The sequence below is a fragment of the Misgurnus anguillicaudatus genome, chromosome 22 (assembly GCF_027580225.2).
Source record: "Misgurnus anguillicaudatus chromosome 22, ASM2758022v2, whole genome shotgun sequence".
Taxonomy (NCBI): domain Eukaryota; kingdom Metazoa; phylum Chordata; class Actinopteri; order Cypriniformes; family Cobitidae; genus Misgurnus; species Misgurnus anguillicaudatus.
The window spans coordinates 43,564,333-43,686,228 of NC_073358.2; the positions used below are offsets into that span (position 1 = coordinate 43,564,333).

The 121,896-nt window shown below is 37.6% G+C and overlaps 1 long non-coding RNA gene across 3 annotated transcripts; it reads right to left on the reverse strand.

Moving 5' to 3' along the window:
- Nucleotides 1-49,961: 49,961 nt before the first annotated feature.
- On the reverse strand, nt 49,962-111,859 carry LOC129439791 (uncharacterized). Of its 3 annotated transcripts, none has more exons than XR_008642926.2 (4): nt 111,764-111,859; nt 109,198-109,275; nt 75,808-75,908; nt 49,962-50,117 (listed from the first exon to the last, which is right to left on the reverse strand). It is a non-coding gene; the product is annotated as an uncharacterized lncRNA (long non-coding RNA). The 3 variants fall into 3 exon arrangements; XR_008642927.2 differs by lacking the exon at nt 49,962-50,117 and adding an exon at nt 60,955-61,113; XR_008642925.2 differs by lacking the exon at nt 49,962-50,117 and adding an exon at nt 61,148-61,598.
- Between the last annotated feature and the right edge of the window lie 10,037 nt (nt 111,860-121,896).

Consider the following 121,896-nt stretch of genomic DNA (forward strand, 5'->3'; position numbering starts at 1 on the left):
ACAACATAAAAAAAATCAAAAATTTTATGCCGCCAAACTGGAAGTCATTCATATCTCAGGAACGCTTTCACGTATTGAAACCAAACTTTGTTCATGAACTTGGGACTCAAAGTTGAGGATGCACAACATAAAAAAACATTCTAAAATGTTACACTGCCAAACAGGAAGTCGTTCATATCCCAGGAACACTTTCACGTATTGAAACCAAACTTTATACATGAACTTGGGACTCCATGTTGAGGTTGCACAACTTCAAAAAAAATCTAAAATTTTACGCCACCAACAGGAAGTCGTTCATATTTCAGGAATGCTTTCACGTATTGAAACCAAACTTTGTACATGAACTTGGGACTCAAAGTTGAGGATGCACAACATCAAAAAAAAAAAAACATTGTAAAATGTTACACTGCCAAACAGGAAGTCGTTTATATCTCAGGAACACTTTCACGTATTGAAACCAACCTTTGTAGGTGAACTTGAGACTCAAAGTTGAGGATGCACAACATAAAAAAAAACATTCAAAAATGTTACACTGCCAAACAGGAAGTCGTTCATATTTCAGGAACGCTTTCACGTATTGAAACCAAACTTTGTACATGAACTTGGGACTCCATGTTGAGGTTGCACATCAAAAGAAAATCTAAAATTTTACACCGCCAAACAGGAAGTCGTTCATATCTCAGGAACGCTTTCACGTATTGAAACCAAACTTTGTTCATGAACTTGGGACTCAAAGTTGAGGATGCACAACATAAAAAAACATTCTAAAATGTTACACTGCCAAACAGGAAGTCGTTCATATCCCAGGAACACTTTCACGTATTGAAACCAAACTTTATACATGAACTTGGGACTCCATGTTGAGGTTGCACAACATCAAAAAAAATCTAAAATTTTACGCCACCAACAGGAAGTCGTTAATATTTCAGGAATGCTTTCACGTATTGAAACCAAACTTTGTACATGAACTTGGGACTCCAAGTTGAGGATGCACAACATAAAAAAAAATCAAAAATTTTACGCCGCCAAACTGGAAGTCGTTCATATCTCAGGAACGCTTCCACATATTGAAACCAAACTTTGTACATGAACTTGGGACTCAAAGTTGAGGATGCACAACATAAAAAAAAACATTCTAAAATGTTACACTGCCAAACAGGAAGTCGTTCATATCCCAGGAACACTTTCACGTATTGAAACCAAACTTTGTACATGAACTTGGGACTCAAAGTTGAGGATGCACAACATCAAAAAAAAAAAAACATTCTAAAATGTTACACTGCCAAACAGGAAGTCGTTCATATCTCAGGAACGCTTTGACGTATTGAAACCAAACTTTGTACATGAACTTGGGACTCCATGTTGAGGTTGCACAACATCAAAAAAAAATCTAAAATTTTATGCCACCAACAGGAAGTCGTTCATATTTCAGGAACGCTTTCACGTATTGAAACCAAACTTTGTACATGAACTTGGGACTCAAAGTTGAGGATGCACAACATCAAAAAAAAAAAAAACATTCTAAAATGTTACACTGCCAAACAGGAAGTCGTTCATATTTCAGGAACGCTTTCACATATTTAAACCAAACTTTGTACATGAACTTGGGACTCAAAGTTGAGGATGCACAACATCAAAAAAAAAAAAAAACATTCTAAAATGTTACACTGCCAAACAGGAAGTCGTTCATATCTCAGGAACGCTTTGACGTATTGAAACCAAACTTTGTATGTGAACTTGGCACTCATGCATTTTCTATTTGAGTTTTGATAAATTTGAGTTCTTATGGGCAAAGTGGCTTTGGAAGTCATCTGGAAACTGCTTTACTTTTACTGCACTATTTTACAATCATGAGATTCAGAAAACGCTATACAACTAAGCAAAGTATGTGCATCATATCTTCCCTAATAGCTGTGTGACCCCGCGGTACAATACGGTACTGAATGCATTTAACGACGATTGACTCTTGGCAGGGCTGTAAGTTCTGTTCATCGACAGTCAAGCGTTTCCCGTCCAGTTATTTCCTCCGAGCTTAGAGGCTGGCGTATCTCTGAGTTTGTTCAAGCGGTGCATGTTGAAGCGCTGTGCTGCAATACGTTCCCATAATAGCCTGGGACAAATAGATACACAGATTGTTTGTGTTTGTTTTTCCGGAGTCAGGGAAGCGCTTTATCATGAACCCCCACCTACCGACATCATTAGAATAACACAAAGTGACAAACTGAATACTTCCTCTCCGTTCTCTCTCTGGTCGCCTCGCTCTCAATAGCAGGTCTCTCGAATTTAAATCCCTTGTTTTCCAAACAGTTTTATTGCTTATCCCCAAGTTCTTGTCACTGATTGCCCTCAAGATTCACAAAAATCCAATTTAAGGCTCGTCTTTACCTATATTCCCAGCATCCCTGTTGTGTGACAGGAGACAGTAGTGTCGCGGCTGTAATTAAACGCTGAATCGCTGAACCGCCTATGTTATAGCACCAGACAGCGGGTGGAGTGGTCGTGGCAGTAATGGCCCCATTAGAATTTTAGAAATCCTCTTATCGCTACGGAGATGCTGGGGAGCTCTGTCACTTTTTCTCTTCCTCCACGCTCCAACCGTAAGCGTTTTAATGGCACATTCGTCAAGAAATGCAATGAATTCGGGTAGTTATGCATACTGTCAGAGGAATCAGTAGAGCTGAAAAGGGGAAAAAGTATGTTTGTGCGTGTGTGTGTACTTAAGATCGATGCCAGCAATGCATATATTTTGACATTTTAATGTCCTCACCAACCTAGTCTGCCCTCAAACAGCACCCCCACCGACTGCAAACAGTCCATTCAGTGGATGACTGATGCATAAATGCACATAAAACTGGAAAGTGTGATAAGATCTAATCTGACTTTTGAAGATGAAATGATCAATGGATTTATTAGTATTCGCCAGGAGCATGGCATCAAATTTTTGAAAGATACTTAAAGTTTTGTTTATGATAGTTGGTAACTAGTAAGCAGCACAAACAGTTGTGTGTTTAAACCAGGGGGAAAACAAACACACTTATAAAATGTGTACTTTTAATGCCCACTGGATAAAAGCATCTGCCAAATGCATACATGTTAAAGTTAATTTACTTTTGCACAGCGCATACACATTTCTCATGAAATGTATAGCAGTATAGCAGCAGCATTCATTGAATTACATTTTTAATGCTACTTTATTATTGTGCTATAATTTCAGATTAACCAATACTCCATGTATAATAAAACAAACTTTGGTTGTTCGCTTTGCAATCAGTCACTCTCAGCTTTTATTATGTCTAGCATTTGTTTGATCGTATCAGAATTTTCTTTAAAGGAACACACCCACATTTTGGGAATTTAGCTTATTCACCGTATCCCCCAGAGTAAGATAAGTCCATACATACTTTTCTCATCTCCGTGCGTGCTGTAACTCTGTCTGACGCAGCCCCTGCTAGCTTAGCTTAGCACAAAGACTGCAAGTGAATGGCTCCAGTTAGCAAACCGCTCCCAATAATTGACAAAATAACGCGAACATTTTCCTATTTATGTGGTGTGATTTGTATAGTCAAATGAAGCACTGCTACTTGGGCAGAGTGATTTGCTCGCAGCACCCGAGAAGCCCCTGGTGAGGAGCAGACAGTTTGCTCAGAGTTGTGCAAATCACTCCACCCAAGTAGCAGTGTTTCGCCTTCTGAGAATATAGTTCCCAGTATGTATACTCTTAAAAGATGGCTGTGTCTCATATGACCTTGTTATTTGTACACACTGTGACTATACAAACCACAACACATAAATAGGAAAATGTTTGCGTTATTTTGTCACTTATTGGGAGCAGTTTGCTAGCTGGAGCTATTCACTTCCAGTCTTTGTGCTAAGCTAAGCTAGCGAGGGCTGCGTCAGACAGAATTACAGCGCGCACAGAGATGAGTAAGGTATGTATGGACTTATCTAACTATGGGGGATACGATGAATAAGCTAAATTCCCAAAATCTGGGCGTGTTCCTTTAAGGTTGTCTTCTTCAGGTTGCATGACCCTTTAAGAAATATTGCTGCTTAACTAAATGCAAAACATTAAACCAACTTGGCAAACCCTGCTGTTTTTTCCTAAGGGTCCTTAAATACTTCTATTTTTTTGTATTTTCTTTTAAATGAATTTTTAGTGTGCTTAACTTTGCTGTATAAATGAGCATATCAAGAGCTTTCATTTTTAAGACTAAGAGTTAGTTCCCTGCTGAGTGTGACAGCCACTGTAATGAAACTCATATCAGAGAGAGAGAGAGAGAGAGAGAGAGAGAGAGAGAGAGAGAGAGAATGCAAAGAGAGCTGTGCTGACTATCAAATACAGTCACTGGAGTGCTGCTGTATCCACATACAGGCTAATTGTTTTGGCTGAACAGGTTAACATAAGGCGTGATAGGGTGACACTAAAAAAACTGTTTTGAATCAAGTAATAATAAAAAAAACTAATCCTTGAGCTTGTTTGTGGCATGATCTTAAAAATATAAAAATATAAATCAAATCAAATCATGTTTATTGTCACATCACCAGCTGAAGGGGATGCTCCAATCAGGATTTTTGCAGCCGATACCAAATACCAATCCGTCGAAACCAATGCCCGATACTGATTCTTCAAGCTGATATGTTAGCTCTTTGATGACTGTAACTGTTAACCTTTTAGTATGTAAAGTTATACAACAGATGTTGCCTTTGTTATATTGGTTGCAGTAATTAGGTTGCCTATATTATTGTTTACATAGAGAATAAAATGAATTGCCGATTTCATGATTGAATATGATCTCGTAATTGAATATGCTTTTGAAAACGCATATGCCAGGTAAAAGTAATGAAAATAAAACACTTCACAGTCTTCACTGTTTGAATTAAATATACATTGATTTTTATAAAGTACAAGTACAACAGTTCTTCAGTCAAAAGTTGAGAGTGATTTTCTCTTTATTATTGACAAATGAATTTGGTTACTGTAGCTTTAAGACACGAGACAGATATGTGCTAAATGACAGCCCTTCTGTGTGCCTGCGCCAGCTGTAGCAGACAAGAGCAGCTGCGAGTAAAATGAAAGTTTAAACCGTCAGAACTTTAAAATGCCTGCAAATAATAAACTTTTAGCATTAAGAGACAAAGTCCGCGATAGATATATATTATGTTATATACGCTGTTTGATGGGGATGTGAAGATGCGTCGCGCTGGGGTGCGTTTCCCAAACAACGACGTAAGTTGATAACTCACTGCTGAACAACCATAGTACGATGCTGCATAGTTGGAGAAACTAACTACCTTGTCAAGACTGTTTCCCGAAAACATGCCGTGTCGTGTGTCTCAATCAGCTCCCTTGTTCAGTAGTCAGGGCACTGATCAGGGAGTCGGCCATTTTAAGGGCTGTCTCAATCGCAAAATCCATTCAGTGCACTGGAACGTTCGTTCCCTAAAAATTCCCACAATGCAACGCAAAAACCAGTGAGCATCGATGGTCCCTATGTTCCCTAACCGGAAATCACGTGACCTTTTCTGAAGCTCGCCAACCGAACATCACGTGATCCAACTCAATAAACTTTATGAAATGTTACAGAACTTTTATAAAGACAAACGTTTGTTTGAGTTGTAAATATAAACACACATTGCTACACAGTAAGGGACCACAATCTACTCAATATTTAGAAGAATAATATTTATTTAAAATTGTAAATATATTTATTACATTTAAAATGTAATTATATGCCTCCAATTTTATGCAGATATGTAAGAGAATAATGACAGCATTTTTCACAATGTGCTGTTTTTAAAATTAAGCCAGAGAGATTATAGGTGTGTTCGACATCGGCTGTGGCTGGATGTAACCGATCGGCGAGATTAGCCGCGTGCAGGCGGGGAGGAGCTGAAAACGGAGACGTGAAGTCGGACGCGCTGTGGTTCCCGTAGTTTGCTGCATTTACGTCAGGCATGGCTGATCACGTGCCGTTTGCTTGCTTAATCGCATTAAACATGATTTGTAAGATGTAAACTACATAAAAAGTGAATTATACTGTTTTGAATGTCCGTATGAGCACGAGTGGAACTGAAGAGGCTTACAGCATCTGTTTTTACAAGAATAAAGTTCAACATAAGCATATATTATTTAAATACCAATGTAGTGGGGTCTACGTTTTTTATCCATTTTATTTTGTTCAAAAGCATGATCAACGTAAGTCTACATATTATAATAACAAGGAACTACGCTTCTAATGACAAGTGAAGAGCTGTCGTTCAAACCACATACTGTAAGTTTGTAATGCAGCCTGCAAATGTTCGTTTCAACTATGGTTTCGGGACACACCTAATCGTTGAATTTTGTCGGTAACGTCGAAACTTCTTTTGCAGCAATTTTTGTGTGAGCATATGAGGTGAGTTTCACATCTTTGTAAACAAAAGTTTAATGCATTTTAGGAAGGATTGTTCCAGTGCACCTATGCAGGCATTGTGAGGGTGGGGGGAAACCGACAATTCTCTGCCCAGCAGCATATGTCGAAATTTCAGTCAAAACCGTTCTATTTCATCATAAACAATCTGAAAATAGGGCTTTAAGTGTAAAATACTGAACTTGTCCTTTAAGAAGTGCGCTTTACTCTCCCGCTCAACAGTATATGTGGCACTGAGAGGCTGCTTGCCAACCACCACCAAACAACACAAGAAAAAGATCGCACTCATGCATTTTCTTCTTATACACAGGAAGAGATGCGACCTCACCTCTGTGTGTAAGAAAAGAAAACTGCTCTACTTCTGGTTAATTTGTTAGTCAAAGATCCAAAGAAGAAAATTAAAAGCCCATGAGTTAAAGATCAAGTTGTTTTAATAAAAAAGGATGAGCTGCAGTCTATTATCAGAATATTTCATTGCCCTTTACAAGAAGTACAATTATGTGCAATCATTTTCTACTAAGTATAATTGGCTACAGAATATATGTGCAGTATCACACGTTTCCCTCTGCTGTCTGCTGACCATTTAGAGCAAAAGTTTCAGGTCACATTTATGCCAATAATAAAATGCACAGCTGTAGTAGCTGCAAATGACAAAAAATCATTGCCTTGGTGAAATCGGTCAATTAAAACAGCTTTGATTATTACATGTCAATTTAGCACCGGAAAACATTGTTCTAATTTCATCACTGAAACCAACTGTTCGGCAACATAAATGTAAAACTGATTTAAACATTTTCATAAAATGAAAACTAATTCAGCATTAATTCCCATATAAAGAAAAAAATGCAAATGACAAATAGCTGCGAATCACACAAAAATTAGTCAATAAATAAGTTTAAAAATATTAAACATTTTCACTTAACATATGCTTTAAAAGACACTTTAGATAGACAGAGTTAGGGGAGAGCAGTATGGAGGACCACAAGAGTCATGCAAAATGTAATAAAGAACTTCAATATTTTACTACCTGGACAATAAAAATAGCAATTAATACATTTGTTTAAAAATTAATTAATTAATTAATCTATAAATAAATAGACAAAGTTACAAAAAAAATCTTTATGTAACATTTTATTAGGCAATAAACAGTGAGATTATAAAAAATAACGTAGAAATGAAATATCAATCCACCAACAAACAGCTCAAATCAATATAACAATCCACAAAAACAACACAAAACACTCAACAAGTTAATCATGTCAAATTGCACTTACAAATTCCCAATCAAACAATGGAATTTTAAAATGTATTTCAAAAAGCGATTTAAAATGTGAAATAAATATCTGGATTTATAAATTGAACTACAAATACAAATTTCCCGATGGTTCTCCTTATTCTTTTCGCTGTTCGATTTGCTTTTCGTTTTAGCCTTTCTATTTAGCTTTTCCGTGACTCTTTGGGTCCTCATCCGGAGATCTATAAATCTGTGCATGACGTACAATCAATAAGAGCCAATCAGTGAGCTTGTTACATCCACCTGGTCATAGCTAATTTGCATTTCTCATTTGACCATTTGCAAGGACCCAAAGAGTCACGGACAAAGGCGTAAGCCGAAACGCGTAGATCTACCTTTTAATTTTGTATAGCCCAGTAAATAAAGGCTTTTTAATAATTTTCTCACTTGAGTGCCTTAGATTTTTGCGTATTCAACTTTAGTATAATTTCACTTATTTAAGTGGTGAACATAAGTGGTGAATTGTTACTTTTGACCCTGTCCGCTGGGACGAAAGTAACAGGTCAAATGTAAAACAACAAAACAAGATAGATTTTTGTGTTACACTTGTTTTTAGTAAATATACATGACTATGTTCCTTGTTAATATGTAACTGCAAACATATTTTGTCATTTATCTTTGCAAAAAATAATGAAATTACATTACTGACAGTACAAACCTGAATTGCTGAAAAATTAACAGTTAGGACACTATAATTAACTTAAATCAAATTAGAATATACATTTTCAACAGTATTAGCAGCGGGACAAAAGTAACAAGTGTTACTATCATCCCATCAGGAACTCTTGACATTTAAACCTGATTTACTTTAATTTTGAAAACTCTGAGAAGTGAAACTTCAACATGTGTTAGATCACTAAATAACCTGTAGATTAATCAGCATTTGTAACACATGAAATCAGAAACACAACACGTTATAAGAAAAAAATGACCACTTTAGGAATTTCCTTATCATGGTTGAAAACAGCTTTCCGGACCTACACGCGCAAAACAGTGAGGAAATAATGCGATATTTAAAAAATCCTACATGCAGCTTACAATGATAATGTAGGTCTTGTCCTAATATTCTTAGGGTTTGATCGCACAAATGTCCATACAGGGGCAGTGACTTTTTTAAGATTACACTCACTCGCATCAAAAGTACCGTCTCCACATCTCTTTTTCCGCTCTTTATATTTCCTTCCCTCCAGTTTCATCCTTTCATCATAATCATATTGATCTGACTTTGCAGATGGCTTCTGCTCCCCCTGAAAGTTAATGAAAAAAGTAAATTGGTTAGAGGAGGAATACAGTAGGAAACCTCAATGTATATACAGCACATGTATGTGTGTGTGTTGTAGACTATGTTGTGTAGACCTGACCAGCAGGGTAAAAAAATTTACCCACCACACACTGGTAGTCCGATGAGTATCCTGACTGAGCTGTATATCTAAAGTGCATCATCTAAATTGGATCTGAAAATCTGCACACAGTCCACACGATCGCTTCCAAACCCTCCGTGTTGGACAGGCTGTACAGTATAAGTGAAGAAGGGGGCATGTGAATTTTCCTAGTCATCTTTATACACGAGTCACTCACTCTTTTTTATGGATTCAGCGAGTCGTGTGGAGAAAGAAACAGTTTATTGATTTTTAGATTTGGCAAAGGGGAAAGGGAGGTGGAGGGAGCTCAGCCTTGCTTTTCCACCCTTTTCCTGCCATCTAAAAAGGGATTTTAGTACAATCTGGCAGACCGCGCGAGGAGGTCATTCATCAGAGCGTCTATGTTTCAGCATAAACGGTAGGGAATGAGATAGGCTTTCTGCCAGCGAGTGAGTAAGTGATGTAATATGTATCAGGCTCTCTGTGCATTAATTGAGACCCATTTACAGAAAGTCTTGCAGTATTGGCGACCGAACACATGCCTTCGTCAGCGTCTGACCCTTTTTACCTTTCCCCAAGCCTTGTTAAGTCACAGCACCTTACACAAAGTAAATCTTTGCGAGGTATTGATTCTGTGTGAGGTGAATTTGATGGAGACTGCTTATTCATTGTGGGATTATGACGTAAGATGTGTCACTGTGATTTTAGCAGGATGGTCACGATACAGTGACCTGTGTCAGCAGTGGCCAGGTTGATGTATCAGAAGTGACTGAAAATTCCCATCAATATTATTATTATTAATAATGCGTTATAAAAATAAATGTTTCATAATCTATTATTGAGAGCATCATTATTTTGAATTACAGTTTTTGACATGGCCTTGCTCAGTCATTAAAGTTATACAGTATTTTCACATAATGTTCTTTATAGTCTGTAAGATGATTGTATGTAGAAAACATACACAGATACACATACTATATTGTGATGTGGTCAGTATTTTTTCAAAGAAATATTTCAACCAGAAATGAACATTTCTATTAAATTAATTGTTGACTCATATACATGTATACATTTTAAATGAGCATGGACTAGGATGTTTCCATGTGTTTCTAAAAATTTCAAAAGAAAGAAAAGTGTGGACATATCACAAAGTCTTTTAAGTAGAAGAACCTTTCTGTACCTCCTGAAGTTTCTAGCATTGGGTTTGTTCTGAACACCATATCTTTTAAACACTCTTATTCTAGGCGAAACAGACTTTGCTGAACAAAGAGAATCTGGAGTGTCAATAAAAGGCAAAGTTTTATGGAGCTCAGCACAGAACCAATTCCAGCTGTCTTTTATATGAATGCTTTGTTTTTCTAATTACTTGTCTTTCTGGGTGGAGATTGTCAAGAAACTGTGAATGTACATTTGTCAGTATGAGCTGACCAATGTGTATTTGTGTAGAAGCTGAAAAGTGTTTGAATTTTACTCCACCACCCAGAGAAAAATGTAATTGCTTATTAGATACTCTTTTATAGCTCAGGAGATGTATTAGAGTTCTCAGTTGCGTTATATTTATTATGATTTCACTTTTTTTAACTTCAGTTAGTGTTAGGGTTAGCAACTTTGTCATTTTGAAATACGGGACAAAAGATGGCCTGCCAGGAATATCCTAGACTGTAAAAAATATAGATGTAGTGTCCGTGACGTCACCCATAGGTTTGTGAAGAGCTTTTTGAAGCCAATAGTTGGCCGAGCCTGCCGTCGACATCTTGGCCGCAGATCATGTTGCTGTTTGAGCATAAACAACATCTGCAAAGTTACAACGCTCAAAGTTCAATGCAACGGGAGATATTGCTTTAACAGAAATCGCTTCTAAAAAACTAAACAGCAAATGGCTGGATTGCCTACAACTGAGCTTCTTCTTGGGTTTGTGACATTACGAACCCAAAAATGTACACAATCTCTGCCCCTTATGGGAACACACAACAAAGGGGGCAAGGCCATGTTGGGCTGCATTTTATGTTGTGGCAAGGATGTAAACAACGAACAGCGCTGTTTGGCTCTGCTAGGCTTTTAACTCATTCACCGCCATTGACGAGTTATCTCGTCATTTATGAGTTCATATTTAACTAATAAATGTGCCTTTCTGGACGAATTTCAAAGTGAAAGTGTAATACCGGTTTTATCCACCAGATGGCGAAAACAAATTTATCAAAAACGGAAGTTAAAAAGAGTTAATGGTTTATTTTAACTGCGTTTATGTTTGATAGTCATTCTGAGTCTGATCTCTAACATAAATTTCTTTACAAAAACTAAATTTTTTAAGCTTTTTGCTCAAAATGTATTTTTGAAGAGAAATATCCATATTTCAGTGGTAAATTAAGTAGAAAAAGTAAATATATAATGAAAGTTTTTTCCCCATTTTGTTTGTTTGTTTGTTTGTTTATTGTTTGTTTGAAAGCAGAGGGTGTGTTCTTTAATTTGATATAATTTGTATGTTTATATATTTATAGAAAATAATTTTTCCTGCAAGGAATTTTCTGAAAATTTTGTTAAAATCACAAAAATGCAGGTGGGCAACTTTTCTCAAAAAGGCTGGCGGTGAATGAGTTAAATAAAGCATGAACACAGTGCACCCCATAAACACAATCAAACCTTTAAAAACAGCCAGTTTACCACCCCTTAAACTCATTCCCCGCCAGCCTTTTTTTTTAAGTTGCCCGCTAGAATTTTTTGTGCTTTTTCAAAAAAATTCACAAAATGCTTTCCAGAAAACGTCTCGGTTACGGATGTAACCCTCGTTCCCTGAAGGAGGGAACGGAGACGTCACGTCGTGACCGACGAATTGGGAGCTCGCTTAGAGAGACCAATCTGCTTCGAATACTACTAAAACGCCAATGAACTTGGCATTGAGATATTTGCATAATGCTGGCGCCGCCCCGCCAGGTGCGTATATAAGGCGCACGTGCAAATAGGGAAATCAGCTTCTGTTCGCTGAGAAAGCCGGAAGGTGACCGGCCTAAACAGCAGGTGGCAGCACCTGTGGCGACGGGACGTGACGTCTCCGTTCCCTCCTTCAGGGAACGAGGGTTACATCCGTAACCGAGACGTTCCCTTTCAGTCGGTCACTACGACGTCACGTCGTGACCGACGAATTGGGAAACCCTACTAAAACGCCACTAGGGGCTGACCTCTTCCAGTGTCTGCATAAAGCCCTCCGGTTCCACTTAAGGATAGGAGAATTAGGTTTTAAGGCAGAAGGCCGGGCACTAGATGTTCCTTTAACCCCACAGTAGTGCCAGCGACTGGGAAGCGCCCTATCTGAGCGGTATAGGGACGCTGCGGAAGCCACCGCCCCGTTAAGGGCTATTGGTGGGCGAAAGTCAACCGTAGTTGAGGTATAAATGACAGCCGTGGCTGTGTAAGCAAAGCAGTGCTCTGCTAAGGGAAACGTGGGCTGGTAGGATTAACCCCACGGAATAATACTCACAAAGGAACCCGTTGGGACACAATGTGGGGCCCTGGCCAAACACATAGGTTCGTAAGAATACAACTAGTGAAAGGCTGACAGCCAATGCTCCGCAACAAAGGCTGTCAAGGCAGTGGAGAGAGCAAATCAAACCATTACGCATTTTTGCTCTGTTAGCCTTCCATACTGAAACTCAATTTGGAGCCTCAGTCGGAGGCTGCAAGCCGACTTGCGAGTCTGCTCTCCGTGTCCTCCCTGGTGAGGACAGAACACGAGAGGATACAGGCTCGATACGAACATTGTAGAATCTAATGAACGTATTAGGTGTCGCCCAACCAGCAGCTCTACAGATGTCTGTTAGCGAGGAACCACGAGCTAATGCCCAAGATGAGGCAACACTCCGAGTGGAGTGCGCTCTCAAATTAAAGGGGCAAGGAATGCCCTGCAAATTGTAAGCAAGGGCGATAGTATCAACTATCCAATGAGACATCCTCTGCTTAGTGACAGCTTTCCCTTTCTGCTGGCCACCATAACAAACAAAGAGCTGGTCTGAGGTCCTGAAGCTTTGTGTGCGGTCCACGTAGAATCGCAGTGCGCGTACGGGGCACAACAAAGCTTCGGTTGGGTTTGCCTGCTCTAAAGGCAATGCTTGCAAGCTCACCACTTGATCTCTAAAGGGAGTAGTGGGAACTTTGGGCACGTAGCCTGGTCTGGGTCTCAAGGTCACGCTCGAGACAGAAGGACCAAACTGAAGGCACGAATCGTCAACAGAGAATGCATGTAAATCCCCTATTCTCTTCACCGAGGCCAATGCTAGTAGGGTCAGAGCCTTCATTGATAGAAGCTTCAGACTCGCAGACTGCAAAGGCTCGAACGGAGGACTCTGTAGCGCTTTCAGCACCATGGACAGGTCCCAGGGAGGAATAGAAGGAGGGCGCGAGGGGTTTAGCCTGCGAGCGCCTCTCAGGAATCTAATAACCAAATCATGCTGGCCCACTGATCTGCCGTTAATAAGTGAGTGATGAGCAGATATAGCGGCGATATCAACTTTAATAGTGGACGGTGACAGCCTACCATCTAATCTATGTTGAAGATATAAAAGCACAATGTTAATAGGGCATTCTCTGGGGTCCTCGCGTTGCGAAGAGCACCAGGTGACGAAAAGGTTCCATTTTAACGCGTAAGCCCGTCTCGTAGACGGAGCTCGTGCCGCGTCAATAGTGTTAGATACCGCCTGGGGCAAATCACTTAAACCTTGCGCGCGCTCAACGACCAAACGTGGAGATTCCACAGGTCGGGGCGCGGGTGCCATAATGTGCCCCCTCCTTGAGAAAGAAGGTCCTTCCTCAGGGGAATCTGCCAGGGAGGGGCTGTCGCATTAATTCCGGAAACCAATTCCTGGTCGTCCAATATGGGGCGATCATTAAAAGGCTCTCCTCGTCCTGCCTGACTTTGCACAGTATCTGTGCTATTAAACTCACTGGGGGGAACGCATATTTGCGCATACCCCGCGGCCAGCTGTGTGCCAACGCATCCACGCCGAGGCTGCCCTCGGTTAGTGAATACAACAGGCGACAATGGGTATTGTCCGGTGACGCAAATAGGTCTATCTGCGCTCGACCGAATTTCCTCCAAATCAGCTGGACCGTCTGGGGGTGGAGTCGCCATTCGCCGGGGCGCGCCGCTCGGGAAAGCGCGTCTGCCGCTGTGTTGAGCGAGCCCGGAATGTAAATGGCACGAAGGGACCTCAGATGCTTCTGACTCCAAAGGAGGAGATGACGAGCGAGATGCGACAGGTGACGAGAACGCAAACCGCCTTGACGGTTGATATACGCTACAGTCGCAGTGTTGTCTGAGCGCACTAGTACATCCTCTCCTCGCAGCTCCGTAGCGAAGCGTACGAGTCCCAGATATACTGCCCATAACTCGCGGCAATTGATATGCCAATGCAACTGGGGTGCTGTCCACACCCCCGAAGCCGTGAGCTCGTCGTACGTGGCTCCCCAGCCCGTGTCGGAGGCATCTGTGTGGACAACAGCATGCCGGGAGACCTGTCTCATGGACACGCCGGCCCTGAGAAACGCGGGGTCTGACCACGGGGGGAATGTTAGGCGACACGCAGGTGTAATGGTTACACGATGGATGCCAGCGCGCCACGCTCTCCTCGGGACTCGATCGTGAAGCCAACGCTGAAGCGGTCTCATATGGAGCAGTCCGAGCGGTGTCACGGCCGCTGCTGCTGCCATACGCCCCAGGAGTCTCTGAAATTGTTTCAGAGGGACTGCATTCTTCCCTCGGAATGAACCGAGGCAAGTCAGAATTGATTGGACGCGCTCCTCTGTTAAACGCGCCGATAAATCGATCGAGTCCAGTTCCATACCGAGAAAAGAGATCCTCTGCGTGGGGCAGAGTTTGCTCTTTTCCCAGTTGACCCGAAGACCCAGACGGGCGAGATGTTGAAGTGTTAGATCTCTGTGTTCGCACAGCGTCCGCCGAGAATGCGCAATTATAAGCCAATCGTCGAGGTAAGCCAGAATGCGAACACCGCTCTCTCTGAGGGGCTTTAACGCCGCCTCTACTACTTTCGTGAACACACGGGGAGAGAGAGACAGCCCGAACGGTAGTACTTTGTATTGGTATGCCCGTCCCTCGAACGCAAACCGGAGAAACGGTCGGTGACGAGGGAGAATGGACACATGAAAGTACGCGTCTTTCAGGTCTATCGCTGCAAACCAATCTTGGGGGCGTATTGCACTGAAAATTTGTTTCGGTGTAATCATCCTGAAAGACCTCTTCTGAAGAGATTTGTTCAGGACACGCAAATCCAAAATCGGTCGTAACCCGCCGCCTTTCTTGGGTACTATGAAATACGGGCTGTAAAAACCCGATCTCATCTCGGTAAGAGGGATCGGCTCGACGACTTCGACTTCGACCTCTGCACGCAGTACATGTGCAACGGACGCTTTCACCGTGGTGAAACGTATGCCCGCAAATTTGGGAGTGTGCCGATTGAATTGAATTTCGTAACCGAGGCGGATCGTGCGTAAAACCCAACGAGACGGACTGGGAAGCTGAAGCCAAGCCCCCAGGGACCGTACGAGAGGAATTAACGGCACTACCGGTGTACCCGCGGCGGGGCAGCGAGGCGGGACAGGCGGGACTGCCGGTGCGTCTGCCGTGACAGCATAAGCATCTACAGTATGTGTGTGTGTGACACTGACCTGAGCCCGCTGAGGGAAACGGTCGTCCGGTCTCCTCAGCTGAGGACGCAGACTCCGAAGGGGTTGCTGGTGGTCCGGTCTCCGAAGGGGAGAGCTCGAACTCCTCAGAACACCCATTGGCGACAGAGGAGAGGGAGGAAGAGCATCTGACTGCCCGCTCACATCTCTCTCGATCCTCTGGAGACCTGGAGAAGGAATAGGAATGCACTCTTTTTGTGGTTTTGTGGGTGCCGGCTGAGAAGCCGGCGGAACAGAAACAAAACGAAACAAAAGATTTTCCACCCGGCCCTCTACCGGTGGAAGGAGCGGTGCCATCACCGTCTCCCGTAGAGTGATCCCATCCAACTCCAGGTCGCCCGTCTCAGGGCCGCTTCGATTTCCGTTTGCCACGGGAAGCGGGTGGTGCGGGCGGGGCGGGCTGCCGACGGCTGTTCCCTCTCCGTGGTCTAGAAGACGTTCTAGCGGGGGGGGCGGAGGCAGCCGCCGGAGGGCGCCCTCGGCGAGGAGCAGACGGGGCCGCCGGCGCTGGGGGGCGAGATGCAGGTCGCTTGCGCCGGGGCATGATCTGAGCGATCGCTTCCGTCTGCTTCTGGGCGACGGAGAACTGCTGGGCAAACGACTCCACCGACTCGCCGAACAGGCCTGCCTGGGATACGGGCGCATCCAAGAACTTGTTCTTTTCAGCATCCAACATGTCGGCCAGACAGAGCCACAGATGGCGTTCCTGGACCACCATCGTGGACATCGCACGACCAATCGCCTGTGCCGTGACCTTCGTAGCACGGAGGGCCAGATCCGTAGCGGCCCGGAGCTCCGAAAGCACAGGCGAGTCGTGTCCTCCCTCGTGCAGATCTCTCAAGGCCTTGGCCTGGTGGACCTGCAGCAACGCCATAGCGTGCAGGGCTGAAGCCGCCTCTCCACATGCATGATAGGCAGCCCCCGTTAAACCGGAAGACTGTCTGCAAGCACGGGAGGGGAGGGTTGGACGATCCTTCCAAGTGGAAGCGGTGGCCGGACACAGTTGCATCACAACCGCACGCTCCACGGGGGGGATGCCCGTATAACCCTTAGCGGCTCCATCGGTGAGGGAGGTGAGGGGGGAGGGCTGAAACGGCCGTAAACGGGTAGAATACGGCGACCTCCAGGTCCTGGTCAGCTCCTCGTGCACCTCGGGGAAGAAAGGTACCGGCGGAGAGGTTTGTGAAACCCGGGCAGCTCCAAAGAACCAATCATCCAGGCGGGACGGTTCGGGCTGTGGGGGGTGAACCCACTCCAACCCGACGGTCTCCGCCGCTCGAGAGAGCACGGCCACCATCTCTGGATCGAAATCCGGCGTCACGACCCGTCCGGAAGGGGGGAGGACATCCAGATCCTCAGAGGTAGAGGCCCACCCTCGGATGCTGCGGTCTCCGTGGACCCGGAGGGAGGCACGACAGATCCAACAGACATCGTAGAACACGACTCTGAAGTTTCCATCGGCGCATCAACCGGCTGTGGATGAGGAGGCTGAGAGGCGGAGGACGAATCCCCCGCCCGGTTCAGCACAGTGATGCGGAGATCATCCTTCGAGAGCTTCACAGCCGCACCGTGGCGGCGATCAGAGCTCGTCGGACGTGGGTTGCGTTTTTCCCGGAGGAAAGACAACCGTCTCCGCAAATCCACAAGGGACATGTTCTCGCAGTGAGAACACTTACCCCCAGCGAACGCTGCCTCAGCGTGCTCGATGCCCAAGCACGAGAGACAACGCTCGTGACCGTCCTTCGGACCCATATACTTCCCGCATCCAAGATCGCACGGACGAAAAGCCATCCTGAAAAGGACGCTAATCTCCGGATATACGAGAGAGTGGCTGCCTTTAACAAGGCACAAAGCTCTCTCGTATCACTCTTTTAGGGAAATTCACTCAGATGCTCAGTTGATGATGCGCACAGGGAAAGGCAACGCACACACTAAACTCAAAACAAAAAGATGCAGAGCCTGTGGAATACTGCGAAGCGTCCGCTGTGGTACTGCCAGTCCAACCAACTTCCGCAATCGATCCCAACAGAGTAAAGTAGCTTCTCAGTAGCAGATACTGCCGGCTTTCGAAGCGATAAAAAGCTGATTTCCCTATTTGCACGTGCGCCTTATATACGCACCTGGCGGGGCGGCGCCAGCATTATGCAAATATCTCAATGCCAAGTTCATTGGCGTTTTAGTAGTATTCGAAGCAGATTGGTCTCTCTAAGCGAGCTCCCAATTCGTCGGTCACGACGTGACGTCGTAGTGACCGACTGAAAGGGAACTATTCTTCTAAAAATATATAAAAATACAAATATATCAAATGAAAGAACAGACCCTCTGCTTTCAAACAAACAATAAACAAAGAAACAAAAGTTTCATCCTTTCTTTATTTTTTCTCTGTTTATAAACTCTTAAATATGGGTATTTTTCTTCAAAAATACAAAATTTTAAGCAAAAAGCTAAAAATAATAGCATAATAGAAATTTTGTTAGAAATCAGATTTAGAAAGATTATCAAAACCTACACGGAGTGTAAAATTAATAAATAATTTTTTGCTTCCGTTTTTTTATAAATTGGTAAATTGCGGTATTACAGATTACCATAAAAACTCATCAGAAACACATTTTTCAGAAAGTTTTCTCTTAATTGACAAGATAAGTATCAGCTTAGTCTTGGATGTTTCTCCAAAAATCACTTACAGAAATGAAAATAGAAAAAAATAAGACCATTGTTAAAATATATAGATATATAAGAGTATAGCTGTAAAATTTAAAATTATATATGTGACATAATCAGAATTATTTGGGTAAATTTAATGAGACATGTTTAAGTTCATAATGAAATCTTCAATAAAATCAACTTTGTTTTCAGACTTGGCAAATCTGAGCTCAGTTTGTCTTTTTCTCAGGTGAAAAACATTTTGAAAACTTACATTTATATTTCCATTTACTATTCATTTGATCTCAATGAAATCTAGAAGAAATATCTGTAATTTTAAAGAGGTCTCATCTGTGATTTTTCTTATAGACATGTACAGTTTTTTACCCAAATGGGTGATTCTCACAAAATTCAGGTTTAGAATGTGTCCAGTATCAGAATTTTTAAAAAGCCCTTGAAGCCATTTTTGCACATATAAGATTTCTTATGAACTTACTACAATCATTATGTTTAGAGGATTTAAAATATATTTCCTATAGAATTATTTACATTTTTTAGATTATCAATATCAAAAATTATCATTACCGCAACATGATATTACATTAAATATATACATTTACAAACTCATGTTTCGGTAATGAGAACTAAAATGTTGTCTAGGTACTATGACAAACAAACTTTTACTTTTATCTGGAGAGAAAAAATAAGAACTGCTTACCTGGTAGCCATCTTGAGTGTCACAGTCAATTATGTCCCTTCCAACTTCCATTTTTTTAAATTTTAGTTCCTTGAGGGCTTAAACAATGATTGAAAATTGTTGCGGTGGATGGGAAAATTGGTCTTGGACACATTTATATTCCTTATTATTGTCTCTCCATTTACCAATGATCACCAAATACCACGTTTATTTACTGTAAATAATGTTTATAGTATAACATGCACTGAAGCTTTTTATCTTTTAGATTTTTTAATAAAAAAAATGATTCCATGTCAAAGAGCCCCAATCCAGTCATGGACACGTTGCGTTAAGGAAAAGTTTCCCCTTAAATATGGAAAAAACAACAAAATTGTTTTTTATGATGTAATTTGAAATCATGTGCAAAATAGTACATGAAGAGATGTTTGTAACTGTATGCTTCTTATTTTGATAGCATTGACTTTTATTATCAAAATGTTTCATGACACCTCGCAAGTCTAATTTGACGAGAATCATCCAAATACCTGATGTCATTATGACTTTGAATAAGATTACTACAGATATCCTCTGTGTGCGAGTGTGCATAATGTGTGTGTTTGTGTGCGCGAGTGTGCATAATGTTTGTGTTTGTGTGTGCATAATCGTTTGCACAAGTGTGCATTCATTATCACCTCCAAACAATAAATACGGTTTGTGCATGAAAACTCTGTAATGATATCGCTAATTAACGCAATTACGTTAATTGTGTGAAATGTTATTGCTTCACAAAGGCCCCCATACAGCGCGCGTTTAACATATCTGTCACCTCACCACACACCCGTCACATATTCATAAATACTCGGTTTTCCCTCTTTATACAGTACAAACTGCAACTTTCGCTTTTCAAGCGCAGAGAAGGTTGCAAGATGCTTCTGAAATGCTATTATGATGATTTCAGCATTTACATTTAGATGGAAGAAGTTTTGAAGGGGAAGCAAATTTCCTATACTGAGAATTTGCAGAAAATGATTTGTCAGTTGAACACTTTCAGGTCTATGCCAGACAAGATGAAGGTCTCAAAAAGAAAGCCCCGAAGCCAACTTGTGAGGTCTTGATCTGTCTTATGTCTGACACTAAATTGAAGCGAACGGCAAAGCGAGGTCTTGGTAATAGTGTTTGACCGATAAGGATTTTACAGTGACCGGTTACGATACTGGTACTGGAGAGCGTGGGGGCTCGGCACTGAGATCAAATGCAGACTTTATTTGTGACAGAATAAAACAATGTATTGAAAAGAAATAGAAATATAATTCAAAATCAATTGTTTTGGATTTCAAATAAATTGCATTAGCATGAGAGTGTAGTTACTTTGTTTTTTGTGTAATGCACTATTATTGTGTTTGTTCTTTTTTCATAACCAGTTTGGTCTGTCTGTCTCTAAAAAAATGCTACAGTGCTCCATTAGTTTGTTGGAGAGTGTTCAATAGTTTACAGTACTCCATTGTTTTGCATTCTGTGTTGGATGTATAGCCTTGCAATTTGTTGTTTCGCTGTATTTTTGGTCCAATGTCTTAACTGTGGTTTTCTTTCAGCTTTCAATAATTTGATTTGGTGTAATTGAGTTTATATCCTGGGGCTTAGCCAAACATGTTTTGCTGAATGAACGTAGCCCCGAGTCATCTCTTTCTCTTGTGCTGTATATTTTAGGTGTCCTAAAGGCGTGCAAGAGGCTTTGGTGAAAAACAAACTCAAATATAATCCATTATTTGATTAAAGTCTTGACCTGCACTGCAAAAAAATGACTGACTTAGTATTTTTGTCTTGTTTTCAGTAGAAATATCTAAAAATTCTTAAATTAAGATGCTTTTAAGCAAAATGACCCAAGAAAAAATAGTCTAGTTGTTAGACAAAAAATATATAATTTGGGTGAATTTGTGCTTAGAACAAGCAAAATATCTGCAAAACAAGCAAAAATAATCTTGAAATAAGATTTCTTTTTCCTTAAACACTTAATTCAAGCAAAATTTTCTCACCCCATTGGCAGATATTTTTGCTTGTTTTATGCACAAATTCACTTAATTGTATATTTTTTTGTCTAAAAACTAGACTTATTTTCTTAGGTCATTTTGCTCATCAAAAAAATACATCTTGATTTAAGAATTGTAGATTTTTTTACTGAAAACAAGACAAAAATACTAAGTTAAAAAGGTAATTTTTGTAGTGCACTGCGAAATATGATTTTCAAGAAAAAAAAATCTTAGTATTTTTGTTGTTTCCAGTAAAAATATCTAAAAATTCTTAAATTAAGATGAGCAAAACGACCCAAGAAAATAAGTCTAGTTTTTAGACTAAAAATATACAATTTAAGTGATTTTGTGCATAAAACAAACAAAAAAATTGCCAATGGGGTAAGCAAATTTAGTGTTTAAGAAAAATTTTCAAGATTTTTTTGCTTACCCCATTGACAGATTTTTTTGCTTGTTTTATGCACAAATTCACTTAATTGAAACGACCCAAGAAAAAAAGTCTAGTTTTTAGACTAAAAATATCAAATTTAAGTGATTTTGTGCATAAAACAAAAAAAAAATGCCAATGGGGTAAGCACATTTTTCTTGAATTTTTCTTGAATTTAGCGTTTAAGAAAAATGTTCAAGATTTTTTGCTTACCCCATTGGCAGATTTTTTGGCTTGTTTTATGCACAAAAAAACTATAGACTTATTTTCTTGGGTCATTTTGCTTATCAAGAAAACGCATCTTAATTTAAGAATTTTAAATATTTTTACTGAAACCAAGACAAAAACACTAAGTTCAAAATCATTTTTACAGTGCACTGCAAAAAAAGATTTTCAAGAAAAAAATCTTATTATTTTGTCTTGTTTTCAGTAAAAATATCATAAATTCTTAAATTAAGATGCTTTTTCTTGATGAGCAAAACGACCCAAGAAAATAAGTCTAGTTTTTAGACCAAAAATATCAAATTTAAGTGATTTTGTGCATAAAACAAGCCAAAAAAAATTGCTAATGGGGTGGCCAATTTTTTCTTGCATTTTTCTTGAATTAAGTGTTTACCCCATTGGCAGATTTTTTTTGCTTGTTTTATGCACAAAATCACTTAAATTTGATATTTTTGGTCCAAGAACTAGACTTATTTTCTTGGGTCGTTTTGCTTATCAAGAAAAAGCATCTTAATTTAAGAATTCTTAGACATTTTTACTGAAAACAAGACAAAATACAAATTTTTTTTTTCTTGAAAATCATGTTTTGCAGTGCGTGTGCGGCGTGCCTCTCTTTCAGTGCACATCCTTTGTGTCTGAACTGTTGTTTAGTCAGTTTTAGGTTTACTTTGAAATAATGTGTAATAACAAGAAAAGAAAATATATGACACAAGTAAGGAGTTATTTACTTTCGGTTCCTTTTGAACCTTGAAGGGTTTTCTGGCTACTATGGAAGTGGATGGTGATTAACTCGGTCACCTTCCACTTCCATTGTGACCAGAAAACCCATGTTTTGCTCCACATGTAAGCGCAAAGATTTATGCAGAAAGCGATAACAATCTACCACTATACAAGGATTTTTTGTTCTGTCAAATCACCTTGGGGTAGGTACAACATGTACAGTATATACAGATTATCCTGACATATTTCCATATCTTACTCGCATGCAAGTCCTTCATTGTTTTTTATCAGATTTGCTGTAAAGAAGTAAGCTTGTGTGCATGTTTTGTAGAGGTACAGGTAGGTATCCGTTACTCCTTTTGGTAGAAAGCACCTGTTTCCATGACGATAACAGCCCTGCCCTCTTTTGTCTACTTTAAGGTGAGAGCCGCGTCCTCGGAAGCGCATGCACGGAAGAAAGGAAAGAGATAAGGTTGTTTTTTTCTCTAGCCGTGCCCCCGCTCAGCGTTCTTCTCCCCCATTGTGCCTTTCACGTTTATCAGCTTCAGAAGAAAAACGTGGCCGCAGTGAGCGAAAAACGAAGTTTTACGCCCTCGTATCTGCATTTTTTATGGCAGGAGCAGAACTCAAATATGAGGCGCAAATTTCTTGCAAATTGGTAGAAGCATTTATCTTTAAGGAGCGAGAGAGTTGGAACTACACACTTTTATAAAAGTTGCCTCGGTGAATTCGCATTCCCCAGCTGATAGAAGAGTCTTTTTCACCTCCATTGAAACACAGTTTGATAAATGGGCAGGTCATTGATTCTGGCATTGGTAGCACGTCCTCCACCCTTATGCATATTCTCCATAGGATACAGCAGATCACAGAGCTGCATCCCATTCATCACACCCAGGTGATCATTGTCAAAATCTCTGTGACTTGTACGATAATATGATCGGCAGGGGAACACGCTTATGCCATGCTCATGCAGATTTTTTTGTTAATTCAATTTAATCTATTTAATTCAGTTTAACTCTTTCATCGCCATTGACAAGTTATCTCATCAATTTAGAGAAAACATTTGCATAAAAATTGTGTATGAAGAATTTTCATGTTAATCTGCAATACCGTGATTATCCACTGGGGACAATCCAGATGGCGCACTTACCCAATTTATAAAAAAACTGAAGCCAAAACGTTATTTACTAATTTTAAACTCTATGATAATCATTCTGAATCTGATCTCTAACAAAATTCCTTCACAAAAATGCAATTATCTAAGCTTTTTGCTATTTTTTTATTTTTAAAGACAAGTACCCATATTGAAGATCTTATAAGCAGACAAAAAATATAAATAGGATGAAACGTTTTTTTTTCTTTGTTTGTTTATTTCAAAGCAGAGGGTCTGTTCTTTCATTTGACATGTTTGTATGTTTATATATTTTTAGAAGAAAAATTTCCCGGGGTGCGTTTTCCGAACAATGACGTAACTCACTGCTAAACCACCATAGTACGATGCATAGTTGGATAAACTTACTACCTTGTCAAGACTGTTTCCCGAAAACATAGTAACTTTGTCGCACATTCGTCGTTTGAACCATGTTGGTTTAACAACATAGTTGATGATGTCACATGGGAGGTGGAGTACTAATTAATCTGTTCAGATCAATTTAATGTCAGATTACTGCTGTAAATAACGTATATTGCACCGGACAACTGATTTTGTTATTGTGATTTAGTTATCTGTTGTTTTTTTAAAGATATTTAATTAATGCGCAAGTTCCCTCTTACGTCACTCCTTCCAGGGATTCCCCAGTGTCTTAAAGCTCGTAGGCTGCGCAAATGCGCAGTTTTTAAAAGCAGCACTTTAATTCCGTTTACAAACTTAAAGACGTAAAATAACAATTTTATATATTTAGAATGAGGGATATAGACTGTACTACATGTTTATTTGCTTATTTTGTTCAAAAGCATGTTCAACGTAAGTCTACCAGTCCTTCCAGAAAAACGTGGCCTTTTTTGTGATTGTTGCGGGCAAAAATCCTTGATCTTGCTGTACGTTTTCTTAAAAAAATGCGATCGGATATGCTGGATATTTTTGCAATTTTATACGATGAAATTGTGGGAACTTGCAATAATTGCGCGAACTTGCAAAAACTACGAGAACTTGCAAAAACTGTTTGCTGATATTGCAGCTTTTCAGTGATGTTCACGTCACATAATCATAACGTTCCCATGACAACAGGGGACATGGCTGCGCTTGTGTGAGGTAAATGCTAAATTTTTCAACTTTCTGCTAAGATATATGTGAGTTTTGCTACGAAAATGAGGGGATTATGAAATCATGCACCTCATATTTTGCGCACGAAAATCTGCAATTTATGCTGCGAAAGTGCGGCGTTTTTGAAAAATGGGTCCCCCTCATAAATATGCAGACTTTGACTGATTATGTGTTGAATCATGCGATTGCATAATCGCGTTTTTCTGGAGGGACTGGTCTACATATAATAATATCAAGGAACTATGCTTCTAACTACAGGTGAAGAGCTGTCGTTCAAACCACACAAGTTTGCGATGCAGCTTGCAAATTTTAAGGCCGGGATACACTGCACGATAATTGGCCGTCCCAGACGAAAGATTGCCATCGTGAAACTATCGTCTTGATTTCTGTGGTCGTGGCTCTCCATCGGTGGTCCTATGTCGTACAGTGAGAGAGGTTCAAAGACGCCCGTTTTCCCGGTCTTGCGTCCAAAGATAGCCTACGATAGTTTTCTGGGAGTGTCAGAAATGCGGCATGATCACCGCACAGTGTGTTTGCTGCTACGACCTACGCGCCGGTATTTGTTTACCAGGAGCGCATGCTGGTGACGTTGCGCAACGTGTGACGCAGCCGCCGAAGCTTCCGTGTCATCATAGTACAGTCTACATGCCTGTCGTACCCGAGTGTAAACGATACATGTCGCACAGTGTGATAAGGTAATGATCTTATAAGAGGCCAAAAATCGTGCAGTGTATTCCGGGCTTTAGTTTGATCAGGAAACACCAAATCAATTAACTTTGTCAGTAATGACAAAACGCTTGACAGTAGTTGGCCAACGATGCTTTTGGGAAACGCACCCCTGGAAGGAATTTTGTGAAACTTTGTGAAAATCACAAAAATGCTTGTGGGCAGCTTTTCAAAAAATGGCTGGCGGCGAATGAGTTAAACCAGTGCTTCTCAAATAGTGGGGCGGGACCCCCAGGGGGGGCTCGAAGCGACACCAGGGGGGGCGCACGAGCCCCCGGGGAAAATACTTTTTCAGGAAGTGATTTTTTTTGGAACCGTCACTTAAAGACATTACACCCCAATCACGCCGATAAGCCACTTGATTTTTTTATTATTATTATGTATTGATTATATTTAATTTAATTTTTCAGTATCAAATGGTCCAAAAATATTATACTTTATATAAGGATTGATTTTTTTATTTCAGGCAAATTGATGCATTTTAAGTCTTTTCTGTTATTCAATGTTATTCTTTGTTGTAAGTTGATCGATATTTCTTTTTTTGTTTTCGTTTTGTGTTTTCTCAATGTTAATAAGGATACAATGTTTTGCAGATGTGTAATTTTATAGACAAATGATACTATTTACAGTAGCGGCGGAGAGTTGGGGGGGTGCGAAATGTTTAATTCTTCTTGCGGGGGGCGTGACAGAAAATAATTGAGAAGCACTGAGTTAAACGGAAAACCACATGAAATCTGATTTGTAAGCACAATCCAAGTAACCCCTCACATTCGATTTTGGCTATTGTACCTCAGTCTGAATGGTCTTGGATTGGATTATGTCAGGTGTTGTGACAGCAAAATTCAGCTGTCCTCTTGAAAAGTCCTAAATATGACATGTTCCCACCAGCCATCTGTCTGTGACACTTGCAGTGACAGCACCAGCAAACATTGCATGTGCTTTCCGTATTTTTTTCTTTCTACTTTACCGTTACTGTGCTATAGCACATTAGTGACAAAATATCCCATGCAACAGTTTCATGGTAAACCAACGCAAGTTTACAACGAACATGGGAATGCTATAATGAATGCATTATAAGCAGAAAACATCAGATATAGTCACATATAAGCTGCAGTTTGGTCCCAAAAAATCCAATGAAGAAAAATATCGAAAAATTATATCTATCATAACCACCAGTGTAATGTCTTTATGGAAACACAGTTACTATTGGATACAACTTCACACAAATGTGGTTAATAAGGGAATTCATCACATCAAAATCATGTTCATGCAAAATTAGCTTATTTGTCCTGACATAGGCTTTATTTACAGTACAGTACATTTTTTCTTTAATTTAATCTTAAAATTAGATTGTGGTGACTGCCATACATTTAATGTTGTCATCTTTAAAGCAATTTCTTGGATGCCCCAACATCAATGCAAAATAAAGTTTGGATTCATATTTCTGTTTAGATGTTTAGCAAAGTTTTAAACATCACCAAAAGTCATGACAAAAATAAAAACTCTGTCATCATTTATTCACCCTCATATTGTTCCAACGCCTGTTGTATAACTTTCTTTGATTCTTGAAATACAAAAGCAGATGTAAGGCTGAATGTTAGAGACTGACAGATTCAGTCACAATTCACTTTCACTGTGTGAAAAATAAATGTCAGTATTCTCAAAAATGTTTAAATCTACAAAAGAAAATAAGATGACACAATTTTCCATTTTGGTGAACTATCTTGATAATGATGAACCATAGACTGCATAAAACTTGGACGTAGTGTCCGTGACTTCACCCGGTTTCTGAGGAACATTTTTAAGCTTAAAAGGGAAAATAAGTAGGATTTACTCCATCTAGTGGTGAAATTGTATTTTGCATTCAAACGAATAGTGCTCTCTAGCGCCTCGCTTTTCAAATGCGTGTTGCAACTACGGTAGCCGTTATGTAATCACTGATCTCCTTGTCCGTTTCAGCTGGTTCACGTGTTCTGAATTAAAACGCATAGTGGAAACGCGTTGGTAGGCTAGTGCTTTCTGTCCCTCTCTGCTATTATAGTTTATTATTATGGCGGAATGACAACTTTGTTTTGTTTCTCTGAAATGTTTGTAGTGACTAGAGTAAACTGCATCTCCCTGTACTATAACATTTAATTTGTGTCTTAGTTTTCTTGAGCATACAGGGTAGGTTGATGTGAAAGACGTGGGTGTGTACCTCTGTAGACACACATAATAGTGTACAGCTCTTTTTTGGTTGTTTTCATTGTGTGTGTGTGTGTGTGTGTGTGTGTGTGTGTGTGTGTGTGTGTGTGTGTGTGTGTGTGTGTGTGTGTGTGTGTGTGTGTGTGTGTTTGCACTACTATCTGTGACAGCACTAATTGGACCTTCTACCTGTTTCCGTCTTTCTAACAGATCTTCTTCTTCCACCTTTCCCTTTAAATCATCATCACCTTTGTAAAAGGAAAGCATAAATATTTTAGAATCTAACCCACTGCCTCCTTTGATCAAAATAACACACACAAAGCCAAACAAACACATGCTTATGCTTATATATACTGTATTGTATATAGGGAAAGAGAGATTTTACTTAAATGCCTTAAGCAATTAAATAGGTCATAGGCACTCTCAGAAATAAAGGTATACAAAAATTGTCATTAGGACGGTACTTTTCAAAAGGTTCTAATATGTACCATTTTGGTACAGATATGTACCTTTTGATGTATCAATATGCACCTTTTAGGTACAGAAGTGTACTTTTTGAAAAGGTACAGCACCAGTGACAACTTCTGTACCTTTTTTGACTGTGTGGTTTGTTGGAATAAAGAAGTTTAGTGTAAAAGATTATTCCCCGGCTTCACAGACATCTTTTTCTAATAAAGGCTCAAACATAATGGGCTCTATGATACACCCGGCACAAAGCAGCGCAATGCGCGACTCAAGTGTCTTTTGCTAGTTTCAACCCGGCGCAATTATAATTTTCAATTTTTGCTTAAAACATACATGAGCAGCAGCACAAAAATGCTTTTAAATATGAAAGATTAAAGGATTGAATGTAAGATTATTATTGAGTCTCTTGGACATAAATGAGGACTAATTATGAGACGTTAGAAGGCACAAAGAGCTGCTTCACCTGTAGCCTGGTAAGTAAAAAAATGCGTTGCTTTAAACAAATGCATCTGTTTTTAAATGTTTTTTTTTTTTATGCTACCTCACAGATTTATTGTATATGATGACTCTGTACCTGTGGATATGGTGAGATGAGAAACATTTTTAAGTAATGCTTAAAAAAAACTGACGCTGTCCAAGTGCTGAACCTTGCGGAGAGCCGTTTGTAAATTCTTTATCTCCTGTTTGTTACAAATCAGTGTTGTTTTTTTTATGACGCTAACGCGACGATGACTAGCTAAAAATGTCTCTAAGGTGACGAAAACATGACGAGACGCTTTCGAGTTTTCATTGACGAAAACGAGACGGAACGAAAATGATTATAAGTCTGACGTTCATAATGCATGTCATTTCTGCCTATTTTGCGTGAAATCTGTCTGTTTTTAGCTCAAAAGTATCAGCAATGCTGCCGCTTTCTATTCTTGTTTTGGGTCAACACAGTCTCACTCACGCTCACGCCCACCACCCGGCTGCCGCCATGCCGCGCACGCGCACCAGATTTCAAACAACAACAACACACCTGCGGCTGTGGCGAGTTCGCAGGACCGTAGGGGTGACGCCAATAAACGGAAAAGACGAGATGATTTATGGACATACTTTTAGTATAATCCATCAGACAGAAAACGGAAATATATTCGGAGACGACGGTAAATGTGGCCACAAACTAGGTGGGAAGAATACCACCAACCTCAAGCGGCACCTGAAGGCTCATCACGCTAATATTTTTTAAAGGTAACTAACAAGTCACGCTGTTAACATATGTTTACATCCAATTTTACTCGACATTTGGCTTGTGACATATTTCATGGTAAGCTTAAGGTTTTACATGTATCTGCTTGTCAGCCCTAAGCCCATTTCCAATACTTTTTGTGTTGTATTTAAATAAGGCAAGGCACGCGTTTCTCAACTTTATAAGCGAGGTCTCAGAGTAACACACAAACTCAACATGAGGGTATATTAGGCTAAACTTTTTTCTTCATAACTTTTTGTTATGACATGCGCAGAAGGCACACCGACTAAAACAACGGCAAGCCCTCAGGGACAACCTTAATGCACATTTTAATTGTATTAAATACACCACACTTTTTAACCTAAATTCATTGGTTAAAAAATAATTTTTTTACTAAAATTGACTTAAACTTAACTAAAACCTTTTTGCGTTTTCGTCGACTAAAACTTGACTAAAACCTTTTTGCGTTTTCGTCGACTAAAACTTGACTAAAACTATAAATTTTACAAGTGACTAAAATGTGACTAAAACTAAAAGCATTTTTGTCCAAAAGAATAAGACTAAAACGAAAACTAAAAGGGCTGCCAAAAACAACACTGTTACAAATAAAGTATTTTTACAGTACAAACCTTTTCTTACATACTTTAAATGCCATCAAAAAATAATTTACAAGCAATTAAAAGCCTGCTTTTTTACTTCCATGACTAAAAGAAAACGGGTTTTAAAGGGTTTAATGAAAAAATAACAATTTCAGTGGAAAGTGGAAAAACAACACAATTATTTAACATTAATCTTAAACTGGGGATCTTCTTCCTCCGCTTAGTTTTTCAGTTTACAAAGTCCGTCATCTAAATAGGGATTAGCAACTGGCTTTTAAAGAGGATGAGACTCTCATTGGTTTATTGCACGTTACGCTCAAAATACTCCCATTAATCATTAAAAAAATAGGACCAACCCTTTTCGACCATGCGCTCGGCGCACAAACCATTTTTCCCGTCGTTAATTTAGCAAAAGTGGATTCGAACACGCCCATTTAGACGTTGAGCTGTGCGCTTTAGACAATGCGCTTAGATCGTTAAAATAGGGCCCAAGGTCTGTTTACACACACACAGAGCTACCAAAATGAGCTTCTATGAGAAACAGCCAATCAGAGCAGAGCTCAACATTATTATTCATAACCCTTTCAAATAAGTAAGCAATAATGTACGAGAGGCTGTGCTGTATCGTGAATAAGTAACGGCTGAAGGGCGTTGAAGGGCAACCCCTTCAGCCATTACTTATTCACGATACAGCACTTGACTCAAGTACCTTATTGCTTTTATAAAACGGTTACCACACAATATTAAAGTCAAACAAATATTAGTGCAACTTTTCATTCCTTCCACTAGAAAAAATAGTCCCTGACCATGAACAAAAATGTGTTCCAATGTGTAATATGCATGAAAGCTCAAATAAAAACAACACACCGACATGTGTGGTTGCTAAGGGTGAAGTGGTCATAGCCGTGTTTTATCATGAATAAAGCACACTTATTGACCAATCAGAATCAAGGATTGGAACTAACCGTTTTATAAGGTACAGTAAATAATAGACCATTTTATTTTAAAGGCAAATCCTAGGGTTGTAAATGGACATGTAAAACTGTCTCTGGATCATTTGTGCACTTAAAAAATCCACCTACTTTCTATGTAGATTTAGAGAACAATTTAACATATTATTTCAATCCATTCTTTGGCACCTTTAAAATAAGCAAGTGCCATTGGTTTGTCTCAAGATGCACATCAGTAACATCCTTTTTAAAGGCATGTTTATAAAAGATTCTTAAATATCTTAATTTAACTGAGACCTAGTCCTGGCTTTAGCAAAGCCTTGTCTGTGAAACCAGGCCTATACTGTATGTGCATAATCACTATGCATATTACACTGTTACATTTATATTTTATGCAGATGCTTTAAGGGACTGACAGTGCATTCAGGGGTAAACTTTTTTTTAGCAATATGTGCTACATGGGAATCAAACCCACAACATTTCCTATCCTATCACAATGCTGTACCAACTGCGCTACCGGAACACTTTTAATTACAACAATAAAATAAAAACAACTACAAATCAGGCATGTGACAGCACTCGTGATAAATCGATGGATCTGACTTGTTTTTCATCAAGGCCCTATCCTGCTGCGTTCTGTGGTATGGATATTTTACCTTATGGCAATGGACAATTTGACCTTATATTGTTTTCTTATTTCCATGAGGTTCTGAAAAACTGCTCCTCTCTTCTTCCTCAATTTTATTCATCCACCAAACAGGACTCCCACCATAGAGGGTCATCTTCTCCACCAATCTCTTGGCTTCTTCTCATATTAATCAAGACTCCAGACAGTTCCACAGGCTCCAATTCCACTTCAAAGGAAAACCGTTTCCCGCAATCTGAAAGGCCTGTCATTACTGTGCACGAGCAAGTGAGATGCCAAGAGGAAGGCTGACCAATAAAGCGTATCCGAGTGATGCACATGTGGATGGTCCGCACCACCCGGAAAGCAAAAGTACATAGGGCTGTGTCTATTCTTCAGAGGTCTGCCGAAAAAATAATCATTCTCTCTCTTTTTTCTGAATTCCCCAGAAGTGTAAGTGGTGGTATCCTCATGTTCGCTGGCTCTGCATGAATTACGTCGCATCCGTGTGCCATTGTTGTGATAATGGGTAAAGTTATCTTCAAAGCTGAGTGGGGAACGCCACAGGGTCGGAGAGAGGCAGCCTTTACACTGCAGCTAATCCGTGAAATTACACCTGCCGCCGCTTCCTCGCCGGCCGCGTTCCTAAAACTATTAAAATTAACAAAAGTTTCCGATAGAGACTTAATTAACATCCTGGCCTTTCCAGAAGCACCTTGCAAGCTCAGGTACTCTTTCATGTTTGTAAGCGAGAGAAAGGGAGGAAAAAGAAGTAAATTAGATTTGGTTGAGAAATTGCCGAGGGCTTGTGGGTTCATGCGCACCTGCTTGACGCTTTTAGGAGATGAAACGAAACAGACGTCTTTTTGAACATGCTCACGTCATTAATTTTGCCTCTGTGAGTGCCATTCTGCAAGTTTATGCACAGGAAAAATGAAGTAAATCTAATTTACGAACACGGTTTTGTTAAACGTTATGTATTACACGGTTTTAAAGAGTTTATATGAGAAAAACATACTGTACATACTGAATTATGGCTATGCAAATTAGCTGACTCCATTATACTGTTTTTAAAACTTGAATGAAATTATATATAATATATATATATATATATATATTATAAGTTTCATTATATATTATTTATGTTTTATATTAACAGAATTGTAATTGATAATACATTTGCTCAACAAGTTATGTTGATGTCCTTTGTAAACAGAATGAATAAATAATAAGAGTGATTTGTGTGTATCATTAGTCAGTCAATAAGTGTAATGCCACTGTGGTTTAATGGGAAAATCAATATTTCTTCATTGACTTGACCTCTGAGATCTAATACTCAAATCTAACCGCATCCAAACAAATTGCTGTTGCCCCGGTCATTCAGGCTCCTCCCACTGGGACACCTGGCTCCGCCCATGTTCATAAGTCATCATCGAAATGCAATTAAAACCAGATCTCACTGTTTTAGTGCACCCGTTGCTCACAACAGGAACGTTGGAGTCATACCTCTCAGCTACTAAAAAAGCTACACTGCTTTAAACTCAAATCAAAGGCCAAAGCCTCAGCTTTAATGCTCTGACTCCTTAAGCCAAGACTCTGCACCCTGAAATTTATCAAAGATATCACCGCTATAAATTCAAATGACTTTATTTGCCTTGCCCTTTTTGTGCAGGGTATTCCAGGCCTCTGTGCTCCACAGGCAAACCCTAACAAATTACCATTCTGCTTTGGTTCACCCTGTGTCGATTTAAAGCCCAACTCTTTGCGGTAACAACCTGTTGCCAGTGCGTTCCTGCATCCGAGCAGCAGGTGGGGAAGCTAACGATGCTATCAGACGAACACTGAAGGCACTAAGCTGACAGCCCATTGCCTGGACCATCACTGCACACTCCTGCTGCCAGATCCAAGACTGACCTTGAAGATAACCTCATTAATCCGTAAGAGCTCGGAGAATTTCCTGCAAATTCACTATGAGGGCGATGAAGCCGGAAGCCGTGGAACTGCATTGCATTGCTTTACCGTTCCCCAGAGAAAGGTTTTATTGCTTTGAGGTTACTCGTTCGTAGCTCTCAGGAGAAAATAGAGTTCTTCGTTATTTCATCAACTTTGACTAGATGTAACTTGCTTTAAACAATGTTTACATTCAGCAATGATATAGACGGTTTCAGCAGTAACAACATAAACAAACGGTTTTCATGGAACACACATAACTTCTGGTAAACTCCGCTAAGAATCTATAACAACAAAGTCCTTTTAGAGTAGTTTATTTTTGATAACAAGCAAAATAAACAACAAGTAGATTACCTTAGTTCATATTTCATAGCTAAAGTGTATTAAAAATGACACTGAGCTAACGTTGCTGTGTAAAAGGTGTACTATAATGTATACAATGTTAACTACAAACTGGCTGCAAAACCTCCCTTTATATAGTCACATTTCCCCTCGTCTTTAGGAACTTTCCCCTCATCTTTAGGAATTTTTGACACGGTATTCCTCTCGTCTTTATTTATTTTTAACAAGTTATTTATTCCAGAGTTCAGTTTAGCCACTAGTCAAACCATTAAACAAACCATAACCCGATCTCACAGCAAGTCGTGTTATAGTCACGAAATATTTGATTAATTTATTTGTGTTCATGGACACGATTTTCAGCTTTTTTCATGCCATTGAGCACGAATGTCTTTTTCGTGTCAGTCAACACAAAATTCTATATATAGTTTTTGTGTTCGTGGCACGACTTTCTTTTTCGTGCCTTTTTTATGTATTGTTTTTTCAGTGTTTTTTCCTATCTTTTACCATTGTCGCTTGAGGTTGGGGATAGAATCACTTTTTGTTACATTTCAGACATCCTATCCCTAACCCCAAGAGGAAATAGTTTTAAAATCGGAAGAAAACATGTAGAAACCAATACATAAAATTACATCCTAACCAAAACCCGAAATCTAACCCCAACCCCAAGCGACAATGATTTAAAAATATGTATTAAAAAATTATTTATTTATTTAAAAATAGGAAAAACAATGAGGAAAACAATACATAAAATGACACAAAAAAGAAAGTCATGCCACGAACATGAAAAACTATTTATAGAAATTCGTGTTGACTGACACGAAAAAGAAATTCATGGTCAATAGCACAAAAAAGTGGAAAATCGTCTCCATAAACACCGATAAATTATTCAAATATTTTGTAACTATAGATTGTGTTGAACAAACAGAAACCAGAAGTAAAGTTCTGACCAGATGCGTAACTACGAAAATGCATGTGCATCCGATGAAACCATCTATAAAGCTATAAATTAAACCATAACATGCAAAGCATAGACCATGTGATTATGGAATGGAGTTGGGGTTAGAAGGACTTTTTGTTACATTTCAGACATCCTAAACCCAAGCGGAAATAGTTTTAAAATGGGAAGAAAAACATGTAGAAACCAATACATAAATTACATCCTAACCAAAACCCGAAATCTAACCCCAACCCCAAGCGACAATGATTTAAAAATATGTATTAAAAAATTATTTATTTATTTAAAAATAGGAAAAACAATGAGGAAAACAATACATAAAATGACACAAAAAAGAAAGTCATGCCACGAACATGAAAAACTATTTATAGAAATTCGTGTTGACTGACACGAAAAAGAAATTTATGGTCAATAGCACAAAAAAGTGGAAAATCGTCTCCATAAACACCGATAAATTATTCAAATATTTTGTAACTATAGATTGTGTTGAACAAACAGAAACCAGAAGTAAAGTTCTGACCAGATGCGTAACTACGAAAATGCATGTGCATCCGATGAAACCATCTATAAAGCTATAAATTAAACCATAACATGCAAAGCATAGACCATGTGATTAGGGAATGGAGTTGGGGTTAGAAGGACTTTTTGTTACATTTCAGACATCCTAAACCCAAGCGGAAATAGTTTTAAAATCGGAAGAAAAACATGTAGAAACCAATACATAAATTACATCCTAAACAAAACCCGAAATCTAACCCCAACCCCAAGCGACAATGATTTAAAAATATTTATAATTTTATTTATTTATTTAAAAATAGGAAAAAACAATGAGGAAAACAATACATAAAATGACACAAAAAAGAAAGTCATGCCACGAACATGAAAAACTATTTATAGAAATTCGTGTTGACTGACACGAAAAAGAAATTTATGGTCAATAGCACAAAAAAGTGGAAAATCGTCTCCATAAACACCGATAAATTATTCAAATATTTTGTAACTATAGATTGTGTTGAACAAACAGAAACCAGAAGTAAAGTTCTGACCAGATGCGTAACTACGAAAATGCATGTGCATCCGATGAAACCATCTATAAAGCTATAAATTAAACCATAACATGCAAAGCATAGACCATGTGATTAGGGAATGGAGTTGGGGTTAGAAGGACTTTTTGTTACATTTCAGACATCCTAAACCCAAGCGGAAATAGTTTTAAAATCGGAAGAAAAACATGTAGAAACCAATACATAAATTACATCCTAAACAAAACCCGAAATCTAACCCCAACCCCAAGCGACAATGATTTAAAAATATTTATAATTTTATTTATTTATTTAAAAATAGGAAAAAACAATGAGGAAAACAATACATAAAATGACACAAAAAAGAAAGTCGTGCCACGAACATGAAAAACTATTTGTAGAAATTCGTGTTGACTGACACGAAAAAGACATTCGTGCTCAATGGCACAGGGGAGTGGAAAATCGTGTCCATGAACACCAATATATTAATCAAATATTGACTATAATTACTCAAATATTGACTATAATCAAAAGTGACTATAACACCGTGAGATTGTGTTGAACAAACAGAAACCAGAAGTAAAGTTCCGACCAGACGCGTGACACCGCACGTGCATCCGATGAAACCATCTATAAAGCTATAAATTGAACTATAACATGCAAAGCATAGCCCAGGTGATTAAATAGAGAAATTAAATCGAGAAAAGTTTTGACAATGCTAACTTAGCAATACAATGGTTATATGTTCATTCCCAGACATACTAATAAAAGAAAAGTATATTTCTTTCATAAACCTTCGATTAAATGTTTTTGTTTTTTTGAGGAACATTTGCAAAAACATTTGATTATCATAAAGATAAAACAATAACGAAACCCCACTCCTAACCCCAACGTCACATGGGTGAAAACAACATGATCTCACAGAAAGTCGTGTTATAGTCATGCAAAATGTGATTAATTTATGTGTGTCCATGGCACTAAATTAAGCTTTTTTTGCATTGAGCACGAATGTTCCGCACAAATTTTTATAAATAGTTTTACGTGTCTGTGGCATGACTTTCTTTTTCGTGTCATTTTATTTATTGTTTTCTCATTTTTTCCTATTTTTAAATCATTGTGGCTTGTGGTTGGGGTTAGATGCGGGGTTTGGATTAGGATTTACTTTTATGTATTGGTTTCTACATTTTTTTCTTCCACTTTTAAAACTATTCTCGTTAGGAGTTGGGGTTTGGGTAAGGATCTTTAAAAATGTAAAAGAAAGTGATTCTAACCCCAACCCCAAGCGACAATGGTAAGAAAATAGGAAAAAACAAAGAGAAAACAATACATGAAATGACAAAAAGTCGTGCAACAGACACAAAAAATTATTAATAGAAATTTGTGCAACGGACACAAAAAAGACATTTGTGCTCAAAGCATGAAAATAGCTGAATTTCGTGCCATGGACACGAATAAATTAATTAAATTTTGCGTGACTATAACACGACTTTCTGTGAGATCAGTATGGGTGAAAAGCAAATCGTACAGAAATTTACGAATATTGTCATACAAATTAATATGAATTAGCCACCTAAAATATGTACGAGTTGCTAAAATGTTATTTAAAACACAATATGTACTATACTTTAACAATAAGACAAGCATTGAAGCTGATTCAGATACTGTAATAAAGAAATCTTTCTCCCATTCACCGTTTTTAAAGTAAGGCCCACCCATTTATATTATCAAAATTAAAAATTATTTCTGAACTTTCCAGTGGTAAGCAGGACATCAGCGTGCATTCATGTGCACTTTTTACGCATGAAACCTGTATTTACGATAATTACAAAGGCAACGTTATTCTCACAGCTATCAATGAGAAACTACAGGGATCTCAAGAAAATTTTATTTGTGATTTTTCTTATTTTCCCAAGTTAAACCCCCTGCTCTGGCATTTTAAATGCATCTAGGGTGCCACAAAAGTTTAGTATTCATTTAAAATCTCCATGTGGAATCGTATAGTTATGAGCCCAAATATCAACCAGGACCGTACAGCATATTTTAATCCAATGTTAGATAGAATGGCCCAGATGTGTGCACGCTTATGTTTTTCCCCTTTGACAGAAAGGTTTGGACCAACAGTAGGATCTTTTTATCAATTATGAATCACGGCTTGAGCTCGGAGCAATAAATAATTAGAGCCATCTGTCGGGATTTACTGTCACTCTGCACCGCTAAATACCGTTCGCTGGATCCAGAAGTCCTTTGATAGCGTGTTTCCTTTCAACTGTCATGACGCATAGTTCAAAAGAGCTCAGATGCCACTGGTACAAATTCAAAGTGATGCTTGAATTCATCAGGTAAATACAACATAAATGTATTAATGAAGAGTCTATGGCTCAGTTTTACATATTAGAGAGACTGAACCGAAATATACAGTAATGTGCAAGTCTTAGGCCACCATGCTACTATTAGATACGTTGTTTTTGCAATTGTATAGTGATCATATAATAGTCTCTTTAATAGAATACAACCAGAAAATACAAAAAAAATGTGTATGTAGTATTAAAAACAGTATAAAAGTATAGGCTGAAGTGTCAAGTATTTCGGGGAAACTCCCATTACACTTGAGCAATAGCAGACAACTGCAGGATCTCTTAAACCTAAATGATATTAAATCCTAATTTTTACTTTTAATCGAATGACTTCAGGACTTAAGTCTCCTCAAAAAAGCTCAAGATGTGTTTCGTGCCAAGAGAGGTCACACTAAATTCTGACTGATGCCTGAAGAAGACATTTAGTTCTGAAAATTGTTTTGTTTTTAATGTTGTTTACATATTTCCTGTATTTTCTGTTTGTATCTTAAAAAGAGTGAAAAATAAATATGGATGGACATGAAAACTTTGCTAAAACAACAAAGCTGGTGATGGTGGCCTAAGACTTTTGCACAGTACTGTATATTCCTTTATAAAACAAGAAATAGTGGGTGAGTGAGAATATATACAGAGAGTTTAACATCACAACATTATACGATTGAGACAGAGAATGTACTGTAAAACACTGTTTAGGGTCTATCAATATGGTGCTTCATCTTTAGGTAAAATATGTAAAGTTATTAAGCTGACATGAATAAATATTTTATACTTCAGCAAATTCATGAGATTCATGACTGACTGTGAATTTGATGGATGGATTTGTTATGACCTCTTTTTTATAGCTGATGCCTTGGAAATAGGTTATTTTATGGCCGTGGTATACAGGCTTTATTGGGCCACGTTGAAGGATGAAGCTTCCCTCAGCTTCTTTCCAACTCGTATCCAAGGCTGTACAGAAAGGTGATATAGTTTTGTACATGCAGTAAACGGTTTATTTCGTAGTGAAATTGGTGGAATTGAGAAAACTACATCTCATAGCTCTGTGAGAAATTTAAGCTATTTGTGCTGTTGTCTTTCAACTCGAGAGGCACACTTTCAACCTAAACTGGGTCTGGGGAAACATCATTGTACTGTAAAGTTTAGCAATTTGATTGAAACTAGGTCTCTCATCCGAAATGAAAAGTGTACATCTATGTACACTCTCAATATACACTCACCTAAAGGATTATTAGGAACACCATACTAATACTGTGTTTGATCCCCTTTCGTCTTCAGAACTGCCTTAATTCTACGTTGCATTGATTCAACAAGGTGCTAAAAGCATTCTTTAGAAATGTTGGCCCATATTGATAGAATAGCATCTTGCAGTTGATGGAGATTTGTGGGATGCACATCCAGGACACGAAGCAACCGTTCCACCACATCCCAAAGATGCTCTATTGGGTTGAGATTTTGTGACTGGGGGGGTCATTTTAGTACAGTGAACTCATTGTCATGTTCAAGAAACCAATTTGAAATTATTCGAGCGTTGTGATATGGTGCATTATTCTGCTGGAAGTAGCCATCAGAGGATGGGAACATGGTGGTCATAAAGTGATGGACATGGTCAGAAACAATGCTCAGGTAGGCTGTGGCATTTAAATGATGCCCAATTGGCACTAAGGGGCCTTAAGTGTGCCAAGAAAACATCCTCCACACCATTACACCACCACCACCATCAGCCTGCACAGTGGTAACAAGGCATGATGGATCCATGTTCTCATTCTGTTTACGCCAAATTCTGACTCTACCATCTGAATGTCTCAACAGAAATCGAGACTCATCAGACCAGGCAACATTTTCCAGTCTTCAACTGTTCAATTTTGGTGAGCTCGTGCAAATTGCAGCATCTTTTTCCTATTTGTAGTGGAGATGAGTGGTAACCGGTGGGGTCTTCTGCTGTTGTAGCCCATCCACCTCAATGTTGTGTGTGTTGTGGCTTCACAAATGCTTTGCTGCATACCTCGATTGTAACGAGTGGTTATTTCAGTAAAGGTTGCTCTTCTATCAGCTTATATCAGTCGGCCCATTCTCCTCTGACCTCTAGCATCAACAAGGCAAGGCAAGTTTATTTGTATAGCACATTTCATACACAGAGGTCATTCAAAGTGCTTTACATAGAAATGAGAAAACAATATTTAAAAAGAAAAAAAAGAAAATGTAAAAATAATAGATACACAATAAAATCACAATAAAAACAAAGATACATGAGAATTTAAATTAACAATTAAAGAAAATAAATGTGATTTTAATAAAAAACGTTTAAAATGTTAAAAAGAATATAACAGAAGTAAAAGTGACTTGAGTTAAAAGTGCAGTCAGTGTGAAGCAGCACAGTGCTCATTTAGTAAATGCAGATTTAAACAGATGTGTTTTTAATCTAGATTTAATCAGTTTTAATCAGACTTGTACGGAGAACAACTGCCATGGGAACGTTAAGGCATTTTTGCCCACAGAACACCCGCATACTAGATGTTTTTTCATTTTCACACCATTCTTTGTAAACCCTAGAAATGGTTGTGATTGAAAATCCCAGTAACTGAGCAGATTGTGAAATAATCAGACTGGCCCGCCTGGCACCAACAACCATGCCACGCTCAAAATTGCTTAAATCACCTTTCATTTCCATTCTGACATTCAGTTTGGAGTTCAGGAGATTGTATTGACCAGGACCACACCCCTAAATGCATTGAAGCAACTGCCATGTGATTGGTTCATTAGATAATTGCATTAATGAGAAATTGAACAGGTGTTCCTAATAATCCTTTAGGTGAGTGTAAAACAAACTAAATGCTGGGTTATTTTCAACCCAGCTGCTGGGTTAAATTAAGCCACAAAATGCTTAAAATAAACTAGTATTTTGGGTTGAAACAACCCAGCATTTTTTAAAGTGTAGAAAAAAGCAACACATGCCATTTGCTTTGACAATTTAGATCACGTGTTATTATTAATTCATTTCTTTTTAATTGGTTTAATTCTGGTAATTTCCACCTTAAATCACGAACTGTTTACACAAGATTTTGTCCTTATGGTTTTATTAACTGCTTAGCTAAACATGTGGCTCATCCATCTTGTGCCTAAAGTATAAATAAACTTGGCATTAGCTGGTCAACACACTGTGATTCTAGACACGCAGTATATAGCTAAGCTAAAATATAAACATAATTGGGATCCTGTGAAAGGACACCACACAAACTTGTACGGAGAACAACTGCCATGGGAACGTTACTGCTAAAATTGAATTCCACAGTGGTGTGCAAAAAATAATGCAGACGCCAAATCTATTTAAAACGGTAACATTGTTGCTGGGATGGTTTACTGGGAAAGTTTATTTTTCTTTGAAGGCGAATGTAGTTTTAGTAGGGGAGAGCAAGGGCGAAAGTATCATTTTTCAGGAAAACTTAATTTTAAAAGATAAAGTTTTAGACAGAGATATATTTTTGCTGTTGTCAATAACTCACAAGTGTGGTCTATCAATACCAGGTGGAATTTTGTAAAAATGTAAAACGACTTCAGTATAATTTCACTTTATAGACGGTTTCATCGAACACACGTGCGCTGACGCGATACATGTCTGGATCCGAACTTTACTTCCGGTTTGTTTTTTTTAATGGTCTGACTAGTTGCTAAACTGATCCCTTGAACAAATGCCTCGTCGAAAACAACAAATGTTTTGGTTTTCTAGGTAATTTATGTGTTGTTTTTTGCTTGTTATATAAATAAACTACGTTTAAAGAACTTTGTTGTTATTTATTCTTAGCGGAGTTTACCGTAAGTTACATGCGGACCACGACAGCCGCTTTTTTATGTTGTTACTGCTGAAACCGTCTATACATAAGTAGTGAATTGTTACTTTCGACCCCACCTGCATGGACGAAAGTAACACAGAGGTGGGTCAAAAGTAACACAACAAAACAAGATAGATTTTTGTGTTACATGTGTTTTTATTAAATGACAATGACCTCGTTAATACTGTATGTAACTGCAAACATATCTTGTCATTTATCTTGTAAAAATTAAATGACATTTTCATTTTACATTTTTTGTTTGATCGAATGTTTCAAAAGCAACCAACAGTACAAACTTAAATTGTTGAGAATAAAACATTTTTTAACAGTTTGAACACTACATTAAATCAAATTAGAATAATATAATTTTTTAAGAACAGTATTAGCAGCGGGACAAAAGTAACAAGTGTTACTTTCATCCCAACAGGATCTCCTCACATCTAAACCCGGTTTACTTTTATTTTGAAAAACTCTGAGAAGTGAAACTTCAAGATGTGTTATGTCACTAAATAACCTGTAAATTGATCAGTATTTTAACGCATGAAACCAAAAACACAACGCGTTATAAGAAAAAAATGTCCGCTTTAGGAATTTACTTATCTTGGTTGAAAACAGCTTTCTGGATCTACAAGCGGAAAACGGGGAGTACACTCTAAAAATGGCTGGGTTATTTTTGACCCATAATGGGTAAATATTGGACAGAACACATGCTGGGTTAAAAATTGACCCAATGCTGGGTTCATTTTAACTCAACTGCTAGGTTATTATACCCCATGGATGCATAACAACAACCCAACATTGGGTTATTTTTAACCCAGCACAGGGTTATTTTTAACCCAGCACAGGGTTATTTTTAACCCAGCACAGGGTTATTTTTAACCCAGCATGTGTTCTGTCCAATATTTACCCATTATGAGTCAAAAATAACCCAGCCATTTTTAGAGTCTAAATAACCCAATATTTGTCATGTCTGTCAGGGGTTGTGTGCCTAAAGAGCGATTTATAGTCGTGCGTAGGTCCTACGCCGTAGCTCTGCGTAGCCTGACGTGCACCTCACAAAATTTCTAACAGCGCGTCGGCTCTATGCGGACTGCAAGCGCTGTGATTGGTCCACCAGAACCCCTCCCGTCAGGTAAAAAAAACTGCGTCATAGGTATTTCCGTTTCAGACGGTGAAAACAAAGATGAGCCAAGTTGAGGAGTGATTTAACTCAAACTGCAACATAAGTAGCTGTTTATTTACTTCCATCATTGCTGGTCTTCTCAAATCATACACAACAAGTTGCTATTTCTTCTTCGTTTGTGGGTTAACTTGCCAAGCTTCTTCTTCTCTGACGGTCGCACTGCTACTGTGGTTACACGCGTGGATACTGCCTACCAGCGGTTTCCGTGTGTGTTTGCACGTCGACGCGGAGGACGACGCAAAAGTATAAATGAAAACCGATGCGGAACCTACGCCGTCGCGGCTACGCCGTAGGACCTACGCACGACTATAAATCGCCCTTAAGATGCTGTCATAGTTTGGGATGCAAATGTTAGGGGTCGGAATCACTTTGTTACTTTTATCCCACGTTACTTTTGCCCCGGTTCTCCCCTACACAATATTTTCATTATTTTTTCATATATTTTCCCTCACCATTTTAAAGTTACTTTATGTGTTTATACTTGGAAAACAAATCTGGCTTGACAATTAAAAATATAAACTATAAGGTAGGAGAGTTTTGAACAATTCATGTTTATTTACAAACAAAAACTGGGTTATTTTTAACTCAATATTGGACAGAACACAACCCAGCATTTTTTCAGTCCTTAATGACGTGTTCATTTTTAATAATGAAAAATACAGATTACAGCTTTAACTGAATGTAAATCAGTAATGAGTCAGTGCTATGTTAAGCACATTTTTGTGCTTCCAAAATTGTGATATAGGCCTATTATATTTCTAAAATATACCCAGGCATTTTCAACATTTACATTTAAAGCAGAACCCTATGACCTTTTTTCATAAGCGATGCAAGAATTTACTTCTATATTAAAGCACCATATATAGTAATATAGCAGCAAGCAACATTACTGTAATGCTATTAGAAATTGCAATGAGAATCCACCTTTGAACTACACTATATGTTGTCTTGATCACCATAAGCAAAACTACATAGGATGCAATTGCAAAGATATTACATTTCTTACAATCCTGTTTCTATTCGTGCGTCTGTAGTATTTCACTAATGAAGTTAATAACGCGAGTCATCAAATGTAATTAAATTCTAAATTAGAGCTTAGCATTAACATATCATACAACCCATATGTAAATATCATCATTTATCTTTGCCTCTAGTGCACAAATCTCTCACTCAGTGATTTCCTCTGATTATCACACGGTTAAGAGATTTCTCTTCAAATATTTTTCCATACAATTCCCAGAAAGTCCTTGTTTCAATTGAATCTAGGAACGGTTCATTAAGTTCACGATTTATGTAATGAGTCTTTCTTTGTTAAAATCATTTTTCTCCCTCCAAAACCTCCTAATTTAGTAGAAAATGTATGAGTCTATTACTTCTGGCTACAGTGTTGTAACAACATCATTAATAATGATGACTTCTCCACATCGAATTTTTAAGTTACAAAGCGTTTGTATTAACCAACAAAAACTAAGCAATTCAAAACCACAAGAAAGATTGCAAACACATTTACATTTATGTGTTCATTTCCTTTTAATTATTTGTCATGGTCATATGTCATCATTTAGGACATTTAATATTATATAGTTTGACTTTTAAGCAACTATCTACATAGCAGCCGCCAACCGATGATCTGGCAACCACCCAGAACACTCAGGCATCATGGCAGTGAGTTTTGCACGAGTAAGCACTACTTATATTTTATATATTGTATAGCATTGACTTTATATGTAGAATAATGTCATCGGAGACTTACAGATCCCTGACACTGAAGCACACAATAGTGTTCAGAAAAATGTCATCCTTGGAAAACCTGACATACCTGAGCCATCAGCTGCACCGTTACAAAGACCTGTAAAATTAGTTTTGACCTACAGGTGCTGCTTTACAATAAATGGCCTTTTCTTGCATTACAGAAAAATGTCTGTTTTATCTGACCCAGTGCCTTACTGCAATCGTTTATAACTGTCCGTCTTTGTGTCAGTGAGAGAGAGAGAGACAGAGAAAGAGAGAGAGAGAGAGAGAGAGAGAGAGAGAGAGAGAGATCACAACTGAGACGTCAATGTATCAAGGGTTTCCCATAGATAGCAATGAGATTATGGAGACATTTGCTTGAGTCTTCTGTTTCTCAGATTTCTCAAAAAAAAAAAAAAAACTTTAATCAAAAATGTATCTAGATTGTTTAATATTTGCAAAGCAAAATGTTTATACAATACATTGTTTATACAGTGTTCATACAATATTGTAATACACAGGATTTTTGTCTATTTTAAGAAAGAACCACCAAAGATGAAGTTAATTTCAAATGAAGTAAAATAGTAGAAAAACAGGTTTTCTCATAGTAGAAATATGGCATCTCCACTTTCTCTTTATAATTCTTCTGAGAGAAAGAGAGAAAGCGAGAAAGAAATAAAGGTTAAGTGACAGGCCTGCCTGCACGTACATTGAAAAAATAAAAGAATCCCAGAACAAAGATGGAAGAAAGCCGAAGTCATTTGAAATTTTCTGACCAGGACACAAGGCCACAACAGCGTCTCTACGCGTGTGTGTCGAGGCCGGATAAGCACGAGATAGATGACATGGTGAAGTGTGTGTGACAGTTTGGGAGGTGCGCGTCCGGGTGCGCGGGTGTGCGGGTGTGCGCGAGAGAGTGAGATTTTTGTTTGAGCGCGTGCCGATCCCATCCATCTCACTTAGCGAGCACGCATCCACATGTCAGCATCGGCAGCGTGGCAGCCTGCCCCAGAGGCCTTTGTGAGAATCTGATAAACGCATCCGGTGGGGACCCGAGCGCCCACATGAGCGCATCTGTCTGGCCTGCCAAAGTCATCAGAGCTGCCAGGAAATGGCATTCAAATGGCATCAGATGAAACGTCTGCTCGAGAAACGCTGGAATATTCATTTATTAGTCCGCTTTAAAATGATAAAAGGCTTCCTGCGATTCAGACGTCTCGTTGGTCTCAATCAATCTGTTTATTTTGCAGGCCGCGTATATGAAATCTTTGTTATTAATATGGTTGTGAATATACAGTTTGGCTTTACAGTCATCTTCATTTCAGCTTCAGCAGTTTGCTTGTAAGTTTGTGGCATGTTAAAGGGGACATATCATAAAAATCAGATTTTTTTCAAGTTTAAGTGCTATAATTGGGTCCCCAGTGCTTCTATCAACCTATAAAATATGAAAATTATCAACCCAATAAATGAAAAAATAGGTTATTGAAAATTAGCTCCCCCTGTGATGTCAGTAGGGGATAATACCGCCCCTTAATCTGCACTATGCAACCACGCCACTGCCATTTAGTGCAGAGATCAGCTCATCTGCATTTTAAAGGACACACCCAAAACGACACATTTTTGTTCACACCTACAAAGTGGCAATTTTAACATGTTATGATAAATTATCTGTGGGTTTTTTAGCTCAATCTTCACATGCGTACTCTGTGGACACCAAAGATTTATTTGACATCCTACAAAAAATGTCCCCTTTAAAGGTGACTTGATCTTTACTGGACAGACTGCATGACGATAGCAGAACTGTCTTTGATAAAAAAAAACTACAGACCCTCAAATGCATATATGAACATTCAGTCTTGGACATACTGTACACTTTAAAGGCTAATTCACAATGATCGACATCCTTTCACGTCCTCATGTGTATAATGCAATATTTGGCATTTACTACAGGTTTGATGTAGATTAAATACGCAGAGATGATAAGTGCATTAGATAGCTGTGCTATTTGCTTATCTATTGGCATTGAAACCTGAAGTTGTTTTATCTCTGACTGACATTTACAAAGTGTGCTCATGTCAACAACGTGAGATTGTAAACAAACAGGTGTAGTTTTAAAATTATAATCTGATTCTGAATTTTTTAGGATTACAGTGTGAATTACTAGAGCTAGTCTGATTTGTATTTAGCATAAAGTTTGGTCCATTTTGTCGCTATTTCACTTACCATAAGAAGAATGTCTGACCAGCCACAGTTTGTTCATTTTAACACTCGCTTTAGGGGCTAGAAAAAGTGAAATCGATGGGCAGACTGGCAATAAAACAATTCATTCATATAATAGTTAAACATTGCAGCCGCGGTAACACTGCAGAATAAACTTCCAAAGCCGATAACAAACAATCTAAGAGGAATTTACAGTTTTGCTTAAAGGGACTCTGTTTGTGTGCTACTGAGTGCATTAAGCAAAACTCTGTATATCCTTGAAAGATTTTATGCCAGTAAGCTGGCAAACTTAGCCAAATCAGCAATCTACCTCAGATATATGAAGAGTTTGGTTCCAAAACGCAATAAATCCATTTTGACAAATTTTGGTAAAAACGTGTTTTCTATACCAAGAAAGTGACAAGATGAAAACAACTATTTTCTGTTACAAACTTTCACATAGCATCTTTAGGTTATAAAAACATAAAAAATTCAAATCCATAAGTTGATTTTCAAAGATTTATTATAAAAACGGATTATTTTTTCCACAAAATGCAATAAATCCATGACAAGTTTTTATTCAAAATGCTATAAATCTATTAAATCAATAGCCTATATAAATGTGCATTCATCTTCGCCATGTTATATTCATTTAGTTGACTAGTTGTACACACTAATTAAAAATATAAAAATGAATGTCATTAATCAAAACACTTACTTTGTCATATTAAGATCACTGTCGTTGCGGTTACTTGACGTCGTCGCTTAACGTCTTTCACAGAGATTAGCTGTAAAATGTTTTTGGTCCTGCTCGATGTTCGTTGAGTTTGAGTAAAATTATGGAAAGTTTTTCATAAGATCCTCTGGGGTCAATGTGTTAGCATGAGAAGCTTGATGCTGTCGGGAGAACAAGCACCCGTCTCCCGAGTGCCTCTCAGGGAAAATATTAGATGCTGATGGCTTACGTTTCTTTCCCATCACAGAAAACCATCACAGGTTTAGGGATGCAATTAAAGTATTATTTTGTTTTGTTTGTTGATTACGAAGTACAAAGTAGATGAGGAAAACTAGGACTCCGTGGACTCAGCGCGTCCGCCATTGTTTGTTTACATTGCGTGGCATGGTGGGCTGTAATATCAGAAATGGATTTATTGCGTTCTGTAAAAAAGGAGCAGTGGCGTTTATCGCATTTTGGGAAAAAAGGGAGAAAAGATGACATAATAACACGGCGGATATTGGATTTTGCGTAAAATTAAGAATTTACTTTTAACTACTGACCTGATATAATACTGATTTTGGCAGTAACTCATTTTTTTCAAAAATGGCGTTTATCGCGTTTTGGAACCAACTCTTCATATTCATAGTATAGTAGCCTGGTACCTTGTATACATGATGATACTTAGTGGACAAATTATAAACCCCTGCACACTTTTTTGCAGAAATTGTATGGACCTTGTCAATTTGTGCATTATGCAATAGTGGTCCATAAATGTTCGGTGTGATGCCCCATTCAGACCACCAGCGACTAGCAATCGCAGAGCGACACAATCTCATTCATTTTTTTTATGGAAGCTATGCTGACTTCCAAGCAAAAGTTACTGTTGCCGACCGGATAGGCGTGTCCAGCAACGGGAGAAATTTAAAGGGGCCATGGCATGAAAATTTGACTTTTTCCATGTTTAAGTGCTATAATTGGGTCCCCAGTGCTTCTATCAACATAGAAAATGTGAAAACGATCAACCCAGTAACTTAGTTTTGGTAAACCATTCACTACAAGCACGTGAAAAAATAGGTTGTTGAAATTTGGCTCTCCTTATGATGTCATAAGGAGCTCTTATTAGAATAATACCGCCCCTTAATCTGCACTATTCAATCACAGCACTGCCATTTAGTGCAGAAAAAAAGAAAAAGAGAGAAAATAATTCGCAGCACAATTGAGTTTCATTTGCAACAAACCACCATCATTGTGATCAGTGTCTGCTCTTTATCCGCTCATTTGCATTTTAAAGGACACACCCAAAACGGCACTTTTTTGCACAAACCTAAAAACGTGTACATTTTAACATGTTATAATAAATTATCTATATGATACTTTGAGCTAAAACTTCACATATGTAATCTGGGGACACAAAAGATTTATTTGACATCTTAAAAAAGTCTTGTGCCATGGCTCCTTTAAGAAACATTATGCAAATGATGAGCGATTTTCAGGAGGGACTCCCAATGGGAGCAAAGCCGTGGAGTTCACGTAATCCTTCTCACGTCAGTTACTGAAGTGGACGTTACCAGAGTTGTATAGTACTTAAGTATTTTTACTTTCTACATAAAAGTAAATTTTCAATTATTCGTATTTTATTAGTGTTTTTCTTTGGAAAACAAACATTCCAAAACATATTATCATAATTTTTACTCCACTACAGTTCATAATTTTAAGTTTTTGGTTTATATTTAATATTTAAGTACATTAAACATCTAGTCATTTTTTGTACTTTTACTTAAGTAAAAAATTTTTTTGTACTTATACTCAAGAAAGTAAAAGTACACAATTTTTATGTAATTAGGCATTAAATAAATTTTAATATGCAATATATAATGAATACACAGTATGATTCTATGCTTTAGAATGTAGTGAACATTTTTTAGTAAAGAAAAGTAATTTTTTTCCGAAGACAAACACTCTGATACAGCACAGATGCTTGGAAAATGTAACTAAAATACTTAAGTATTATACACCTCTAGACGTTACTCATTTATGACAACCATATTTAGAAATGCTTCATTGAAAGAGATGGGCAACACACAGCGAGAAAGTTGGTGGTGATTTGAGCGAGGCATGACACTGAAACTATAGGGTTACTATATACAATATTTTTGATATAAGCCAGTTTTCCTGTTTGGGTTTTCTCTATATTTCAGTGGAGAAAAATGTATATCTCTCTCCCCCGTGTTCTCTCTCTCTCACTCACAGTCTTCGTGGTCTCAGGCGATCTCGAGGTGTTTCATTTTCTCTGGATAATGGTCCTGAAGCAGTATGGGTCCAGCTGTAACACGTATGCGCAAACACGCATACACACATTGAAATGAAGAGAAAAACAATTTGCTTAAATAGAAACAGTGTTAAAATTATGCAACAATATCAAAACACCAAGACGAGGAAGGCTTTTCATCATATCAAAAACATATAGACTGTTTTAGCGGCGGCAACAACATAAAAAATGTATTTTGTGCTTAATTTCCGGTAGACTCCCCGCAAAGAATGTAAGTCCTTCTAGATTATTTCTAGTAACATTCAAAATAAATAACAAGAAAATCACCTTGGTTCAAATCATAGCTAAAGCGTATCAACTACTACACTGAGCTTAGCCTGGCTAACACCAGAACAGTCTCATGGTCTGGGAACCATATGCAATTTTTTTGTATTTGAGGCGTGGTTTACGAATGCCCAAAGTCGTTTACGAATGTCTATCAAATGCGTCTGTACGTAGCTCATAGCCAATCGTTTCAATTATACCAGATGACGCATGTAGAGCGACATAAATTCAAGCATCTACAACTTTTATCGGGTACGTGTGCACACAGCTGAAGGCTTTGCAACTAAACCGTAGCTGTATATTGACATTGAAAAGCAACACAACTTAGTGGCACTGACAACCACAGTACAGGCATAACGACAATATTATATTAATAAATACCACTTACCATTTATAAGTTAAATGGACTTCATCGACGATGATGCCTAGCAGGTTGGTCCAATAAAACTCCGTGGCACATCCAAACATCCTTCTTGGATAATAAATTGTTTAACACCAAAAGTTGCTCTTTTTTTATAAACTTGCGTTCAAAACTACTTAGAACACTATCTAAGGCTGCATCGAAAAGTAACTTTGGTCTGCTGCCGTGTTGGATAAACAAAACTGCTTCGGTGTGTCGCATAGACGTCGTCATCGTCTTGCTGCCCCCTTCCCGTTCTGTGATTGGTTCCCTATTTTAGGAGGAGAATTGGTCCATGGTTTCCATGCTAGACTTGCAGCGTTAATAAATTTCCGCGCAAGGCAGCATGGGGAAACCCAGGCTAACACTGAGCTAATGTTACTGTGTAAAATTAATATATACAATGTTAGTAACAGATCCTTTAATTCTTTCCTGGCTGCCAAACCTCTTTTCACACAGCAGTGATCCATGCCTGTGTCACGCCCAGGGGCTGGCTGTGTTTTGACTAAAGCCACGCCCCTTCTCAACTTCCACCTCGAGGAGGTCCCCAAAGCCAACCCAATGACCAGACAACAACGAGAGCAGGTAAAATTTAAAACAATCTTTATTTATTAAATATTTAAAAAGAATGGGGAATTGGGGAAAGGGCAATTTAAAACTAAATGTTCCTCTGACTCTTCCCTCCAGGGGGTCTGTAATGCTTGGCCAGGCAGGGGCAAGGGGCAAGGGGCAGCGGGGATGTAAACCCCCGTAAGCCGGGGGAAGGGAACGTCAGGCTCCGACCTGGTCCCTGCTAGCCGTGGCGCCCTCCTTCTTCTTCCTGGAGGCAGAATATTTGTATGACTGGTGAATGGACTCTTCACTGCTTGCGTACCTTTTTCCGTTCGTTTCCTCTGGTGTTCACTTCCTCTCTTTCTCTCTCCACAGACAGCAGCTGGGACACAAGGCACAGTTAATTCAACTTGGCTTTCTCACCTCTTCGCTGCATACAGCCTACGGTAAGTATGAGGTTTGTTCGGTTCGTTTTCCTGGCGTTCACTTTCTCTCTTTCTCTCTCCACAGACAGCAGCTGGGGCACAAGACACAGTTAATTCAACTTGGCTTTCTCACCTCTTTGCTGCATACAGCCTACGGTAAGTATGAGGTTTGTTCGGTTTGTTTTCTCTGGCGTTCACTTTCTCTCTTCCTCTCTCCACAGACAGCAGCTGGATGCGGTGCCCTCCTCTTCAAATTTAGATCACAGACCTGGGGGTTATTTAGTTGCATAAGGTAAGCACGGCGGACTTACGATACTTGCAATTGGGTCAGGTGGGATATGCAGTTTTCCATGTAACGTCGGGGGCGGACCCTCTCGACGAGCGTGTTGGTCACAGAGGGGTGTACTCGTCGCACCGTCACACCAAGGCCGAGCGCTGCCCTCTCACGTCACCGTTAGGCGATTTTCCACCGGACAGGGGCGCCCTTTTGTAGGGACCTCGGGACGGGCGAGATTTCCTACATCACGTTCTCTGCAACAGTAAGTATTTCGTAGAATCAAAATATCCACAATAGCCTTCCTTAGTTGTACTCACGTATCCACTAGTTTCCCAGCTCTTCGCCGCTGCTTTTCGCAACCCCCAAATGTCTCGACAGGCCTCGTTTCAGGGCACCACTCCGTCGCTCGTAGCTAGAAGCACACTCACACGTACAGTATAATAGGGTTTCACCAGGGCCGACAGTCTCTTCGTTCTCCCAGACAAAGTGTATGAAGGTGAGGTTTGTCTGACAAGACACACACAGCAATACACAGCAGAATACACAGCACCACGCTATAGTGAAAGTTTCCACAGCACAAAGACTCACCCACCACAATCGTGTACACACAAAGGACGCCCGTCTTCGCCCACTTTGGTGGGCTTCTCCACAGTTAGTACTCACACAACTCCGTTTCTTCTCCTCTTAATGTGTCTTCAATTACGTTGTTTACGTTCGTTTTTCAACCTTTAAGGTTTGCACTTACTTCTAAAGTCTGTTTCAACTTGAGAGAGAGAGACTCCGACCGCCGCCAGTAGCGCGTCGAGTGAACCTACACAATGCCAACAGTCACAACGCCCAACAGTCACAAAAAGCACCCCAACTGTGATTAAAGTTGATCTTAAATACCGTTTGGTTCGGCGCATCCTCCAATCGCCGACCGCTATTCTTAACTAGACACAGCTGTACTCAATTTGCCGATTTTCCTCCTCGCGGCGCCACCGGGAGTTCCGGTGTTCTCTCTTTCCGGTCCGGGTGGAACACTTCCGGGCGGAACCCAAAATTCCCAACTTTTGGTTCCGCCCCTAAAAATCGTCACCTTGTGACACCTGCAGTCTCTCCTCATTTTTAAGAAACCAAAACCTTTTTATTTTCAACAAGGTATTTATTCCAGAGTTCAGTTTAGCCACTAACCAGACCGATAAATAAATACAGTCCGGAAGTTAACTTCGGGCCGGGCGGTTCCAGTCAAGAGCCAAGTTTTGGTTGGTCTTTTTCAGATTTTTAGCAGCTATTTTGGGTTTAGGAAGAACCAATAAATATAATAACCAAATATTTTTATATTCTTTGAACATGAAGCAGTGTTTTTGTCCATGTTTGTGTACAACAGGTTCCAGTTTCACAGAATTAAGTATTATGGTTCAAACAACAAAACAATGTGATGTCCACGTATGTGGACATCCAGGTCTTAGGAGGTTAAAAATGCACTGAAGCGTGTCTGTATGCTCGGTCTCACAGTAAAATGATCACATTTGGTGTATTTCTTGCAGTGCTCCAAATAGATGCACTGTGCTGCGGCACGACTCTTACGGTGCAATTGTGCATGACAGGCTGAATTCTTGCCTGGCTGCCAAACCTCTCCACACAGTTGTGACCCATGCTTGTTGTCTCCACTCATCTTTAGCAAACCAAAACATTTTATTTTCAACAAGGTATTTGTTTCAGAGATCACTTTAGCCACTAGCCAGACCAATGAATAAATAAATACAGAACGGAAGTTCACTGCAGAAGAATAGACAAAAATATCTGCTCGAATTAAGAACCCTGGTAAGTCGCATTATTTAAGCCTTTCATTATGTCGGGATGACTTTGTGTATAAAATAAAAAAATACTGCTGGGTTTTTACAGGCAGAGTCACATGTATTAGGCTCACACACAATTCTCTGTTGCACTTCGTATAAATGCGCATTGCATGTACAGTCATCTTAATAGTTGTATGCATTGTTATGCTGGCAAGAACGGGTTGATGTCACTTTTTAATAGCAATGTTAAATATTTAGCAATGCCCTCATTATCTTCTGGAAACAACCGCAATGACAAAACATATAAAAAATTCGATTTTTATGCACCACCTGATGGTTATTCTGTAAAGCGAATCTTTAAGTAAGCCCCCCCCCCAAAAAAAGCACTTGCAGGACTCTGCGAGATGAATTGCCAAATGCCGCTGGAGAAAATACGCGTTTTTAAAGGCCACATCTGTAACAGCATCTGATGAAACCGTCTATAAAGACGTGGCATCCAAAGTTACTTATTTAAAGGTAATGCTCCAAAACTGAAAAGAGTACTGCAGTTTTTGTAATTGCATGGGAAAAGTGTATTTGTTTTTTTATATTTTCTTTCGTGTTATACAGAAAAAACTTTATGTGGGTTTGGAGCAACACGAGGATGAGTGACTGTTGACAGAAATGTATTTTTTGGGTAAACTATTCCTTTAAGTGCCTTAGACTCTTTGCAAGGATCAACCTTCCATTTACAAGCATTGAGCTTTTGACACAACAGTAAAACAAAATATTAAAATTACAGCTGTCAAAAGATTAATCGTGATTAATTGCATACAAAATTAAAGTTAGTTTTTGCTTAAATATATGTGTGTGCACTGTGTGTAATTATTTTGTATATATAAATTATTTTGTATATATAAATTGAGTATATATGTGTGTGTGTGTGTGTAAATGTTTCTTAAATGCATACATGCATGTATGTGCATTTATACAGTACAGGCCAAAAGTTTGGACACACTTGACCAAAATGTTAACTATGATCTTAAAAATAATTTAAGCTGAAGGTGTATGGTTAAATGCTTAAAATGATTTTTGTAGACAAAAATATACCTGTGCCAAACATTTTTTTTGAAAATATTATTTTTGAAATAGATGACTTACACTGAATATTGAAGAAAAAGCAGCCAATAAGAGCCCATTAAATATGAACTCCTTCTACTCTTTAAAATTCATCCTAAATTGAAATTTAAGAAGCTTCTTAAAAAAATGACATGCATACAGTTCAACAATTTCTAGGTAAAGGGTGACTGCACTTCAAATACTAAAATATAACAGAGTTTTGGTTTATTTTGGATGCTTTTATGTTATATGGAATAATGTATAAATAAAGAACCAGTGAGTGTGTCCAAACTTTTGGCCTGTACTGTATATACAAAATATTACACACAGTGCACACACATATATACCAAGCCCCTAAGGTAACATTGGAGTGAAACTTTCATGTGCTCATGCGAAACAATCAAATTTTTTGAAAGTTTAGTTTAGCGTGCTCACGTGAAACTATCGCGCACTCACGTGACACTTTCGCTTTAAAAAAAAATTCTGCACATGAAGGTTTCGCGTGAGCACATATGAAACTAAACTTTATTTAATTTTAGCTTCATGTCCCGTACATATATTATGCAAAAATAAACTTTAATTTTGTATGCGATTAATCATATATATATATATATATATATATATATATATATATATATATATATATATATATATATATATATATATATATATATATATATATATATATATTTATATATATATTTATATATGTATATGTATATGTATTTGTATATATATTTATATATATATATATATATATATATATATATATATATATATATATATATATATATATATTATTTGACGTATAAATTTAAAAATATATACATAAATAACATGTTTTTTTTCTTAAATGTGTGTGTTTCTATATACATAATAATTACATACAATACACATGCAATTAATCATGATTAATCTTTTGACAGCCCTAATTAAAATTATATTTCTTTTTTCTCTAGTGATTTTCATATCACATTCCCCTTATATCAAGGCCTAAACCCAACATAAAGCAGTCAATAAAGAGATGTAGCTTTGGGGGGGGATCTGTAACACTCTTGTCAACTTATCAAAACATCCCATACCTGATTTTCACTTCTCACCATGTTAAGACACCTACCACAAATAAATGCATTAAACCAGGATCTCCAATCTTCACCCTATCCTGCACACCCACAGTTCCCAAAAAACAACACACACAACTCCCTCCTGACCACCTCTCTTGTCATTTTCTTCTTTTCCATTAAAGCCTTATACCAAATTTACCATATTCCTTTATTTCTTCTGCAGACTACAGCTGTGCCGAATCTCTTTCTAGAGATTTGGCAGTAATGTGATTTCCTCTTCTGTTAATAAGAGTGTGTCAAACTGATTCGCCTTTAATTGGTCAGATGGTAAATTTCTGATCGGTTATGGCCAACTATTCCATATTAATTTCCATATCCAGTAACTCCGTATCGCTAGGCCTTCCCAGCAGCTGGTGTCAGAATGAAACTGGATGGATTTGGAGATTTTTAGTCTTTCATCTCCTTATCAATATGTCATTTGGTGATTGGATGAATCCAAATGACTTGAGGGGGAGAAATCATCTACTGCCATGTTTGCTTCATGTCAAACTGGTTGTCTCAGATGCACAAACAGAGGCTTGTGCAGACTGGTCAGAGTTAAAGAAATTAGCAGAGGGGTCTGCTAATTTTTGTGTAATGTGATGAATTGTGGTCAGGGTAGAAAAGGGGTCCTGAAGACCCCAATCCTTTATTAAGGTCCTGATGTGTTGAAAGATTAACAATGATTGTGTTAATATGTGCGTAATTGGGAGCACTAAATTAGATGGAATTGGACTTATTTTTATTCAGTAAAATCAACCTTTTGTTGCAAAATAGTGAGCATGTGGTTAGTGGGAAAGTGCTGATTGCAAGATCTCTTGAGAATATGTTGTCACATAAAAAGTGTGCGTGTGCTCAAAAACTGTATTTAGTGTAACTGCTTCAAGGTGTCTTGGATATCTTCTAATGCCAAGATTTAATACTATAAACATCACACATTTTTGCAAACATAGTGCTTAGTGCTTTTTTGTCGCAGACTTATAATCACAGCTTTAAACTTATAACTGCAAAAATTGTGTCAAGCCAACCATTAATGAAAACATTTGTGTAACTCATTTATGAAACATGCACTGAAATGCACAGAAATAAATAAACTTTTGTCCTTTGGTCTTCCACTGAACACAAGGGTGATGGATGATAGAATTGTAATTTTAGGTTAACGTATACCTTTAACTCTTTCCCTGCTGTTGACGAGGTATCTCAATAGTTATCTTGTCAATTAACAAAAAAACATTTGCATAAAAAAGTGTTCCTGCTGAATTTTTATCAAATTACTTACCAAATTTATGAAAAAAAAAACTGAAGCCAAAACGTTATTTACTAATTTTAACCTCTGTGTATGTTTTGATAATCGTTCTGAATCTGATCTCTAACAAAATCCCTTCACAAAAATGCAATTATTTTAGCTTTTTGCTAAAAAAACTATTTTTAACCCTGGAGAACACAAGAATATTTTGGGTAGCAGCAATTAACAGCGGCCAAATTTGACCATGTGGGTTCTCCAAGGTTACAGAAAAATACCCATATTTGAGAGTTTATAAGCAAAGAAAAAAATATAGACAGGATGAAACTTTTTTTCACGGTTTGTTTGTTTGATATATTGTATGTTTATATATTTGTAAAAGAAAGGTTTCCCGGAACACTGTAAGCCCATACAGGTTGGTTGAACAAAAAGATTTATGGAAACTTGTTGCCCTAAAAAAGTGAATTTTGCCTGGTTGAAATAACAATTAATTTTAAGTTTAATGTACTTAATGTTTTAACTTCTTCCAATATTCCTGCACTCTTAACCCAGATTAGTTGACATTAGAAATTTGTGAGGAAACCCGTTGCATATAACTTTAGTTTTTATAACTTTATATTACTTTTGATGTTATAAATGGTATTATAACACAAAGTTAATGACTGACTTTACGTCAATCATTGAATAAACGTGATTCTCAACAGAAACACACAAAACTGTGTTTTTGACCTACATTGTCAGTACTGTGGAGAGAAATAAAACAGAATGTTCTGAACAGGGTTCATGTACGGAAACACTGATCACCTGAATGGTGACTTCACAAAATTATAATTTACAACAAAACAACATTAATTATATAAGAGCTTAACAAATATTTGAGTAGAGAAAGTTCTTATCCGTTTTATTCTGTGAAAAAGCAGAAAATAATCAAAATATTCAGGCGCAAAGGATTATGGGTATTCCTCACAACATTAACTAATAATTTTAAGTTTATTTTTCTTGAATGTTTTAGTTTAATGGATTTTGTAAGCTTAAAAGTTAAATCAACTAAATTTTTTAAGCTTTGGCTTCAAAATAGAAAATATTAAGTGATGTTTACTTGATTGTTTAAGTAAAGACAATTTCTGGGTTAACAGTGAAGGCATTTTGTGAAACTTTTGTAAGGATTCACAAAAAATGCTGGTGGGCAACTTTTCAAAAAAATAAAAAAATAAATAAATGTCTGGCAAGAATCTGTTAAGTGCCACACTATCCTTGCAAGGAGTGTTGCAGACCAAAAAATATGACTTTACTTCCCAGAAAATGTATTATGACCTTTTGCAACCTGACTACCAGAAGGTGCAATCAGATTGTCAGCCAATCATATTGAAGCTTGCAATTATGAGAAAGCTCTTTCCTTTCTTGTCATTATTTTTGCAAGGATAGTAGAGAGAGCAGTAGGATTGGAAAAGAACAACGAGCAACACTAAGAAAGAAATTGTCCAAAACAGTCTTAGCTGTCACTGGCGTGGTACCCTTTAAAAAGTACATATTTGCACAGAAAAAGTTCATATAAGTACCATAGTAGGGGAGAGCGGGGCACAAAGTAACGCTTTTTGGCTTTATCATTTAAAAAATATTTAGGTTAAATTATCTTAAAATTTTTTACACAATCAACACACACATCTCTGCTACAATTAAACTCTTAGGGTCCTATCATACACCCGGTGCAATGCAGCGCAATGCGCGACACAAGTGTCTTTTGCTAGTTTTAACCCAGCACAATTATAATTTTCACGTTTAGCGCCACGTTGTTTAAATAGCAAATGCATTTGCGCCCAATGTTGCGCCCCATGGGGGTTCTGGTCTGAAAACGAGGTGTGTTCAGGCGCATTGTTGGTGCGTTGCTATTTTGAGGCAACTAAAATAGACTTCTACGCCATTGACCAACTAAAACCTGGTCTTAAGTCAATGGCGCAATATTGTTTTTGTTATTTAATGAGCGCATTAGTAATATGCACCTATAAACGGGACGACATCAAAGGTTTGCTTACACACATGGATGCGCAGTAGCACAAAAACGCTTTTAAATATGAAAAATTAAAGGATTAAAATGTTAAAGATTATTATTGAGTCTCTTGGACATAATTGAGGAGCGATTATGAGACATGAGAAGGCGTAAAGAGCTGCTTCACCAAATAAATGCTTTGCTTTTAACAAATGCATCTGTTTTTAAATGTTTTTTAAATGCTTTTTTAAGTAATGCTTTTAAAAAAATTCGCGACGCTGTTCGAGTGCTGAAACGGCTTTCTGCACGTTTGTAAATTCTTTATCTCTTGTTTGTATTTTTAGAGTACAAACCTTTTCTTGCATATTTGCAAATTATTTTAAGAGATTACAATGATTAATTAGGATATCAATACATTTACAGCAATTAAAAGCCTGCTATTTTTACTTCCGTGACTGAGAGAAAACAGCTTTTAAAGGTTTTAATAAAAAAAATAATAATTTCAATACAAATAAAAACAAAACATTTTTTTCATTAATCTTAAACTGGTGGTCTTCTTCCTCCGCTTAGTTTTTCAGTTTACAATTTCCGCTTTCTAAATAGAGATTAGGCATGGTGCCAGCGCAACTTGCTTTTAAAGGGGATGAGAGCTGAGACTCTCATTGATTTATTGCACGTTACGCCCAAAACACACCCATTACTCATTAGGAGAATAGGAACAACCCTTTTAGGCCGTGCACTTGGCGCATAAACCATTTTTCCCATTGTTAAATTAGCAAAAGTGGTTTCGGAAACGCTCGTTTAGACCATGCGCATTAAACAACGCGCTTGGATCGTTAAAATAGGCCCCTTAGTTTGTTAATGGACCTACCGTTATCGTTCAATTACACCAAAGGTGACAGGAGCGCAAACTTTATAACGTACCCCATATGTGGGGTAAATTGTGACAAACAGAGAGTTTGTTGTAACACCTGCTAAAACATATTGTTTAAACACAAATAATAAAAAAATTCTGTCTAAAGGTGGATATTGTTTATCTATCTGCCTATAATATATAGATATCCACACATTCATCTATCCATGATCCTTCATCTAACCATCCCTATATTCTGCATCAATGCATAGATGCAATACATTTTTTGAAAGGGCTGCACAATTAAGAAAAAAAATCATAATTGTCAGTTTTTCCCCCGATATTGTATTAACAGTTATCATTTTGATTAATAGCTTTTACATTGTTTTCATTTCATTATTATTGTATATATGTGGCTTAAGTGTGACAACTAACCCCACTTGCTGACATGTTTTAAAAGTGTAAAGTTTTAGGTAACAAGACAGTGGTTAAAATAATATAAGGTTGGATTTGGTGACTTACACACCCAACTACTTTCATGCCTCTAAAACACTCAATGTGTTTGTTCAATATCTTAATGAAAACACATCAAAACATTTCACACATTTGCAGGAGATCATCTTCTGACAGTGAAAGGAAAATACCAAAAGCACAGATTGCTCGGCCCTGTATAAATATGTAAAGTAGCCTAGCCGCGTTACAATTAACCCTGTGTTAGTTTGTACCCTGCTCACTCCTACATATTGGCACCAAAGAGTGCATATTTATATCACAAGGTACATATTGGTACCAATGTACACATATAGTATTTGTACCTAATACATATAGGTACATATTAGGACCTTTATTCACAATTTTTATGACAAACTCACATCGCCCAAAACATTGTTGAACTTTATGTCTGGAGCACCATCCAAACAGCTCAGCTCCATCATGTTCTTTTCTTTTTGTGCAGTATTCATCAGACGGTCAGTAAAGTTTCTGTGGGTGGGCCGTAGGCGAGCAATCTGAGACAGACAAAATATAAACCCAGAGCTGAACCCGGTAATTGAAATTTAAATGCATTACGTGAATATGCTATGCGAGTTCACGAGAAGTTAATGTATGCAAATCGATGACTTGATACCTTTTTTATGCTCGCGTTTGTAGGTCCGCATTTTCAGACTCGCAAAGCCCTAAGCTTCACACACCCCACACTCCGATTACAATTGTTTACAGTCAGCATGCGTGTTCACATGGCACAACTCATTAAAAGAGTATTAGCATTGTATTTGTCCAGCGCTGCCGAACTGCTTCGGCGGGCCTGCATCAGAGGAAGCAGATGGCAAGAGGGTTAGTGCGATCCGAACACTCGAAATCTCATTAAGTCTCGTTTCATCCCTCTGTAGTTTACTCTTGTGAACACTCAGCTGAAAGCCTTGGAAATGCCAGAGTGCGTTTATATCAAACGTTAGACTGAGATTTGTGTCCGTTGGCAGGGGAGAGTGACATACTGTAGAGGGAAACACAAGGACGCATCTGGTCTTAAAATGTCATTCTCCTACCCAGAGGTGTCCAATGAACAATATTTGCAATGCATCTGCAAAACTACCGTTTTCTGTTTAAGGCTGGTTTTTAAAGTAATCTTACTCCCGTAGCACAGCTTTAACACAAACAACTCGGAGCGGGCTTCTTAAACTTAAATTCTGCATGACTTATGAGAAGAAATATTAAGGACATTTTTTTTAAAATATATATTTGGTGTTGCACCCTACCATACAATAAAAGTGAATTCTGAAGTTGAATTTAATTTTATTTGTATAGCACTTTTCACAATTGCTCAATTGTTCCAAAGCAGCTTTACATTAATAAAACACCCGTATAACACAGTTTGTATTTGAAACGTTTCAAATTTTGAATGGATTTGACATAATTTTTTATCAACTTTATCTTTAAAATGCCTTTTGTGTTTCCTCTCTGAAATATTATTTGTGAAATTGTGTTAGGGGACTTGAGAAAAGATTTTGGATATAACAAGATTGAGCATTGCTATAACTATGAATAGGGGACAATGCACTGCTCAAAATGGCCGCTATATTGACAAAAGTCCCGCCTTCCAGTTATAAGAACCAATCATTAATTGATAAAAACTGGTCATTCTTTGGGGGAAGGACTCTAAACAAAGTCACATGAGGCGATTGCCAACCTTTGCGCATACACATAGCTGAAGCGACCTAAAAAAAATGTGTTTTTAGCGCAATTTGAGCTTAACTCTTTCCCCGCCAATGACGATTTATCTCGTCAATTAAGAGAAAACATTTCCCTGCCAATGATGCTTCCCTGACAAGTATTTACGGTAATATGTAATTCCGCTTTTATTTACTAGATGGCACTATTACCCAATTTAAAAAACCAACAACATTTTAAACTCTGTGTATGTTCTGAATCTGATCTGTAACAAAATTCCTTTACAAAAATGCAATTATTTCAGCTTTTTGCTCAAACTTTTGTATTTTTTTATGAAATCTACCCATATTTAAGAAGTAATAAAAGAGAACAAATGAACAAACTTTTTCCCCCATTTTGTTTGTTTAAAAGCAGAGGGTCTGTTCTTTCATTTGATATATTTGTATATTACTGGTGCGCAACTTTTTTTAAAAATGGCTGCTGGGGAATGAGAATCAAAAGTTTGTTTAAAAAACAAACAAACAGAAGGTACAGTTGACATTGTTGGTCAGAAATATGTTGTTTAATTGTGATTTTACCATGTGATTTAAAGGCAGGATAGGCAGGAATTATCTAAAAAACTTTTTTACAAATTTGTTTAAACTGTCTTTATATACAAATACATAATTAAAATGTAAGTACTCTGAAAAAGAGAGTATAAAACTCGAGTGTCTGTAGACCTCTCACGACTGTTTTAAACACATTATTTCCATTTGGGACAAAACAAATGATTGGCTTGCGCGACTATCACTCTCTCTCGTGACCATGGCACCACCCCTGTTGCTATGGGATCTGCCCACACATGTGCACACCCATTGATTTGCACGAGACACTCTGAAGAGCAAAAGTACGGCAGAGAAAGAGCATTCAGAACTCACAGTACCTGCATATGCAGTCAGCGAAGGCAAACAAGGCAAACAAAGGAATAAACGAAGCAATCAAACGAGAGTATATCGCATGGCTTTTCCTCGAGTAGACGATGCGGTAGCGGTATTGGGGGTGGAGTGAATAGGTCTACACACACTTGATTTTTACACTCTCTTTTCAGAGAACTTACATTTTACTTATGTATTGGTATATAAAGACAGCTTAAAAAGTTTTTTAGATAATTCCTGCCTATCCTGCCTTTAAGGGATGTCTCTCTTTACACATTCAAATAGATTAGACTTTAGTTTCTGCGTGGCTGAAAAAACATGGCCGCCTAGTGGCCCAACTTGCCTTAAGTTACTTTAATACTCGCCTTCCAGGACCATTCTCACTCTTCGCTCTCGTTGGGAAATCACCAACACCTCATCGCTAACAAGTGAGAAGAACTGAGTGATACCAGAGGTGTTTACTGTAGTTACTGACTGTATCACAGTGGCCAAATAAATTAAGGAGTCCTAAGCTGATATATGTGATGTGTTTACTTTCACATTCATTTTAAGTTAGATTCAATAAAAATGTTTTTTAGGAGTGCATGTGTTGCATTTGAATTTGATCCCTTCTCAAATAACACTCAATCATTTGCAAGTAGAAAAGCAAAAAAAAAGGATTTAAACTACAATGCATTTAATAAAGGGACATCCCCCTGGAGCAATCTAGGTTAAGTGCCCTGCTCGAGATTAGAATGACTGAATTTGTATACCGCTTTCTGTATTTGTAAAGTGCTTTTTACAATACACATTGTTTCAAAGGAGCTTTGAAATCATTCTGTAGTGTCTTAATTGTCTTAGAATCCCTGTTGAGCAGTTCAGTAAAACTTCCCTAATGCCTTATTATTGCAGTATAATGATGGGGAAGTGCATTCCCACACATTCAAGTCAACAGTGGAAAAAAATCCAATTGGTTCATCAATCCATCCAGTCTGTATAGGCTCCAGTCAATTTTTTGTTCACATCAGCCCACTTTAGCAACCTTTAGCAAAGGCTTAAGGCTAGTCCAAGACTAAAACACGTGTTTGAGGTGTCTCAGCTGATAATAACTTGCACTGACAGATCTTAAAATATGCCAGTGTCATTGATTTGTCTCAAAATACACATAAGTAACAAGGCATGTTTACAAAACTCTTATTTAACTTAGGCTAAGTCCTCTGAAACCAGGCCTTTAAGTGAACATTAAAATGAATTCAGATAAAGTTCCTCAAAAAATGTACTACATATGTTACTTCAAATCGGTGTCATTTTCTTTTCTCAATGGAACACAAAAGATGATATGTTAGGGCTGCATCTTTTCCCATACAATGAAAGTGCTGTGAGACCTTATAACATTCTGCCTAATATTTTCTTTTGGAAATAGAATATCATATGGATTTGGAACAGCAAGAGAGTAAATGGTGACAAAAATTTCATTTGTGGGACAAAGTTGGACCCTGGCAGATGTGATATTATTCATCCGAAGTTGCATTGTCCTCTAGCACACTATTATTGGTTATTTTCAATCCAGTGTTGGGTCAAAAAAGAGAAAAAAAATATTTTTGACCCAACAAAATAACCCAGCACTGAAACCAGTAGTGGCAGGTAACTTCTTTTTTTAAAGGCACACCATGCAAAGTTCGTTACAACATGTATTTAGCCCATCATGTGTGTGTGGTTCGTAATTTCAAAATATGTGTTTGGCGCGTCGAGTGAACCTATGTGCATCACGTCTTGTCAAAATAAGTTTCTTCTGCAGACGCGTCTAAAGGGTTTATGATAAGAGACGCTCGGGTTTGCCAGATACTCGCATAATCTCATGCGTTATCAGAGTTTACTGTTAAAGGATAATTCCGGTATTTAACACTTTGAGTCTCATTTCTGGTTTGTTTTGGATGAACTACAGTGATGGACACAGAAATTTTGACAATGGGTCGTGTCTTGAGTTTTTGACTCGTTTAGAAGCGTCTCTTGAATGCTTCAGAATGGAAGTCAATGGCCATGCACAAACATGTCATTAAAACAACACTTAACGTTCATTTTCAAAACTGTGCTGCTCACCGAGTGGTTCGTGGTGTCCGTTGATGATTAAAAACAAGTTGTGTAGCGAAATACAGTTTCTGTCGTGTTTTATTTGGCATTTTGTAAAATTCCATTGACTTCTCTTGGAAGACTGTTTGCTCGCTGATATATCACTCCGCCGCCGGGAAACAGAAAAGGGACTGTTTACATGTGGTAGTAGTTTTTTCGCTCGGTTTCTCTCAGAAGATATTTTTCCCATATTTGTAGGGCTAGACTCGAATATTCGTTCCGTGGGTTGACATTTGATTTTCAGTTTTGAGATTCGAATATATATATATAAATATTTTACAGCGTTAATGCAGAGCTTTTGCCAAGCAGGAAGTGCGCTTCACGCTCCCGCTCTATAGGTGGCGCAGACAGACCAACATCCATAGCCAACAGCCACCAAACGCACACTAGTGATGGGCAGTCCGGCTCTTTCCATTGATTTGGCTCTTTCGGCTCAAGCTCTGGCTCTACAGTTTAGTGATGGCAGTCCGGCTCTTTTCACAGATTCGGCTCTTCTGGCTCGGCTCCCTGAGAAGAGCCGGCTCCCCTGTATGCGCCTGAAGATTCGGCTCTGCTCGTTCGCTACAAAGAATCAGCTCTTAGAGCCGCTCGTTCACGAACGACCCATCACTAACGCACACCAGTGTGAAAGAGATCGCCTTGAACGGAAAGCGCGCTTCCTGCTTTGGCATTCACGCTAATGTGTTGTAAATAACGTTCAGTTTCTTGCAAAAACTGATTGATTTGCTTCACAAGACGTCAATATGTCACACGGAGTCATGGGGGATTACTGTTGTATTGGATATATATGCTTTAGCTCTTAAAGCGTGCGGATCTGTTGACTTGCATGACGGAGCACTGGGGTTTCTGCAAAATATCTTCCTTATTGTTGTGGTGATGAAAAAAACATATTGGATGTTGTAAGTGTTCTAAATAAACTTGATTTTGAAAGTATGCTACCGTTTTATTACAGTTTGTTGGACTACGTTCATTCATGCTTCAGACTCAAATATAGAGCGGAAGTATATACGCGGTTGTGAGGTATCTGAAAAAATAGTTCCACTATAGCAAATAACACGGATTGAAATCATAAATTGCGCCAATATATTTGTTTTTAATCATCAACGAACACCACGAACCACTCGGTGAGTAGTACAGTTTTGAAAATGAATGTTAAGTGTTCTTTTAATGTCATGTTTGTGCATGGCCATTGACTTCCATTCTGAAGCAGTCAAGAGACGCTTCTAAATGAGTCGAAAAGTCAAGACTCGACCCATTGTGAAAATTTCTGTGTCCATCACTGTAGTTCATCCAAAACAAACCAGAAATGAGACTCAAAGTGTTAAATACCGGAATTATCCTTTAAGTGAGTGTCTTGCATGTATTTTGTGAACGTGAGCGTCTCTTTAATCATAAACACTTTGACACGTGTGCAGCACGCACTTGTTTTGACAAAACACGTGATGCACATGGTTCACATGATGCAAAAAACACATATTTTGAAAACACGAGCAACAAATGACACTTAATTGTTATTAATGTAAAGATTGTACCTTGCTTTTGTCAAACTTACCAGCCCAAATATTTAACTACTAGACCAAACTAGTTAGTTTCCACTTTGTCTGTTGGTTTTTAGTGGAGAGATTTGATTTGGTGGGCAAGCAGAATCCATCTCATAAACCCTTAACATCTGTTAGTACACCCAATCGATGCTTTCACGCTTTGATGCAGACTCCACTTTTTGACCTGACTTCAGTCCAACGCTGATCATTTCTTTACTTGGATATGCCAAACACATATGAATGAAAGAGATGTGATTTAATTGATGATGCTGATGATGTTGTAACTTTCTCCCATTGAGGTCGGTACAGTGCTGTACTTTCTTGGTTCTTTATGAAGTGAAGCCTCGCTGCGTTACAGCAACAGTGGAGATAAAGAGTCTGAGAGATGGTTTTATTTGAATATTCTCTGGTTCTTTTAGTAACAATTATTGCAGCCTCATTGTTTTTTTGTGGCCTGTGGATAACAACATGTGACGGTGAGGAGAGAGAAAAAAGAAAAACAAGGTAAGAACAAGGGTGGTGAGTTCTTTGATGTTCTCATATCTGCAAGTCCTCATATTTTCATTCCTTCTCCCTTATCTAATTCCCTTTTGTTCATGCTTAGTTGAAATGGTGAACTTCCAGAACAGAAAGTGAAGTTACTCATTTCAGTTAAATAAAACAAAACCAGCAACTAAATTAAGCACGCTTTGGCAAACTATGACGTAGTTTTTCTTTTTCTGATATTTGATGGTCTTCAGATTTGATTGAAGGGAAAATTGGCAGTAGATTGCAAATATTTCATTACATTAAAGTAGATCTTTAAGCACTGTCTGATTTATTTTGGAGAGCTATAAAAGCATTACATTTTGTTATTATTATTATTTGCACGTGTCTTGTGATGGCCTTCGGATTATGCACATTTCTGTGGTGTGATTTGTCATGACATCATTATCCCGCGTTTACACGATTACATGGCATTCATGGCCCATGTGATGGCTTCATTTTATATTTCGGTGGCCCTGTCCCAAATGGCACCAAAAACACACTTTCATGGCGTAACATTTCGATATTTGGGAAAAAGTTTGCTGCGAAGCTCGCATAAGTGCTGGCTAAGGAAAAGTGCACACAAAGGGCACAAATCAATCGAAAAGGTGGGGGGCCCAAGAGCACCCTTGTAAAACCCAAAATGACAAGTGGTGCAACCCACTGTCTTGTAAACTTAGGGTGGCACCCATTTTAAGGTCTACAAGTCCACATGAAGTGCATCATTAGGGACGCAGCTTGTGCTAAGCAGTGTTTGCCTTGTGCTTTCCTCTTATATTTAACCTTTATGAATGCAATATACTTACTATTTACCCATTAAGGTGTGTTTCATTACACACAAATTTCTTAAAGGGGACCTATTGTCCGATTCACAATTTTACATTTCCTTTGGTGTGTAAGTGTGTATTAGTATAGGGTGACCATACGTGCTATTCTTCCCGGACTCGTCCTGGCCAGGATTTCGGGTGCGTCTTCCGGAAGTCATATTTGTCGACCGCATACGTCATAGAGGATTATTATTATTATTACAGAAAAGCAACTGTTACATTTTAAGTAGGGCTGGAACAACGCGTCGATTAGTAGATGCAAAAAATATGTTGAGGCAAAATATGCACGTCGATTCGTCAGACCCAAAATGGCGGTGCCGCGGTTTCACACGGCACGTTTTTTTCAGCACCCATGTTAACAAGCATGCACCCCTGTAGCAGCAGTGCTGGGATAGTTTCTGCATCAGTTCTATTTTTGCTGCGCTGCTCACGCTCAATTAAAGAGACAGTACTTTGTTTATGGTTTATATGCTTGTGGATTGACGCGAAAAAGTGTCATTTTACCATAAAATCATGAATGTGATGCCAAGTGTGTTTTAAGCAGTCATGACTTTGAGCAATTTAACAGAAAGCAATGAAATATGTAAAAACACACTGTTGCCAGAAGACTGCGCTTTCATTCACTCTCTGTACAGCAGTAAATGAGTCCTCATCTATCTTAACAAACTTAAGAGAATAATGTATGTGCTTCTTAAGTCTATAATTGTGTTTATATCTGTCATTACATGGACTAGAACATCACGAAAACAATGTGGATTAAACAAATCAAGTTATAAAATTACACTGACCATCAAAGGGCACATTGAAGAGGTTTTGCTCATAAATGCATGTAAAATAAAGTCATGTGAAATTGAGATTTCTATCATGTTACTAAACTGCATAGTATGCGCTGCAAACGCTTTATTGAATGCTACCTCTGACTAAGAATGCATTATTTTGCACTTGTATAGTCTTTTTTATTTTGAAATTTTTAGAACAATAAACATATATTGAAACGTTTAAATTCAGATATGTAAATCAACATGTATAAATTGCTATTAGTTAATTAATTGGGAGATAACAGAGAATCGAATTGAATCGAAGTCGAATTGGACTGATAAAATGAACCGTTAGATTAATCAATGCATCAAAAAAATAATCACTAGATCAATCGTTTAAAAAATAATCGTTTATCCCAGCCCTAATTTTAGGGTAAGAATGAAACTACGATTGTATGTCTTATGTTTTTAACTGATTGACGTTATACAGTCAACAAATACGACTTCTGGAAGACGCACCGAAATCCTGGCTAGGACGCTTGCGGGAAGAATGGCACATATGGTCACCCTATATGTTACCGATATGCTAAAGGTACGTACCCCAAAGTAAACAGTGATGCAAGTTATCATCTCCAACGTAAATCTCTTTTCTTGGACTACGACAAACACACGGATTGTAGGCAACAGTTTACTTCCTGGGATTGGTGATGTAGACAAGACCGACATTTAGGGATGCACGATATATCGGCCGACATATCATTATCGGCCGATAACTGCTTATTTTTAATATTACCGGTTATCGGTCTGAAAGCAAAATTAGGCCAATAAATGAAAGCCGATAAATGATGGATTATTTTGGTTTGTTGAACGACTTCACTTGCTCATTGCTGGCCATGTGAAGTTTTGATTGGTGCTTTCTGTGACATAGCACGAAGACGACACGTGTTGCGGGCTTAAGAAGAGTATGCTGGTCTAGCGCAAAGACCAGATGTTCGCAGTCTGGGAGTTTTTCATGTTGAAATTAATATGAATATTTATCGGCCTATATATATATATCAGTTATTGGTCCCCAAATATAAAGAGTTATCGGTTATCGGTATCGGCCAAAATTTCCGTATCGGTGCATCCCTACTAAGGGTGTCACGATTTCGATTTTAAATCGAAATCGATCGAAATTAAGTCACAACCCCGAACATCGAATTAAAAAATGGGATCATTGATGCTGCCACGCCCCCATCTCACGTCTGGTCGGCTTGCCAAGCGGGGGAAAATAAACTCTCAGAAGTGCCTTTAAAAACATCCATCCAGCAGAACGCGATTTATATTTTAAAACACGAGGGATGTTTTGCTACAACTCCTTGAATGCATATCATAAACAGGATTACTACCTAGTGATCTGCCTTCGGACAGAGCGCAGCTCTCTGCACATGCACGAGAGAGCCGCCAAGATGCAGCGGGTTATATTTTAAACAAAAGGTATAGTTTGCCTTAGCCCGCATGAAACGCATAAAACTGAACAAATACGTAAGGATTATTACTTTCGTTTATGTTTAGACTTTGGACAGATGCGAGACCGCGTGCATGTGAGACAGAAGCGCAGCTGCTTATGACGCACCGGTTTTATTTCAGATAATAGGAGTCAAGACGCGCGCATTAAGTCTATCTGCGTGCAAGAAGGAATTCTCTCTCTACAAGCTCTCCGTGTAAAGTAAAGCCCACAAATGTGAAACTATAATAATAAAGGCATATAATTTTTTGTCTTAAAAAAATTCATTTAAAAATCGAGAATCGAATTGAATCGTGACATCAGAATTGCAAATGTAATCGAATCGAGGATTTGGAGAACCGTGACACCCCTAATCCCTACCGACATTACCATAATTCCTCCCCCTTTGGACTTCCTGTTAGCATTGCATAATCTTTCAAACATGGTAAGGAGCGTCACATTTCCGGCTGACGTCAGAGGTATTAGCTGGCCAATCAGGGACACAGCGCTTTTCAAATCGATGAGTTTTGTAGAGGAATCCGTGCGTTTCAGGAAGAGATGGAAATCTGGAGCTACAAAAATTTACGGAACAGTGTTTTTTGAACCATAAACCACACGAACACATTGTATTATACCAAATACACAAAATTTTTTCATTGTTTTTTAACAATGAAATGGGTGCTCTTTAACAAGACTTTAAAGGTGCCACATTATTCTCATCATTATGTATTTTCATAGTATTTTATGCACTTTAGCAGCATGATAAGCTTTCATGTAATATGCTTTTTTGTAAAGTTTTTCTTGACAACCTTGACTGCCCTACTAAGCCACAGGTTACCATAGAAAAAAACTGCATGTTCCTTAGAGAGAAAAGAACAAATGTTTAGAAACACATTTAATGAAACACTTCACTTGCTCATTCACTCGTGAGTAATCCGTGTTTAGCGGTTGATTTTTTTGGAGGTTCAGTGTATTTAATATCATTCCTTATTGACATAAAAAATGAGTTTCTGGGAAAATGAAACCTTTGAAATGTGTTAGCAGTGAGTAATTATATTCAGTTTGTATGTGAAATAAATGCAAATTAACCAGCAATTCACAAAGACTGAAAGCTGCAACTAAATGATCTTTTGATGCCTGACTGCCTGCAAAGAAGTTTAATTTCTTAAATGTTAACTATTGCAGCCTTTTAAACAATTTCCACAGAAGCCTCCTGATGGTCTAATGATGCCTTGAAGGTCTCTAAAAGAAACTACGAGAGATGTCACATTGGTTTTGTATATATTCCAGTATGAATATATGCATGTTGTGCCTTACTGTAGATTTACTGACACCATTTAGTGAGAATATAAAATGTATATGATACACATACAGATAAGACTTTCAATGTAGTTAAACCATTTAACATGCAAACCCCAAAACCACTAATATGTATATTTATTTATTATTCCTCTTTATTACATAATAAATCCCAGACTTTCTGGGAAACATTCCCATAATCTTTTATATTTATATATAAATGCTCACACATTTCATTGTTGTCATTTTGCATTGTTTTAACAAGGTCCACAGACATATCTCTAAAAATATTATTATAAATGCTTGGCTGCCTTAACTGCACATCTATAAATACAGTTTCACTAGCTCTGCAATCCAAGACTAAGAGTCATTCTCACCACCTGCTCTCTGTTTTACACCAGGTTTTGGTTTAAACCTACTTGTCTTTGAAACGGCCCCTTGAGAGTAATTAAAATATTGTCTCATCCTTTGAAAAAAAATGTTTTTGTGGCTGACAGATGGTTCGTAGGTACCACAACAAAAGTTTCCTTTTGTCTTGGACGACTGTTTGGTTTGAAACAAATGGCGATCAACAATTGCCAAGAATTAAACACAGTTTATCAGTAAATTAACCAGTTTCAAATTGCTTGAAAGCCAATTTATGGATGTAGGGACATTGTATGGTTTTACACAATTTGCATGGATAGAGGTATTTGCTGTTAGTTTATAAAGATTTGAATTAAATGTACTTTTTTTGTGTGTTTCCTGATTTATTCAGGTTGATTTCAAAGCCAAATTTGGTTCACACAAAACTATAATTTAGTTTTATTTATTTATTTATTTTTGTTTAATTTATCCCCTGCTGTAAAAAATGAAACAGTTTAAACCAGCTGGTTTTTACTTAAAACCAGTAAACAAAGCAGTCTTGACAAGGCTGAAAGACCAACTAAGACCAGCTTACAACTGTGAGAGCCAGTAAGATGCAAATTTTAAGTGTCCTATCACTGTTTAGAAGTCCCGGACAACAGGTTTAAATGCATGCAAGGTCAAAAAAACACTAATTTTCTCAAAATATTAATTTTAAAATTACCCCATTTCTCAGAGATCCCCAAACGATTTGTGTGAAGTCGTTCAACGACTCAATCTGCCTAAACCCCACCTTTCAGTAGCTTACTCTGCTCTAATTGGTCAACTGACACAGTCTCCGCACAGACCACAGATCAGTGGCACAGACCAACAATAGTGCAACATGTATTCACCTAGTGCTAACATGATTTACTGAGAAGACATTATCGACATCAATACACATCATTCATCATTAGTTCAAGCAATAAAAACGACGAAAGAAACTAAAGTTTTACATTTATTTAAGCAAGTACGTAAGCTAACCCAGTGGTTCCCAAACTTTTTCAGCCTGCGGCCCCCCCTTGTGTACGGTGCATTCCTTCGCGGCCCCACAAAGAAAATTTGTGAGGAAAAAACGGTTCTAAAACTCAACATTTAAAAAAAAAACATTAAATTATACAAAAAAGTAGTGCTTTTGGTTAGTAGCCTATTTTTTTTTAGGTTTAATTACACATAATTCATGATAAATTAATGTATTTCATAAAATGTCATAAAACTGGGGTCCCCTTGACACCATCTCGTGGCCCCGGCCCCCAGTTTGAAAACCACTGATCTAACCGAACCATAGCAAAAATTAAAACAGTTAAGTTAGTGCACATGCGTTAGCCGCTTGCTAACGTGACTCTCTGACAGTATATTAAGAATTTAAACAACGTCATCATTCATCATTAAACCAAGCAATAAAAACGACGACAGACACTAACATTTTAACCTCATTTAAAGGAATATTCCATTTTCTTAAAAGAAAAATCCAGATAATTTACTCACCACCATGTCATCCAAAATGTTGATGTCTTTCTTTGTTCAGTCGAGAAGAAATTATGTTTTTTGAGGAAAACATTGCAGGATTTTTCTTTTTTAAATGAACTTTAATAGACACCAACAATTAATACTTAACTCAACACGTAACAGTTTTTTTTCAACGGAGTCTCAAAGGACCACAAACAATCCCAAACGAGGCACAAGGGTCCCATCCAGCAAAACGACTGTCACGTTTGACAACAAAAACAACAAATACACACCTTCAAAGCACAACTTCTCGTCCAGATCCGGTCGTGATGCGCCAGCGTGACCCGACGCAATACGTCATGACGTCAAGAGGTCACAGAGGACGAACGCGAAACTCCACCCCAGTGTTTACAAGTGTTGAGAAAGAGGACCGTTCCGACGTTGTTGTATGTCAACTGATACTACATAATGTCTTTGTGTCAGTTTATTGTTTACAATGGTCCGCAAATGTGCGTTTTGTAATGTAACACGTGACCTTCCTACGTCACTACGCATTTACGCTAGGTCGCGCTGGACCGGATCTAGACGAGAAGCTGTGCTTTAAAAGTGTATATTTGTTATTTTTATTGTCAAAAATGACAATCGTTTTGCTAGATAAGACCCTTATGCCTCGTTTGGGATTGTTTATAGTCCTTTGAAACTCCGTTGAAAAAAACTGTTAAGTGTTGGTGTCCATTAAAGTCCATTAAAATGAGAAAAATCCTGGAATGTTTTCCTCAAAAAACATAATTTCTTCTTGACTGAACAAAGAAAGACATCAACATTTTGGATGACATGGTGGTGAGTAAATTATCTGGATATTTCTTTTAAGAAAATGGAATATTCCTTTAAGCAAGTATGAAACTTACAGGTTGTGGTTAGGAGACGCATGTTGTTCCAAATAAAGTGGGTACTGAACCATATGGGTATCTTTTCTCCTTGAAAAAGTAATTTTAACCACAAGTTCTTCATATAGCTTCATCCTTTGGTAGTGAAAACAACACAAACTGAACACACAGCGTGATATGATGTTTACACCCTAACTAGCTGTGGGCAAATCATAGTTTTCGTTTCTCCCGCGGGCAAGGCTGTAGGCGGAGATTATTATGCAAAGTGTTTCGTGTGAGGTGGATAAAGACAGGCAGGAGATTCAATCCATATGACGACTCGTTTCAGCGATTCAGAGTCAACTCCCTACTTTAGAAGCCAATAACTTTATTAATCACTTTTGGTTCAACTACTTTGCACATTGTTTATATTGATGGACAGCTACATGACACACTGCAATGCAGGTCAATTTCGATTTTGGATCTGTGTGGCTCTTTAAATGAAAATGTCATGTATTTGAATATGGATTTTATCATGTCACTTGTTTACCCAAGCACTTTTGGTAAAATTTTATTATAAACTCTAAAAATGCTGGGTTATTTTCAACCAGTGCTGGGTCAAAAAGTCCAGCCGTTGATTTAAATTACCCAGAAAATGTTTATAGTTTGCCTAAAAATGTGTTAAAACAACCCAGCAAAGATTAAATTACAACCCAATGGTCTGAGATCATTCCCTTTTGACCCAACAATGGGTTGAAAATAACCCAGCTTTTTTTAGAATGTAAAACTACAAATACCAACAGTTCTAATACTGTTTAATAGTTGTTTAACCATTATCTACTTGTGTGCACTAGAATTACAGCAAAGTACAGGAATCACTGAGCTCTGAAAGTGAGCCGGAAAGTATCAGCATCACGGGGGTCGAGTGCAATATAGAATTACATCAAATACAGAACAAGATTACCCGAATATGAAGCAAAATAGTAACCCAGTTACTGATCAAAGCTTTGCTCTCAATCTGGCACTCTGGAGAACTCACTTGAGATGTTTTTACTGCCCCGCACTATGTTTATTATGACTGCTACACAGCTGGAGTTTGATTAAGAAGGAAAGGTGCTATGCATCATATTGTAACATAGCACCACCGTGACTCACACCAGCAGTCTGGTTGAGGGAATCAGCAGATATCGAGAAAGAGAGCGATCGTAAATGATATTCCCACAGACTGCCGTAAACATTCCCTATCCTGTATGTTAAAGCTACCAGCTTCTGTTTAGCTCAAGCATCTAAGATAATGAGTCTAGATTGAGCCTTAGAGCAAGTAAAGTGCTGAATCTGTATAGGGAATGTGTACTGTAAGTGATATGGTAGATATACCTGCAGGAGTTCTGCAGCGAGTCTGTTTGCGTAGGACTGCAGACGTAGCTTGACGTTAACTGCGGCTGAAACATGCCCACTTCACAACCACTTCAGCCATGCTGAGGAAAAAACAAATGAGAAAAACACAAAAGGATGAGAAATGTGATTACTTGAGCTGGTGAAAGACAACTCAGACTGACAAATGGCCTCTCAAAGCGAAGGTGGATCGGTTGCTTATTGATTGGCGTTTACAGTGAAATGCAGGATACTGTAGTGGGAATAATAAATGAGGAAAGATAACAGATAACAGATTGACTGTTTAAAAGTAAGAGAAAGAATATAGTGCAACTGCCCCTCTTGTTCAGAGCTGAGCTCGTTTCTTATTTATTATATTTGTTTATAAAAAGCATTTATTTATATACTCACCTAAAGGATTATTAGGAACACCTGTACAATTTCTCATTAATGTAATTATCTAATCAACCAATCACAAGGCAGTTGCTTCAATGCATTTAGGGGTGTGGTCCTGGTCTAGACAATCTCATGAACTCCAAACTGAATGTCAGAATGGGAATGAAATGTGATGAGGGCTGGTCTGAGTATTTCACAATCTGCTCAGTTACTGGGATTTTCATGCACAACCATTTCTAGGGTTTACAAAGAATGGTGTGAAAAGGGAAAAAAACATCCAGTATGTGGCAGTCCTGTGGGCGAAAGTGCCTTGTTGATGCTAGAGGTCAGAGGAGAATGGGCCGACTGATTCAAGCTGACAGAAGAGCAACTTTGACTGAAATAACCACTCGTTACAACCGAGGTATGCAGCAAAGCATTTGTGAAGCCACAACACGCACAACCTTGAGGCGGATGGGCTACAACCGCAGAAGACTAGACCGGGTACAACTCATCTCCACTATAAATAGAAAAAAGAGGCTACAATTTGCATCAGCTTACCAAAATTGGACAGTTGAAGACTGGAAAAATGTTGCCTGGATTTCTGTTGAGACATTTAGATGGTAGAGTCAGAATTTGACGCAAACAGAATGGGAACATGGATCCATCATGCCACTGCAGGCTGCTGGTGGTGTTTCAGACCATGTCCATCCCTTTATGACCACCATGTACCCATCCTCTGATGGCTACTTCCAGCAGGATAATGCACCATGTCACAAAGCTCGAATAATTTCAAATTGGTTTCTTGAACATGACAATGAGTTCACTGTACTAAAATGGCCCCCACAGTCACCAGATCTCAACCCAATAGAGCGGTGTTCCCCAGGTCTTGCCCTGGAGGGCCGGAGCACTGCAGAGTTTGGCTCCAACCCTGATCAAACACACCTGAGCACGCTAATCAAGCTCTTCATGATCACTAGACAATCACAGGTGGTTAGGTTTGATTAGGGTTGGAGCTAAACTCTGTAGTGCTCGGCCCTCCAGGGTAAGATTTGAATAGATCGGCAATAGAGCATCTTTGGGATGTGCTGGAACGGGAGCTTCATGCCCTGGATGTGTATCCCACAAATCTCCATCAACTGCAACATGCTATTCTATCAATATAGGCCAACATTTCTAAAGAATGCTTTCAGCACCTTGTTGAATCAATGCCACGTAGAATTAAGGCAGTTCTGAAGGCGAAAGAGGGTCAAACACAGTATTAGTATGATGTTCCTAATAATCCTTTAGGTGAGTGTATACACATACATACATATACACATATACACATACATAAATAATCAGTGCTATAAGCACTTCTTGTATTATTGCATTCCTGTGACAAATCGCTTTGTTTCCTAATCTTTTTAAGTTGCTTTGGATAAAAGCGTCTGCTAAATACCTAAATGTAAATGTCATCTTTCTCCTTACCTTACCCCGATTCATAGCAGTAAGCTTACAATAATAGTTGAAATTGAGCTTGGGTTGGATATATTTAGATTTAAAAAAATATATTATATATAAATTTAAAATATACATAAATAAAACTTTTCTTAAATGTATACATGTGTAATAATCGTGTTCTGTGTTTACCTAGTCATGTCTCTTATTTTGAAGTTCTGTTGCTATGTTTTGTAGGCTGGAAATCATCTGAAATCGCCTACTTCCATACTATATAGTTGGCGGAAAGCAGTATGCGAGGCGAGTAGTATGTTCGAATTCATAGCATTCCAAAAACAGTAGGTGAAAAGTACCCAGATGACCTACTACTTCCGGCAAGATCCGAAAGTGTGTATTCAATGGACACTTTGCTATCACGTAAGCCCCTGGGAGAGGAGTTATCCAACGAAAAAGAAGACAGAGGAGTGTTGACAAATTGCTTTATTGTTTCATAATCTTTGTAAGTCGCTTTGAATAAAAGCGTCTGCTAAATGCATAAATGTAGATGTCATCTGTCTCCTTACCTTACCCCGATTCATAGCAGTAAGCTTATTGTAATAGTTCATAGTTATGCTGTTGGGTTGGATTTAACATACATTAACATAGTGACTTTAAATTAAATTAACTTGTTAAAAATAAGGGCAAAAGTTATGAAATACAGTGTTAAGTTTTAATAGAAATATTCTGGACAATACACAAAAATGTATTGTCCTTCACTGTCTTCATCAAAATGTCATCATCATCAAACATCATCAGCAAAATGTATGCATACTGAGTCTTCATTCATTATTTTAAAAGCTTTGAAGACCCAAAATGTTCAAAGTATCCGGTATGCACACGTCTACCATGGTGTACTTGTTCCAGACATGAAAAAGGGTGATCAATTATAATTGTGAGTACTGTACAGTATCTGTCCTCCAGCGGTCAGAGAGGGAAGCCTGCTCTTACATGTTGTTTTCTGAGCCATTATCTAAAGACTCTGCCTACCATTTGCTGAACAGCGTAAAAAAAACATGAACACGTCCAGCTATTCATTAGCAAAATTGATTTATTTATATCCCAAAAGGAACCCTGTTGCCTGCTCCTCTCCATATAGATCTGATTTCGGGGTCGGAGATAGCGGCTACATAAATATTGAACAGAATATTAATGCATTCATTACTGCGCAGCTGAGTATTAGGGTTTCGATGGAAGGCTGGACCTCTCGGAGACATAAGGTGAACCTAAAAGGCATTCAGGGCCTCAAAACAATGAAAGACATGTTCCTTTTGCTGATGGTGACGTGTTACTGGCTAAAAGTTTAACTTTAAGGCGTCTGTATCGACACAATAGACTATACAATGGTGCTTTTCCATTGCATAGTACCCCACGGTTTGGTTTGGGTCAGGTCAGGTCAGGTCCCTTCACTTTGGCTTGGTTAGCTTTTCCAACGATTTTAGTATCACTTCGCGTGTCGTTATATTTGTGCTGCCTACTGCTGTGACATCATACAAGTGATTGCGTCGTTGTACATTCTCATACATGTATTTATTTCTCAGTCCAACACAAAATTTAAATTGACCACCACAAATAGATGTTTGCACATCGCGTTTATCACTATCTCTGTCTCACATGACACTTTCTGTACAAACATGGCGTCGGTAGACGTGCTCTGCTGAGCCTCATTAAAGTTGCATTTAAGCATATAATGCTGACGTGCTCGTCGCGAATGTTCTGCCACAAACTGCAAGGCTGGAAAAAACTGTAATGGTGTCCCTGATTCTCAACATGTAGATGTTTTCATTGCTAAAAGGGAGTTTGGGAACTTATAGCAGAGCACAGATGACAACATGTTTGCTTGAGACAGTGCAAGCTAGCATGAAGTTAAAGCTAATCTTACATTAAAGCGATGGCGCTGGTAGTGTTGATTCTCTCTGACCAATGAGTGATCTGCAGTGTTTTTGCGTCTCGTTTGGTATCAGGTTGGATCGCTTGGAACCACAACCGAGGAGGTACTAAAAAAAAGTATCGGGTACTACATACTGTACCCAATGGAAAAGCTCCCAAAAGTAAGCTGACCCGACCCAAACTAAACCAAACCGTGGGGTACTATGCAATGGAAAAACGCCACAAGACTACTGTATATCGGGTCTGCTGCTATCAAGGAAAGAAGCTGATGGGTGTTTAAGGGAGCAAGAGATAAAGGTCTTGGCAATTACCCTGGATTTAAATCTGTAATTAATGTTAGTTTATCTCTTTTTTTGTTGTTGTTTAGCGGGAAGATGGAGAAAGAAAGAGATCTCCTACATTAATTGTACGCTCAGCTAAATTTTGCCTTGTAAAAACACAAAGGCTAAAAAAATCAATGCTGTCTGATTGCGCTTTGATTTAAGAGCCCACTTGATCAAAACACAATGAAAGAGACTGTGTTTTTGTTTTTGTTTTGCATCATGGAACAGGTCGGATTTGGACAAAATGTGGCAATTCATCAAATTCTTTGGGAAATGGGAAAGTTGTTGTTGATTGGCTGCTTAATTCAGAGTGACAGTAAAAATAATGTTATTCTGCTTGAACTATTTGTTAGATGAATAGGCAGTGCTTTTGAATTGGCTACTGTTGCTGAAGACCTGAGGGAACCACAATAACTCTTGACAGTTCGGACACAAAACCAAATGGCCCTTATAAAATGCATGCAGAAGTTCATATTCAGATTTTTTTAATGAAACGGGAAAACTAGAGCTATTTGTCACTGTATTTTAATGTGCTTTAATGTCTGAAACTGAAATTCAGGGGAAAGTTTTGTTTAGACAGACATTGCATGACTATATGTGACCCGTCACGGAAACCAGTGACACAAGTCGGCAGCACAAGTTTCGAGATAATGAGAAACAAAGTTTTTTTAAATTTGTGATTTTCGTTTTATTGCAGAATCTGTTAGTTGAGATCACGAAGAAGCCCCTCCATGTTTGAGATAGCAGTTTTTGTATATTTAAAAGCGTACATTTTACGGTTGAATTCGGCTTGTTTTTCCGGAGATTCTAGCGTGCAGCGGGGAGCGTCATTGTCTGCGCGTATCTACATACTGTATATAAGCGGCTTGTGTTTTCGCCCCCGCCCCAAAGGGAACAGCGTGACTACTAAATAAGGATAGTTCGCCCAAAAGTGAAAATAATGTAATTAATGACTTACCCTGACTTGTCGTTCTCAACTTGGAAGACCTCCGTTCATCTTCAGAACACAGATTAAGATGTTTTAACTTTAGATTTAGTCCGAGAGCTTTATGTCTCCTCCATTGAAAATCTATGTACAGTTTCCATGTCCAGAAAGGTAATAAAAACATCATCAAAGTAGTCCATGTGACATCAGTGGGTCAGTTAGAATGTGTTGAAGCATCGAAAATACATTTTGGTCCAAAAATAGCAAGAATTACGACTTTATTCAGCATTGTCTTCTCTTCCGGCTCTGTTGTGAACCGTGTGAAGTCACGTGACTCTTGTGACGCGGCTGACCTGTTCCTTAGACATGTTAGCTAAGTATTTTTTTTCAAACTTATATCGTGCGTCTCCCCAGACTGTAAACGAAGCTCGGGCGTGCAAAACAAAAGAAAAATAAAAGAAGCTGGGGGGCGGAACAGATAACAGTCAGCCACGTCGTACTTCAGCAGCGTCACTGACTTTATGCGGCGCCGCAGTCGTATGACGTCAAAGTACGGTACTTTGATGTCATCTGTCTGTCAGTTCTTGCAGCGCAGCATGAGTCAAACACACACACAAAAAGTAACAAAGAGATCGTTGAATTTGTTATATAATTGGCTACATGTTTTGTCTATCAATATTTTCCATGAAGTCATTGGCTGATCGAGGAACGAGCGAGCGATTGGTTACATCCCTAAAGGACGTCACGTTTTCGATGGCGCTGTTTGGATTATCTATTATACTACCTCCCTATTTTAAATACAAACTTTGAAGGTGGGTTCATGTGTTTAACGGAACGTAAAATACCGAAGTGTAATCTCATATACCCTTATATGTTACGATGTAAATGGTCCTCAGATTGTATATTATATACTATTACCAGACGTTAATTGGGCGAAATCTGATGTAAACAATAGACTAACTATCTATATTTCACGGATTATACGCATTTGTGGACAAAAATGGACATTGGATGATTCACACATCTGAAACAGACTGGATTCGACTTGTGATCCCGACAAAGGTAAACAGTCCTGTTTATTTTTGCATGTTGTCATCCGGACTTCTGTCACCAAATACTACATATGATGCTAGAACATCTGTATCTCAAAACGGCTTTACAGGGGTATGGCTTAGCTAAATGAGATGTAAATGAGCCCTATTGTCTCTCCAGGCAGGGAAAAGTGTAAACTACTCTCAATTTTCTCGGCACTCTCTTTCTTGAATGCGTTATATTCAAATGGCCACAACTTCTCCAAATCTTATCAGATTTCCATGTGTTACTCATCGTTAAAAAGCTTAGAAACTGGACTTTCAGAATCTGTGAAGAACTCAAAATGCACCAGATCCGACTTGTGTCCCTACTTTCCGTGACTGGTCACATATATTTAAATCGCTTGTATTACAAGTTAAGCACTTTTGTATGATGCTGCTGTACAGTGTTCCTGTAGCTCATGGTAAAGTATTGCTTACAGGAAAACACCACAGTTTTCAATGTTTTACTAAGTTCTAACCTCAAATTAGACAAATTGTCTTTTTTTCAATGCATGCACTTTTAATCTTTTTATTCTTTGCGACTCGTGAATGTGTTAGCATTTAGCCTAGCCCCATTCATTCCTATGGCTCCAAACAGGGATGAATTTAGAAGCCACCAAGAACTACAAAGATTAAAAGTTAAAAGTTGAGGTAAAAACATAGTATAACATTGAAAAACTGTGGTGTTTTCCTTTAAGCAATAAAAAGGCCATTTGTTCAGTCACACATACTGCTAAGAAAATCTATACTGTATCTTCAAATAACTTGAATTCGCTTTGGAGAAAAGCATCTGCCAAATGCATAAATGTAATGTAAATTATGTTTTATATATGCATGTATTCAAATGTATTGCAGACTCTAAATGATGCCATACAGTCTTAGCCACGGACGTCATATTGTTTGCTGCATCAATCACAACTTTATGATCAAGAGCTAGAATAGTTCAAATGCAAAGTTTTGAACCAGTTTGCTCCATTTTGCATAATTGTAATTGTGAACAGGATGCTTAAACGACACAACAGTGTTTTAGCGGCAACAGAAAGCATGTGCAAAATCACTGGGCACGATTCATTTTTGATGGGTTTCCCTGGTGGTATTTACATCAATTATGTATAGGAAATCTGAAATGTTGCAAGGTAAGCATATTGCTATAGGCAGAATGTGCAGCAGGTATCTTTGTTATGAATACATTACAAGGCGGGGTCAACCCAGACCAAGGCCAGACAGATAATTTTCTCACTCTCTTTGTTTATTTCTCTCTATATCTCTGTCTACCTACTGTTGGGAGAAAATTCTGCTGACTCCAAAGCTTTACCTCGGAGAAAAATGGGGATACAAAAACAATAGCTGAAAATACAATTTGCATCTGTGTCCCTGAGCCAGTGGGATTTAGTTTTTGCTCACGAAATGCATGCGATTATTAAACTTTATTTAGACTATAGCCATACCCTTCCAATATTGCACATAGTGTAGTTTAATAATACTGCAAAACTAAATTATTCTCCGTACTGTAAAGTGAAATGAAAACAATATATTAACTTTTATAAATATATTCATATTGGATTTATGCAAAAAGTAAATAGTATTTTGTGCCATATATTAATCCAACGCTATCTCACGAGAATTCTTACAAGTTGGCTAATTCGTATTAATTCATACGACCGCATTCGTAAGTTTTGGTACGATTTGCCTTGACCCCTGATGTTGGGGCTATGGGCGGTTTTAGGGGTTTGGTTCCGTTGTTGTTATTTCATGAGAATCGTAAGAGTTTGCACAATAAACTTCGTATGAATTGATTCGAATTAGCCAACTCGTAAAATATGTATGATTTCTCGTGAGATCAGGCTGATTAAGCACCATTTAGAATAATGGGTCTTACAAAAGCTATTCCGATGCATTGAAGTAATGGGAATATGGAACTTGTGGCTAATTGTAACTTAATAAAGTTGAATATAAACTAAATAAATGTAATAGTCCTTCCAGAAAAATGCTGAGATTTTTTGTAATAGTTACGTGCAAAAATCCTTGATATTGCGGAACGTTTTCTTAAAAAATGTGATGGAATATGCGGGATATTTATGCAATTTTATGCAATGAAATTGCGGGAACTTGCCAAAATTGCGTAGTCGCGTAATTTCGTCACTTCCTAATATCCCCATGGCGACAGGGGACATGGCTGCACATTTGTGAGGTAAATGCAACTTTTTGCTAAGATATATTTGCTACGAAAATGCGCGGATTATGAAATCATTCAAGCCCTGCATATTTTGCGAGCAGAAATCTGCAATTTATGCGGCGAAAGTGTGGTGTATTTAAAAAATGCGACCCACACATAAATATGCAGACTTTGAGTGATTATGCATTGAATCATGCGATCGCATAATCACGTTTTTCTGGAGGGACTGGTAATAGTTCTTAAATATGATTCAGTTTTATACAAAATATAATGCATTCTTCTTTTAGATTTAAGTTCACTCATATTTTTCATTATTATGAGAGCAAAAGGACAGTCCAGCTTGTTCCTGTTGTGTGCAGAGACAGACTGTTGACATCTGTGATGTGGACGCCATAAAAAAAAGTTTTTTTTCTGAACAAAGTATGTAAAATCTGTGAAATAAAATGAGTTATATAATCTTTCAATGACATGCGCGTGAAATTCGATGCAGTAGTCTGATGAATTCTTAACTGTAATGAAACAGCCTAACGGTCAGGTGTCCTCTCTACCTGTCCTGCTGTGAGACGTCTCTCGAGTGGACAGCTGGTGTGACTCACCTAGGCTTTACATTGGCTCTCTGAGTCTAACGAGGACACCAGGCTCCTTTAAACAATAGAGCACCATCTGGGAGCAGTGAGGGGGACTTGTTAGCTGGCTAAGGACCCTGTACTGTGTCATCCTGCCTCCTGTCAATGAAGTTAATGACCACACAGCGAGTCTGAGAAACACCACTATGTTTTTTATTAGGTTTAGCTAAGGTAGCCACAGGACTTCAGACTGTAACTCTTTCACGTGTCTTTGGCCAGACAAATGCAACTTTAAAACAGTAATAAACATTCATTTTGATGCATTTGCCAGAGGCTTTAAGTAACTGCAGGGCAGTCCGGGTATATACATTTTCTTAATCTGTGCTTTCATTTGTAGTTCAGCACATGATCTTGCTGTTGTTAGCACCATGCAAGGTTTGTAAGGCTGTGTGTTTTATTAACATTTACAAAACAAAAAGAGATCTTTGATGTGGAAAAACAATTTTGCTGTGTGCATTAAACATTTATTTGGCTTAAACTGGCACCAAATTGTAGTATTTAGGAAAGCATTTTATTAAATCATAAATATGTTTGCTTTTAAATTGTGGATGAATGCAAAGAGGTACCAAGTGTCTCAAAGGTTATGCAATGTATTGGAAATTACATGAGAAATGGCAAAAATAAATTCAGGATGTTCTCAATGGCTTAGGTTTTACAGCTTTGAAAAGAAAAAAACTTCTATAATCAATTGTTTTGTGCCTTTTATTTGTAGGGAGCAGGGGCGGACTGGCCATCTGGCAGACCGGGCAATTTCCTGGTGGACCGACATACTTTTTGGGCCGATACATCTCATACTATTTTTGTCTGACCAGCACATAAGAATTGTGCATCGCTGCCCATTTCTTTCTTTTTCCTATCTGTTTTTGCTTAATTCATTGTTGGTGCTGCAAGGCGCAGTGGCAGTGTATTGCATTTTTCAAAAAAGTTAGCATAAAAGTTAGCATTTTTTTCCAGACAGACCGGCCCATTAGACACTTAGTGCCCTTTTTTAATGATCTAAGCGCATTAGTGCACGGTGCGCGGTCTAACCGGGCGTGTTCAATTCCACTTTTGCTCATTTAACGTCGGAAAAAATAGTTTATGTGCCAAGCGCAGGGCCAAAAGGGTTGTTCCTATTCTCCTAATGAGTAATGGGTGTGTTTTGGGCGTGATGTGCAATTAACCAATGAGAGTCTCAGCTCTCATCCCCTTTAAACGCCAGTTGCGCCTGGCGCCATGCCTATCCCCATTTAGAAAGTGGAATTTGTAAACTGATAAACTAGAGGAGGAAGAAGATTACCAGTTTAAGAATAATGTTAAAAAATTAAACTATGGGCCCTATTTTAACGATCTGAAACGCAAGTGCGAAGCGCAAAGCGCAAGTGACTTTGTGGGCGGATCTTGGGCGCTGTTGCTATTTAAAAAATAAGTCTTGCGCCAGGCGTAAATCAATAAGGGGTTGGTCTGAAGTAGGTTCATTATTCATAGGTGTGGTTTGGGCGTAACGTCAAATAAATCAATCAGAACGCTATCCAACATTCCCTTTAAACGCAAGGGCGCAAGTTCCATGGCGGGTTGCTATTATTATGACGGATTTACCAGCCGCACGCCAGGAGCGGTTCACAGCCGAGGAGACCCACGTTCTTGTAAGAGCAGTCAAAGACAGAGAAGTTGTTTTGTATGGGGATAGAAGAAACCCGCCCAAATCAGCGTAGGTTAAACAGACGTGAGAGGAAATAGCCATAATTGTCTCATCAGCTGGCATCCGCAACAATGATATCAGGAGACGGGGGAATCCCAAGCTTGCCAGCATAAATCGGGCATGCCGTGTAACGGGAGGTGGATCTGCCTCTACACATGACCTGACGCCAGCAGAGGACATCGCTGCGTCCACCCTCACCGCTGAAAGCCAAGAAACGCAAGCAGTCCAACCCCAAAGTACACTTACAAATCAAGTTCATATACATTAAGGTTTCTTATGAAATTTTTTTAATTATTATTTACCTAAAATAAACGTAATACAGCCACACAACAAACTTATGAAAATATTTTAATCGTTATTTGCATGAGAATTTTTTAAACGCAGCCACAAATAAAAACTATCACCACAATGCTCACCACAATGATTTCCCTTATCTCATGTGTTAATATTTTTTATTGTAACAATTTATGATTTGCAAAAATAACTATTGCATCTGTGTAGATTAGATAAGCAAAGTGTGTGCGCGTTGCACGCTATACATTATTGTCAAGCATGCGCCCTTAAAATAGCATAATGAACTACGCGCAACGCGCCACTGACTTTAGACTAGTTTTTTTTTTGGTCAGTGGTGCAATTGTTTTTTGAAACGGCAAAATAGCATCAGGGATGGTTTGCGCCGGAACACGCCTCCTTTTTTGCACTGAACCGCCCAGGGAGCGCAAGTTCATTCCCTAGTTTGCCGACGTGCGTCTGTGGAGGGAAAAACCCGCTGTGTGCCGGTGCAAAATACGAATGATACATGCGTCACTGACAAAGTCAATTGCGCTGGGTGCAAGATAGGGCCCTATGTGTTATATTGACCAACAAAAACCTGGTGTAAAGTCTAAAGTCAATGGCGCAATATGTTTTTTGTTATTTAAAGAGCGCGTTAGAAATATGCGCCTATAAACAGGACAACAACGCGTGTTTGCTTATCACATATGAATGCTCAGCAGCACAAAAACGCTTTTGAATATGAAAGACTTTTACTATTTGTGTCTTATTGAAATTAAAATAGGAGTTTAATTTGTAATTAAGTGTGAAAAAACTTAAACTAAGTTTTGAAATATTTCTTAAATCTTCTTTTCTGTATGAAAGATGGGGATAAATGTTTCTGGACTGTGGATGTTCACAGCATTTTAGCATACTGTGTAGAAAACATTTTCACAAGGCAATTTCAAGGCCGGATTTTGATGACTCTTCTACAGAAGCAATTTTAGGGCACTCAGAAATTGACTACAGAGCCATAACCTCAGATACTGTGTGTGAAGGAACAGTGATAATGAAAAATGGTTAACAGTACACTACTGCACATACAGTACGGCACATGTATAAATTTCTTGACTTATTGCGGTACTCGTTCACCCCAAAAATGACGCTAATATCAACTCATAAAACCACTGTAAAAGTCTTAAAACACTGGGAAAATGAAAATTATATTCCGAAATATCTCTAGTCACACATATTTTATATGCAAAACTATAAATATTTACAAATGAGTTAAAATCCCAGAATACTAAAGAAAAAGGCCAAAAACAATTTTATAAATGCACTTTCAAAAGCTCGATAAACTACAGAGCTACTTCTTATCTATCTGTTCCCATAGGAGACTCAGACTCAACAATATAGATTTCTCCTGTAGCACCTAATATATCCAGACGCCAATACAAACGCCTCCATACACACACATTCTTCCTGAAAGAAACTCTCAGGCAATCTTCTTCAATCTTTCTCAGAGTGATAAAAGAGCACACGTATTGATAAACAGCGCCAGACAGTAGATCTGCGTCGACTTTTGAGGGGGAAAATTGGGAGGAACTTTCCCGCATTCGATACCGTCAGTTACGCTGCAGCCCGAGCCGACGATCAGAGAAAATATGTTTGACATTGTTCGACATGATGAAGCAATCACTTCAGATGGCACTCGATACTGCATTACACGGTAACCCGTGACATGTTTGCCTTACTTGGGAGTATGGAGCTCACCTCTGGGGTGTGCTGGCTGAATCTAAAACATAGTACCAGAGCAACATACTGCAGACCGATGCTTTGGGTTGTGATTTATCTTTGCGTATTGCTTTTAATGTAAGTTCAACACAAACGAGCTAAAATTAACAAGAATATACTGAATTTGTTCTGTTATATCCATTTATCCATTTGACAGGACCATATCCCTCAGAGTTACTGTAGATAAGTCCATACATAACCTTTTCATCTCTGTGCATCCTGTAACTTCATCTGACGCAACCACCGCTAGCCAAGCTTAGCACAAGGACTTGAAGTAAATGGCTCCAGCTAGCATACTGCTCCCAATAAGTGACAAAATAACGGCAACAAATTCTCATGACATCAGGCTGGGTGCAGAATTGATTTCTGCAAAAGCATTATTAACATGGTGTTGAGGAGCATTTTCATATTTTTGGATACATTAGTGTAACTGGATTTCACTATAGCTTAGTCTGTAAAAATCTGTAAACTGTAATAGTAAAATATTTTTCCAAACCTTTCATTGACCCATTAAGTCGAAAGAAACTATGCTCTTGTTATCTACTAAGGCAAAATAATGAATGCTCCCACATTTATAAGTCACTTTATATAAAAGCTTCTGCTAAATAAAAATTGAATGTACTGCAATATAAAGGGGCGCATAGTACATTAGGAATACTGCATCAGTCTTACTACTTTCAATCACAGCAAATGAAGCTTTTGCATCGTATACTTTGATACAAACATCACATGTACCCAGTGTGTTGCTGCTGGTATATAACCACAGCAATAATGACGTTGACTTGTGTCCTGAACATTTTAAATGCACCCTTATCTTACACAACAAAAGACGCTCAGGCAGAATTCATACTGTGGCGTTTTTGGTAATTTCTCCGATTATATTTTACTGGGGCGCATTGACCCAGTACAAACTGTGTAGTGACGTGCGAATCAATGCATTGGCGTATGTCTGCAAAAGTCTGTGTTGGATAAGACGAGGCTTTTAATCAAAGCTAAAGTTTGTGTCATTGTCAAATAAAAGTGCAAAAGCAACTTCCTTCCAGCATCTTGTGGGAAAAGCAGATCTTTGTTAGTTCTACGGCCACCTGCTGTGTCTCCTCCCTCTCGAGTTTTTTTCCTATGTGTCTTTGTTTTTCACATCAAGGCAGATTTAGACTTCTTAGAGAAGGGAAATCAAGAATAAATGGAGATATGCAGAGGATTTGTGCATATCAATTTGCATGACACACTTTGCGTTTAGTTTTGTACTTGCACAGTTTTGATGTGATGCAAACTGATTTTACTGTATGTTAATTTTTTATTTGAGAACATGAAACAAATGGGAATGAAATGTTTATAGGCTTAACCTTTAAATTAATGTCCTATAAAATGTGTATCTAATGCAAAAACCCATATGGATGGATTTTTTAAATATAATTGATCGTTTTTGTGCGTATTACAGAATCAAGTTCATACGTTTCCCTAATAGAAAAGCTTTAAAGTCAGGAATTTCCAACAGATGTGATATTAATAGCGGCCCATGAGCCCTGGCTGTTGCAGGGGGTTATGGGTAATTAACGGCAGATCTGTTGGGGGTTTACTGGAAGAGATCCAGTAGATGAATCTCAGACCAGACACCTGCTCAAACAGCTGTCATCAGTGACCTCTATAGCGTTATTATACCTTTAATATATCAGAATAGACAAACCTGCAGACAGATTTCAGTGGGACTTCAGAGTCTGAGATCATGTGTATAACTGCATTTTAGCATTTCTTTTTTTGGTTCATGTTTGTGTAAATGCAACCAATCACAGCGCACAATTCCATGCATTGTAAACAATAATGGTGGCGCTTTGAATACACACAGAATCCTAGTTTTTATCATCTACTTTGTACTTCATGATCAACAAACAAACAAAACCAAAATAATACTTTTGATGGCATTGATAAACCTGTGGTAGTTTTCTGTGGCGGGGAAAAACGTAAGTCATCAAAATCAAATAAATTACGTGAAAGGGAACTTGGGCGAAGGAAAAATGTTGGCTGTTGCTTGTTCTCACACGACAGCATCAAGCTTCTATCATGCTAACACATTGACCCCAGGGGATTTTATGAAAAACTTTCCATTATTTTACTCAAAGTCAACGAAAATCGAGCAGGACCAAAACATTTTAAAGCTGATCGCTGTGAAAGAAGTTCAGCGACGACGTTCCAAGGATGACAGCAGCAACGACAGTGTTCTTAATATGACAAAGTAAGTGTTTAAATTAATGCCATCAATGTTTATTTTTTATCAGTGTATACGTAAACTAAATGAATATAACATGGCAAAGATTAATGCACATTTGGAAGTTGAATGTAAGGGAAATGTCATTTTGGACATTCTGTGATCTAATGTGATATTGTTGTTCATGTTCTTGTTCATGATGACATTTTGTTGTAGTTGTAATTAATTTATAGCATTAACTTACTTTATTACTTAAAAATTACTTTTATATTGATTCAATAGATTTATAGCATTTTGAAAAAAATGGATTTATTGCATTTTGCGGGGAAAATCCGTTTTTAAAATAAATCTTTAAAACTCAAATTATGGAAAGTTTGTAACAGAAAATTGTGGTTTTCATCTCGTTACTTTCTTAGTATAGAAAACACATTTTTACCCAAATTAGTCAAAATGGATTTATTGCATTTTGGAACCAAACTCTTCATATGTACCAAAATGGGATTAGGGCCTTTTTAAAAAGTATTGCTATAGTGACAACTTTTCTACATTTTTTCTGAGAGTGCATTGGCCATAGTATTTGAAATCATTAATTTCAGTATTACACTAAAAAATGCTGGGTTATTTTTAACCCAGTTTTGGGTCAAAAACTAACCCAGCTGTTGAGTTACAGTAAATTTACCTAGAAAATGTTTACATTTGACCCAACACTTAAAATAAAATTTTTTTTGAGGTGTAAATGAAAATCTGAGTATTGTATCTCAAAACATCTATTTTCATCATGACTACTTTGTTGCTCCTTCTCATATTATGAAACATATATTTCATAAACAGGGTCACATTTATTTAATGACCTTGATATAGTGCACAATCTTAAATATTTCTTCTTTATTTTTCGTGACTTTTCAATTTTAAAAGAGCAATTTTTTCGAAACCTCTAAATTTTTTCCCTGTAGTTCGAGACCTTTGGATCCCACTGTATATGCATGCTTGAAACCGCTCATCTGCATGGATGCCCAATAAGACACATGCAAAGACTCGGTCACATGCACGTGAGCATACAAGCGTACAGTATTACAGGGAGTCAGGGACAAAATAAATAGCTGAACTTTTTGTCTGAAATGTATTTAAAGTGACCTCTACGAGCATTGTTGTTATAGAGGAAAACATTCAGTTATTCCCATCCGCTTCATAGACTTGCATCAGGCATCTTTAAAATGGCGTGTCCCCGCTTACGCTACACTGCACTTCACATTTGGTTTTTCCTCAATCTGTGAAGGAGAGAGGATGATTTCTGTGTTCGTAGTGGATAGAGAAGTGAATGGATTCTGTGTACCGCATACAAATGAGAGGAGAAATGGCTTGAGAGAAAGACACTGTCCCTTCATCTCATGCAATGGTCAAAAAATCAGGGGTACAGGATGGAAGCATTGTAATATACTGAATGTGACCCAGTCTTAAAAAACACAGTTTAGGTCATCATTTTGTAATTTACTCTATCGTCCTACATAAATAAAATGAAAATATCACCTTGATATTTTGCTCGTATGCTCACGGTTTAATATTGACAAGACCATGTCAATGATTAAAATCAATGTGAAATAATAAGTCACATACTTAATAAAAGTCCATGTAAAATAATAATAAATATTTTTTCTGATGAACACAAAAGAAGATATTTTGATAAATGATGGGAAGCACACAACTGATTGTAACCATTGACTTCCATAGTAGGAAAAACAAATATGATTAAAGTCAATGGTAACAAGCTGTGTGTTTACCATCATTTATCAAAATATCTTATGTGTTCATCAAGAAAAAGGAATACAGGTTTAGAACAACATATTTTTTTCATTTTTGGGTGAACTATCCTTATAAACAAACTATATATGCTTTGTGCAGTTTCACCACACTGGATATTTTGTATATATGGTGATCTTCTGGCATGGTGATCATTTTGCACCTTGTTCTCTTCCTGTATTCAATACTTATTCCCTGTGTCATTTCACTGTATTTATTATGACTCAACTTGTATACTTAAATGTAGTGTTGTGGTTCTCGAGACCGTTCTCTGTCTCAAGACCACTTTTTAAAGGTCTTGGTCTCGTCTTGGAATCGGCCGCATTTTTACTCTGTCTCGTCTTGGACTCAGACAAAGAGGACTCGGAATTTTAATTCAAGACCAGTCAAGACCACAACTGATGGCACACTGCAAAAAAAAATATTAATATTTTTGTCTTGTTTTCAGTAAAAATATCTAAAAATTCTTAAATTAATATGCTTTTTCTTGATGAACAAAACGACCCAAGAAAATAATTCTAGTTTTTTTTTTCAAATAAATATCAAATTTAATTGATTTTGTGCATAAAAAAATTAATTGCCAATGTGGTAAGCTAATTTTTCTTAAATTTTTCTTGAATTTAGTGTTGAAGAAAAAGGTTCAAGATTTTTTTGCTTGTTTTATTCACAAAATCACTTAAATTTGATATTTTTGGTCTAAAAACTAGACTTATTTTCTTGGGTAGTTTTGCTCATCAAGAAATAGCATCTTAATTTTAGAACTTTTAGATATTTTTACTGAAAACAACACAAAAATACTAAGAATTTTTTTGTGAAAATCATTTTTTGCAGTGCACATCACAAATTTGTATCATTAATTTTATGCAGTTTATTCAGGTTTGGCATATGATGTTGGCATTGTTTAAGCATTGTTTAAGTTTCTCCCAATGACAGTTTTTCTAATTTTATTACTAAAAACACCTGCATTGTGTTAAGTGGATGGCAAGCAATGGAACGACAGTTCAGAATAAATGGTTAAGTTGTTTTCAGCTCTTTAGTGTTTGTTCACTTTTATTTGCTTATAGAAAAAGATAAATTCCCACATATATGCAATGCCTTTGATTATTTTATCAACTTCTCTGATGGCATACACACACAGAGAGACAAGAAGTGCCTAATCATATGCATGTTCCACATTTTATCATAAGTGTTTTAATGCAGTGACTTGCAATGGTCTTGGTCTTGACTTGGTCTCAGCTTGTCTTGGTCTTGACTCGGTCTCGACCCTTTAAAGTCTTGGTCTTGTCTCGCTCTCAGCCTGTCTTGGTCATGACTTGGTCTCGGTTTAGGTGGTCTTGACTACAACACTACTTAAATGTTCTGATTTCTTTGTATGAATTCAATATTTGGCTTGATGGCTACATCTGGTTGAAATTTTCTATCAATAGCCCACTTAGAAATCCCCTTACTGATAAAAATGCTAATCTGTCAAAATATGTTATTTTCCCCGCTGTATTTAGTTGTGTGTAAAGCAATAAATTGTAATGTTTGCATTGTGCATATAAAAACTACTGCTGACAAATACAACTGAATCGATCACAGATTAGGCAATCAATAACCAGCCAGTAGGTGTATCTCGTTCATCCTCCTAAGGTCTCATATTTCTCTGACTGCTCTTGCTGAGCAAAGCCTGGCTGTTTGCCAGCATAGAGTGGCATTAACCAGCTCTCGATCCTCCTCTTCATCTCACTCAACTCTCATCGCTGAGAGCGAATGGGTCTCAGGGTCTTAGTCTCTGATGAGAAATTGCCCTCGTCCCCTGGGCACCTGAACAAACCACGGCCCTCTCCTACCCAACATCCCCCTCTGTCTCCCCAAATATGCCTTCGCTTTCATCATCCGCAAGAAACAAATAGTCCGGGCCAAACCTGGGACAATCATTTATTTGGCTAATTTTTTTCGGTGACCTTACACAACAGCACATTTTATTTGTACCTGTTTTGATAGATGTCCTGGCTGTTTTTTGATCACAATGCAATTCGATCAGGCTCCTGTAATAGTAATAGTAATAAATGTTCAACTGTAAACCTGCAGCAGTAGTGCAAACATCTGCGAAACGAGTTTTTAAGAAGCTTTTTAAACAGGCTTTTTCATTTGTGCTGACTGGCATGTTATTAAAGGTACAGTAAGGGGACATTTTGTCCTCAATTAGTTATTATGACAAAATATCGATATATAATCTATATTTGTTGTTACAAATTTTGAGCCAAAGTCGAATATAAATAAAGTTTGATTAGAATAACATTAGTAAGTAGGTTATTGACTGTTTTGTTATGGTGGTTTACTGGATGCTTAGACCAGCATAAACGGTATAAAAGATGATTTACTGGTGACAACGACAACAGCAGTTTTAGACTTGGGTTTGTTGTGATAAAGGAACCAATAAATCCATGTTTCAATTACATTCACATGTACAGTCTTTCCCACCAAAGGCTTTCTCTCCATGTCAAACATTCCAGACTTCCCAATAGTACTAAGACCATTACAGTTAACTGGGACCCACCGATCAATATGTACAAACAGCCGAGGGGTTTGTAACCTGCCATGTTAACGGCCTACCGCTTATATCGTGCTAAGCACTGGATTAAAACGATTTCTGCCATACTGTGTCATAGTATTAAAATATGATGCAGCTTGTATATCACAGCGGGTTGAGGGCAGCAGCTTTGATTTAGTGGCGTTATGGTCGTTGAGTTTGGTGCGTAATGATCTGTTGATGCTGTCATCGCACAATGCCCATCTTTGATTGACAGCAAGGCTCCAGTCTATTTGAAGAGCGGAGCGGGCATTTAATCGGAGTAATGTGTTTTGTCAATGCCAAAACCATTTAGGCGATAAATAGAGGGGTTATTGTCCAACTGCAGAGGTAGTCACCGCTGGCTTGGATGATTTGGGCAGTGGAGGAGCCACTGAAGGATCATTTATCTGTCAGATTGCATTTAAAGAGACGGTGCCAAATATTATCAGTCAATGGCTTCAGCATCTTCAGCTCAGACTTGTTAAATATGGCAGAGAGAGATGCAAAGAAAGTCATGTGGGCTTTCTAAGATATCAATTAGAATTTATTGGGTCATTAAAGGATTTGTATTATTTGTCATTGTTTGAAGAAAAATATAAGAATTTCATATATTAGAAACATAAACGTCAATAAGAAAATTGATAAATTAATTACATTTCAATGAATGCTGAAAGTTGTCTCAAAACTGACAATTTAACAGGTTTTACATGTAACTAAATTGACACATTGCTTTTGGAAAGTCTTTTTTTATTTTTGGCATTTTGTTTGGTGCAAACATGCAAAAGAATAAACACTACATCTGTATTATTGTTTATTTTTTATACTAAATGCACTTTTAATGACTCAATGTACTTTTACTGTACTTTAAAAAAACTGTAGACCACCCACCCCCTGAAAAATCTGAATTTAAAATGTATTACACTGTCAGAAAAATCATTGAAGATATAAACTAAAGAATTTATTTTAGTACCTAAAATATACATATTGGTACAAAAGAGTGCGCATTAGTACCTCAAAGGTAAGTATTGGTACCATATGTATACATATCTGTACCTAAATGGTACATATGGGACATTTTTAAAGGGTACTGTCCCAGTGATAGCTTGGGACCCATTTTAAAACTGTTTTTCAGTTTTTGCTATACAATAAACGTAAATATAAGTTTAAAGGACAAGTATATCGTTGCTAAAAAGCACATTACTTTGTTTATTTAGTGTAATGCAATGTGTTCGTGTGGTTTATGTTTACAAAAACCTGATTATTCTCCACATACTGTACATTATTGTTGTTCCCCTATGGCCCTCCTTTCTGAAACACATCGGTTTGTACAAAACTCATTGTTCTGCGAAAGTGCAGTATGATCCAGTTGGCCAGCTATCCAGTGCGTTGTGATTGGCCGAATACCTCAAGTAAATAGTAAAAATATCAAAACTCTTTGGTTATTTTTGAGGGCGATGCTAATGGTATAATCAGATTTAATGGATTATGCCAAGCTATGCTAAAAGTGGTACCCACCAGACCTGGAGATTGGCTGAATAGATTCCAAAACGGTAAAAATTAAATGTTTTTTTCTGGGAGAGTTGGAAAATGAGAATATTTTCAAAAAAAGTAGTGTCCCATTATAAGTTCCAACTTTACAGATCTTCTATATGCACATCTTTAAGGAAAACATGAAAACTGGTCATATGACTCCTTTAACACGACAAACAATCTTAATTACAGTACAAGCCATATATATTGATGCTACCACAAACAGAGTTGAAGTTGTTGGTTACTGATCATTTCACCGTATTGTGATGTCACCAACAATACTTCGACCTTTATAAGTGAAAGCACTATTGAGCAGTATACATTGCTTTATTGAATATTCCTTTGGGCCTAAAGGGGCAGACCATGTCAAGACTTATCAGTCGTCTTTCTTCTACCAAATGAGAAGCTGTGACAACATGACCACAGGGGCTACAACAAAGAAACGGCAATTTACACTGGTGGACCCCACTTTGTTCAGCAGCCCGAAGCTGTAAAAGAGGAGTTTGACTGATTTGAAAGGATTGTTTTGGGAGAACAAGTGCATTACCGTGTTCACATTTAAAATGTACAGTAGCATTGTGGCAGGAAGAACGGTGGAGAGATGAAAAGGTGGAGAGAGAAGAGAGGACAGTAATTATAACTGCACTTCACCTGTACTTCAAAGCTTTTACTGCTGTCAGCATGAAGTAAATCCACTGGCCTGGAGGCTAGTGTATCTAAATTACATTTCTTGTAATTGTCCCTCAGATCACTGAATCCTGCAGTCTTTACTGTATGCTTTTGATGTGCATTCCTCTTTTTTTCGGATGCGATAGATGGTTTATTTCATGCTAGTTTTTGTCTGTAGCCTATATTCACCCTGCAGTTCTCATTTCTGATTTTAATTGCAGGAGCCATGACTTATCTGTCTGCATGACAATTAGGAATTAAGTGGAATATTTATTTAATAGTTGTTGTCGCTATTGATGAAATTGGGTAATATATTCAAAAGTTAGATTGTGCTTCAAGCTTTTGAGTGTTTGCTTCATTTAGTGTGCTTTTGGTTGAAGCATCGCTTTTGGTTTTACATGGGGATCTGGGGTAAAGCAATTTCCCTGTTACTTTGCAGGTTTCTTTTAAATATAAAAGCGCTTGAAGCATTTACTTGCGTTCTAGGCGGAAAAACAAGTCAGTGGCAAGTCAGTTCCTGGACACAAACTTAAAGTCAAATTTACTTCTCAGAGGCACAGAACCGTTTCTGAAACTGACGTTCTCCCCAAACTGAAATTAAACAGTGTTTTGCGTTTTCACTGTCTGTGTCATATTGTTTGCACATGTGATTTCAGGGAGCAAGGTAATGTGCACGTGACGACAAGAGGTGACGCGCTGCGCAATCGGGTTACCCCTCCCACTTCTGAATGTTTTACTGAGATTTCTAATCCCGTCCGAATTGACCATTAATATTACAGACGTCCTGTAGTAAAATTACATTATGCCATCTACCTCCGTAAAACTAATCCCATCCGAATAGGGCTTTTTATCGTAAACCGCGTCGAAGCATCTGCAGCGGGCTCGTATTTTGACATCATGCATGATGCACATAAAAACATTTGACATGACGAGCCACACACGTGATGTGCTAAATATATGAATTAACACATGTGCGTAGGGTCACCGTTATCACAGATTCACGATTCTAATGTTTACATGGCGACGACAAAGCGTTGTTAGCGAAAACTTGCACTTTGCATTTTCAGGACCCGAAAACGCTATCGTTGTGTAAACCACAGAGACATTTCCGTTTATGGTTGAAATCGTTGTCGTGTGAACAGCTCCTGAATTTCTCTGGAATGAATAAATGTAGCTGTACCAGTTTTGTTTAAGACTTTCTCTCTTCCCATATGGCAAAAAATATATTTCATAATTTTTTTTAAATATACAAAAAATGGCCAAAAATATATCTGCTATATATTTTGGATTGTTTACAAAAATATATTTTTGGCCTTTTTTTGTAAATTTGAAAGCATTCAAAAATATAAGTAGCCCTCCATTTATTTCATTCCAAGGAAAATATTCACGTCACATTGGAAGAAAAACTTTGTTTATGTTACGAACCTGTAAACATAACAGTTTTAAAAAAATTTAAATTAAATACATTTTCAACTTCAAAAATATACTTTGTAAAATTAACTTTTATTTAGTATATATTTAAAATATATTTTGGCAAAGAATACATTTTTGTTATATGGGATGTACAATTAGAAATGTATTTGCTTGCCCTTGATTCAGAAATATATGTTGGTATATGAAGGTTAAAACTAAATATATTTCCAAATTCAAAAATATATTTAATTAAGCATTACTTTATACAAAATGTATTTAGCATATATTTAAAATATATTTTTTGCCAGAGAGATGTATTTTTTGTGGTATGGTTTGGACCTTTAAATATAGACTAGCAGACTTTACTTTCCATCATCTGAGTGTTTCATCCCAACATTCTGGACTCTTGGACTTCTTACAGAAATGCAAAAGGTAAACAAAAGCTGCTGTAAAATTAATTTGTGTTAAAGTATCTATTCATTTAGAGGTTTGAGGTGACCTTTGGTTTGTAAAGCTATTTGGTCCAAACAACCAAATGCATTTACACTTTGGCTTACTTAAGTTGCATCTCAAGGTTTTAGTGGTCAGATTGCGATCTATCTCATAGGCATCTTGGAGTCCATTTACACTTCATCTTGACTTGCTCCCTCCACCAAATAAGCTGATGAGGGATTATATGGAGTTAAACAGACACAGCCTCTCTAGCTATTTTTCTCTTTCTCTCTCGTCCTTACCTTTTACTCTCACTAATAAGAGATAGCCAATTAAAGCCTCTTAGAGCCACGGTCTGATCAATACACTCTCAGGATCTTCCTAAAGAGAGAGAGAGAGAGAGAGAGAGAGAGAGAGAGAGAGAGAGAGAAATAGAGAGAAATAGAGAGAGAGAAAGAGAGGCTTGTATTTATGATCCCATTCCCTCTTGGGTCCCCGGAGAGAGACGAGCTATTGAAAGATTCGTATTGACTTTCCACGCCAGGCTTTCATCTTGTTTTATTGCGTTGTGGTGCGGTGTAGTTTGGCTGCGGGTGATGAGAGGGTGGAGGGGAATGGATAGGGTGTCAGGCTGAAAGAGGAGGCTGGGATCTCTTGGGGTCTGCCACTGCAGGGAGCTCCATTACGGAGAGAGGGAGACGGCCACAAGAGGGGGGCAATTTTAGCACCGCTGTGTAACCTCAAAACAGCAGGATGCCAGCCACCCACTCTCTTGATGCTAGATCTGTGTGTGTGTGCAAAATGTGTATTGGATTATCAAATGACTTTAAATGTGTGGATTTGAGCAAAGATTAGAAATAAACTCTGCACCACAGAGGTCTATATAATGAAGAAAGTGATTACAGACCTTTTCATGTTTAGAAGTTTGCTCATGTGCGTACAGTACAGTTTAGCTTTTTTATGTCAATATGTCAAATGCATAATGCTGAATTTGTACGATGTGAATTGGACAATACTATTATCAGAAAAAAAGGAATAATGAAGCCCCGCCACCAAACCCAACAATGTGTGGTAGATAGTACCAAATAGTAAAATATACAGTACAGTGCAAAAGTTTTAGGCCACTATGCCAATTTGATTTGTTGTTTTTGCAACGTTATAGTGATCATATATAATTGTTTCTCAGTCTCTTTATTAGAATACAGAAAATACAGGAAATGTGTATGTAATATTAAAAACAGTATAAAAGTATAAGCTGAAGTGTGTCAGGTATTTAGGGTAAACTCCCCTACCACTTGAGCAATAGCAGAAAACTGCAGGATGTCTTAAACCTAAATAAAATTAAATTTTAATTTCTAATTTGAAAGAAATTAGTCTTTACCTCATTCTGCTCAAAAACGCTCAAGATGTGTTTAGTGCCAAGAGAGGTCACACAAAACACAGATGATGCCTAAAGAAGAAATTTACTCCTGAATTTTTTTTTACATATTTTCTGTTTATATAGATTGAAGAATGAATATGGGATGGATGGACATTAAAACTTCTAAAACAACAAGTCTGGTGGTGGTGGCCTAAGACTTTTGCACAATACTGTATATATTTTAGTACTATTTGGTACTATCTACCACATAATGTAATGTTATGTTACACATACTGTAAATACTGCAGTACGAAGTTAAAACAACTTAGTCAAAACTAACAATTTTAAGTTTTGGCTGGTAAAAAGTTGACATAACTGATAAAATCAAGTTGAAATTGACTTAAAAATATATGTTGATTTGACAAAAATGTGGCATATTTTTCACATGTGTGCAACAAATGCAACAGTGACTACGTTTACATGCTGTAAATATTCGGGTTATGGTCAGGTTAAGGTCGGGTTTCGGGTTTCTGAAACATTCGGAATAACCCGTTTACATGCGTGAGCAGAGAGAGTTACCCCTGTATACATGGAATTGGCAATATCCTGATGAAAACTGTGATTAAAAGGTAAATGCGGTGATTTTGCGTGGCTCACTAGTGCGCTATGCGGTTTTACCGCCTTCAATTACTAAAATAAAAGTATTATTTAAATACAAAACAAGCTGCACTGATGTAGAAGCAGGGTAGGCTAAGTTACACGTCTTTACTTTTTTGAGAAAAAGATTAACAAGCTATACTAGCCTTCAGCTAAATATATTTTTGAAAAAAAAAATGAATTGAAGAACAATTTTCTAACAAGAAGCTTTTTAGGTGCAAATTTACAGAGCATCGGTAAATAGAGAACACAACCGTGTCTTAAAGAAATTAAAATTAGACAGTATTTATGCACCTATAAATGTACAAAACGAATGCAATAGCTTACAGAAGGCAATGAATATTTATTTATGGCATTTTCAATAATATATTAGTAGATAAATTAACATTTATAAAGTATGAAAACGAATAAATCATTATTTTGGCTAAATTAAGCTGGATGGATAATTTTTATAATTGTCATCCTTTCAGAACAAGCTTATATGCTATCTCTATAATAACTTACATTATATCCTGAGTGTTAATTGGCCGAAAATATAAATACATGCAAGTAAAAAAGTACAGAACAAAAATGTTTACCTCACGCGGATAGAACGAAAAGCCGTTAATTAAGCGGACTGAGAATGTGCAGAAACAGTCGAGTCGGCAGATGATCACCAATGTTTATAATGTTTCACGCAGGTACTGTTGATGATAAACTTTCATATCTAATGTCAGTTATAAGTATTCAGTCAGTTAATAATAAAGCCACCGGCGTTATTGCAACATCCTTATTCACGGAGCGGACGCTGTATACAAAGAAAAAAACTAAGGTTTTTGTTTTAAGTGGTTTTAATGCTGGTAAGCAATCAGTTATACTATGCCGCTTTGTATTTGTGTTGATCAGTTAAATTAAAGTAATTTTAATCTTAGAAACTGCATCAAGATGCAGACGACGCTACAGTTATTCTGTCATCTTTAAATTTTTCACACATTCATTGTTAACGAAATATGAATAGCATAGTATTACATTTTGAATTCAAATTCACACAAAAAAAACAAGTTACTCTCATAACTACTGACAATCTATTTGGCCTTTATTATACATGTATGCTTTGAAAAACAAGAATAGCTATATATTAATTTAACGTGAAAAACGCGGTTGTTGCAATTGGTTTCCTCCTCACTCTAAAAGTGTGGCGCATCTCTCTCGCCATGCTTACCTCTACTCCCTGCGGCTGCGGGTTTTTTGGCGCATACAAGAAGTTCCTCTACTCAAAAGACCAAGATTCCTTGCGAATAGAACATGCGCAGTACACAAATCAATGTTCCTTTTGATGGGAATATCCCGATGCGCGTTTACATGACCAAAATTTCAGGTTAGAAAAGAGGTAACCCAGGGGTAATATTCGGGATTTTAAAAACAGGAATATGAGCATATTCGGGTTTTTGCCGGTGTTTACATGGACGTGCGCGACCGGGTTATTGCTAATATTCCGGATTTGAACGGGTTATGGGCTGCATGTAAACGCAGTCACTGTAAAAAATTGCTGTAATTATGCAGCTGGTTGCCAGTAACTTACTGTAGAATATACAGCAAAATGTTTCATGTTCATTTAACTTTAAACAAACTGTTTGCAGTAAATAACAAATGTAAAATCTACAGTAAGTTACTGGCAGCTAGTTGCCAGTAATACCGAGTAATACTGTAATTTCTACAGAAATGTTTTACAGTGATTCATACAAAGACACCTTGTAAAATAGTTACGAATTGTCATAAGAATCAAAAAATTATTGAGCAGGATCCTACCTGTAGGTTTACTTTAAAAAAAAGCCAATTTAAGAATAAAATAGAAGTAAAGGCTAGCCTATTTTATAACAAAATTAAAAATAGCCTTTACATTTAATCAAATTTTATTGAACAATCAAAGGTAAAATTGCTCAATTAAAATAAAGAGAACGGTAAACAAATCATAATGGCTTTTTTAAGACATATTGCACTTAGAGAGGCTTAAAGAATGATTAGACAGATAAAGGTCCCGTAGCAGTCGTCTGCAGAACACAGAAACCTCTGGTGTGAAATGTGCACAGTCTGATCAATATTCCTGTCAGGCTGCATTAATCTCCATATAGAATGTCACCTTAATGCCAGAGATACACAGTGCTTTCTGCTAGTGGGACGCTTGTTAAAAGTATGGATCAGAGCCAGTGTTTAGCTGATGGTTTGCCAGCATTGCCAATGTCAGGCCAATTTCGAGACAGCTTTGACTGTTCTTGCTTGAACTAAATTGAAAAATGGAACTTGAATCAGAAGTATTCACTGTTTCTCATGGTTTGTGTCTTCCCATAGGAATGAAAAATTGCAAGCGAGATCGCTTTAAGATTTCAATCGTTTAACTAGACAATGATAAGATTATATTGGGCACAGTTGGAGACTTCTGGTTAAGTCTCCTGTAGCTGAAATGTTAGAGCTTTAAATGAGCACCACAAAAGGTTGTGGGTTCGATTCACTTATAAAATTGTATATCTGAATGCACTACAAGTCATTTTGGATAAAAGTGCATGCCAAATGAATACATTTAACCCTTGTGCATTGTTCAAATTTCCTACCTTTCGTGTTGTGGATGAAAACATCCACTAAATTCAACGGCTATAAAAATGTATCAGATGAATATTTTTTCCAAATTTTTTTACATAAATCTGTTAATCAACCTCAGTACTGATCAAAACTTCCAAATCTTCATAAAAATTTAATGATTTTAACTCTTTAATTGCCAAGTTTATAAGTGGTGTCACTGATTTGGGGAAAAAACACACACAAAATGACCAATTTTCAATATAAAAAGTGATTGTAAACTGGATTTTTTTAAACCTTTTTTACAGTCTTTGGTATGCCAAAGATTGGTAAAAACATTGGCTTTGAAGCATTTTTAGTTTTTGTGTAGAATCAGTTTAAATTTTTTTCTCCCTCATTTATTGTTAGTGTCTGTTTTTGCCCCATTGACTCCATTATAATCACATTTTTTGATTGCAGAGCTATGACACCTGTTTATCATGCATTTTTGAATGTTGGTGTTTTTTCCTTTTGCTAAGAGGTCAAATTAGTCATTTTTACTGTTGATCACCATGTGGCACTATTAACCCTTTAGTAGCCCTGTGCAAAAACAAAGCTTAATTTCTGGCTTGTACATTGTGTTTTATGGAGTATAACTCCATAATAAAAGTATATTTGTGTGTGTGTGTGTGTGTGTGTGCGTGCATATTTGTGTGTGAAGAGGGGAACATGCAATTGATGCAAAGAACAAACATGTCAGCACTTGCATCTGTTGTGGTGGACACACTTGCAGAGAGCACCAAGTGTTATGCTGCAAGTCCTGCTGGAAATACTGAACACACACACCTGCACACATACACACTAAAAGTTAGTTTGATTGTTTAGTTCTCCATCCATCCTCTACTCTTGCTTCATTGTTCAATTTACTTGAAGTTGTTTTTGTGTTCATAATAAATGATGTTCATAAATCCGATGCAGAGAAGATTTTTACAGAAAATCTTTTTTGCATGCACGCACACACACACGCACACGCACACGCACACACACACACACACGCACACGCACACACACGCGCACACACACGCGCACACACAATAATATGCTTTTATTATGGAGTTATTCTCCATATAACTCAATGTACAAGTCAGAAATTAAGCTTTGTTTTTGCACAGGGCTACTAAAGGGTTAATAGTGCCACATGGCGATAAACTGTAAAAGTTACAAATTTGACCTCTTAGCAAAAGGAAAAAACACCAACATTCAAAAATGCATGATAAAAAGGTGTCATAGCTCTTCAATCAAAAAATGTGGTTATAATGGAAGTCAATGGGGCAAAAACAGCCACTAACAATAAATGAGGGAGAAAAAAATGAAAACTGATGCTACACAAAAACTAAAAATGTTTCAAAGCCAATGTTTTTACCAATCTTAGACATGTCCAAGACTGTGAAAAAGGTAAACAAAAATCCAGTTTACAATCACTTTTTATTAGGGCTGCACGATAAATCGCATGCGATACCACGCGCATCACGTCAGTAATGCCGGTTCCTTGATTAGTATTAAATCGCCATCAGCTGTTTTCAGATGGCGCGATATTAACTGCACAGAGCCGCAGTTCACCGACAAGCCGGGCCCTATCGCATACACATCGCAGGCAATACGTCCACGATAATTAATTCGAAATTGCCCCGATTGTCAGGGAACCACGGCTCCGCGCAGTTAAAGCTGCTCCATCGGAAAACAGCTGATGGCGATTTAATACTAATCAAGGAACCGGCATTACTGACGAGATGCGCGTGACAAACGCATGCGATTTATCGTGCAGCCCTACTTTTTATATTGAAAATCTGTCATTTTGTGTGTGTTTTTTCCCTAAATCAGTGACACACTTTATAAACTTGGCAATTAAAGGGTTAAAATCATGTAATTTTTGTGAAGATTTGGTAGTTTTGATCAGTACTGAGCTTGATTAACAGATTTATGAAAAAAAAATTGGAAAAAATATTAATCTGATACATTTTACAGCCGTTGAATTTAGTGGATGTTTTCATCCACTAACAACATGAAAGGGTAGTAAATTTGCCCACGGTAAATCGTTGAGTTTTTAAAAAAATTTAAACTATTTTCTTAAAATATATGTAAATATAAGATTTGTCACCAAAAATCATTCAATTTGATAAAACAGAGAAAAAGTTGTGGCCAAATTAAGAGTAAAAAAACCCTCTAGTGGATGAAAACATCCCCAACAACACATAAGGGTTAAATGTAAGTATCTTGCATGCCAGATTTGTCTCCCAAGAAAAGCCCCTGTGATCCCAGATACAGTATGATGTCTCAGGTTTCTGAGGAAAATATTTCAGTAATGTCTCAAACTGTACTTCAAAACTTACAGGCTTATTGTAACACATTTGAAAAATGATATTAAGGCAGACTTTCAAACATCCCCTTTGAGGACAGTAGATTTGGACAGTAAAATTTGTGCTGAGAGATACAATTTATTAACTCGATCCAGCCTAATGAACTTTCTGTACTGTAACTTTAATGTGCATTTTAATACAGGTCTTAAAGAAGAAACAAAGACCTTAATAATTCTACATACAGTATGAAAGGTGATTAAAAATGGGAAAGTGTCGGACGGCGTGTTATAATATTTTAAAGAGTACGACCAGAGGGTGTTTTAACATGGGGCCATTAATATAACCAATTAGAAATTAGCTACTGGATGAATTAATGACCACCACCTCCAGAAAGTAAAACTAGATGGGAAAAAGACAATAAACAAACCTCCTGTAAAGCTGCAGTCTGTAACTTATATACAGAGATATACAGTACCACTTCTAGGATGTATAATGTGTATTATGACAGATCCGCTCTGATGTGATGATCACAGACATCAGATTCATCCATACAGAGTACCGGGGTGAAGTACAACTCAAGTACACAAACTAACCGAAATTTACTCCTTTGGCAATATTTTTGCCCGCTTGCATTGTTTTATAGTGCTTTATTCAAGAGTCAAAAGTTAACTTTATATACTATTGCTTTGTATAAGAAGTGCACTGTATGTTTATAAGATAATCTTATAAACATATTAGCAAATCAGGTAAACAGGCTTCAGACCGCAGCTGCAAGAGTGCTTGATCTAAGAAGTATGACCACATAAGCCCAATTTTACATTTTAAAATATTGCTAATCACCTATAAAGCCTTTAATGGCCTAGCACCTTTATATCTTAGAGAATTACTATCAGAATACGACCCATCACGTACACTACAGTCACAAAAATTCTGGTCACTTAACTATCCCTGGAATATCAAAAATTTCTCCTTTTCCTACTTTGCCCCTAAGCTCTGGAATGATTTACCAAAGAAACAGTCGATCAATTTGAGTCTAAACTAAAGACATTTTTCTTTAACAAAGCATTCACATAATTTGTCTAGTAAATTTACTTATCCCGCAATAGTTAGCTTGTCTGGAAAAAAGCATTCACATAATTCATCTGGGTAATATACTTATGCCGCAATAGTTAGCCTGTCTGGAACCGAGCGGATATTAAACCACAATACTATATGACACTTTCATTACATGTGAATGGCTACTCTATCTATCTCACATTTGAATTATAACGATGTAAAATTAAACACACACTATGTTTATGAGAGTTCACAAAATAGTCTATGTACTTGCTTATGTTTAGAGGAGAGTTGTACAATTCTAAACTACTTACATTTGCAGATGATAAATATAGGGATAATGGATTAAAGCAAAACATTTGCTGTATACTGTAATTCAGTTATAAAATAAGGTAGATAAGACATTCAGATAAAACTGTCATCTTGCAATTGTTTTATAGTTATTTGCCTATGCTCACTATAATGTTAATATTCCATTCTCCCATGTGCCTTAAAGGTAGGGTATCACATTTTTGAAAAATGCTAACGGTAGCCGACTAGCAATGAAATCACGATCCCACCCTCCATTCAAATCGGCATTCAAAGTCACGCCTCTTTCAAAACACATGAACACGCACAGATCAGACGGTCACATCTCATGTCTCATTCACCAGTGAGAAAACATTGCAGTACAAAGTGAATAACATTACCAAATTAACCAACATAAACGACTGGTTTACATCAGAATTAGTTAAAGGACAATTTCGGTATTTTACACTTAAAGCCCTGATTTCAGATTGTTTATGATGAAATAGAACGGTTTTGATTGAAATTTGGACATTATGATGCTGGCCCGAGAATTTTCGGCTGTTTCTTGTATCACCTCCCACCTCTATAATGGGTTTATAGGTGCACAGGAACAATCCTTTCTAAAATGCATTAAACTTTCATTTACAAAGACGTGAAACTCACCGAGTGGTCAGGGGTGTTCACTGATATGCTCACACAAAAATGTGTTTCCTGTAAAGCAGAATTAATAAAGCGGACTTTGACTGTGCTTTTAAATATGCACAAATCCTTATTAATAAGGTAAACACATCAATGTTTTGGCCCTGCTTGTTGACATTTTCTGAAGCGCTAGCTTATAATTATCAGTCCAACAGGTCTTGCAGTAACATGGTGTAAATAATTTACGGTAATCAATCAATACTGTTATTAATTTTGATGCTGATGAAGGGATACGAGTGAGCAGGCTTATTCTTTGAGTGACACTGAATATTTTCACAAGAAACAGTTCCAGCTGGATATTTCTACAAATTAAATGCAAAAGACCATAATGCAGGCAGAATAAAAATAACATTTTTACTTTCAAACGTATCATTTTTTTCTGTTCCAGCAGAAGGCACAACAGAGCACAGCGTTTATCTACACAATACAAAAATGACTGGATATGCTTTTAAGATGGATAACCTTTTAGTAAGGCCTAATTTATTTATTCTTAATATAGTCTCCTTTACAAAACCCTGGAAATGAAAACCCCTCTCTCTGTAGGATGTATTAAAGACAACATGGTAATAGATTTGGTTTCTAAAGAGTTTGATGGCATGTCTCTGGAAATGCAGTGTGTGCCTTTTCTGGTGCTTTGTGATATGGTCTTGATGTCACGACTTCAAAAGAGCTCCTCAAAAGTTTTATACAAAGGTCATGACTATTGAATTTCTGTTTATTCGTTTTTTGCAATATGGCACTGAACTCTCTTGCCGTCCAGTCAAAACCTAGAATAGCTGTATATCAGAACTAGAAATAAATTATTAATTCCCTAAGCTCCTCTGTACTACAGTTTAATGTATTTTCTGCGTTTTCATTAATGCTAAAAGTGATGCATGTGTTTAGCACAGGCATAATCTGCATGGAGCTCTTAGTACACATCCAACTACAGACCACGTCTTTGATTAATAGATGCATCGTCTACACGGTTGTTATAAACTAGTTAGTGGCTTCAGTTTCATTTGCACCCAGCCAGCTGATCCATGGCTAATGTGCAGCAGTCCAGTGGCATGTATCACTGGAGGCAAGGAAAAGATGTTTGCAGGAGACTTATTTGAGTTTAAAAGTGACAGCATGGCGAGAAAGATAAAGAGTTTGGGAATAAACTTAGCCCTATCATTAGGCAAAAAAGTTTTACTTGGAATTTAAAAGTAGTGTATACACAGAAAGTTTAAAGGAAAAGTTGAAAGCTTTCTCGTTATATACATACCCACGTGTCGATTCAAATCCGTATGCTTTTTTCTTCCCCAACGCAAAGGCACCGTTTGAAAATGAACAAAGCATTCACCTGAAAAATCAAAGACATGGTGATGAAAAACAGATGGAGGATGAATACTAAAGAAAGAAGCTGCATGTTATGAGCATTGCACAAGCACTGATATTAAACATCTTTGGCAGTAACATTAATTGTAATTTTGATGTATTAGATTAAATATTAATTTTAATCTCTGCTTGGAAAACATAAAAAGACTTAAAAGTAGAATAGTTAGGGTTTTGATGGAATTGTCCTTTTGATACTATCACGTTTTGTTGCCTCTCACTGGATTTAAATTATATCTTCACTAGTAATTTCAGCTTTCAGCTTAGACCGGACTTGTGTGACTGCTAAAGGCTGGGCCACACAAAAAAAATTTAAATCTTAGATTTTCAAAATGCAGGGATTACAAAGATGAGAAAAAACTATGATTTAACGAGTTTTTCTCCTTATGTGATCATGGCGGCTGACCAACACCTACAGATTTTCCCTTCAAAAACAATACCTCACAAACAAGTCTCTTGCAGTCAAACGTGATCTCCCAGCATGGCCGTAGCCATCTTTTTAATATAAAAAATATGATTTAAAATAAAAAATAAGAAGTTCTTTGATTGACTAATTAGTAATTAAAAACGACTTACATTGGCATTCGCCTATATAATTAAATTTGAAGAGTTTACTATATAGTTTAGCGTAAAATGACTGAGATTGACTCAAGCAGCTGTGAGAGGCTGTGCAGCATTCACAGTGTTGCCAGATCCCATTGTAAAAAATCCTCTTTAGACATAGTGTTTAGCAATTAATGTGACACTTTGGGAAATGTGCAGGTTAGTGTTAGCAATTTATTTCTAAAAGACAAAGTCTAAACTTATTTATTTTCTTTATGGCTTATTCATCATTCAGCATGGGCAGGTTTTTTACTACATTCAGTAAGACACACACGCAATAATCATGTAAGAAATGCTTTCAACAATAAAAATCATCGAAAAATAACACAAGTACAAAGATTTAGAACAATTGAAATATGCCAAATACGTAAACATTGGCCATGTAAGCTTTTAACAAAATCATGCTGAAAACATTCATAAGAGCACTTAACAAAGTTTATATAGACTAATATTGTTTATTAAAATGATAAATATCATGATGTAATAAGCATTGTTGCATGAAAATAAATAAATTATCCAAACAGAAGTATAAAGTATATTGTGATCTAATAATAGGGGACATAAAGTCCATCCCCAAAAATAGTGTTTCCAAAGTGTTAAACAGCAAAAAGGTTTTGAAAAAGTTATGCACTACAAATGAAGAGTTTAGTTGCAAAACGAGATAAATCCATTTTTTAACATTTTTGTCAAAACATGTTTATTATAATGTTATCATATTATTATTTTGTTTTATGGTGCTAATTAGCTGTATTTTTTAAGTTATGAAGGTTTAAATCAAAACAAACCAACTGCAGTTGCATTGAAATTAATTGGAATGCACAACCAAAAAACGAGATTTCTGAACAATTAAAAAAACGGTGGTTATCTCGTTTTGCAACGAAACTCTTCAAATATACTAATGAAAAGTATATAGTTCTACCCATACATATCTATGGTTCTACCGGTACTTGAGTAAAACTTCAATGCACCTGAAAATTATACAATACTTAAACATTCCTCATTTTACCCCGCTGAGGCGGTGCGGGTGCACACACGTCCGCTTTAGCTCACCAACCGGCAAACACGCACACACATCCACGTTATTCTCCATCCCCAGACAATAATCCACGCTACACATAGGCAAAGAACACCACACATTAGTGATTGGAATTTGGCGATTTCGAAGCACGCTTCATGAGGCATCGAAACATTTACGAATCTTTTGTTTCGAATCATCGGTTCGGATCTTGTTTCAAACTGGCCAAAGTCACGTCATTTTAGCAAACGAGGCTTCATTGCGTCATAACTGTTTCGAAAATCCGACGATTCACCACTAACATTAGGAGGGAGTTGATCAGAAATGACCAGTGTAGGTGAACTCTGGTCAGTTTTATCATAAAAGTTCATAAAACATTCATCCGTCTGACTAATAACACTACCATTGTGTCTACTTTTTCTTTATAGACAGATTTAATTACAAAAAATGTGCATAATTAAAACGATAGCTAGTTTAATGATTTGTTTGCCCTAAATAAAACTAAAAAAACATAATACACTTTTAATTATGTCTTAATTTTTAATTAATTTTTTTAACATATTTTAATAAAAAATATTGCTATTATTTTGTAAAAAGAAGTGTAAAATGTTTGGACATATCTGGTTTTACACTATTTTGACCAGCAGGGGTCGCCAGCGTGTGTGGTGTTTCGAACTGCTTCCAAAAACTGAACCAATTTTCGAAGCAATTGGTTCAATTGATTCGAAGCTTCGAAAAGCTTTGTTTCTCTCATCACTACACCACATACACCCTTGGGTTTACTTTTGGATTTTCCTTTTGCTTGTCTCGTTGGGTTTTATGTGTTGTTTACACTTACTTTGTCTTGTGTTTGCTGGCATCTGTCCAGTCTGTATTCGGCTGTGTCTCTCCATCGGCCGGCCAAACTCGAGCGCTACTCAGCGGCCTGGCTAAATAGTGCCGGTGTAGTCTGACGCATGCGCAAAGCAGCTGAAAGCCGACTACTCCATTTTATGTTTTAAAGGGGAATCATGGAAATGTTTATCCTTATTATATGTTTATTTAGTTATTTTTATATACATTTATGATTGAATTATATTTTATATTATGGCTTGGGATGTGTGTATTTTGTGTTTAATGTTTATATGCGTTGCTGCTCCAGACTATAAATGTTTGATTACATTGGTTCAGCTGTGGGAGGAGCTAGTGCTATAAAACAGGCCCTCAAATGTCTATTAACCTGGCCGGCGAGCGTGCAGTTGTGATGCCGTGAGCAATTTATTTATTTATTTATTAAGTGTAGTTTTATATAAAAAAGCCACTAAATTAAACGGATGTAAAATATATCAGATTATATTTTTTTTTCAATTTTTTGCATAAATCTGTTAATCAACCTCAGTTCTGATCAAAACTACCAAATTTAAGTAATTGTGGACTGGATTTTTTTTCACCTTTGGGCATGTCAAAGATTAGTGAAAACATTGGCTTTGGTGCATTTTTAGTTTTAATTTATGGTTTGTGGCCGTTTTTGACCCATTGTAACAACATTTTATGATTGCAGAGCTATGACACATTATTATCAATGCATTCTTGATAATATGGTGATTTACTGTTAATCACCATATGGCACCATTAACCCTTTAGTAAGCCTGTACAAAAACAGAGCTTAATTTCTGGTTTGTATTGAGTTATATGGAGTATAACAGCATATGAGGGAGAGAGAATGTGTGGAAAAAAACAAAATGTCCCCAACAACACATAAGGGTTAACACCCCTGGACCTCACTAATTTTCAAACCCTGGCTACGGTCATGCTTCCCAGTAAACAAACATAGTGGAAAAACAGGCATGAACAAATGGCAGCATCATGTGAGGAGCTCATACGCCACCTGCATCAAAATGCTCTCGCCACGTATTGCGTTCATCAAAACTTTCACTTAAAATCCGCTTGAGGCCTCAGGTAAAAAAAAATCGGATAAGAAACAACCACCACAACAATCTGGACATTACTTAGGATCGTCGTAAGGGGGGAAATCGGCCAGCTTGGTTATCTTGTAGTGTGCGGAAGCTGTAAGATGAAATCATGTATCACAAAACTTACAATCGACCAGAAGCTTAAAAATATTCACACTGTTAAATAAATAATTGCACTATATCTAGGGAGGTCACTTAAAACGACACGCTTGTTTTGTTCTACCATGAAAAATCCCATTCGATTTTGTTGGTTCAGCAGTACCATGAGACCTGACATCAATTTCAGCCTATCTTAGGATATGTGGCAGCAGAATGTTTACCTCTGGATGACTGGGACCTTCGTGCCATGCAGGTTGCATGCGGTGTGCTATCTCTTCTCCACTGCTTCTGAACTTTCACCTGCAGTGTTTGTATTCATAGGTGCTTGTGTCATTTTGGCTCTTTTCTCACTCCCCTCTCAATCTTGTATCTTACAGATGAAGGGGTCAAAGTTTCAGGCTGAATCTTCTTGAGCGGATCGCTCGCAACGCCTCCATGAGTTTGGATGTATTACATTACCTCTCAAGGGTGGTCTGTATTTATTACATTTGTCAGGATCTGTAGATGAGAAACACAGAAAAGGTACAGAGGAATTTGCTCAAGCACTGCAATGGAAACTTTTTCAGTCCAGTAAGTCTTCTGTAGGTTTAATATTACTTCCAAAGCCATGAGAGCGACAGAGACACAGAGAGAGAAAGAAAGAAAGAGCAAGCGAGAGAGAGAGAGAGAGAGAGAGAGAGAGAGAGATTGTGTGAACGAGGCTACCTCTGTGCATCTCTAAACAGCGCTGTCATTACCTCGGAAAATCGTCTGTCATGTTGTTTTTGTTAGTCCGTTATTACAGTTAACTATGCTAAGTGATATGGAACTGTAATGCGGTCAAGAGAGCTGCCTGGAACTACATTCGCCGTGCGTTTTCCAGAAATAATTGCACACCTAAGAACGTTCATCAGCCAATCAGATTCAAGCATTCAATGGACCCATAGTAAAATAATGTTTAACGTTAGCCTGTGCAATGATTTAGTGGGGCGGTGGATAGTGACAGTGCTCAGGGTGGTGACTAAAAGCGGTGACTGTGAGTATTCCTGACATCCCGTTTTTACGGAAGTCTCAACGGCTCGTAAAAAATCACAGCTACTTCAAGCAGGCTGTTTGAATTTGACTGTGAAATGACTGTTTTGAAACGTATAGGGTACTTACATAGCCCCTAGACCTCATTTATCATGGAAAAAGTTTCAGATTTGACAATACCTTAAATTAAACTTTTTTGTAAAGTGTTTCCTTTATTATACTTTTAAAGCAGCAAAAATATATTTCATATTTTTATATTATTACATATTTTTATGTATAAATGCATTTCAAAACCAAAAATGTTGTTTGAGTTGTCAGTTTCAGCTGTGGTAAATTACATTTATGCAAATGCAGGACACAGACGAAGCAGTTTTCATTTCAATTTCAATGTTAGAAATCCATGCTTGCATTCGCTTACGTCATTTCAAGCAGGAGAAAATCCTTCTCATTTCATTTGTCGGGGCTGTGTACAATCCTACTGCATTGAGCTGCTTCGATATTTCAGTTCAGATGGTGAAATAGAAAAAGAGAGAGAAAGAGAGAGTCTCCAAGGTGATTATAATAGTGAAAGGTTAATTTGAGTGTTGAAGCCCCAGGGCAGAACTCTGAATAGAGCAGTATGGACTCAGACACAGAACCGCAAGCCCATTTAATTACAGAGAACATGATCCACTCGCAGAAGGGAAAAGGGCATTCACAAAATGCTGCTCTCTCAAGTGAAGCGTACTGAGAGGTGATGATCCCTAAGATGACATTAGGCCGTGTTATGGGAGACAGTCCTGGATGAGGCTTTAAGAAGCCGGCCTGTCTGATGTTTAATGGGCCATAATGGCCAATCAACACAGAACTTACGGATGGATCTGTCAGGAACAGGAAGTAGAAATGAATGTCAGGTCAGGATGTTGCCATGCAGTGAAGTGCTTGGTAATTTTGATCCCGTATTCAGTTCGCCAATAACAGAAACATCAGTAGCTGCGTTTTCATTTTCATTAACGTAGGGTTTATAGACAATTGGAAGCATTTCCGGGAAAGACCTGACCAGCTAAAGAGAGATGGCCTCCATCCGTCTCCGGAAGTAAGTGCTACACTCTCTAGAAATCTGACCAATAGTCTTACTTTTGATATTGTCTGACTATCCAGGGCCCAGGTCAGGAAACAGACAGATCGGCTTACCCATCAGTCTGTTAGCTGCCTTGACATGTCAAGATCACATATATCCCAGCACATAGAGCCTTTTTTACCAGAGTACCAACACATCTCGACTGTGTCTGTTCCTCCAACAAATAAATACAGAGCACCGTTTACCTCGTCTCGTACAAATCTTATTAACATAAAATTAGAACAATACATTAACAGATAAAAAAACTCAAATGGTAAAATTCGGCCTTCTTAACATTAGATCGCTTACCAATAAAGAACCAACTATCAATGAAATAATTACTGACCAAAACTTAGATGCACTCTTTTTAACAGAGACCTGGCTTAAAACAGGCGATTGCACCGGTTTAAACGAATCCACCCCACAAGACTATTATTATAAACACGTTCCTCGTCTAAAAGGGAGAGGGGGTGGTGTAGCTACAATATACAACAAAATATTTAAAGTAAACCATAAATCCGAACTAAAATTTAATTCGTTTGAAATAATACTGTTAAATATGGAAATAAGATTTTCTTAAAGAAATAGCAGACTTCCTATCTGAGCTTACAGTCACTGTAGATAAAGCTCTTATCGTTGGTGATTTTAATATCCATGTGGATAACCCAAAAGATGCATTAGGACATGCGTTTATGGATTTTCTAAATTCTCTCGACATTAAACAAAACGTGTCAGGGCCCACGCATACTCGTAAGCACACATTAGACTTAATTCTGTCACTCGGACTCAATAATGACATCGAAATATCACCCCAGAGCGATGCCGTTTCAGACCATTGCCTTGTGTCATACACGATACTTCTAGATAGGACCGCTCAGTCTACAACATGCTACAGATTAGCCAGAACAATAATTTCCACCACTAAAGATAGCTTTATTAGCACTCTTCCAGACCTGTCTCAAATGAAACATGTAGCAGATAACCGTGAAGATCTGGATATTATAATAGAAAACCTGAACAGGGTTTGCACTAGCACGTTGGATGCCGTTGCTCCCATTCGAAAAAAAGAGAATCAAAGAAAAAACGCCAGCTCCATAGTATGACCATCATACTGCAGCCCTTAAAAAAGTGGCTAGAAAAATGGAAAGAAACTACCGAAGCACAAAGTTAGAGGTATGACGTTCAGCATGGAAAGAGATTGTTCAACACTACAGACAGGCTATCAGATCTACCTATCTCAGGACGCTTATTAAAGAAAATCATAACAACCCTCGTTTCCTCTTTAGCACAGTTGTGAAACTGACTTGAAACAAAGAACAAACAGAAACCAATAGTAAACTCCAACACAATAGTAATGACTTCATGAACTTCTTTACTAACAAAATTATGTTTATTAGGGAAAACATAGAAACTACGCAAGCAGCCACCACTATACCCAATAGTACATTTACCACTAGATTACCATACGAACATCTTGAGTCATTTAAACCTACTACAATAGAAGAGCTCTCTAAACTAGTAACGTCATCCAAATCATCGTCCTGTATACTAGACCCCGTTCCCACAAAATTACTAAAAGAGGTATTTCATGTAGTGTCAGACACAGTTTAGATTGTATCTAACCAATCGATATCACTTTATGTAAATGAGGAAGAGTCATATCACTCCACCGTTAAATACAGCGTACCTCAGGGATTAGTTCTAGGCCCTATCCTATTCTCGTTATATATGTTACCTCTAGGAGACATTACCAGGAAACATAACATAAGTTTTCACTGCTATGCGGATGATACCCAGCTTTACATCTCGTCACATCCTAGCAAAACCCACCAGTTTGCTAAGCTATCAGACTGCATTAGTGATATTAGGGACTGGATGGCACATAACTTTCTTATGCTAAACTCCAATAAGATACTTATACTTATTATTGAACCAAATCGCTCCAAACATACTATGTCAGATTACAAGTTGCTCATAGATGGCTGCACGGTGGTGCCATCTTCCACGGTTAAGAATTTAGGCGTAACGTTCGACAGCAATCTATCTTTCGATAGTCATATCTCCAACGTCTGCCGCACAGAATTCTTCCATCTTAGAAATATCTCAAAAATGCGCCATATGCATCAGATGCAGAAAAGCTTATCCATGCTTTTATGACCTCTAGAATAGACTATTGTAACTCGTTACTTGGGGGATGCCATTCAAATCAGGTAAACAAGCTACAGCTGGTTCAAAACGCCGCCGCAAGAGTGCTTTCTCGATCTAAAAAGTATGACCACATTAGTCCAATTCTGGCATCTTTACACTGGCTACCAGTTAAATATCGCATACAATTTAAAATATTACTAATCACCTACTGTACAAAGCCTTAAATGGCCTAGCGCCCTCATATATAAAAGAACTACTATCAGAATACAATCCACCACGTAAACTGCGCTCACAAAATTCGGGTCTCTTAATTATCCCTAGAATATCAAAAGTGTCTAAAGGTGGTAGATCCTTTTCCTACTTGGCCCCTAAGCCCTGGAATGATTTACCAAATAATGTTCGAGTATCAGACACAGTCGATCCATTTAAATCTAAACTTAAGACATTCTTCTTTAACAAAGCATTCACATGAAATGTCTAGTAAATGTACTTTTCCCGCAGTTATTTTGTCTAGAACAAAGCACTCACATACCTCATATGGGTAATATACTATTGCCGCAATAGTTAGCCTGTCTGGAACCGAGCTGACTTAAACCACTATAATGTATGACACTTGCATTACATGCGAACGGCCCCTACGCTAATAGAACTCTGTTGTTGTCTCCCTGTCTCGTCCTCGACCCCGATCTGTGCTTATGCACGCATTATAAATGAGGTTTAAGATGCGGGTCAAGATGGTTGATTAGTCAACTAATAGTTGAGTCGACTATAGTTAATTGAGTTTTTCCTATTTTTAGAGACTTTTTTAAGGGACTGTGCTTTAAAGTAGGTAAAAAATGCAACATCTAGAAAGAGGTTTTAAGCATAAAATTCTCTTTGAGAAGTTGTCTCTCTACAATATATTCTTCTTGCCTTAAGCACTAACAACACAATCATCAAAGTGCTGCTTTTGTAAAAAAAAATTCAATTTATTTTCCACTTCCAATAATTTTTCATTGCCCATACGCACATGCAAACAGACTTCTTTAGTCATAGCTTTGTGTCGATTCTTTCAACATCTCATTCTATGAGAACTCTTTGGGTGTTTTTTAATAAAAAAAATCTAATGTTAATATCGTGAAGTCCTAGGGTTTTTATTCTGTTGCATTTACGCACCTAAAGAAAAGCATTTGATTGTCCAAACAGTTGCACACATAACACAACTAGATTTCAAAGGTATAGTTTTGCATGTTACTTTTATTAATCTCTCCAAACAGACACATTTCATTTTTCACAATTTGCATAAATGGAAAAGTAGTTATGTAACTCAGCTGCAAATAATTGTGTCTTTTGTCAACCCTTAGTTTACATTTATTCATTTAGTAGACACTTTCATCCAAAAGCGACTTGTGAGAGAGACAAATGAGAGGGCATTTAGCATTTTGTTTAAGCAGCCAACAGTAACGTATAGCAAATTGTCTCTCTTTCTCCTTTCTTTCTCTCTTTCTTTCTCACACAGAGTCTCTCTCTTCACACGTTTCTATGTGTGTGTTCTTTACCCTGAGGGTCTTCAGTCCAGCTGGAGTAACTTAATCTTGTCGGGTGCGTCAGGGTCAAGTGTCTAATCTGGTCTCAGATAAAAAGCAAACTGAATCCTCGGTACGACCAGCTTGGTGGAATTGGTTCCTTTTGCATTTTCGAGTGTGTCATTTATATTTTATTGAAAGGGAAGGACACATCTTTAAATTGAAGTGGCTGGGTAGAGAATGCTGGGAAAGGGTTGACTGCCCGGCGGGCCAGACACGGTTTAATCACGGTCAAACATACAATGTTGAACATGGTGTAGTACATCAACACTCATTACATTGATGTTGAGCTATGCAGAACGATTAGTCTGCTGCTGTAGGGGATTAAAGATGAGAAAAAGTATTTAAAATCACAGAACGAGAAGGAAAATTTGGTGTTAAAGGGATGATTCACACCCCAAACAAAATCTCATTTACTCATTTACAACACTCATGTTGTTACTGACTGTATAACTTTCTTCTGGAGTTGCCATTTACTTTCATTGTAAACTGGCAATGGCATTATCCTTCAATAAAAATATAATATACAGAATCAGATAATAAAAATATTGATACCAATATATACATTTGAGGTACTAATAGGCACTTTTTTGTACCAATTTGGACCAATATACCTATTATGAACTCTTTAGGTACAAATTTGTACATTTTGAAAGGGTACTGCCCAAGTGACAGCTAGGGACCTTGTGACTACATCAAATAGTCTACATGAATAAATTTTTTTGGGTGAACTGTCTCTTTAAGTTCGCAGGAAATTTGAAAAATTGTTGTTTTAGATATGTGATCACAAAGTTAATGTAGCTGAAGGTTAAGCCAGGCCAGTGGTGATGATCATAATATTTGTTTCTCAATCTGAATATATATATTCAGATTATAGATCATAAAGTCAGACCTGACGCAGTGATTTATGGAAAGGTCACTTGTTAAGCAAGTTTACCCAGATAATGAAAATTATGTTTAGTTTATGTTTTAACTTTCACATAGGTTTTAAATATTTGCTACCAGTCTCACAAAATTATATAGATTCTTTTTCGTGATCGTATCCCGAATTTCTGTTTATTTTAATTTTTTTGCAATTTTCAAACCATTGTTGCTTCGGTTTAGGGTTAGATTTAGTGTTTGCATTAGAATGTCACTTTAAGTATTGGTTTATACAATTTTTTTTGATTTAAATGTTTATATTTTCTGATTTTTAAACCATTGGCTTTAGGGTTAGAGTTGGGTTTGGGTATGGATGTCATTTAATGTCAATCTAACCCTAAACCGAAGCAACAATGGTAAGAAAATAGGACAAAACAGTTGAGTAACCAATATGTGACAATGACACATAAACAATACGATCACGAAAAAAACGTGGAAATTCGTGACAGTATCACGAAAAAGAATCAAAAAATTACGTGACTATAGATATGTTATTTTGTGTGACTGGACCGATATTTACTACACCATAAAAGTAAAAAATGTACCTGTTGTTATCTGGTTGCCTTAAAATGTAATACAACTTAAAAAAATATTAGTTGCAGTGTGTAAATTAAAGGTGCAGTATGTAAATTTTAGAAAGATCTAATGACAGAAATGCAATATAATCTATATAACTATATTATTAGTGGTTTATAAAGACCTTACATAATGAACTGTATTGTTTAATGAACTTACAATAAGCCGCTTTTATCTACATACACCACAGGTCCCCTTACATGGAAGTCGCCATTTTGTGCCGCCATGTTTCTACAGTAGCCCTAAACGGACAAACTGCTCTACAGAGCGCGTTTTGTCACTATTGTATTTTGTCTTAAACAACAACATGTTTGTCCTGCGGTGGCTACCATAGCTTCTCTATGCGTTTCGGTAAACGGTGGACTGAGCTGTTGGTTGCAATTCACAATCTTACTGCTAGATGCCGCTTAAATCTACACACTGTACCTTTAACTAAAAAAAGTTAAATTGTAAAAATTGCTGTCAAATTATATATATATTTTAAATAAAGTACATTTTTGTATGGCAACCAGGTAACTTACCTTTTGAAGTTGATCAAATCTTGTTTGCAAAATTTCCAAAAATACTGGATTGTTTTAAATCATGGTTAGACATTTTAATTAACCCATTGATTGGGTTTGTCCATATTTAACCCAACCTGGTTTGAAACAAACTAGTATTTATAGAGTGTTAATGACCTTTTTTAAATAATACACATAATATAAGAAAATAGTAGAATAAAGAATTTGATCAGACTGTAAAATGTACAAATTTGCTGCGTAAACACATACCCGAATATCACATATCACACATGGAGAAGTGAAGGATTGTGGGAAAAAAGGGCACGCACGATGCATAAAAAGCCATTCAGATGCAGTAAGTGAAAAGGGGGAAAGCAGCATTTGGCTTAATGTCTTTGTAAACAGGATGTTGACAGCTCAGTCTGAGCTTTATTAGAGTACTCAGATCAAGATAAAGACTCTATCCACTCTATTATTTCTCTCTCTCTCTCTCTCTCTCTCTCTCTCTCTCTCTCTCTCTCTCTCTCTCTCTCTCTCTCTCTCTCTCTCTCTCTCTCTCACCCATCTCCCTACATTTGCTCCACTTTCCTGCAAAACCAAAATAAGCACGCTGCTTGCACAAATGCAGCTGTTCAGGGGAGTGTACAATAGATGTTAAAGTGAGTAATATTCGATTAACATAGGCAAAGTCATCACTTGATCTGATATCACAAATGAGACACTTCTATATAACCCAGAATCTTCCTAACACGGGAACAGAGAACAGAACAGGGTCGCGTTAATGAGAACGTGAGATGAATGTGTTTGATGGAGCGTGTACGTGACAGGTGAGGTTACACGAGGGAACGTGTTCAGGGTTCCTGCAAGCATGATAACATCTTGAGTGTGTTCCCCTATCGGGCTGGTTAATGAAAGCAGATTAGACTTTCTGGTACATCATAGATATCATTAAAAGAGGGGACACATGCCAACATGTGTATGCAGTTATAAAATGGGTATTTCATAGTTACCCTTGGAGAACCAGTACTTTTGTCTGTTAGTTCACATGCAAGGGACTACAGTATATTGTCCAGCAATGAATATTAATGAATAATAATCAG